This window comes from Mustela nivalis (assembly GCF_964662115.1).
Source record: "Mustela nivalis genome assembly, chromosome: 1".
Classification (NCBI taxonomy): Eukaryota; Metazoa; Chordata; class Mammalia; order Carnivora; family Mustelidae; genus Mustela; species Mustela nivalis.
Window position 1 is genome coordinate 110,372,464 of NC_139020.1, and position 144,179 is coordinate 110,516,642.

The 144,179-nt window shown below is 38.1% G+C and overlaps 1 protein-coding gene and 1 long non-coding RNA gene across 8 annotated transcripts; one reads left to right on the forward strand and one right to left on the reverse strand.

Annotated features, from left to right (window-relative positions):
* Positions 1 to 20,221: 20,221 nt before the first annotated feature.
* LOC309846177 lies at positions 20,222 to 21,657 on the reverse strand. The gene is made up of 2 exons (XR_014301763.1): positions 21,551 to 21,657; positions 20,222 to 20,592 (listed from the first exon to the last, which is right to left on the reverse strand). It is a non-coding gene; the product is annotated as an uncharacterized lncRNA (long non-coding RNA).
* A 350-nt stretch (positions 21,658 to 22,007) lies between these two features.
* On the forward strand, positions 22,008 to 91,988 carry CCDC50 (coiled-coil domain containing 50). 7 transcript variants are annotated; one of them, XM_082694694.1, is made up of 15 exons: positions 22,008 to 22,772; positions 48,995 to 49,057; positions 50,595 to 50,721; positions 55,529 to 55,619; positions 64,324 to 64,441; positions 68,726 to 69,253; positions 69,505 to 69,607; positions 70,199 to 70,332; positions 76,153 to 76,268; positions 76,694 to 76,738; positions 76,836 to 76,940; positions 78,722 to 78,801; positions 83,913 to 84,019; positions 85,549 to 86,738; positions 86,779 to 91,988. In XM_082694694.1, the coding sequence occupies exons 1-7, from the start codon at positions 22,112 to 22,114 to the stop codon at positions 69,585 to 69,587; spliced, it is 1,671 nt and encodes a 556-aa protein (XP_082550820.1). In that variant the 5' UTR covers positions 22,008 to 22,111; the 3' UTR covers positions 69,588 to 69,607; positions 70,199 to 70,332; positions 76,153 to 76,268; positions 76,694 to 76,738; positions 76,836 to 76,940; positions 78,722 to 78,801; positions 83,913 to 84,019; positions 85,549 to 86,738; positions 86,779 to 91,988. The 7 variants fall into 7 exon arrangements, with proteins under 7 accessions (XP_082550820.1, XP_082550821.1, XP_082550819.1 ...); XM_082694693.1 differs by lacking the exons at positions 69,505 to 69,607; positions 70,199 to 70,332 and having other exon boundaries at positions 22,142 to 22,772; XM_082694696.1 differs by lacking the exons at positions 22,008 to 22,772; positions 69,505 to 69,607; positions 70,199 to 70,332 and adding an exon at positions 22,854 to 23,084.
* Positions 91,989 to 144,179: the final 52,191 nt, after the last annotated feature.

The window sequence follows — 144,179 nt, forward strand, 5'->3', positions numbered from 1 at the left end:
CAGTGGAGACATGAAATTATTTTCAAGAGACCATTCTATTGTTCACATAGTTCCCCTGGCTTGAAAGATCCTTATCCTTCATTATTCTACCCAGGAAACTCATTAAAAAGGAAAAAGTCAGAGGTCCAAGATTATATTTTCTAATTAAGAATTTCTTGATCTTTTTTTGGGCAGAATTGATTGATTCTTCTTCCATATACTTAAAGACATAATATACTTGTGTTACTCTACTTGTTGCATTATGTTTATTACTAATTAGGTCTGTGTGTGGGTCTCTCTCTAAATCTGAATTGCTTAAGCATAAGGATAATAATTCCTTATTGTTCATCATAACATATATCTTCCATCCTGTGGTAGGAATTAAATGAAAAAATAGATGTAAAATATTTAGCATGGCTCCTGGGACATAGGTTGTGTGATCACAAATGCTAGTTAAAGTGAATAGTAATTGCACCATGGATTATTCTCATTTAAATAATCTCTATTTACTAAGAAAATTAATTTTAAGAAAACATTATTCATCATAATAATGCATTTAATATTTTCATTGTCATCTAGCCAAGCTAAATGTTCTTTGGTCACCTAGTTAAGAAAAAAAGTTAACACCTTCTGCCTCTGGCATGTAACATTGGTACTTCCAAGCTCTGGGCTTCAATCTCTCATGTAAAATGTTGAGGTTAATTATATTCAACATCTCTTCCCCTTGAACATTCCATGGCAATATTCTGCTGAATACTTTCTTAACCTATGCTTCTCTATTTGTAGTATGTATAATCACCTATATTTTAAAAAAAGAAAAATATAATTCAAGATTGTTTCTATACATTAGCACACCAACATAATATCTTGCCCAATAAGGGAACTCACAAAAAATTCATTGATGAATTATGAAAAAGTCACTGCTTTAACTCCGAATGAGTGCTCTTTTTGCGTAGTAAATCTATTTTTTGTATGTACTTGAGTTTATCACTTCCTTTCCTTTCATTTATAAGAGTGATTTCCTGGTTACCCATAATATGTCAGCTTCCTCTCCTTGACTGAGCCACCTCCTCTTTGTTAGGTGAATTCCATCAAGTCATTTTGAGTGACCAGACATATTTATGAATTTACATAAGTCTTAGTCAAACCAGCAGGAGAACTTGTCTCATTCTAGCTGATGGCCTAAAGATTTGAATGAAAATCCATAAATTCACATATCCTTGGCTTTGCATAATCCATTTTGCATGGTCCTATATGATTCACAATGCTACCTCGTCCTCCACAAATTTCCTTTCATTTCTCACCACAATATTTTTCAAGATTTCACTCCTAGAAACCTTTTATATTATCAATACATTAGATAATGAATAAAGATAGATATTCAACAATTCAGTTTTATTAACTAAATTCTTGTTGATATTGATACATTTATAGAACTTCAGTCCAAAGAGCAGTGCTTTAGGGAGAAGATGCCATTATCATAATGAGATTTCTTCCTCTGACACAAACCATTAGATGGAGTCAATATTGATGAAGCTTTTATCCTGACTTGGGTAATTTGTAACTCCTGCCTGGGTATGACTTTTCAGCTCAGTTGTTCTTAAGTCCATTAACTGCTATAACAGGATGAACTCAGATTTATTGTCCCTGGAGCTTTGCAAAGAGTTGTGAGTTAAGAGGAAGAAGAGTCCTTGAAAATTGGAGGACACAGAAAAAATCAGTTTTGTTGGCTGCTGAGATTCAGCCCCATAGATAGTTTTGGTACAAGATACCCCCATCAGGTACAAGTTACATCCCTTGAACAGATGCCCATTCCCTCTAAGTCGGAAGAATTTAAGACAAGATTTGGAAAGGAGTATCTAAGAATACATTCCCTTCCAAAATCCCTCACAGTTGATTCACAAGTGTCTATTGATCCCCAATATTATGACCATCAGTGAGGTAAGTGATATGAGGAACATAATCATTCAAGAAGCTGTGCTCCATAATAGAAAGGACCCATCAAGAAGATTCATAAGACCTAAAATTCAATCTCTGATACACTACCCATGAGTGTCATGACAACTGATGATTCCTGATTTCTTTTTCTTCAGCCGCATCCAGTGTTCTTTCTAATATTTCAAGCTGATGGTTCAGTGAGCAGTTGTCAATGGAGAACTTGTGTGCATGACCCTGACCCACATCCAAGCCATTTGTAGTTAAGTTTTCACTCTAGCAAGACATAAGACTAAGCTGAGCATACTTGTTTAGATGCAAGTTGGTACCAGATCCTTCACTGGAAAATTGCAAAAAAGAGAAATGGTTGATGGTTTTAAAAGGAAATCTAGTAGAGCTCCCTGAAACAGACTTCATCCAGTGAAAGACGGGGATGTAGAAAATAAATATGCTAGCTTCCTTGACCTTTCCTGGGACTGCTATGAAGTTGTGCTTCACTGCCACCCCAAGTTCCCCAGTGGATTACACTCTGGTTGCACATTGTGGTAGCTTACTTGATGACATACTGTTTGGGTTTTCTTTCTTTCCCAGTCTCACTTCTCCTCTCCCTATCAGATCTTTTCTGACATTTCCTCCCAAATACACTGCTTTCATTTGAATCCTTGTCTCAAGGTATACTTCTGCAGAAATCAAATCAAGAAATCACTAACACAATGTGAATATAATATTCATATTTCATTTTAACCTTGATAAGGAAAGTCACCAAACATAAAATATATTTATATCATTTATGTTTGCCCTCATTACCACATAAGATAGACTACATTGTGTAAAACATAAGGAGTGCAAGTTAACTTTAGAGATAAAGTCAACCTGTTCACTGATTTCATTGTCTGTAAACAGTCTGTTTGTCATGTATTTTGTTAGTTTATAACTGTTCTTGCTTTATCCCCAAAACACTTACATCAGAAACGTAAACAACAACAGGTTTCCACAATAGCTTCGGAAATTGCCCAAAGTCCCGTAGAGATACAGATAATGATATGGAAGACATGCTTGGGGGTCCTTAGGGTGTTTGAGCACTAAAACGTCTCTTCTGGTCAGGTAGAGACATTTTCATGCTTACGGTTGCTGCAGATTCCCTACTAATTCCCTGAAGAAGCTCCAGTTCACTTCTGGCAGGCCTTTACTCCTCAGCACATGAGAGATGGGCTGCTGACAGGAAGCAGAGTACACCCCACATAATTAAGCAAAAGAGAGATTCCTAGGAATTACGTGACAAGAAAGAATCAGCAATCTCTGCTGCCCAGTTTAATTAGCTAATGAATGCCTAGAGAGGCACTAAGTCACTTTATTGATGCAGAATTCTGTTCTGACCACTCTTTGTGAATACACAATCATAGATTCTTGAAACCTGAGCTTTTTTTGAATCCTTAGTTTGACTTTGAAGGTGCTCCATGCACTGGCCTCAACCTGCCTCTACAGTCTCCCTGCTGACCATGGCTCCATATGCCCTCCATACTTCTTTTTTTTTTTTTTAAGATTTTATTTATTTATTTGACAGATCACAGGTAGGCAGAGAGGCAGGCAGAGAGAGAGGAGGAAGCAGGCTCCCTGCTGAGTAGACAGCTCGATGCGGGGCTTGATCCCAAGACCCTGGGATCACAACTCGAGCCGAAGGCAGAGGCTTTAACCCACTGAGCCACCCAGGAGCCCCTGCCCTCATATTTCTAATACAGTGTGTTTTAGTGCAAGTTTTTCCAAAAAAGAAACCCTGAGACAAAATTATATCTGATGCTTTACTGGAGGGTACTAATGGATGGCAGAATACACCACCTCAAAATGTACCACTTTGACATAAGGATTATTTAGAGTTCAAGACCCTTGAAAATCAGCAGGCGCAAGACAGGTGCTGTGACTCTTCCTACTTGAAAGCAGATTAAACCCCAGATAGGAAGTATCCTTCCAGCATCAGGAGAAAACTGACATTCTTACCACTGAAATAAATCTATAAAAATAAATCTTGTTAAACTAAAACCTCTATCTCTAGTCACTTCTTTACCTAATTAACTATCCTAGCCCAAGCCCATATGCATTGCCACAGTTTCACAACTTATTACTCTGTTCAATTCAGTGTAGACACACATTCAAATCTAATTGCTTCTTGGGGTCTTCATTTACTTATGAGGGCTCTCTGTCATGCAAAACTTTAATTAAATACATCTTTATGCTTTTCCCTAGTTAATGTGAATATGTCAGTCCAATTCTGAGTCCCAGTCAAAAGCCCTAAAAGAGTTAGAGCTTCAATTTTGCCTCCTCTGCATACAAGGAAGCACAAGATGAAAAAGAAAAGTAAGGCATGAAAGAGGGAAACCAAATACAGAGTGATGTGTTTCTGTGCTGGCTATCATATCACCCCAAAATGTGTTTGACTGCTGAGTCCTGCAGGATAAATCTGGGTTGACATCAAGGAATCACAGTACCTTAAAACAGTCCACCATGAATCAGAAGGGCAAGGAGATTTTCTCCTGCCTCCATCTCATCTTGTATATCTTCATTCTTCCCCCTGGAGGGTCAACACCCCTGTACTTTCGGGCTCTATTTTTCCCCTCTTGGCTCTCAAGGCATCCAGTTGGGAAGATAGAACATTCTCAACTTCATTGCACCAATAGACTTATTGCCTATTAATAGGCTTATTGCAGTGGTCTCTCCTTGTCAGTCTATACCTTGCACAGGTCCTTTTTTGTTTGCATTGGTGGGACAAGCAGGAATAGTTGGGCCCTTATCACCTTGGTAATGGCAAGAGCTATTGCTAAAACATTTATGGCTCAGAAGGAAAGCAAGTGCTAGGGCCAGGGATAAAAGTAGAGTTGAGCCACATGAATATGTTGCACGTGGTAGGGAGCTGGCACTACAGTATAGGCCCAACTGTGGAACCCCCTCTTGTACAGGACTACACTAGAAATGCGCAGCCTCAAAGTCACTTCAGTGACCAGTGCCCTTAAATGTTAACTCTAAAATTCAGAGCTAAAATCCACATACACAATATCCTTCTTTCTTGCATAGAATTTGCAAAGGGCAACATCATAATTATTAATTTAAAACAGAGTTTCTCAATCTTGGTACCATTGAGATTTGGGGTTAGATCATTCTTTAGTGAGAGGGGTTTTCCTGCACATTGTAGGACATTTGGTAGCTTCTCTGCCCTCTACCCGTTTTTGTTGTTACCCTGACTTCAACCCCCAGTTTACTGTCCACTCGATGCTACACCCTCTCACTGATTTTGAACACCAAAATGTCTCCAGACATTGCCTAATGTCTTCTGAAGGGAAAATCATCCCCAGTTACTAACAATTGCTTTTAGGTATGACTAAGTTTGCCCCAGGGTCCTAGACCCTAAGAACATTACCCCTTAAATTTTAGTGGGTTTTATTTTCACTTTCTGACACACGTCTTACGAGAGTATTAAGGATATTTGTCACCTCTTGCTTATGAAACCAATCAGAATGATACCGTCTACAGAATTGACCAGCAGGATATCGTGCATATTGTGAGAATGATCATCATGGTCAGGATCCCTGAGGATTGAGGTACATCCTGGGGAGATATTGCAAAAATAGGACAGTGACATAGCCATGAAAAGGCAAGCTGTATTCGATCCTCCATGCTAAAGGGATCACTTATTTGATAATAGCATACCAAATGTCAGAGGTTGGTGAATGTGCTTCAATAAAGATAATGTATCTGCTATTGGGAGTCAATTCTCAGTGGGCACCCCACATTTTGCATATCCTATGAGTAGAGGTACTGACTTTCTTTGTTCTAGACTATTTTTTTAAAGAATGTTTTATAACAAACAGCTTTGAAGGATAGGAACACCATATCCCTTCAGAACAAATGGTAGGTTTATTTACATTCTAATATAAGAAAAATAATATCTCCCATCAAGGCAAAGGATAAGCAGGCTTACTTCCCATTACAAAAGATTCAGGATCCCAAAGATTGAGATTCCTCTCATAACGTGCCCCACTGAGTGTGAAGAAACACCTGGCCCTCTTTGCATCACCTTGTGTGGGTTGAGCCTGATGTTCTGCCTATTCCTATTTCTGTGAGTAATAAACTTCATTTGTCTCCAACTCAGGAATCTCAAGTTTTCTGCCAGCATCCATGAAGCTGTGGCAGGCTAACTTCTTAGCTTGCCAGTGGAGTCAAATCTCAGAGCTTTCCCAGTTCTTGACATCCAGCAAGACAGCAGTGATCAGAGTTATAATTTGGCTAAGGCTATAGCAGTCTCCATAATCCAGTATGATCCAAGTGGTTTTTCAGAGGCCAGAGATGAAATGATGAAGAACATGCTGGTATTTAACTTTGCTGGTTAAGTCTTTGATGGTGGCTAAAATCTCTTCGATTAATTTAGAATGTGCTATTGCTTCTTATTTTCTACCTTTGATGTAGGGAAGGGTAGTTGTGGAAACATCCAACTGGCACTTCTCGATGTGTCTTATTCCAAAGGTCAGAGAATGAATCTGAGTTCTGTCACCTGTTACATATATCCATCCTTTGTCTATCCTTGTTGACTTTGGAAATAACTATAAGCTTATTCTATAGATGCACTGGGCCCACTGAGAGACAGACTTGGATCAAAACTATACTTAACAACTGTCCTCTATAAGATCCTTCTTTTGGGACACCTGGGTGGCTCAGTTGGTTAAGTGTCTGCCTTTGGCTTTGGCCATGATCCTGGGGCCCTGGGATCAGGCTCACTGCTCAGAGGGGATTCTGATTCTCCCTCTCCCTCTTCCTCTCCCTCCCAATTTATGCTCGCTCTCTCTCTCTCTCTCTCTCCCTCTTGCTCTCGCTCACTAGCTCTGAAATAAATAAATAAAATCTTAAAAATAAAAATCCCTCTCCCATCATGGTCTAATATGGCATTTCAGGTTCCCTATGAGTTAGTTCAAATTGCATATAAGTCTTTAAAAAATCATGTAGGACAAGCTATCTTGTCCAATAGCTGCAAGTCCCTTAGGAAAAGGTCAGAGGACATTTACTATACAGGCCCTCAGGTCTCCAGCCTCTCTTTCAATCAGTTGGACCTAGCTCTGTGATGAGACTTAGATATAGAAAGTGAAAGAAAGACTGTGACTTTCCAATGTGGCATTAATGTCAGACATCCCCCACCTACCTTCCTTCCTTCTTTCCTTCCTTCTTCCTCCCTCCCTCCCTCTCTCTTTCTTTCTTTCTTCCTTCCTCTCTCTCTCTCTCTCTTTCTCCTATATGTATGTATGTATGTGTGTGTGTGTGTGTGTATGTGTGTAAATATATATATATATGTGTATATATATATATATATATAAAACAACTGCCATCTTTGTTACCCTTGAGGAAAACAATAATCTATTAGCCCTCAGCATAGTTCTCCCGCAGTTAAACTCCTCTCACCACCAATCCAGAATTTCTAAATATTAACTTTGTACTTGGCCATTCCAGAATCCCATTTTCTTCATGTGTATTTAATTAGCCCAGTTTCATAGCATCTTCTCCCACTGATGAAGGAAGTGACCCCTGAGCTTTTTAAAGATGTCAATGCCTTTCTCACCTGTGCATTCATTATTGCTTCGGTAAAGGTAGTATTCTTCCAGCTTTAGGTAGTAATTCTCAGGTGTTGTCTTCCCAACCTCTCTACTTCCCTGAGATTTCTGACAAATTCCTCAATAACAAAGCATGGACACTTGGGCATCTTGACTTCATTTACCAAAGGCTGTTAACATTGTCAGGTTTCAAGAAACGACACCCGCAAATTCCTAGGCTCATACTTCCCTACTCAGATTGTACTAAAATCTGATTCTCGGTATCAGCCCTGAAGACCATGAGGATGAATCCTGAGGATGCCAGTAGTAATATGGTAAGTCACTATTTTGAGTAGTTATTGCATGGTCTCTAGGTTATGTTCTTTTCCTCCGGCAAGCAGGAAGGGCTGATTCTGCTGCCCCTGAAAGATCAGAGAATTTAGGAGGCTCACATTCCCAAATATCCTCATTTCTGTCTTCAGAGACCCCAATTTCTTTCATTTGTCCTAAGAGACCCATCAAGTCTGCACTTCCTTCTTTTTTGCAGCTCTTGCAACTTTGTAATTACAAATGGCTCTATCCTAATCAAGCGTAATAGCCACTTGATCTCTCTCTCTCTCTTTTTTTTAAGATTTATTTATTTATTTGAGAGAGACAGAAAGCTCAAGTGGAGGAGTGGGGAAAATGGGCCAATGGAGAGGGAGAGAGAGAATCCCAAGCAGGCTCCATGCCCAGGAAGGAGCCTAATGTGGGGCTGGACCTTATGGCCCCAAGATCATGACCTGAACTGAAATCAAAAGGCAGCCACTCAACCACTCAACCAACTGAGCCTCCCAGGTGTCCCACCACTTGTCCTCATATGCCCTTCCTTATTTTTCACTTCATCCCACTTAACTAATGGTGAAAGCTTGGATAGTTGTAATTCTGTCTCAGGCCAGGAAGTTTTGCTGTTCCATTTAACAATAGCAATGGAGTGAGTTGCTTTGCTCCAGAACATGACCTCATCTTTAGGATGGGCTTTTGAGGGCCATTTTTTCTATCAGTTATGTTTGCCTCAAGCCATCAGAAAACAGAATGTTTGACAAAACTTATTATATGTTAACACATTTGATGAGGTAGGAGGACAGCAGGAGTATAGAGTAAAGGAAAATGAAGCAGAACTACAGTAAAACAAAGTGGTGTTTTCTTTGCAGGTCACATTTTAACGGAAAGTGAAGGGTCATAATTTACACATGTATTTAACTTTAAAAACTGTTAGTATTCTAAAAGTGTTGGAAGACTTCATACTCACAGTACTAATGTATGAGTTCCAGTTCTTCTAGCTTTTGAAAAGCTGGAACTATTTTGTCATTTTTATGAAAAAAAATCAATTAAATGCATATATTTGCTTCTTTCCGGATTATCTATTTCACTGAAGTATTTCCTTATGTCAATACTACATTGGCTTGATTATTGTAGTTTTATAGTTAGATTTTAAAACAGATAGGATAAGTTCACCAATGTTGATCAGCTTCAAAACTGTTAGACTATTCTAACCATTGCATTTCTATATTAGATTTAGAAACAGATTGTTAATTTTTACAAAAAAAAATCTGTTGGAATTTTAGACAGAATTGAATTATGTCAATACATTGATTTTGAGACAACTGTCCTCTTAAAATATTAATTCTTCCAACTCATGAACACAGGATGATTCTCTACTCTAGATCATCTTTAGTTTCTATGAGCCAATAGTTCATAGTATTCAGACTGGAAGTCTTGCATATATTTGTTAAACTTATTTCTAAGATTTTATGTGTCTTGATGCTATAGTAAATAGATTTTTTAAATATGTATTTCCTAACCATTATTAGTACATAGAAATACAATTGATTTTTATATATCGAATTTCTACTCTGTCCCTTTGCTAAACTTATTAGTTCAAGCAGTTCCTTTGCACATTTCTTAGAGTTTTCTATTTAAACAATCATATAATACACAAAATTACTTCTTTCCCAATATAAGTGTAGTTTACTTTCTTTCCTTCTTATTGTACTGTGGAATATTGCACAGTAAGATCTTGAATAAAAGTAAAGAGACCTCCTATCCTATTATTGTTCCCAATTGTGGAAGGAAACAGTGCTATAATTCACCAGCTTGTATGTTCTTCATAGACACATCTTGTGATATTGAGGAAGCTTCCTTCTATTTCTAGTCTTCTGAGAGTTTTTTAAAGATTTTTTTTTTTTTAATTTAACATAGAGAGAGAGAGAGAGCACAAGCGGGGTAACAGCAGGCAGAGCAGGTAGAGGGAGAAGCAGGCTTCCTGCCCAGTGAGGAGGCCGATGCAGGACTCAGTCGTAGGACCCCAGGATCGTGACGCAAGCTGAAGGCAGCCGCTCAACAGACTGAGTCACCCAAGCATCCCAAGAGGTTTTTTTTTTGTTTTTTGTTTTTGTTTTTAGTAAAATTTTTAATAAATTTTAAAAATTTTAATAAATTTTTGTTTTTTAATAAATTATTTTTTTAATAAATTTAATGCATTTTACCAAAATTGTTTTTAATAATATCTATTTAGATGATTAAGACATTGAATCCCATTGGCCGATTCTTTTTTTTTTTTTTTAAGATTTTATTTATTTATTTGACAGAGAGAAATCACAAGTAGACTGAGAGGCAGGCAGAGAGAGAGAGAGAGGGAAGCAGGCTCCCTGCTGAGCAGAGAGCCCGACGTGGGACTCGATTCCAGGACCCTGAGATCATGACCTGAGCCAAAGGCAGCGGCTTAACCCACTGAGCCACCCAGGCGCCCCCATTGGCAGATTCTTGAATCAATTTTGCATTCATATTCCTGGGAGTAACTTCAATTGGTGCTCATGTGTTATTCCTTTTGTATACTTCTATAATTGATTTATTAATATGTTGTGGAGGATTTTTGCATCTATCTTCATAAGGGATATTGGTCTATATTGTTCTTTTCATATCTCTGTTAGTTTTTGTATTGGGTGCTATGTTGGACACATAAATAAATTGGTTCATGTCTCTCTTAATTTATCTGAGTCTTTTATATCTCAATAGCACAGCAATTTAATTTCATTTATCCACCCATGACTTTGCATTTCTGTGGTCATGAATTTTACCTCTACATACTTTACAAACACTGATTTACAATTTTATTGATTCATCTTTCTGCTTTAAAAAATAAATGATCTTGGGCGCCTGGGTGGCTCAGTGGGTTAAGCCACTGCCTTCGGCTCAGGTCATGATCTCAGGGTCCTGGGATCGAGTCCCGCATCGGGTTCTCTGCTCAGCAGGGAGCCTGCTTCCTTCTCTCTCTCTGCCTGCCTCTCTGTCTACTTGTGATCTCTCTCTGTTAAATAAATTAATAAAATCTTTAAAAATAATAATAATAATAAAATAAGTGATCTTTTAGGAAAATAAAATGGAAAGATACAAGAAAACAGATTTTTGAAAACTTATCCTCATATTTAGACTTTTCTTTCTTTAGATCTGAAATTCTATTTGCTATCCTTTCTTTCAGCCTCTTGAACTTCTTTTTGTAATGCTTATAGTTTAGGTATGGTGGTTACCACTTTTCTGAGTTTTCATTTATTAGAAAATAACTTTTTTTTTTTGAAGGACTCTTTTGTTACATATTGAATACTGATTTGATAGGCATTTTTTTATTGTTGTCACTTTAAAGCTGTAATTTTATTACTTTCTGGCCTGTATTGTTTCTGATTAGGAGACAGTCATCATTTTTATGTGTTTTCTTATATATCCCATTTTTCTTGGATGCTTTGAAGATTATCTTTTCACCTGGGGTTATCAGCCCTTTGACTAGAATGGCCTAGTTGTTTTTCTTTGTATTTCTCCTTTTTCAGATTTTCTGAGTTACTTGGATTCATAGGTTGATGTTTTCAAATTAAATCTGGGAAACCATCAACTATTATTTGCATAAGTATTCCTCTCCTGGGTCTTTAAGTACATGTATTATAAACAGAATGATATTATATCAAAGGTATCTGAGGCTTCTCTTTAAAAAAAAATCAGTTTTTTGTTTTTTCAGGTTAAATAATTTTTATTGATCTGTTCAAGTTCACAGTCTTTATTATACCATCTCCATTCTATTATCAGGCCCATTCAGTGATTTTTTTTTTTCTTTTCTTCAGGTACTATATTTTTTTTGCTTTCAGAAATTCCATTTATTTTCAGATTTCATCAGAAAATTTTCTAGGTCTGTTCACTGATTTTTGTATAGTTTCTATTGTCCACTGAGATTCCCCAGCTATTCATTCCTTATGAACATATATTTTGCTTTAAATCTTTGAAAATACGTATAATAATTGATAACAAAAGCTTGTTTTGTGTCCTTGCCTTCTAATTCCAACATCTAGGTCATTTTGGCATCTGTGATCTCTGGTGCCTTTTTGTCTTAATTATTCACCACATCTCCTGAACTCCTTTGCAAGTCTAGTAATTTTTGGTAGATGATTTTTTTTTCGGAACATTTTCGAAATGCATTTTGAAGATGCATTTTTTAATCTAATTTGGATTAGATTAAGTTTTTGTTTTTGTTTTTGTTTAAAATAAATCTATTGTTGACTTTTGTCCTGGCAGATCATTATTTACTAGAAGCTCCCTTTCCTTCTGTGAAGGTTCGGTTATAGACTTTATTTGATTAGCTAAAGAGTAACCTTTGCAAGTAAGCTATCCATATAACTTATGATCTCTTTGGTAACTTCTCTGAATACTGGATGTATTAATGAATTCTCTCCATTCTGAGTGGGTCTTTAATCTGACATTTCTATCATCTAGTGACCTCTTGAATTACCATCCCATTCTCTATTACAGGGATACTGCTCTCTGTTAGGCCTCACAGAGTTTCATCTTGCATATATATAAGCTTTGTCAAGTACTTGAGGAATCCTATATGCAGCAAACTCTTCAGTACCCTACCTCATATGTTCCAATTGTGTCAGCAGCTCTGCACCCAATTCTGTGCCTCCCCAGAGAGGATCTGCTTGGATTATACCCCCCTTAATTAATTAATTAATTAATTAATTATCTTATTTATTTATTTTTATATAGAAAGAGTATGCACATGAATGGTGGCAGGGAGCCAGAGAGAGAGGGAGAGAGTATTTCAAGCAGGTTCCATGCCCAGCATGGAGCCGCATGTGTGGCTCTGTCCCACAACACTGAGATCATGGCCTGCGCAGAAATCAAGAGTTGGATACTTAACCAACTGAGCCACCCAGGAACCTACACCCTCTCTATAAAACATTAGAAAATTGTACCAAGCTATAGAACTGTCAAGAGACTGGGAGGCTCTTTCCATGTGTCTTTCTTTCCTCAGGAATCATACAACCTATTGCTCAGTTCTTGAAAACAGTTGCAATGTGTTTTCTCTAGCTGTATAGTTGCTCATGGAGGGAGGATGTGTTTAGAACTATTTATTCTATTTTAACCATAAATGCAAGCCTAAATCGGTTTTAAAATTTTGAGTTATGCAATACATATTTCCTATGTGAAGAAAAAAATGGAAAATAATATAGTCACCAATGTGCCACACCCAGATTCAAGGTCAACATTTTTCGAGATTTGTCTCAAATATGTGTCCCTTTCTCAAAGAATTGAATCTCCACAGATACATTTGACGTGTCCTCTTTTGGTTATCTGTGGATACATGATATACCACTCTATAGCTTATAGCTTTAAACAATAGCATTCATTTGTTTGTTTAACATTCTACAAACTGAGCAAGATCAGTGAGGACATGGTCCCACATGCTTCTACCTAGAAAGTCTCAACTGGGTTTTGAAGAGAATGCTTGGCAATCATCTTGGTGTTAGCTGACAATTGAGCGCTCCACTAGAGATGTTGGCTGGGCTGCTTTCATCCCTTTCACCTAGCCTCTCCATGTAACTCGTTGAGTTTCTCATAACATAGAGATATTAGGACAGTCAGATTTCTTACAAGTCCACTGACCTCTTTCAGAGCATGAAAGCAGAAGTTGCCTAGTCTTCTTAGTGCCAGGACTTCCAAGTCTCAAATGTCACTTCTGTTGCATGTCATTGATCAGTGTCATCACAGGTCCAGCCCAGATTCAATGGGAGGAGAATTCAACTCCACACTTTGATGGAGGCTACAAAGCTGTTTTGAAGGAGGACATATGTGATGGGAAATGATGCTGTGGTCACTCTTGCAGGTACAACTTTTGGCACATTTACCTCATATCTCCTACTTCTTTCCCTCAGACGTAGGCACTGTAACTGATATGTCTTCTTCTTATTTATATTTTTATACCATTAGTATAACTCTCTCTAACACTGAATCCCTTTTACACATCAAGCACTGTCCACACAGAGCCAAACCAAACACTGAGGAAATTTCACAAATGTGTGATAGAACAGGGATTTCCTTGATGTCTTTAGCCAAAAATCTGCTAAGGCCATCACATTGCTGATGACTTAAGCTTCACAGATTCATCCTTTTTCTTTCCTCTCAACTTGAACTTATAACCCTGCCCTTCTAGTTACAAATATGATGGGGAAAATCACATGTAGAAAAAGTTTCCTAAATTATGGGTCTCCTGCAGAAAAAGAGACAGTGTGGTTCATCCTTTCAAGGTAGATTCCAGTCTCTTCCAGTTTGAAGCTCTGCTCTTAATTAAGACCTTTCTCCATACATAATTTTCTTGTTGTTGTAACTCCAGCACACTAAGCCCTGAAGGTTAGGCACATTTTACCATACCTCATACCACTGAAATTTGCTTTCTCAGTTAGTTCATGTCTCTCCTTAAGTTATGCTCCTTGCACTAATCAGTACTTGTGCTGGTATGCTTAACATCCCTGTATGTGAAAGTGGTTGACATTCTACTCTAGGCCCTGCCAAGTCTTCTGGATGAGATTCTCCTTCCTCACTGTTTCTTGGCTGCACTCTTATGGCAGCCGTGGAAACACCGCCTAAATGACAATGGTGTCATAATTGTTTTCCACATTAGAAATGTATTTATCTGCAATAAATGAAAGGACTTTAAACAAAAAATAGGCTTCAGGATACAATGGTATATAAGCTAAAGATTTCTCTTGCAAAGTAAGATTTCTGTCTTTTAAACCCAGTTGTTTCTCTAAAAAATTTTAGTTACATCTACTGTCTATTAAGATCTTGTTCTTTTTCCTTAAAACTCATTTCCAAAAAACACATTTTTCTTTCTTTCTTTTTTTATATATATTTTTAAAAGATTTTTATTTATTTATTTGACAGACAGAGATAACAAGTAGGCAGAGAGGCAGGCAGAGAGAGAGGAGGAAGCAGGCTCCCTGCTGAGAAGAGAGCCCGATGCGGGATTCCATGGGGCCCCATCCCAGGACCCTGAGACCACGACCTGACCAAAAGGCAGAGGCTTTAACCCACTGAGCCACCCAGGCGTCCCCAAAAAACACATTTTTCTTAAAGAACTTACAACTTACTTTTTAGGGGCGTCTGGGTGGCTCAGTTGATTAAACATCTGCCTTCAGCTCCGGTCATGATCTCGGGGTCCTGGGATCGAGCCCCCGGTCGGGTTCCCTCCCACCCTCCTCTTGCATGTGTGTGCATGCTCTATGTCTCTCTCTCTCTCTCTCCCTCTCTCTTCAATAAACAAAATCTTTTTTTAAACTTACTTTTTAAAAGATATTGTTTGATTAGCATAGTCAGGATCTGCTTTAATAATCCTTTACTAAATGCTTTGTCTGTTTATTCAACACATATGTTACAAGCAGATACTTTGTGCCAACACTATTCTGAGGATATAGTAGTGATTCATATAGACAAAGTTCCACTTTGATAGATTGGATGGACACAACAGATATTTAAACATACAAGATCTGCAGAGATAACTGATTTGGAGAGAAAAGAGAGTGGGTAAGATATGGAATGACAGAGATTAAGTTATTATTTTAGATAAAGTCCGGGAGGTCTCTCTGAGAAAATGGCATTTGAGCAGCTACCTGAATAAAAATGGAGAAGCACATCCTATAGTTTTTTGGCAGGGGGTGGGGCAAGGGTAAGGAGCTTTCCAGGAAGAGGGGCTGGTTAACTGAAAAGGCCTTTGGGAGGAAATGAAATAAGAAAAATCCCAAAAATGAAACAACAAAAAAAAAACATTTCAAAAAGGAAAGTAGGATCATATCTATTAAATAGTAGCAATAGGTTAGTTAAAAAAGAACTGAAAACTGAGCTCAGGATCTGTCATCATTAAGGTCATTGTTTACATAATAAAAAAAATAATTTGGGGATCGTGGGCCTAAAAAACTGACTGGAATGGGTTTAAGGAAGGACGGGGAAGTAGCAAGAGGAGATCACTGAACAGTTGAATGTTTCAAAGAGGTTCTCTTAGTATGTAGTATGAAGGGGAATTTTAAGTCAAAGAAAGTTTTTGTTAAGGTGCAGTAATACACTTGAATGTTATAAAGTATTTACCAGAGAGGAAAAGTGATTACTATTTGAGAGTAATACATGTGAACGAGTGAGAGGATGGGATGTAATCAAGACTGATATTCAACAGATGTGAATAACTACAGACATAATGATTGCCAAAATAGTAAGTCTTTCCGGCTGGTTTATAATTTAATGCTGTCTTAAACCCCTTGACTATCCCCACCCCCACCTGGGCCACATGTTCTTTTCCTTGGGACTCCCTAGCTCTTCTCATTATCCAGAAACCAAAGGGTGACAGCTGGCACAGGGTAACTATCAACACCTGCTCTGTTGTCATGTTTGTACTTTTGTCATTCTGGTTATTAAATGTTTTGAATATGGGGTGCCTGGGTGGCTCAGTGGGTTAAAGCCTCTGCCTTCAGCTCGGGTCATGATCCCAGGGGCCAGGGATCGAGCCCCGCATCGCCTCTCAGCTCAGTGGGGAGCCTGCTTCACCCCCCCCCCCCCGCCGCTGCCTCTCTGCCTACTTACAATCTCTCTCTCTCTGTCAAATAAATAAACAAAATCTTTAAAAAAATAAAAATAAATAAATGTTTTGAATATCACCCAAGGATCCAGGGCACAATGGAGTTGTTAATCTTATACAGGAGAAATAGACTGATGGATTGATAGATTTGGAAAGGGTTAGGTTGAAAGTCCTCTTTTCAGTGCTTTTATTTTCTCAGTAGTCTAAGAAACTAAGAGTAAAGAGGGACAAGGGTCCATATAGGTAGGAGAAAAGAAGATGTACAATTAGTGTCTAACGGCATAAGAAATAAACTGGCCTGGGAAACACACAGAATTTATAGTCAATTAGCCATGGTTGGGTTATTGCCATGCAAATAAGAATGAGGAAGACAGAGGTAAGGGAAGTGAGAGTGTCTTGTAGGGAGTGATTACAAAAATAGGCCATAAACTAGTTAAAACGGAACTAGGAGTATAGGGGCAAGTGAGAATCAGTACCAAGCTGGTAGGGCAAAGAGATAATAAGTTCTGCTGCTGTTGAAGAATTGTAGGAGATGAGGTATTAGTAGGAGGGAATTGGGGAGGTAGAAATGGTAGGTGGAGAATGGCTGCTCAAGATTAATGAAGGAGAACAGTTTTTAGTAATGCCAAATTCTAATGAATGACCCTGGGAGTTTGGGGCTGAGATGGGGTGGAGTAAAAAATCGCTGGGCATAAGGAGGTTAAGAAAAGAGATCAGGTTGGGAGAAGGGCTATCTTTGTATACACTGAAATCACCAAGTTGCATGGTGATGGACACAATGAGAAAGAAGCTATCATCTTGAAGGATCAAGAAGTTACCAAGGGGATGTAAATAACTACCATGGGAGATGCAAGGGGTCTGAGGGTATGAGCTTCAAAGATGCTAGACATAGTTAAGAATAGGGAATAAATATGTTCCAGGAGAGGCAATAACATAAAAAGAATACAACCATAGCACCACCAGGCCCAGTGGGGGTATAGGGCATTCGAGAAGAGACCCATTAATTTTGAGGGCTGCTGGAAAAACAATGTTCTTAGGTGACAATTAGGTTTCAGTGAGAAGGTGGCCATGTGTGAGCCAAGGAGAGAGTCCTCAGAAGAAACCAAACCTGCCAACACCTTGTTCTTGGACTTCTAATCTCCAGAACCACGAGAAAATAAACTGTTGTTTCAAGCACTCGGGCTGTGGTATTTTGCTATGACAGTGCTAGCGCACTAACACTGTCTGCTTAGTGGAAGTCACATAATTAGTTCTAATTACAGCCTTTTTGGTGGGGAACTACTTTCTTAGGGAGTTTGTGGTGGTGAGGTAGAAGCACTGGATGCCAAGAAGAAGGGGTCTCTCTAGGAGCATGTGTAACATTGTGGGTCCCCTTTCTTGTTGTATCAAGGTCCAATGTGACTCATTTATTTGACCATATTGCTTTCCTTTAGTCTTCCTTTAATTTGGGATTCTTATTAATAATACAACTGGGTAGATATATTCATTATTTATTTAACAAATATTTATTGAGTGCCTCTTGTGTGCCAGGCACTGTTGTAGGTATTAGGGATAGTAGTGAATAAAACAGATAAAAAATCCCTGCTCTTATGGAGTTCACCATCTGGTACCACTTGGCTGTAATGTTCTAGTTTTCCAATTCGACTTCTTGTGGCTAAGCGCTCCCTATTCCAATCCACGTGTTCCTTATTCCCAAATTAACCCTCTTCATGTAGAAAATGTTTTATATGACTTTCCTTTAAAATAATCTACTCAATTACCTTATAAATAAGGTATTTTATTACCTTATTAATAAATCTTTATTTCTACCTGTGGCTTTTGAGTTGCAATTTAGCCCTGAATTGCATGTTTGAGATCTGCTTAAAATTAGGGATTTGTACCTCCTCTGGGAAGCCCATCTTTTGCTACTTTTTACTGTAAAACTGACATTTCAGGACATTAAAATACATAAACTCTTTATAGGAATTCAATATACATTCATTTCCTTTCATTTATTTTATCTCATTTTTTTAATTAACATGTATTATTAGTTTCAGGGGTACAGGTCTGTGATTCATCAGTCTTATACAATCCACAGCGCTCACCTAGCACATAGCCTCACCAGTGTCCATCACGCAGCTACCCCATCACTCCCATACACCTCCATTCCAAATTCCCTTAGTCTGTTTCCTGAGATTGAGTCTCTTATGGTTTGTCTCCCTCTCTGATTTTGTATAGTTTCTTTCCCCTCTTCCTCTATGATCCTCTGCCTTGCTTCTCAAATTCCATGTATCAGTGAGATCATATGATAATTGTCTTTTTCTCTGATTGGCTTATTTTGCTTAGCATAATACCCTCTAGTTCTATCCACATCATTGCAAATGGCAAGATTTCATTTTCTAATGGCTGCATAATATTCCATTGTATATATATACTACATCTTTTTAATCCATTCATCTGTTGATAGACATCTGGGCTCTTTCCATAGTTTGGTTATTGTGGACATTGCTTCTATAAACATTTGGGTGCATGTGCCCCTTCGAATTGCTTACATTTGCATCTTTGGGGTAAATATCCAGTATTGTGTTTGCTGGACTGTAGGGTAGCTCCATTTTCAACTTTTTGAGGAACCTCCATACTGTTTCCAGAGTGGCTGCACCAGCTTGCATTCCCACCAACAGTGTAGGAGGGTTCCCCTTTCTCTGTATTCTTGCTAACATCTGTCGTTTTCTGACTTGTTAAGTTTAGCCATTCTGACTGGTGTGAGGTGGTATCTCACTGTGGTTTTCATTTGTATTTCCCTGATGCCAAGTGTTGTTGAGCACTTTTTCATGTGTCTGTTGGCCATTTGGATGTCTTCTTCGCACAAATATCTGTTCATGGCTTCTGCCCATTTCCTATTTGTTCTTTGGGTGTTGAGTTTGATAAGTTCTTTATAGATTTTGGATACTAGCCCTTTATCTGATATGTCATTTGCAAATATCTTCTCCCATTCTGTCCATTGTCTTTTGGTTTCACTGTTTCTTTTGCTGTACAAAAGCTTTTATCTTGAAGAAGTCCCAATAGTTCATTTTTGCCCTTGTTTCCCTTGCCTTTGGCAACGTGTCTAGGAAGAATTTGCTGCAGCTGAAGTCTAAGAGGCGTTCTCCTCTAGGATTTTTGATGGATTCCTGCCTCACATTTAGGTCTTTCATCCATTTTGAGTCTATTTTTGTGTGTGGTGTAAAGAAATGGTCCAGTCTCATTCTTCTGTACGTGGTTGTCCAATTTTCCCAACACCATTAGTTGAAGCTATCACAAAGCTATAATCATCAAGACAGTATGGTACTGGCACAAAAACAGACACATAGATCAATGGAACAGAATAGAGAACCCAGAAATGGACCCTCTCTCAACTCTATGGTGAACTAATCTTCGACAAAGCAGGAAAGAACGTCTAATGGAAAAAAAAAAAAAGTCATTCATTTCCTTTTAAATCATCAGAAGATATTTAGTCATTTCACTCCTGTGCTAGAAGGTGCTGACCCCATAACGTGAGCTCTAATTGCTCAGGTTGAGGGTAGATACAGAGTAAGGGTGGAGGTGGGGAAGGATAGCCTGACTTTTGGGAGGATTTTAGGGTCATTTGGTCCAGCAACAGAAAGGGGCTTCTGGTCACTTTTCATTACTTTTCCTGCTGAAGGCAGCTGATTCCTGAAACATAAACATGACTTCGTATACGTTTGTTTTTCTCTAGGACAGATATGTGGATGTTTTTGAGGAAAACAAATCAGTGACCCTTGGCCATATCTTATTTATCCTATTAGTCAGAATCTAGGCAGAAAACCAGACACATTCTAAATGGTTTAATTGAAAAGAATATAATGAAGGACTATTACAGAGGTGTGGGTGTGGTTCAAGGAACTAATAATAGTAGTAAGCCTTTACAACCCTAGGCCTGAAGGGCACTGGAAGAGAATGGTATTATTAGAGACCCATGAGAGCTGTAGCCATGGAAAAGAGGCTTTGGTAGAGGCGGTATAATCTGAAGGCCAGGGTATGGCCCAAACTTTGGCCTAGTTCAAGCGGGAGAGGAGTGTAATTCATAGGCTGGTATTTCTTTCCTCCCTTCTTTTGATCTTATGACAGTGCTTCCCATTGGTCCAACTCAACAGGAAGCACAAGGCAAGGAGGTCCTGGTGATGTACTCATAAATGTCAGCTCCTAGGGCAGAGCATGGCAGAGAAGTGGAGAGAATGGATTTGTAGAGGGAAACCAAAAATATCTATTACAAACATTCTCTATGACCATAAATTTAGAAAAAGTCAGTAGAAGGCAAGGAACTTAAAAATCACCATAAAACTACCTTTCTAATATTATCACCTTCCTATTCCAACATTTAACTTACTGAGTGTTCTTTCTGCCTAGTACTACTGGTTAGCAAACTTTTTTGGAAAAGGGTCTAATAGTAAATATTTTAGATTTTGAAATATAAGAGGCAAAACTGAATGTGTTACATTATATTGACATAACCACTTAAAATATAATCATTTAAGCATATAAAATGCAGTCATTAAAATCCAGTGGGCTTGGGGCTCCTGGGTGGTTCAGTCAGTTGAGGGGCAGGATTCTTGATTCTGGCTCAAATCATGATATCAGGGTGGAGGGATCCAATCCCACTTCAGGATCCATGCTGGGAACCTGCTTGGGATTCCCTCTGCCTCTCCCCACTTCTCTCCTCTCCCTCTCTTAAAAAAGAAAAAAGAAAAAAAAAATCCTGTGGCCATAGTTGTTCACCCTTTGGCCTAGAAAGTCCTAGAAATCCTTCTCCTAAATTTTTGTTAGCCTACATTTTGTTACCCTATTTTTTTTTAATGTCCTGTCCATATAAAACCTCTTCCATGTGGCCTGTCAGACTGAGACTCTTTGAGTTATGAATGGAGGAAAATCCATTTTTACACGCTTGAGAGAGTAAAATTACCAGCTTAAATTTGAGAGGATGTTGGAGGTAGATCCCAGAATCCAGGAGAGGTAGGCATCGCAGCTATTCTGGGGACCTGGTTTGCTCTCATATCAGAACATGCCCTCTTTATCTCTTTTTCTCTTATCTTTGCTTAGTCTGCAGTTTGGTTTCATTGTTTACTAGTGAGCACAAAGCTTCCGCATAGAAAACATAAAGTACCTGTCCCTCTTTAGGCAAGAATCCCAGGGAAGTATACTGCTTGACCTGTATTGGTCACACACCCATCCTTAGAGAAACAGGTGTGGGTGGTGGTGGGCGTGGTGGCTATAGGGAGGTTCTCCGATTGCACACTCTTAAGAGAGGAGCCCACTGCTGAGGACGGAGTCCCGAAGAGAGGGAGAATTCTGTTGCCAGAAGATGCAGACAGGATGTCTATTTTTGGGAGAATAAAATGTCACAATTATAGTCCAATATGTGATAATGTCTGGAACGTCTGAAACACCCCCAGTACCTAACATCGCATTTGGTAGACAGTCATGCGTTTTTTGATGAATGAATGACTCAGTTCCTCCAGCTGGTTGTGAACGCTCTCTTCTCTAAACTGGCCCAGATATCAGCTGTTGTCTAGTTCTGTAGGTTGTATTAGAGGTTTTCCGAGTCCATATATAATCTTTCCACTAATCCCGGGAGGCAAGGAACGCCTGAGAGAGCCAGGCAGCAGGGAATCTCAGCCCGGAACCAGGGCACAGAATGCTGTAGACTCTGGTGACAATACCGGTCATGTTCTGGGTAACCCATGTGGCCCTTTTGTTGAGGCCTTCAGGACACAAAGGCCCCGCCGACAGACGCGACCCTCCGAGGATAAGGGAGGCAGGGCCCGGGGGCGGGGGCACAGGGGGGCCCCAGCCTCGGGGGCGTCGCGCGGCACAAAGGAGACAGCAGGGAGGCGGCCGCGGGCGCCGATCTTCGCTCGCCAGCCACTCGCAGTTGCGGTTACAGACCTGCAGCTCCCCTCCCCCTCCCCACCCAGGCCCGCCCGCCTGCCCGCCTGCCCGCCCGCCTTTCTGTCTCCTCTCTCCCTCCGTACTGGACGGCCCGGGTCCATTTCCGGGCTCCGGAGATTTGGTATCGGTCGGGGCCGGGGGCGCGGGAGCAGGTGGCTGCGGCGGGGTGGCTGGGCTGCCAGCCTGGGGCGCCGGGCCGGGTCTCCGGTCGCCTTTGTCGCCAGCCCTTCCGCGGAGGCCGCTCCTCCGCCCGGTCGGCGCGCTGCCGGCCGGACTTTGCGCCGCGTCGGGCGCTGCTGCTGCGCGCGGGGCCGCGCTTGTGGCCAGCGGCGGCAAGGTAGCGGGCGGGGAAGAGGGCGGCGCGGGCCGGCCGGGACCCCGGCCCAACATGGCTGAAGTCACCATCGACCAGTCCAAGCTGCCGGGAGTCAAGGAAGGTAGGGGCCGGGGCGCGAGGCGCGCGGGGCCCCTCCCCTCTCCCAGCCTGGCTCTCTCCGGGCGGGGAACGTCGTCCTTTTGGCCCCCGAGGCCCTCGCGCGGGCGCCTCCGGTGCCCTGGCCCTGGCGCCTTGGTCGGGGACAGAATTGACTTGAGGCTCTACTGTGGTACCTTGGGCGAGTCACTACTTAATGAGCCCGATTTCTTCCCCCGAGGAAGTGGGGGGGAGAGAGGACGGCACCACCCTCAGCAAGTGGTTGTGCAGAATGTTTTACCGCAGAGCAAAGCGTTGGTGAACGCTCGAGAGCTGGGTAAATCTGACTTATTTGTGTCCTTAAAAATCAAGGCCCAGCCTAGCTGGCTTGAAGGCTAGAAAGTGGGGAGGGGTTGACATTCAGTTCCTTGTGGAGCCTTTGTTTTGAAACTTGACTCTTTCCCTCCTTCTCTCCACTTTAACTAGCCCAGCGGCTGGCTGGCTGACTTTCCCACCTCCCTCAAGGTTTAAAAGTTTAGTCTTGGCACTGCCCAGTGCGGGTAGGCTGATGGGAAGTTGCTATAAGCATTTTTTCTTAGGAAAAGCAGGGGCAAGGGGGAACAGGGGACTGACTGGTGACCTTGATTTTTAAGGGCTCTTTATTCTGATGTCCTGGGAAATTATGGTTGATTACTACGGGTCTGATTTAGCCACTGGCAAGTAGCCTTTTGACTTCCCTCCTCTGCTCTTGATTGTCTGCTCCAGGATCTAGCATTTTTTGTTGAAATTGTAGGTGCTGGATCACCTTAACCTTTAGTTATCTTTGGCTCTTCTTTGGCCCCGGAAGTGTGGAAATCACAGAGTGCCATCCAGGCTTGCAAAGGTTGTCTTTGTTGTGAATGTCAATTGTTTCAGCTGAACAATGTGGCCTGGGGTGTCCTGGAAATGTGGAATTGAAAATAAGAATTTTTGCTTTCTTGGAACTGCATGTTTCAGTGACAGCTTGATTTGACTCTGATGGTCTTGTGGGTGTTCAGGCCCACCCCAAAATATCAAGTAGGCTTCACTGCTTTCTTTCCCAGAGTTCAGAACACTAGGAGATAGTCACTGGTTTTACGTAGAGTTTTTAATGGGGCCAGGCTTGCCCTATTGTTCCTGAAGGGTCTGAGAGTTTAGGCCTGAGATCTTTCAACCTTTCAATTTCCAGCTCGGCTTTGGTGACTATTCAGGTATTCTCATGTAAATGTAGTTTTCACAGCAGTGTCAAGTCTGTTGCTTGAGTGGGAGGAAAGGCAGATTAGACTTTGAAAGTACTAGTCTCTGAGATTGGTTGTATTTAGACTTTTGGGTTGGAGTTTTATGGACAGATATCAGTGTGTTGGATATCTCTAAAGAAAAAGTGACCCTATGTGATGTGTTGTGCTTTTTTGGGGGTGGACGATGGGTAGAGTGAACACTGGAATTCAAACACAACCTTAACAGGTTAAGTATTAATCATGTAGTGCTGTGATTTTACCCAGCCCCCTGTACCTGTTTGTGACCTGGAACAAACTTGAAACTCACTTTTTGAATATGCATTTGTATGACTCTTAAGTCTTCTGGTTTCTAACCAAAACATGAATGATGAATGATTTATTCTAGTACTTTCTTTCTCAAGGGATTCTAAAAAACACTTTCCATCTAAAAATGCAAGATGTTTCTATTCCTAAACTCTGGAATTTTAGCACATTCAAATTGGCTTTCACTTTGCATAATGTGGTGTTTGACGATCCAGTTTGCATGATAGGGTAAAGTGGGAAGGAAATTTGGTGTGGCTCTTTGATTAAGTTAGAATTAAATACTGATTGATTTCGAAGGTGGTCAGAAATTGTAGAGATCATTGTCTTTGTAAGCATCTGAATTTTCTGGTTCTAGGATCCTCAAAGGAAATGCTGTATTAGGCTAGGAACCTCCTAATGGGTGTAGTTTTTGACCTGGGATGCATTGAAGTCTAATAAAGGGTATTTTTTTGTAATATAACTCTTAATTATGGCCCAGTAATTCCCTAACAATGTCTTTGAACCCTAATTTAAAGAGAATAAAGCTGGTGCCCATGTTTCGGTAAAATACACACAGTTCTCAATACTGTTCTCAATACTGAAACTCCAACTCAGTTTGTAAAGGAAGTTTAGTGGTAAGTTGCTTAATATCCTGGCATAGATTTTTAAGCTATTTTTAAAATCCGTCTCCTCCACTTCTCCTTTCAATCTAAACTTTGGTAGATTCATATACAATTATGATTTGGGGTCATAGGGTGGATTCCAAAGGAGATTAAGAATAATGCAATGGATGTCTGTGGCTTCACACTGCCTTTTCTTTGGGAGGGGTTGGGGAGCCCTGTGACCTTTGTTGTGAACATCTCAACAGAGGTCATGGGTAACAGCTGACATCAGGGAATATTTTAAAATTTTCTGTTCTATGTTAAAATCCAGTGCTTGCTTACTTACTTTTAAGATGGTTGAAGATTTCATCATTTGGACAGACCTTTAAAAAAAAAGAAAATTACAGTAGTATTTTTACCTTAGGAAATCTCTTAAAGTAGGAGACAAAGGGACACATTTGAATTCATAAGTAGATGAAAGGAATTAAGTCTAGCTAAATGTCAACACACATCATTATTTCTGGTTTAAAAGCGAATTTGGAACACACATACTTTTTGTAATGCAATTACTGTTGCCAATGTTTAGGAATAGTCCTTTATTTCTCCTGAAACATTTGAGCTTCTACCCAACAAGATTTGAAATAATTCCAGCCATTGTTTTCTTAAATCAGTAGATGTATAATTCAAATGCATCATGCAATTTGCAAATGTTAGACAAAGGTATAGTCAGGTCAGGTTCCAACAGTATTCTTTAAGTTTCTTAGTTTAGATCGGAACTGGGAGTATATTTTTCTAAAAAATGAATGCTTGTCTTCAGTTGGCAGACTTAGGTTTTTGGTCAGTTTTGGCTTCTTTCCTGAATTTTCTTTCTGACACAATAGTCCAGACCCCTCACTTTCCTATTTGCCCCCTCCACTTAGATTCCCATATTGCTACTTAATTGGAGTGGCTCACTTATCATCATAATCTTGCTCCTTCTGTCTAACAGAGTTTTAACTCTTAAAATGTTGCTCTAAAAACTAATATTAGCCTGTCCATCAAAGCCATTTCTAGACTCTTAAACTTTTACCAACTCCTTTGTAATTATATAGGCATTTGAGTTTTTCCATTTATAGCCATTTAGCACAACACATCAGTTGCTACTGCCAGGCTTCTTATTTCTTCTCTTACAGTAGTAAGAAATGCATTATGTATTACGTGTTTGTACTACTCTTCAGATGGAAAGTTCCACCATCTCCAGAGTTCGTTAACTCTGTGTGTGTGCGTGTGTGTCTGAATCAATATACCTAGTGACTTATTTCTTGAAGTAAAAGCAGCTAGCTATTCTGAAAGAAAATCTTTTTCTTTTGTGAAAGATAAAGTTTAATAAATTTTCAGAAATATGTCTCGAAAGCACTGATTCATTTTAGGTTCAGAACACCCCAGTGGTATAATGAGGTAAATTAAATTAATGGCACACATCCAGAATTTTAAGGGGAAAGATACAAAATTAGGTCTGGTGCAGTAAATTAAGCAAGTTTTCCCAGAGATCTAAAGCGTACCATGCGCACGCTAGGCATGTAATGTGAAGGAAGTATCTGTCAGACATACAGCATCTGGCTCCAGGGCAAACTCATTTTCTCTCTTCTTCAGAATTATACAGCAGGTTTTTGTTGTTGTTGTTGTTGTTGCTGTTTTTTAAGGAGACAATGGCTGGATCTACCTGAGTTGGGAGATCTGCATCTTATTTATCTTTCTTTACCCTCATCTGGCTTCAGGTCTTTCACATAGCCAGAAAATATTTAGCAAATATTTGCATATGTGAATGAATGAATGAATGAATATATTATTAAATGCTCCCTGTTGGTTCAGGAATCATACCTCTGGTGTAGTATATTATTATTATATATTAAAAATAATATCTTATATTCCTTTTCAGAGTCTAGGCTCTTAAAGGGCAGGGATAATGCCTTTTATCCATAGGGATTACAGATCATAGTGCCAGAATTAAATTTATTAAAGAAATACTTTTTTTTTTTGTATAAAAACTTCTAATCTTTTTTCCCTAATGTTTATTTTCTCATAGGTGAATCTTAAAAATAGATTTTATTCTATGTAGATATGTATAACAAAAAGTGAAAAGAAAAAGAAAAAAGAATTCTATGCTTTTCTTCTGTCCTTAGAGGTAATCATTATTAAGAATAAAATTTTAGTGAAAACACCTAACAAATGCTCTTTTGTGGTTTTGATTTTTCTTTGAGTAATGGGTTTAAAGCACTTATCTCACAATTTGGAAGTTGGAAAGAATCTTAGATACATATTTTTTAAAAAGTGTTTATCTACTGGGGCGCCTGGGTGGCTCAGTGGGTTAAAGCCTCTGCCTTCCGCCCAGGTCCTGGGATCGAGCCCCACATCTGGCTCTCTGATCAGCGGGGAGTCTGCTTCCCTTCCTCTCTCTCTGCCTGCCTCTCTGCCTACTTGTGACCTCTGTCTGTCAAATAAATAAAGAAAATCTTAAAAAAAAAAAAAGTGTTTATCTACTGTGTGCCACCTGTTATGCAAGGGTAGTTTCACAATAAAGCATGCCCTGTGGCGCATGGACATGATCTTCATTCACTGTAGTGGAGAGGCAGTTGTGTAGAGTTCAAGGAGTTGCTGTAAAGAACCCTCTAAATTTATACTGCACCCCAAGTGCCTCTAACATAAAGGAAAAAGGAAAACTCTTCCAGTTTGTTGCTATGTGCAAAGATGCAATGCTTTCTTGTTTGAATTAATTTTTAAAAATGGATATAACTATCATTTGTAAATTATGATTTTTAATAAACTATTTTTAAGTCATTGAATTTTTTTTAACTAATAGATACCTAAAGAACAACTTCTTCCATGTGTCAACTGTAAAATTAATTGATATTTAATCAAAGGATCTCAGAGTAGAAAGCATTAAAAACCACTGATCCCAACCAACCTCCTTATTTTCCAGAGGAAAGTCTTAGGGATAGAACGGGGAAGTGAGTGTACTGAACTGCTGAGGTTAAGTAGCTAGGAATTAGCACATTGGGGCTAGAATTAGAAACATTTAAAGCTGCAAATATTCTCTCCTATCTTACCTTCTCCCTCCTCCCCCATTTTCTTTTTTTTTTTTCCTACCACCTTTTCCCTTTTTCTTTCTTTTCCTCCTTCCCCTTGTCATCTCTCTCTTTTAAATTACTCTATAGATACATCAGATTAATTTTTACTGTTTTTCATTAATACTATCTTATGTTTAGAACAGTTGAATGAAAATAATGAGAACAATTTCAGTGATGTTTTGGCATTACTTTAGGGATAATTTTTGATATGAATGAGATAATATAGGCTTTATTTTTTAATTAAACCTTTTTTTAGGTTTTATTTTTGATTCATCAAATGAATTATTGAGTGAAGTGTGGGAAGTCGCACTCTTGCCTCAATGCTGTATTTATTTATTTATTTTTTTATTTTTTTATTTTTTTAATTTGACAGAGAGAAATCACAAGTAGATGGAGAGGCAGGCAGAGAGAGAGAGAGGGAAGCAGGCTCCCTGCCGAGCAGAGAGCCCGATGCGGGACTCGATCCCAGGACCCTGAGATCATGACCTGAGCCGAAGGCAGTGGCTTAACCCACTGAGCCACCCAGGCGCCCCTCATGCTGTATTTAAAAAACAAACAAACAAACAAACTGCGAATGTTCTCTGCTGTATTCTACCTGATGGGGCTAAACTTTAAAGGCTTAGACACTTTGAACATATAGGGAAATAAACTCAAAGCTATAGGCCATGGTTTTTCCACAGTCCTTGCCAGGGGTATAGGAGTTTTTATTGCAATAAATGAATTTGCCTTAGTGATAAAAAGCTATGTGATATTCTGCTAATAAAGAAAGCATTTATAGATACCACAAAACTTTAGGGAACTCTGCTTGAAATCCTAGTTTTCTAAGTACAACGAGCATATTTTTAAAATGAATCACTCTGAGTCATGGGGGAAAAACAAACCTATCCTAGCTGTATTTGCAGTTTCAGAAGTAGCTATGGAAGGTCTGTTGAATTAATATTTTTAACTGATGACCCACTTAAAGGTGACCTGTGCTTCAAAAGGTAAAATTAGGATACCCTAGATCTTGAATAAGACCTACAAAGGATAATTGGCTTATATATGCAGAAGGATCTTAGGGATTATTTAGTCCATTTATCCCCAGATGTTTGAATTTAGAAACCAGTGCAAAAGAGTTCCCAGATATTACCATTAGAAGTCATGACAAATGTGCACAAACGTACACACACCCATTTATTTTTACATCATTTCATTTACAAAAAATCCTCCACATACATTAAAGTATGTATGTATGCATATGATAGTTGGTAACCATATACACTAACATTAAAACAGAGAAAAGTTTCTCATAAACCAGAACAAGGTGTAATCAGTTTTGTTTAAATATCAGTATTTTTTTTCCTTTTTAGTCAGATTTACTGAGGTATAATTTATTTGCAGTAAAAACTCATCCTTAATTTACAGTTCTGAATTTTAACAAATGCATAGTCTTGTAATTATTGCGACAGTCAAGATCAGTACAGTTACATAACCCCCAAACTTCTCTACCCTTTTTCCCTGTCTCCCATTAGCCATTGATTTGTTTTCTGCCACTATAATTTTTTCCTTTGCAAAAATGTCATATCATTTGGCTCATACAGTAAGTACTTTTTTGAGTTTAGCTTCTTTCAGTTAGCCTAATGTATCTGATAGTATGTTGTTTGTATTAGTAATTCTGGTTGTTCTCATTGTTGAGTTCCCGTGTTTGGCTGTACCACAGTTAGCTTATCCATTCACTTGTTGAAGAACATTTGGGTTGTTTTCACTTTTGGTGGTTATAAAGTCCCTGTAAACATTTGCATAGAGAGGTTTTTTTGGTGAAAGAAAATTTTCTTTTCTTTTGGGTAAGCACTTATGGTGGGATTGCTGGGTCATATGGTGAGTGTACAGGTTTATAAGAAACTGCCAGACTGTTTTTCGAAATGGCTGTACCATTTTGCATTCCCACCATCCCACCAGCTCTACTTGCTCTGCATCCTTGTCCACAGTTTGCATTTTGCATTGTCAAGGGTTTTTTGTTGTTGTTTTTGTTTTTTACTTTTAGCTATTTTAATAGGTGTATAATAATACATGTGGCTTTAGTTTGCATTTCTCTAATAACTAATGATATTAAGCCTCTTATCTTATGCTTATTTGCCAGTCTTACATATTTGTTGAAGTGTGTGTTCTAAGCTTTTGGCCCCTCTTAAAAAATTATGCTGTTTTCTTTTTATTGAGTTTTGAGGGTTCTTTATACATTATGGAGTCAGGTCTTATATCAGATATATATTTTGCAAATGTCAATGGTTTTTAAACTTTGGTGCAACATTAGACTGTTCATGATGGGAGCTTCACTATAAACACATTGCTGGCCCTACTAGATACCAGCTAAATCTCTTGGATGTGGTCCCAGGAGTCTGTAGTTTTTATACCCAGATTATACATTTGGATTTTCCCAATGCAGTATACTGACGAGAATACCGTGGTCACCCTAGTGCAGGAATCCTCTCTACTCTATAATTTCTCAAGTTTTTGTAGTGGCAACTCATTTCTCTGTCAGTGTTCAAGAATGTTGAGCAGGCTTTTTTTTTTAAATCCCCCTCTCTAGTAATTGGAATTTGTTCCTCTAGGGTAGGGGTATGTAAACTATGGACCATGGACAAATGCAGCCTACCTACTTCTTTGTTTTCACACAGCAGGTGAGCTGAGAATGGGTTTTATATTTTTTAATGGTTGAAAAAAAAGAGAAAGATTGATGACATATGAAAATGCTTTGAAATTCATATTTCAGTCTACGGCCATACCACCCTGAATGCGCCCGATCTCGTCTGAAATTCATATTTCAGTTTCTATAAGTAAAGTTTTATTGGAACAAAACCATGTTCATTGTTTACATATTGCCTGTGTCTGCTTTCACGCTACGAAGGCTGAGATGAGTAATTGCGGCAGGGACCATATGACCAGCAAAGCTTAAACTTTTTATTATCTGGTACTTTATAGGAACAAATAGTAGGTTTTGCGGGACCATTTTTGATGAAACTTTAAAAAACATCCTTATTTAACTTTTTTTTTTTTTGATATTCATTTGTCACCATGAGCATCCATTACAACTTTTCTTTAATATGTAGGTGTCGTTGACTATTGCTGTCTGTATTCCTATGATAGTGTGTTTTAGATTGATAGTGACTTTTAAAAATATAGACAAATCCTGATTTTTCTTTTTTTTTTGGAAGAATAAATTTACACTCTATATATTTCTAGGTACTTAAAAATTGATTCTCTAGATAGAAGCCATGTGTAAAGAGTATTTCGTATGTCAGCTCTGAGTAAGGGTCTGTGGGCTTTCATGAATGAATTGGATGAGTAAACAGATTCAGTTTTTTAAATAATTTGATTTTTAGCTTACTGTTTATCACTGGCTCTCTTCAAAATGTGTTACTGACTTTTGCATGGAGGAAGTGTTACTTAGTCTTCTTAGAAACTTCTATCGGAAGTACCTAGGTTGACCATTAGGCTTCGAAAGTTTAGTGTGTGAGGAGTGTTTCCAGTCTCAACACAGCTCCTCAGTGACCAAATATCAGGGGAGTCTCCACTGGACTTTTTTGGCTTTTATTTTTCTAATGAGTCATAAAAGCTGAGTCACTTAATCCATTAACTTTACTCCGGGATTTTTAACTGCAAATAGAAAAAGTGTGAGTGGCTTATAAGGGTATCTTTCCTTCTTCACTGCCCCTCAATCAACAACAACATTTTTTTCCTGTCTTTTAAGTTCGTAGTTTATTGCATTAATTACGTTAATGTTTTAGGAGCACTTTCCTATCAAATGCTTTAAAATATTGTTTTTTTTTTTCCTTTAATATTATGAGGGTCTGTAAAATACAGAATGTTAGGGTTTGACAAATACTTTCAAAAAGACTTTGTTGTCTAGATGGGAAACCTGAAGTAGAGAAAGAGAAAGACTTGATTAAGATTGTTATTGTCCCATCTGTACTACTTGAGCTTGCTCTAACATCTGGGCCAACAGCTATTTGGAAAGAACTGCCCATTCTTAATATCTGTATTTACAGATCACTTTCTGGCTTTGCCTACAAAAGGTCCCTTATCTTATCCCTGATGGCTGGATTTTAACTGGACTTGTCTGCTTCTCTTGTTTTCCTAGTTTTCCATGGTCAGACCTTATTTCAAATAGGGCTTTAGTGGACCCACAAAGCATTTCTTCGTATCTTTTTATAGTTATCTCATTAGAGCTTCACAGAGCCGATCTTCAAAAGGTCATCTTGGCTATGTGTGTATGTTGGAGAGGAGAGATTGGAGGTTTAGAAATGATTAGGGAGTTATGGGTAGACCCCAGTTTACTGTGCTTTTAACATCCCTGAAGTCCAGGAACTTCGTGTCAGTGACTCTCAAGCTTCCCATACTAGGAAAACTACTAGGCTTAAGACAGGGTTGCCACAGAATTTATAGGCCAAACCCAGACACTTTGTGAGTAAAAAGGAGGATTCTAATAAATTCATCAGAGTAAATGGATACTGGTGATCACGCAGCTAAAGAGACATTGCTGAAATACCATGGGCAGTTGGATGTGACTACTGAGTGAAGTCCTTACTACAAAGCCTCTTCTGGATATGTGAAGTTTTCATTGGCACTTAAAACCTGGAGGGTACCTGCCTACCACAGATTGTCTCCAGATTCTAAATTTGTTTTCTGTTTCATAATTGATTACTGTGTAAAACATGAAAACTTGCTCTCTAGATTGTAGAACAGAAATCACTAGGGTGTTGTTCAGCTATTCATATTTGGGTTAATCAACATTTTTTTTTTAAGTTTACTTTCTCTTCCCTATTTTTAAAAAATATTTTATTTATTTATGTGACAGAGATCACAAGTAGGCAGAGAGGCAGGCAGAGAGAGAGAGGAGGAAGCAGGCTCCCTGCTGAGTGGAGAGCCCAATGTGGGGCTTGATCCCAGGACCCTGGGACCATGACCTGAGCTGAAGGCAGAGGCTTTAACCCACTGAGCCACCCCAAATTTCTCTTCCCTATTTATGGGTTCTCTCCCTATGTTCCCCACAAAATGTGGGGAACAGATCTTGAAAAGATTTATGCCGATTGAAGGGAGGTAAGAAATGCAGATGTTTCTAATCCCTGTTTACTTGGCAATATGTGATATGTCTCTCATTTTCTTTTTCATTTTAAATATAGAAGGAGGCTACATTTTTACTCTATACACCTCTGCCAAGCATCTTTTTAGTAATTGAGCCCCTCCTATAATTATTTTGCAGTATTTGCTCTAGTTTACTGAAATATTAAATAATTCTTCCTCATTGAAATCAGACTTACAGTATAAAATTTAACTTCAGCAGACTGACTTCTTTCTAAAAGGAAATACCCTCAACCTAGACTTGTAAGACCTGGTTTCACATCTCCTATTTACCACCTATTAGGTTTAAGAACTCAGAGATAATACTCCGTATCTCTAAGCTTTGGTTTTATTATCAGGTAATTGGAGATAATGTATACTGTGCCTAATACATGGGCTTGTGATGACAGTTAACTGAAGAAATGGATATGAAAACTTTCTGTAAAATGTAGTGGTATGCAATCAAGCTTGACATTACTATTCAAGTCGCCTTGTAATACTTTGAGTTTTTCACTTCTTTCAGACTGTTGTTCCTGTGAGCCCTGTTGCCCTGCCTGGAGTTTCCTTCTACACTATCCAAATCTGCCTATTTCAACACCCCACCAGGCCTCTCTCAAGTGCTCATTTTCTGTTAAGTCTGTCCTGCTTCTTTTTGTAATTTCTTCAAGCCTCTTTGAACTACTTATTTCTTTCTGTAAGCAACGTGTATCATTCTCTGTATTAATTTACTCCCTTTCTCTTAACATGAGACTGGTTGCTGACGAATTTCAATTTCTTTTTTGGATCCTTACATATAAGAGATACTCCAGAAAACTTATCAGACTGTCTGACAGCTTGTGCTCAGTGGGCAGACTGACCTGAGCTAACTGAACTAATGACACTAGATTAAGACCTATTATTTGCATGAATTCACTGGGGTAGGAATAGAGGACAAGGAACAAGTCGCTTTTACTTTTTGTTGTCTTTTTTTCCATTTTTCAAATTTCCATAAGATGTTGATTGGTATCAAAGTTAAATCAAGGCCTAAACACACAGTAATTTCCTTTGCAGACAGTGAGCTTGCTTGTTTATGGATTGACTTTAGTTATGTAAGATAATGCTGATATTTGCATATATTCCAGGAATGTTATATAGTATCATTTTGTCACTGTTACTAGAGCGTCCAGTTAAGTTTAATAGATGATGTTAGGTTCCATTCAGAATTTTTGTTTGCTATTTTCTCTCAGATTTATTTTGACATAAAGGGAGCAAGGTTCTTATAAGTCTTTAACTAAACAGATAAGCATAATATGTATTCTTAAAGTTTTTGAATATAAGGGGAGCTAACTGAAAAATCTGAAAGTTTTGGGTTGGAGACTAAAGAGATGAATGTACAGATTGCAAACTCGGAGTGGTTTATGATCAAAAGAAGGTGGGAAAGCACGAGCAAGAAAGAGCTCAAAGAGTTTTTGCTTTGGGCATGGATATGTCCAATTGTGCTTAATTTGGAATGGTTGTCTAACTTAAGGTACACTGTTTAGCCTCTTTCAGCTTCATATGATATATTAGGAGGTAACACTGCTTTCAAAACAGGCAGTGCTGTAAAAAACACATTTATGCTTAGAGGCAGCTATTATTTCAATTAAAAAACAAACAAACAAAATAATTTTGACTCCTTAAAAAAACCATGAAGCAAGTAAATCCTGTAGAGCAGAAAGGATTTGGAGAAGCTGTCTTCCTGTTCATAAATGCAGGCAGCCCCTGGTTTTCTTTAACTTCCTCTACAGGGGAATGACATGATAACCAAGTACACTGTAGAATGTACTGAAGCCAGTTTCAGTAGCATTGCAGAGAGAAATCCAAGACATTTTAAGAACATATTCCATTTGAACTTGAAACATTTGGTGATCTTTCAGAAGCATGATGAATATGGAGAGTGCTCACTTTCCCTGGTTGTATGTGATCATCTGGCCCTGCATAAACCTTTTAGTTAATGGCACAGTTCACATTCATATTCATTGGACAATAAATGACTGATAACATGGTCTAATTTTACGCTGATACTGAACATTTTGTGAGAATGCTAGTTGAAATAAGAAAAGAGTACTTTTTTTTTTTTTTTTTAAATAAGGCACCAGATTAAATGAAAGGTTGTTTTAAGATTTATTGGTCATTGAAGCTTCTATATGGAGGGATAAAAGCAGATGTTTGCCATTTTGTATTGCAGAAATAGTTGAACCATCAGCAACAATGAAGAAAGCAGTATTTGGTGCAGGAGAAAGCACAACAGTTATTCTGTAGGGTAGTCTTTTTACAGGCTGTGATGATCACATTTTAGATGATATGCTTGTGTCCAAGAGACAAGTGTATATAACTTATTCTGAATCAAGTACATTTCATGCAAGCCTGTGTCTAAGTTGGATGAATCCTCTTTTTTAAAAGATATTTATGTGAGAGAGAGGGAGTGTGCGCCAGTGCGAGAGAGAGTTGGTGGAGGGAAGGGCAGACGGAGAAGCAGGTTCTCCCTGCTTCACTGAGCAGGGAGTCGGACATGGGGCTTGATTCCAGGACCCTAGGATCATGACCTGAGCTGAAGGCAGAGGCTTAACAGACTGAGCCACTAGGAGCTCCAAAGTTGGATAAATTCTTAATTTGGACTGTTTCCTTATAGCTAAGGACATTGAGGTTCTGATTTGGAAAGTGACTTGTCAGAGGTCACTTGGTGAGCTATTGACGGAAGCAGAACTAAAATTCTTTCAGGTGTCTAGGATTAAAAACTGGGCTCTTTGTACTTGTGTGTTTCTTATATGGTACAGTAAAGACCTACTTCTATACATTGGGCAAGAAATATCCATATTTCTTTTTTTTTTTCATATTTCTTCCAGTAAAGATGTCAAAATGGCAGAAAGTCTTTAGTAGAGCAACTTAAAGAATAGAAGTTAGGAAAATCCATCTAGTTTTAGGCATGCACTGTTTTAAATTTGCATGTTAGTGTGTTTATATTTTGACCAACTATACCTCTACTTAACAGTCTACCCTCCTATCATTCTTGATGTTGATTAAACTCTTAATTACATGACTTTCTTATATAATTCTACTTTGCTTTCTAACTCTGGACATTCAATTGAAAAAAAAAGTTTGAAGTGATGGAGATTTTTCAACAGTTTATACATACTGATTTTCCTTTGACTCAGGCCCACAATATGTGTAGGAAACATCCTCCTTCAGTTGGACATAGTTTAGAAAGAGCTATAGAAATGTAGTAAGCTGTTGATTACAGTTTAATTCTTTGCCAGGAAACATTTCTATACACCATAAGGTGAAGCAATGATTGCATATTCTATAATGGATTGTATGCTAGACAAGTGACTAGATCTGTGTTAATCAGTGACTTAGTTAAGGGACCTGTTTGGAAGAAAAATACTTAATGGAAAATAACTATGGGACATAAGAATTCCTTAATTCTGATGCTGCCAATAATAATAGGTTCCATGGGGCGCCTGGGTGGCTCAGTGGGTTAAGCCGCTGCCTTCGGCTCAGGTCATGATCTCAGGGTCCTGGGATCGAGTCCCGCATCGGGCTCTCTGCTCAGCGGGGAGCCTGCTTCCCTCTCTCTCTCTCTGCCTGCCTCTCCATCTACTTGTGATTTCTCTCTGTCAAATAAATAAATAAAAATCTTTAAAAAAAATAATAGGTTCCATGTATTGAGTTTCCTTTTATTGAGTGACACGTGTGGTGTATTCCTTGGCCCCTCATGTATCTAATTTAGTTCTCAAGACATTTATTCTCATTTTACAGAGAAGGAACCTTAGGCTCAAAGAGATTAAATAACTTGCCCAGAGTTTTATAGCCATTTAAGTAAGCCATATTTGAGATCTCTATAGCTCCAAAGTTGAGGTTTTTTTTTCCCCCTCTGAAATACTCTTCACACAGTAGGAAAAGTCCAAAATGGAATAATGTTGCCACTTTATATATTCTTTATTTTTGTGTTAAGGAAGAAATCTCAGCTTTCTGCTTATTGGAATTTACCTTTATGCTTCAGGTTTTGCTTTCTTCCCATAGTAGTGGCTGTGTTTCCAGCTTTTTTTAGTGAACTTTCAAGAGTTCACATCTAACTTTTAAATACCACTAAAGTGAATAAAGGTTTTTCTCAATATAATGATAATAATAATGATGATGATGATAATGGTGGGGGCTCCTAGGTGGTATAGTGTCCGACTCTTGGTTTTGGCTCAGGTTGCGATCTCAGGGTCTTGAGATCAAGCCCTACACCAGGCTCTGTGCTCGGGGAGTCTGCTTGAGATTCTCTCGCCTTCTCCCTCTGCCACTCCTTCTTGTGTGCACAGGCTCTCTCTAAAATAAATAAATAAATCTTTAAAAAATAAAGTAAAATATTCCCTCTGATGAACTACATAGAGAGCCAAAGTGGTTGACAGAATTACTTTTTAAACTCTTGGCACAACTCCCTGTTATCAGGATAGGGATTTTCTAGGAGTGCTTTGAAACAGGCTAACTTCTTTCAGTTTACTCTTGGGTTGCTTCCTTCTGTACAGACAGTATTCTGATTTAAATGTAAGCCTACTTGTATTATTATTAGGAAGATAAATCTCTTGATCTTCTGGGTAGGCATTCCGCTAAATTCTAAAAAGGTACCCATGATCTCAAGATAACTTGAAGAAAACACATGTCTGGTTAGTAAAGGCGACCAATTATTGAGCATATGGCAGCATATCTGAGTAAAATTCCAAAAATCTCAAGATTTACCTATTTGTTTTTTGTTCATACTTTTGGATTTATATGGTCTAAGATTACTGGAATCGTGTGTAGAGTTCTGACAAATGGTTACCAGAGTGGAACTGCAAGTAGTACAGTTTGCTTTAAGGGAACAAGATTTAGGAGAATCTTTTCACCATGCCTGCTTACCCCATGGCTGTTAATTGAAACAGAATTTTGTGTGGGGGGGGGATTTTGAGTATTACTCTTGATTTTGTTTTAAATTTTACTTTTTTAGCGAGATGGAGTGAGAAGGGTAGAGGGAGAAGGAGAGAATCTGAAGCAGACTCCATGCTGAGCAGAGCCCTCTCGGGGCTTGATCTCATGATCTGAAATCAGGAGTCAGAGGGTTAACCAACTGAGTCACCAAGGTGCCCCTTACTCTTGATTTTTTGAAATTGAAATGTGTTTGCTAATCCTAATAGGAAAGAAAGTGCCAGCTAAAGTATCTCCTTGCAGAAGAGAAGTTGAAAGTGGAAATATCTGACTCAGGGTAAATAGAATTTGCAGTAGCTAGTACTTAAGGAAACTCTCTTGTCATATGAAGCCAATAAACCAAAATGGTTTTCTTTCCTTGGTGTAAACTTGTACTTAAGTTGGGTTGGATATGATCTTTTGGGTTTTTAATGGGCATGACTGGGTTTATCCTACTAGGGTTTAAGGAGATGGGTGGCTTTTCTTTCTAGGCTAAGGCAAACAGAGAAACCAAAACCATTTGAGGGCTGCCAAACCATTTGAGGGCTTGTTTAAGTGCCAGGAAGAGTGCCATTCAAGTAGTGGAACAACAGAAGGTTGAAGTTTCTTTAGGGATACATGCAATCAAAATAAAAGCAATAAATTCTTACAATCTGGATATTCTTAGTGGAAAATTGCTTTGAAAAATTCTGTCTGCTGCTGGCTAATCTAAGGGTATTTAAGTATTTTGGGTATTGTGAGGTCTCCTTGTGGTTATCAAAGGTCTGTCGTTTTCTACATAGAGATTCTGACTATCTTCATCAGAATAACTTGTGAATACTTTTTTTTTTTAATGTATAAATTTCCTGTAGTACTGAAGTACTTATAGTGGTTGCTGTCACACCCATATTTCAGGTAGGCAAATGGAAGTTATATTAATTTGTTCAAGATTATTCATCTAGTGAGTGTTAGAGCCAAGACTGTAATCTGAGTGAGAGTACTTAGTTATACTGTACTGCATTTTTATGAAGTGAGTATTCACTGAATACAAGCGCTCTATGTAGTATATTGCAGAAAACACTTCATTTTCTAAATATAATTTTTTAAAAGATTTTATTTATTTGGGGGTTTGCTGGGGAGGAGCAGAGTGGGAGGGAGAGGGACAAGCTGACTCTGTGCTGAACAGAGAGCCTGATGCACTGCTGAATCCAGGACACTGAGATCATGACCTGAGCCAAAACCAAGACTCCAAAGCTTAGTGGACTGAGCCACCCAGGTACCCTTTTAAGTGTAATTTGGTAGTCATCTTTTTATGTTCAATTAGGAAACTTTAAATCCATTTAAAAAATAAACTGAATCATTTTAAAGCAGGAATGATTTCTTTTAAATATTTAGCTGCTGTGTAAATTCATGTATTTCTGAATTGTTCTGAAGTGGAATGTCCACTTAAAATGTAATTGTTCTTTAAGGAGTACACTAAAGACAGTAAACTTAGGAGAATCTTCACCACCTTTCAACAGTTTAATTTTACAAGTTCATTTGAGAGTCACAAATGTACATTTGCTTATCAGAATGTGAAGTTCTTCAGTGTTTGGTAAGTATATATTAGTGATCTGGTGGGTTTATTCAGTAGCAGGTTTATTTTCCAGAATTGAATTCCTTTAAATGTATTATCCTTTCTGAGTGGAGATTTGCTTACTTTGTTTCTGTGACATATTATCTGCAGAGTAGTTGTTTGATAAATGTAGAACAACTTTTGATTTTTTTTCACTCTGCTGAAGTTAGCAAAACCACTGTTACTTCATAGCTGAAGAAAAAGAGAAATACCGTACAAGGATTTTGAAGATAAATCAGTGGCTAACACAAAACCAATAATATATTCAAAATCTTTGGTTGCCCATACTGGTAAAGTAAGCTCCATCTGTTGTTTTAAATATAAGTGCCTGTGCACGTGTGTGTACATATACCATGAATGATTAAAATGGCCTTGAATGCTACTGAATGATCCGGTTGTCTAAGTTAGCAATAACTTATCTATCACACTGTGATTATTATTTAGTGCTGTCCAGTAGACTTTCTGTGATGGTGGAAGTGTTCTACATTCCACATTGTCCAAAATGGTAGGCATAAGCCCCATATAGTTATTTAGCACTGAAAATGCGGCTGGTAAGACGAACTAAATTTTTTAAATTTAATTTTAGTTAATTTGAAAAAATAGCTACATATGAGTAGTGTGTACCATATACAGTATAGGGAAAAGATTGTAACCCTAGTGGGTAGAATAATGATGGATCAGTAGAACATACAGATTTGGTCTAGTTTGAGGAAATACTTTCTAACATGGGTTCCAACATTGGATGATGTAGATGTATATCATATGGGGTTTTGAAGAGAACCTCACTTATGATCACTTGGTGAGAATGCAAAGACAGAACCCAAACACCAGTTTGTTGGGAAGGCAGACCAAGTGACCTCTGGGTTGAGCTCATTTTGAGATTATGGGATGCTTCTTAAGAAGAAAGGAAGCTCAGTTTCAGTGATTTGCATTAGTATTTAGATCTTCTTTTTCTGAAAATAGACAAGGTCTGAGTTGTAACTTTTCTTGAGTAGCTTTTTTTGTTACTTCCAACACAAAAGTTTGATTCAGAGTACCAATCCTTAAAGCTGATGCCTGCAAACATAGGAAACTTGTAAGGTTGCCTGTTTGTGGATATTTTTATCCTTTATGATAACTTGAGTCAGATATTTCCTTATGGGAAGTCTTACCCGACAGTTCTATAAGGATGGGTATCTCTGTTTCTACCCTGCTACCTTCCCTCCTCCCACTTTCTCACTATTCCTCTCATTCTCAGTCTTTTGCTCTGTCAGATGGAAATTTCTGACTCAGCCATTTTCACTTTTCCAATAAGTTACCCAGTTACTCTGTGGTCTCTGATAATGATGTAGATGGTTTGTGATATTAAAGTAGTACTTCTCGTTTGAGGACTTCTATTATCTCAGCATTTTCAAAACCCACTTGCCTGCAATCTAGTGTGTCTGTGGTTAACTATAATATAACTACTTGCCAAACAAGTGGTTTGGATTACTAGGGTTTTCATTTAACTTTGAATTTGGGGGATTAGGAAAAAGAAAAAAAAAAAGTCAGGAACCAATTTTAATAAGTTGCATCAGAGTGAAATGTTGGGATTAAATAAGTTGTTTTGCTTTTTAAAATGTCTCTTTACTATGCTCAGTCCTGTGCTTTTGTTGAAGATGGGTGTGTGTGTGTTTGTAGGCACATGTTTAAAAACTCATGCTTGAATTATTGATGATGTCCATTATATAATTTAGTGCTTCCTATTTAAGTTCTAGCATTACAATACTTTAGTTTCATGTTTGCTGTCAGGAAAACATTTCTATTTGGTGAAGAACTGGTGTTCTTTCTTTTTTAGACGATGAAAACTGAGCAACTTTCATAGTTCTCTGCTTGCTTTGGTTCTCAGGAAGAACAGATACAAATTGGGGGTCTATGTAGAGTTTATATTTGCTAACATACTTTTTTCCTTAATAGTAACAAAAAAAAATTTTTGATTCTGTAACTGTAAGGAAACAGTATAATTAAACTGAATCAAGAAAACATTGCTAGTGCAGCTCATTTTTTTCCTAGTAAATATTTGTTTCAATGTTTAGAGCTGAAAGCTAGATTAAAAACATATATTTTATTATAAAATACTTTTAAAAGGATTATAAATAATAAGACTTCCCTTCATGGTAGGTAAATTGGAGAATATAGAAATGCTTAAAAATGGGGCACCTGGGTGGCTCAGTGGGTTAAAGCCTCTGCCTTCGGCTCAGGTCATGATCTCAGGGTCCTGGGATCGAGTCCCGCATCAGGCTTTCTGCTCAGCAGGGAGCCTGCTTCCTCCTCTCTCTCTGCCTGCTTGTGATCTCTCTCTGTCAAATAAATAAAATCTTAAAAAAAAAATCTAGAAATGCTTAAAAAATAAAATGAATGATATTATAATTCTGTAGTACATAATCAGTACTGGGATTTTGATGTTTACCCTTCCTAATATTTTATGAAGTTGAAAAGACAGGTATGTCACCTATAGTCAGAAAGGCTCACAGGATTAGCCCATATAATGGAGAGTATCTTTACTTGTGCCTAGTTCCTATGATAAGCTGCATGAGTAGTCATCTATCTATAGGGTGTGTAAAACAACAATTTTCAAAGTGCCATTGTTTATACAAATCACACCCATCTACCCAAAGCTGGAAATAAGATCAGTGGATAAATTCTATAGATTGGCAGGCTTTATCCATCTGAAGACTATTTTACTTATAGTTATTTACAGGGGGACTGCATTGAAATGGAATGGGGGACTTTGTTGAATGGAAGTGGGCATCTTGGGGCTGAAATATTTAAGAGGATGGTTATTTGGGCAGGATAAGGCTGGACTCAACAACTGCTAAAGCCCTTTCTGATAATCAGTTTCTATAATTTTAAGAAAGTGATGAATCAGCACATTTTTTGAACGGTGTTTGAAGTTTAGAAATATTTGAAGAAGTTGGGGAACCTGGCCTGTCATCCATGGCCTTTATTATTTTTAGAGATATTTATATGAAATTAAGATTCTTGATACTGTAAGACAGTTTGGCTTTAGCAGACAAGGTATTTGGTAGAATTATTCAGAAGATCTTGAGTTACTCTATTCTGGTTCTTGTAGAGGTTTTTATTGGAAGGGTAGCTCTCTTTCTTTCAGTAATGTTTGTGGCAGGATAATTCACCTGGAAGACGTTTTCCTTTTACAAAGATCCCTCATGTTTCTTCTTCTTCTTCTTCTTCTTCTTCTTCTTCCTTCTTCCTTCTTCCTTCTTCCTTCTTGCTTCTTGCTTCTTGCTTCTTGCTTCTTCCGATGTTGACATGTTCTTCATTTACCTTGATTTACTAACATTTTCTAATTTTCAGGACTGTTTGGCAGTCTGCTACTATAGAGGATTTCTGAAGACATGAGGAAGTTTTTCTCAAATATTTGACTCAGGACACTAGCTCTAAGATCAGAATCAGCACCTTAGTACAGATTGCATTCTCTGCTTCAAAATGCCGTGTACATCCTATGCATTCTGTTGGGTTATTTAGCCTAACACATATCCTCCTGTATGGACACATTTTTCATAGTCTCGGGGTCTAGTCTTAGAAATAACACTTATTTGTGTGATCCTTGGCATTGTTTTTCCAGCTGCCATCATTTCTCCATTAATTGAATTATGTGTTTAATTGTGATCTAAAGGGACCAACAGTTGACCGTTTGTCTGAGTGTACTACCTACTTAGATAGTGTAGGATTTCTAGATATTCTAGGTTTCTACCAGCTTCTGTCCATTATAATGCATACAATGTATCTGAAATTTGGGTGATGGAAGCAGAAACCCTTTACTGTTATTTCACTTTATTTTTAAGATTTATTTATTTATTTTAGAGAGTGAGCAAGAGAAGGGCAGGGGGAGAGGAGCAGACTCCCCGCTGAGTGGGGAGACCAGCACAGGCCCGATCTCAGAATCTCTGAGATCATGACATGAGCCGAAATCAAGAGTCCGGCACTTTACTGACTGAACCATCATGCACCCCCCTCCACCTTTACGGTCATTTTAAGTAATGTGGGTAGCCATGCTCCTACTCAGCCTTTTTGCAGGTGAGCTGGAAGGTGAGGATGGCTAACACCTGCAAAAAATACAGTATTTTATTGTACATCATTATTTATATTATTCATCATTTTTCTTCGAGCCCTCATTTCCACAGGTATTTATTTGAAAATAATCATCTCAGGCATCGTGATAAATGTTGGAGAGAAAATGATCCATAATATTTTTCCTGCCTTGCAGGATCTTGAATGTATACTGGGGAAACAGATGGGTAAGATAATTATGATTAGTGCCATAGTACTGTATTTACTGTATACTGTGAAATCACTGCAGGGGAGAGGGGGAAGCCTAGGTGGATCTACTGGGTGTATGAGAGTCAGTTGTGATGGTTTTGGTTTTATTCTGTATGATTGGATAAATAGAGAAATGACTTTTGAATGAGGGTTTTGAAAGTTGATTATGAATTTTTTAGACAGTGGAGAGGTGCCTCAGGCAGACACACACACAATCTGTGTTATGACTAAGCTTGCCTTCAGACTTGCTAAACTTTCCCATTCTCGGTGTTCCATACCCACACCAACCAACTAAAACATAAACCCAAACTAATAATCATAAAAATCCCCAAACAGTTGAAAGGTTGGTTAATAGTACTTGATTCAATCATTTGTACAAAATGTGGATAAAAGTCTTTGTCTTTCATAAAGCAATTACAGAAATCTATGTGCACTCTGCAGGTTAGTAAGAGGGGCAGTTATACTAAGGATAAATATTACAGAAAAGTGTACCTGACTTAATTATATCATGGGTCTCTTCTCAGAAAGATCCTCTGTCTTCCAGACAGATGGAATTACCATAGTATATGGGATAGGACAGGAGATTTGGAGACTTGGTAGGAAAAGTAGTTCTGCCATAGGCTACTTTGACTAGGAACAAAGTAAATGAGGACAGAACACCAGTGTCATTTACCAGTTTTTCAGTAGTCAAAATTAGGTGCCACTTACCTCCTTCTGTCATATCGTACTTAGATTTTGTTAATTTCAATAGGTTGGACATCTAGGGACACTAAAAATCAGAAAGAACAAAGGTTTCAGTTACCCTCTATTCGCTAGTAAATTAATTGCTTAAACATCACCGAGATTTTATTCTCATTGTTTTAACCTTCTGCCTGAAATGGAAGTTTGAGTTGTCAGAGTGGTCAGTGACTCAAAGCTATGTTTGTTATTTTGGGACTCATTATTGGGGCAGATGGTTAAAAAAGTGTCCAGTCCACAGCTGGGCATCCCTAAGAAGCTTCCAGGCTGACGGTGGTGGTGCTGGGGGTAGGGGTTCATTTTGGTGTTGGTATTAGTGGTGGTGATATTGGTATACTCTTAGTTCCTATGTATGTAAATTTTGTTTGGGGTGAAAATGTTGAGGACTTGTCATTATGATGATAACTGTTCACAGTTTTTCCCGAATCCCATTTCTCTCTTGCTCAGGCAATTTTATTAGAACTTTAAATAAAAGAGACTCTTCTTTAATTCATTAGGAAGACTTTTTTTTTTTTTTTTTTTTAGGGCAACAAACAAAGGCATAAGGGTTTACATATGTTATTTCTTCATTCAAATTGCCTTCAGCATCTCATGGACACATTAGGCTGAAATTCATTAATACTGTCTTTGCAAAGGGAGGGAAACTCACTAATGTTGGATGGAAGCTGGAGGAGATGGGGGGAGGTGGTTAGATCCCAAAGGGAGATTTTCCTCAGAATTTCTCACCATACTCACAGCTGAGGGATTTTCTTGTAGATCACCCATGAAACACTGAATGAAAAGAACTTGTACTGCCCTTGTTTTTCAGAATTGAAAACAAACTGATTGCTAGAGACTTATTTTGAGGAGATAGTGAGACACAGTTAAGTGATGTCCCATTTTTATTGCTCTCTTTTGGGACTGGGAATCTACCTTCTGAGCCAGCCTGTACCAGCCTTACCTAAATTATTTTGTATCTGCAATTTCAGAGAACCAAATGCAGATTTGTCTTATTTACTATTTAATAATATCACTTTTTTTCTGACATAATGAAATATAGACTCATTATTTCTCCACAGGAGTTCTTTGAGCAGAAATATTTAGGGTCAGAGGAACTTGGTTTGGTTTCCAGTTCTTTTGTTTATTTGTTGGGCTATCTTAGTCAAGTTGCTTTATTTCTCTGAGCCTTAAGTTTCCCCATAAATGAAATGAGAACACTGATAAAGCCTTTACCTTCAAGTGGTTAGGAGAAATAAATGTGAAAGTACATTGTCATGAACAGAGTGCTCCATCAGCATCAACTGTGGCTGCTTGTTGTTATCAAACTTTTCAAGACAAAATGTGTGTCTGGGATATCGTCATTCATAGAAGCTGTTTTCATGTGTACAGAACAAAGGAAAGTAAGTATTATCCCTGCTCTCAGTGTAATGAGTATGTATTCCATCTGTTGCTAATAGCATTTACGCAAAAATAACTCACAAGCTGTACCAGAACATAAAAGGCAATCCAGACACAGTTGAAACAAGTAGTTTCTAGTGAATGTATTATTAACCCAGGCATTTCTGTGTGGGTGGGAGCTTGTAAAGATTGACTCACTGGAATTGTATTTTCAAAAAGTTTCGGGATTTGGGTAAAAGGACAGAAGGGAAATGACTTCTTCACTCTTTCTCTGGTTTGTAAGAGTTAATTGGCCTCTTCACTGAGAATGCCTACCCCTTTTGCCCTTAAGAATTTTAATCTTCCTTTGAAATTTGTTTTGTATTTTAGCTACTTTAAGGTTCCTTGATACTTCTGCCTGAGTCACTGTCATTCCTTATACTTACCTCCAATTCATAATAAGCATAACTCCTCCATATTTATGGCCTCAAAGAATATTCAATAGGTCTTTATAACATTTATTAAATTATATTATGTTTATGTACTTTTTGTCATCTCCACCTTCTTGATAGCTTGGAGATGATTTACTTATCCTAAAAGAGAACTCAGCAAATGTTTGTTGAATGAGTATGTTTACTAGATACATGCTATGTCATTTATTTATTTAGGGAGATTCATGAATGAATGAAAATCTCTTCAAGGAAAATGGATGAGGGGGAGTGTGTGTGTGTGTGTGTGTGTGAGTGTGAGTGTGTGTGTGTGTGTGTGTGTGTGTGTATTTATATATGTAAAAATCCCACATATTTCTGAGATTTGCTTGGCTTAATGTAAACTAATTCGTTGTATACTTACATGTATGTATCTGGATTAAAAGAATCACTAAGGCTATTTTTTTTTAATGGGAATGGGAAAGATTTCTAGTTTTTATTTGAAAATTTGGAATTTGTAAGTTTTACAAGTCTCTGTGATGCTCTCACAACAAGCTGTTGTGTTTTTTTACTTTGTTGACCAGTGTTTCTTCATTTTTTTTTCCTGTTAATATCTCTTGAAGTGTTACTGCATGCTACATCCAGTGCTAATTTTGTGGAAGGTGCAAAGATTAGTCCCACAAGGTCCCTCCCCTGAAGAGTTTGCAGCTGGTCAGGGAGGCAGCTGTGTATTTGAGTTGAGGGATAAATGTGTTTCTTTCTGTTGGTCCACTTCAGAAGCAAGGAGGCAGAGTTACATGGTTATTAGTTTTCAAACGAGACTTAGTTACCATGCCCAAATTGTGGGGAAAATGTTTCGGGTTAGAGGGAAGAGGCCGGAGGACCATTTAAGTATGAGTAGGAATGAAGGGGAGTGATGGTGTTGCTTTACTGGCAAGATCAGCATGAAATTTGGATGAGTGAAAGTGAACATAGGAGGGAGGAAGTTTGAGAAGTGGGAGGGTAAGAGTTCAAGGCCAAGTTGTACATCTTAAATATGCCTGCAGGGGGAAGGTAGTGTGGTGAATTTATGCTGTTTACCCTCAGTACATTTATACTATTTTCTTCAAAGTAGATTAAGGAAGGAGCAAAGATCTAGGCTCTGAACTTGTCCTGGCTGTGAAATTTTTCTGTAATTGCACATCTGATTACTGATTTACAAAGGTGGCTAGATGTGTGGTTGTTTTCCAGCTTGTAGTAGAATTATGGTGCAGAGAATACAGAGGCACATCTTGGAAGGAACCAGAGTGGATGCAGAAGAAACTGTACTGAACACACAAGTGGTTCTTAGATAGAAATGATTTATAAAACCATTTTGGAGTAACCTTAATGTCCAGGACCTACCTCCTTTTTTTATTGCATTATTTCTCAGGGACAGAGCTACGTGAATGTGTATGTCAGCATATGTGAGTGCTAAGAATGGCAAAGACGTATTACTTTATTTTTTGTCCTCATAGGCAAATCCAAAGCTGCAGAAAGAAATCTATAGCTTCTGGTATTCCTCTGGTAGTTTTCTGAGTCCTACATATTGTAGTAGTTTATGGCTGTGAGGAATTTTCCTTTTTCATCTGAGTTGTGTGTTTGGAATAGAGTAAGAAGGTATCACCTAAACTACTGCCCTTCAAATAGACAAATAAAAAGCACATTTCATGATAAGAGTCCTTCATAAGTATTGTTTTATGTATATGCTTATGTTAGGAAACAGGAGTTTGAATTGCAGTTTGGGGTAGAATGGACCTTGGAGACAAGACCATCTCTTCCTGTTTGCTTCTAAAAAGATAGGCCAGTGAATGCTCCCGCCTGGATCTCCAAATCAAGACAACATTAGGGGTAGATTTCTGTATCCCCTAAAGTTCCCATTTTCTTATGGTGTACAGATCCATTCTAGGAAGCTCTACATTTAGAGAGATCTAGGGAACCAGTTCTAACTCATGTCTGAGGGTATGGACCCTTTAAAGAATGTGATTATCCTTGACTTAGAGATCTGTTTCTACCCGATGGACTAATACAGGTATGTTTTTTCCTTTGGGAGCCAGGATGTCAGTCTCTGGGAGAGGATCCCCTCAACCCCAGATGACTGTTGCAAAGGCTAGATTGCTCTTAACTTCTCTGACCATGCGAGAACTCAGTTTTCTCTCAGCTGCAGTACTCAGAACGTTCTTGACTCTTGTATTGTGGTAACAGTTCTTGCCCTCTCTTAATAGATGTGGATTAGAATATCTGGACCTCTGGGTTCTGATTCTGTGGTTAGTATAGTTAGGCCAGGGACCAGAGCTAATCATTATTTTGTGACACCCTGTGCTTGGCACTGAGCAGGTACTATGTGGATTTTTGTGAATGAAGACTTGATACTAACTAGTCACTCTTTTGCATTGCATGATATAAACTTGGTCATCCTAAAATATTTGAATTAATTTTTGAAGTAAACACGGTTCTTTTTTTAAGATATATTAAAATATTACCAATGCGTCTTGTTTGCTTTTCTTCCTTCATCCTCTGCAGTGTGCCGAGACTTTGCTGTCTTAGAGGACCACACCCTGGCCCACAGCCTGCAGGAACAAGAAAGTGAGTAATGGCCTCATTCTGTTCTTCTGTCTGCTTTTTTAGTGGTAGCTTGAGGCAGGTTTCTTAGGGTGAGGCAGGAGAGAACAGAGTCACCAGGCTGCACTGCCTTTCCATCCTGAGGAATTTATCTAGGCAAATGTCACTGGTGGAGAGTGAAGTTCTGGGTATTTTGAAGCGTGACAGCTACCAGGGAGGAGAAGACTGTTGGTTATGTGGGAGTAGAGGGACGTGAACCTTTTCTTTTACCCTAATGTTATTGGAGAGAGACACTATCTGGCATCTGTTCCTTCCCCTAGAATAGGGGCCTAAACATCTTTCCAGGCACTGGCAATATCTAGATTGTGAATTTTTCTTAATATTCATGTAGCGGAGAGAGTCAATTATCCTATGGTTTCACTTACTTGTGGAACATAAGGTATTACACAGAGGAAATTAGGAGAAGGAGAGGAGAAGTGAGTTGGGGGAAATTGGAGGGGGAGACAAACCATGAGAGACTATGGACTATGAGAAACAGACTGAGGGTTTTGGAGGGGAGGGGAGTGGGGGGTTGGGTGAGCCTGGTGGTGGGTATTAAGGAGGGCATGTATTGGGGGGGGGCACCTGGGTGGCTCAGTGGGTTAAGCCTCTGCATTCGGCTCAGGTCATGATCCCAGGGTCCTGGGATCGAGCCTGGCATCGGGCTCTCTGCTGAGCACAGAGCCTGCTTCCCCCACTCTCTCTGCCTCCCTCTCTACCTACTTGTGATCTCTCTCTGTCAAATAAACAAATATAATCTCAAAAAAAAAAAAAAAAGGAGGGCATGTATTGCTTGGAGCATTGGGTGAGGTGCGTAAACAATGGATTTTGGAACACACACAAAAAATAAAATTAAATTAAAAAAATTATGTATCTATAGAAGCTAGATCTAAGTTATCTGTGTTATACAACAGTATGTAATTTGAGAATCATTTACATGTCAATATAAAAATTAAGTATTGAAAAATGTAGTTTATAAAGAGAGTATCAACTGGTGGAGCAGAAGGAGCCTTGGCCTTGGCCTTAGAGTATGTGTGGAAGTCCTGGTACTACGACTGTTTCACCATTTGACCAAAGGAAAATTACTTAACCTTTGTGGTCCTCACTTTACTTAATGGAGAGATGAGAAGAGGAATTCTTCTTTCCCTGTTATATAGCATTATTGAGAGCATACAGTGAAGTTGTGGATGTGAAGCTCTTTTTTTTTTTTTTTAAATGAAGTTTTTTTTTTTAGATTTTATTTATTTATTTGGCAGAAAGATAGAGAGCACAAATAGGCAGAGCAGCAAGCAGAAGGAGAAGCAGCCTCTCCCCTGAGCAGGGAGCCTGATTCAGGACTTGATCCCAGGACCCTGGGATCATGACCTGAGCTGAAGGCAGCCACTTAACTGTCTGAGACACCCAGGCGCCCTGTGAAGCTCTTTTTAATGCAAAAGCTCTTCTTAAATTATTCTGAGGCATAGTATTAATAAGCCAAAAAAAAAATGACATTGTCATTCCTCTCTTCAATCTTTCTGTCCAGTCGAGCATCATTTGGCATCGAACATTCAGCGGAACCGCTTGGTCCAACATGATCTCCAGGTGGCTAAGCAGCTTCAGGAGGAAGATCTGAAAGCTCAGGCTCAGCTCCAGAAGCGCTACAAAGACCTGTGAGGATTTGGGGGATGGGAGGGAGTCATGCTGGGAGTGGTTTTCTCTGTGGAGTTAGCAACCAGCACAGGGAAGAAGACTGGGTCTATCCCTCTTATGCCTTTCACTATTAGATTATAAATCCTGTAGTGGCTATCTCATAGTTTTCTTTGATTTGAAAATATTTGTTCATTGTTGGAACTCTTTCTTGGTTTTGGGACATGTGACTTCTGGTTTGAACTCTTAACACTTGTAACTGTATGACTTCGAGGCATTTGGCCCACCTCTCTGAGTGTATATCCCTTCCCTATAGCATATGGAACATAATCTCTGTCCCTAAACATAATCTGAACATAATCTCTGTCCCAGGTTGTTTGGGGGAGTCCAGTGAAATACTGGCTATCGAAGAACTTCAGGAATTATTTGGATTCCTTTACTCTTTTCTCGTGATGTTTGCTGCTCTTATTTTCCTTAAACCTCGTCCTTTTCAGAGAGAGGGAGAATCTTCTGGAAAGCTCTGAATTATACCCTTAGTTTTTATTATAACTTCTGCATCTAACAAAAGTTCTTTCTCAGTCTCCTCCTTTAAGAGTTAGATAAATGTAAAGATCACATCTAGAATCTCTTCCAGCATAAGCTCACAGAGTGCATTTCTTGTCAGTGGCCCCTAACCCTAAATTGCAAATGGTGGGTTTTACTGCATGGTTTTGTTTTAAGGAGGAAAGGTTAAGGAAGAAGTGAAGGGACCTTTAATTTACTGTAGTTCATGTCCAAAGAAACAGGAAAACCCATCATTTTTGCCATTTTGAGGAATGGTTTATCGTTTTGTTCTAATACTCGTAGAAAGAATTTTAGTCATCATTTTATTAGCTTACTTATTTTCGAAATAAACACTCTTATTGACTCTTGCTATACCTGTTACCATGAAAGGCACTGAAGACCACAGATAGGAATAAAATGTAGACACTGCCCTTAAGGGCCTCAGAATAAAACTCTGAGTATTATAAATCTACAGATAATCTGCACAAGCCCCAGGGAATTGGAGAATACATTTCATGCCTTTGAAGAGGGGAGAGACTGGGAAAACCATCCCAATTGCAGATGATACAATTAATCTGAACCTTGATGGTTAATTAGAAGTATGTAGTCATAGCTGGGGAAAATGATTCTAGCCAGAGGAAGTAAAAAGGAAGACAGGAGGTAAAAGAACTTGGAATCTCATGGTAGCTACACGATGTTCAGTCCTGCTGGACTGCAGAGTGTGAGTAAGAGCCTGGGTAGGGGATGAGGCCAGAAAAGTAGTCAAAAGTTGGACCAAAAGGTTACTTAAGTTATATTTTTAGGAATTTAGATTTTATATTATAAACAACAGAGAACCTGTTGGGGTTTTTATTTTGGGGCCTTCTCTGGGTGCTGCTAGGTTGGTGAAGAATTGTGGAGGCAACTGTTAAGCAGTGGTCAAATGAAGAGATGACAGGGCTTGATTTGAGGCAATGGAATTAGATTTGACAGGCGCTTGGGTGGCTCTGTCAGTTAAGCAACCAACTCTTGATTTCAGCTAAAGCCCTGATCCTAGGGGCAGGAGATTGAGCCCTGCATTGAGCTCTGTGCTTAGGGCAGAGTCTGGGACTATCTCTTCCTCTGCCCATCCCCCCTGCTCTCTCACTCACTCTCTAAAATAAATAATTCTTAAAAAAAAAAAAAAAGAGACTTGAGATGTGTGGAGGTTCAGGGTCACAACCAGAGGGAAGATCAGATCCAGAGCTAGAATAATATTCTAGAGTTCTCAGTTATTGCCCTTTACAGGATTCACAGTGCTTTACTCTGAAGGGCAGTTCTGAGGCTGATGCAGAGGTTTAAGATCCTAAGTTAGGGTAATGATAGTGAGTATAAAGAGATTATTCAGAGATTATCAAGATAAAACACTAAATATAAATGAGGATTCAGACAGTGATGGATTATAGGTCTTAAATTAGAGGAGAGCCAGGTGTTATATTTCTGCCTGGGACTTCGGGATTTTGGAGGTATTCCTAACTGAAATAAGTAAGTTAGAAAGGACGTTTTTCTGATTTTCACACCCTGGTAATTTTGACATTGCACATCAGTGGATGGATGAAATGCTGTAAATATTAATGAATTGGAACATCTCACTCCATCTGCATCCTGGGGTCCCTGTCCAATGTCAGGTTTGGCGGTTGTTGACTACTCCTTTCCCACTTGATTTTTCTTCTTGGGATTCTGTATAATTGGCTGGATCTGGTCCTTTATGGAAGTAGGATTTGAAGTTACTAGGTTCAGCTTAAGCCTCACTTCTTTATATATTTTTAAGTTATTTTTTAAAAATTATTTAAATTCACTTTAGTTAACATATAGTGTATTAGTTTCAGCGGCAGAATTTAGTGAATCATCAATTATATATAACACCCAGGTCTCATCACATCAGGTGCCTTCCTTAATGTCCATCACCTAGTTACCTCATTCCCCCCAACCAGCTCCCCTCTAGCAACCTTCAATTTGTTTCATATAGTTAAAAGTCCCTTATGGTTTGCCTTCCTTTTTGTTTTTGTCTTATTTTTTCTTCTCTTCCTCTATATTCATCTGTTTTGTTTCTTAAGTTCGACATATGAGTGATTTCCTGTGGTATTTGTCTTTCTCTGATTGACTTATTTAGCTTAGCATAATACCTTCTAGTTCCATCCAAGTCATTGCAAATGGCAAGATTTCATTCTTTTTAATTACTGAGTAGTCTTCCTGTGCCTTTGTGTGTGTGTGTGTGTGTGTGTGTGTGTGAGTGTGTGAGTGTGTTATGTGTACACCACATCTTCTTTATACATTCTTCTGACAGTGGACATCTGGGCTCTTTCCATATTTTGGCTGTTGTCCATATTAGGAGGTACATCTGTGTCACTTGGTACCTTTAACATTTGATTTGGCCTTGTCTTCTTTGCTGAGCTTCTGCTTTCTTCCCATCTGTTATCATCTGCATATAATTAATAGTTGCTAACTTCTGTACAGATTTTACATGAGTTTGGGAGATCCTAGTAGAGAAATCTTTGAAAACTAAGACCATGATTTTATATATGATCCTTAATTATTAGAAGTGAGTAAATGAAAAGACGATATATAAATAAAAATTGTTCTGAGTAGGTTTTTATTTCTTTTCAGTTCTTTGGTTTGAGTGGTTAAGAATCCTAAAATATTAGACCTATAAGATGAAGTCATTAAGTCCAAATACTTTTATAGCTGATAAATTGCCATGAGAAGATATGTTTCTCTTCCCTCTGTTTCTGACTTGTATGTGCACACCACATGTGTACAAACCTGCATCTGTGCACACATCTTCCTCCTACAGCTATTTCCAGGCAAGTTGAAAGTGACCCATTTCCATATAGAATAGTCAGAATAATTTTTATCCTCTCAGTTTCGTCAGAAGAGAGTATATGGATTTTAATTCCTCAATGGCAGCAGGATTATTGCCCTCTGTAACACTTTTGAATTAGAAAATGCTATTTGTTAAACACAGAGTATACCACCAAGGCTGAGACTCACTGAGTATGTTTTGTTTTTTTTTTAAAGTAGACTCCATACCCAGCATGGACTCCAATGCAGGGCTTGATCTCAGGACCCTGAGATCAAGACCTGAGTTGAGATCAGGAGTCAGACACTTAACCAACTAAGCCACCAAGGCTCCCCTACTGAATATTTTAAGTTTACTTGGCAGGGGACAATGAAAGGATATATTTGTTTAGGAAAAAAACTGTACCCATGAGTCACAAATGTAAGTTTATTCCAGCATCTTTTTAAATAGTAAACTCTATGCATGTTTCTGGTCTTTATTCCTCACAACACTTTTGTATAAAGGTTGGTGTCCAGAGCCATCACATTCAGGAGTTTTGAGCTGTCCATTTACTTTTCTTAAAACCTAAAGCCAGATGACATGTACATTTGTACCCACCTCTGAGAGATTAAAGCCTTATTTTGTGTTTGAACTGCTAGTTTATAGGTGCTGTTTTAAAGGATCTGTTTCTCCCACCAAAGTCATTCTCTTGTTTCTTTCACCAAAAAGTATTGTGACTCTCTGAGTGCAGAGTAAAGATTTCCTCATGTTTGTATTCGCAGTGTTGAGCATAGGGCCTGGACCATAGAAGGTGTTATTTAAATCTTTGTTGAATGCATGAATACCCAAACAAAATCCGTGCTGGCCATGGTATTACATTTTATTTTCTTAGGAGCCTGAGTATTAAGGAAACTGGCATCAGCCAAAGAGGTGTCTATTGGGAACTGAAGCAGGGGAGGAATTTTAAGTATTAGTGAAACTGAAAAATACATCTAATTTAAAAATTTATAGAAATAATTTCAAAGTCATACCAGCACCCCAGGTGATTACAGTGACATTTAGTGAGCTATCTCCCAAGTTTTTTCTATGTGTTCCATATCTGTATTTGGATATTTGTGGACATTAATCTCAGTCTTTGTCTCCTTTACACTTCTTGAGAAAACCTGCTTCTCTGTTGGGTGGCCCCAGTATGGTGAGGTGATTTAGGAATGTAGAAAAAGCATGGGACTTTCCACTGTAGTGTCTGAGCACTGGATTCTTGTTCTGCCACTTATTTTCTCTGATCTTAGAGAAATGGTTTCACTATTCTAGGCCCCGCCTTTTTTGTCCGTAAAATGTGGTGATATCAATCTCTTTCATCACTCTCGTGAGGTTTAAGTAAAATAAAAAGTGTGCATGGGCTCAAAGTGAGTATTAATAAATTATGTTATTTTTAGGAAAAATCATGCCTTAGTTTCTTTATTCATACTGTTTTCACCTTTGTTTTTTAGTGAACAACAAGACTGTGAAATTGCTCAGGAAATCCAGGAGAAGCTGGCTATCGAGGCAGAGAGACGACGCATTCAGGAGAAGAAGGATGAGGTACAACTTAGATAACGCCCCTCCACTCCAGTGCAGAGGAAGGGCTGCTTTCAGTATTCACAGGCCCAGGGTAGGGTTGCTGGATGGGCAGCAGAGCTCTCGTCTTTGGGGTGCATAGTCCACGTATTCCCTTCCATAGACCACTGTTTATTACCCCTTGATAACCCAGTGAAATTTTAAAAAATGATGATAATTCAACCTAAGGTATGGATTAGTTTCCTAGGACTGCTTTAACAAATTACCAAAAACTTGATGGCTTGAGGCAGCAGGAATATTTTCTCTCACAGTTCTAGAGGCCAGAAATCTGAAATCAGGGTTTTGGTGGGGCCCTGCTACCTTCTGGGAAAGATGCGTCTTTGCCTCTTCCTAGCTTCTGGTGGCTCCTGACCATCACTGGCATTCCTTGACATGTTGCTGCATCCCTTTAGTCTCTGCCTCTATTGTCACATAGCCTTCCTTGTATCTTTGTGTCCTCTTGTTTTCTTATAAGGGGACCAGTCATTGGATTGAGGACCTGCCCTCGTCTAGTATGATCTTCTCTTAACTAATTACATCTGTGAAGACCATTTTCCCGAATAAGGTCCTATTCTGAGGTTCTTGGTAAGAATGAATTTGTGGGGACATTATTCGACCCAGTACAGGCTCTATATCTATGGGCTATTCTTATAGTCTTGAGAGAGAGAGAGAGAGAGAGAAAGAGAAAGAGAGAAAGCAGATCCGAGTGCAGGCTGAACATGAGTCAGGGGTGTCATTGTGAGAATCTGGGAGCCACTGTTACTGTCACTCTACGTCATTCGTGGCTTCACCCTCCTATGAGTGCTGCCTCAAACAACCAACCCATCCTTTTGAGTCTGTAGGTATTTTTAAATTGTATTGTTTTCCAGCTGAAAAATGACTAAAAGTAGCAATAGCATTTTGTTGGTAAGAAGTCTTAAATTTGCAGTTAATGGTTACTTGACTTTGTGTTGGACTTTTAGCATTTCTTACAGACAATTCCTTTTCAGTGTGTATTGATTCTGTGTCTTCCTTGTGCTGTTTTTGGCCACAGATTAAGATTATGTTAAGGAAGAAAATGATTTATAATTTTAAGAGTAGAATGGCCATATGATTTATTATATGTATACTCAACTACTTCTCTGGGCTGAAAGGGGGCACTATTAATAATTACATAAACGGGGCCTGTCCTGGGTACCAGCACATGTGATCACCCTGTTAAATAGGTGGGATGAGGGCCACCAGTAAACCAGCCTGCATATACTGCTGCTCCCACAGAGCCATCTTTGTTCCTGTAAGACCCCTTGTTCTGTGCCAGGTGAGCATGAGACACCTGGTATGTGTGTATTTAGCTGTTTCTTTAAGAAGCAAACCATGATTTTACGATAATCAGAACTGCAAGTAAGATTTAAGGATTGCTTTTTATCCTTCCTGTTATCAACACAGGAACTCTTTCTTATTACAGGATGTGTTACTTCTCTATAGTCAAGACTTTGCTTTGGGGATGAAACTGGGAACTGAAAGAAGTGATTATATTTTCTAAACAGGAAAACTTCTATTTGAAAAATAAGAGTAATGGAGTTGGCTTCTTATAAATGCTACTGGTGTCCTATGGTCCACCCCCCCACGCCCCCCACCCATTCAGGAAAAATAGGAAAGAAAGAGAAACCAAAACATTTTATTTAGGCATGTAGAATCTAAACAGCAATCACAATAAATAGTCCTGTGGTAATACTAGATAAAGTAAGCAGTTTAGTAATTAACTCTTTTTCAGATGAAGAAACAGACTTGAAGAAATCAATGAGTTGTCCCCAGCTGTAATAAGATGCCAGAGAAAGGTCTGTATAGTTCAGGTTCCCTGACTGACCACTTCTGACACAGATATCCTGTGACACAACAGAAAACAAGTAAACTTTGGAGTTAGAGTGCTTTGGGTCTGAATCTTAGCTCTTTAACTTTTAGCCGTGACTTTCAGAATCTCACTTCACGATGTGGAACCTCAGGTTTCAAATTGGAAAAGCCGTGATAATGGTACATACTCTGGAGGGCTGTTGTGAGGTTTAAGTGAGATCGTGTATGTAAGGCCTCTGGGACATAGTAAGTTAATAATTTCTCTTTCTTTTTTACTTTCTTACCAGTCGTTTCCACACCACTTGGCCCTTTATAACAAAAATTTCTCTTATAAAAAGAGATGTGTGTTAAATTAGAAAGGGGGAGAGTAAACAGGCTTAAGTGTATTCCAGTCTGGTGTGATCTGAACAATCTTCAAGCATCTCTTTGCCTTAATAGGTCTCCCAGCTAGGTTGCCTTCCAGTGCCGTTTTACTTGCTCTGATGCCCCCATTCCCCAGTGCAGTGGAGAGATTAAAGGAGAAATCCAGTTGGGAGATTTCTTAAGACTAGCCTTAAATACTCCATTCAGCTTCTTTGATTTTCCAGCTGATGCCGTAGATTAGAAGATGCCTACCATGCCGAGATTTTCTCTTATCAAAAAATAGGACTGTCAGCTGACTGGCATGTTATTAATATTAAATGAATAAAATGTGCAGTAGTAAAGCTTGTCATTGAAGGATGTATGATAGTGCATATTTGTTTATTTTCGTCCCTGTGCCTCGCAGAGGAGACTGAGACTGAGATGAGATAATAGTGGAAGGTTTCTGCCCAACTCTTAAAAAAACATTGCCTGTTACTCATGAACTGTCCTAATTCTTTTTGAATTTTTTCTCTGTCTGTGCTCTTCTATTTCCTTGTGGAGTCTGCTTAGCTAGTAAGCTCTTACTAAATGTAAGCAGGGCTGTGGAAAATTCCTCTCTGATTTTCATCCAGATCTCATTTTCAGATTTTTGGGTTCAACTCTCTTCCGTAGTTTATAACCCCCCAAACAACCAGATGTAGAATCCAAGGCCTCTTTCCTCTTGGGGCAGAGGATTTTTCTTGAACAGCATTATACATGAGAAGTTACACAACTCCATGTGGGTGAATTACCATATCTGGCTTTGTTTTGGTATAATTTTATTGTGCTTTTTAACAGAGCACAGATGTAAGGAAAATAGCATTTCCATGCAGGAAGACAGATGTACAAAATTTAAAAAAAAAAAAAAAAAAAGAAGGAATGAAAGAAAGGAAAAAAAAAAGATCTTTAGTATTCTTACCAGTATTGTAGCCTCCCCTCTTCTGCTTCTCCCCTACTTTCCCCCTTCTCTTTCTTTTTTGCTCTTGTCCTTCCTCCCTCCCTTCTTTCCTTTGCCCCTTTCTTCTTTTTTCTTTTTTAAACTTTTTTACATAGTGTCACTATAGTAGTTGCATTTCTCCTTAGGCCCCTGTTGAAGCAGGGTTGTAGCCTTTGGGAATACTGGACCGCATGAGTTTGTAACTAAGAAAAAGTGAGCTAATTCCATTGGGATCATTCTCTTTGGTTACAACATAAGCATTTGTCATTTCATAAAGCTAAAGAATGTGTGTTTGGTTGATTGAAGTTATTTTTAAATAAAACTCTTAAGCATATGTGTGTGTTTGTGTGTGTGTATCTATAGATATACATATGTGTCTTTTGAACTTAGGTCCAAATATATGTTAATGTGCAATATTTTAGGGCAAAACTTTTTTTTGTTTGTTTGCTTAAGTAAACATTAGCATGACCATGTTATGAAAAGTCTGTGGCACTAGTCCAACAGTTTGAAACCATTTATAATATGAACTGTTCAGAGACAGACTAAGTAACCAATGTACATTAAAAATTAATCTAGTGTGAACCATAGTACTTTTTCGTAAGATTATTAAAATGATTAGAATTTCATGTTCTAAAAGAGTATTTATGTAAGCTGCTAATATTTAGAGCATAGCTCAAATAGCAGTACATTTTAGCTACTTAAAAAAAAAAGCCCTATGTTTTGGTACTTTAAAAATAAGATTATACAGGGTGCCTGTGTGGCTCAGTGGGTTAAGCCGCTGCCTTTGGCTCAGGTCATGATCTCAGGGTTCTGGGATCGAGTCCTACATCGGGCTCTCTGCTTAGTAGGGAGCCTGCTTCCCTCTCTCTCTCTCTCTGCCTGCCTCTCTGTCTACTTGTGATCTCTCTCTGTGAAATAAATAAATAAAATCTTTAAAAAAAATAAAAATAAGATTATACATATATGCCCAGAAAGGGGGGAGTGAGTGGAAGGTTTTTAGTTGAGAAAATTCTCTCTTATCTTGGTCATACGGATAATTTTACTTCATAGAATTGGTATGTTGTTTTCCAGTCTTACATCTTCTAAAGATTATATGTATGATGAGTTCCCTACTGTATTAGATGATAATTGCTAGTTGATAAAGAAGTATAGCAATATAATAGAATGGTTTTCTTTCTTCTTTTTTTTCTTTCCACTGATCATTTGACAATCACATTTTTAGATTTCTTCAGTTGATTTTATGCCAAAGATTTCCTCAGTTTGAAACCTACTACCATTGAGGAATGGAAGTGGAAGCTTTCAGGGAGAAGTGATGCCAATATAAAGTCATATAAACCAAAAAAATAGCCTAAGGAATCCAACATAATAGTTTAGTAATTTAAGAAAATATATATATTTATTTGAGAGAGAGAGACAGAATATAAACAGAGGGGAGGAGCAGAAGGAAGGGAGAGGGAGAACCCCAAGCAGACTCCCCACTGAGTGTGGAACCTGCAGGGCTCAATCTCAGGACCTGGAGATCATTACATGAGCCAAAATCAAGAGTTGAACACTCAACTCACTGAGCCACCCAAGTGCCCCAGTAATTTAGTAATTTGTCATCTACTTGGGAAAGATGTGTTAGGCTCCTCTGGGCTCCACTACACCTTGTTTGTGATAATGCTTCTCTTAGGGCACTTACCTTTGCATGTTTTAAATTATGCTAATAATTTTGCTTCTAAAACTTAATAGGTAAGAACTTTGAGAATATTGGCCATATATGCTGTTTATCTACAGGTCTGTAGGAGAATATTTAGCCCATCGAAGGCAGTCAGTAAAACTGTGTTTTTAGTCTTCATAAGCTTTTTAGCAGGTATATGTTGAACACCTTTGTTCATGGTTAAGGCAGAATCAGAGGCCATGCATACTGACAACTGATTTGTCTGTTTTCGTCTTTTTCCATGACTATATCCACTACCTTGTCTTGATTTATAAACAAAATTTGGAAAGCCTACAAAAATAAGTGTTTTGTGCTTTATCTAGGAATAATACAAAAAATATTGCTGTTATTTTTGGTGAGGAAAATCTATTTTGTATAGTTTATTTCAACTTAAATAAAATGTGAATTTTGTTATTAAAAAAAAACTATGCTTTTATTAAAATGACTTTTTTCCTAGCATCTAGAGATCCTTAATTGTGTTTTGTCTTGTACTCACAGTTTCACATTTTCAAGATTTGGATACAGTGGAGAATTTTTATTCCAATAAATGTATTTACCAGGAAATCTAATTATGGAGTGGTTTTTTTTTGATACATTAGTGCAAATTAAGCCTACCTGATTTAATATGATAATTAAAAAATAATTGAAGCTGACTTCAGAAGGGCTTATAAGTTCTTTTAGGTTTGTTTTATCAAGTTATATTTTGTGAAACAATAAATCCATAAAGTTTATGCTTTTTATGTTAAAGTCGTCTTTCTCAAAATAAGTTTGAGTATATTTGGTTATATTTGAGTATATTTGAGTATATTTGGGTTGTTATAGGAAGATAACAGGCTTCTTTTACCAAAGTTTTAAAGTAGGTGAAGGTGCATTTTAAAGAGTTAGATGTAATGTATGCTTTCTATTCAGTGCCTTGTGTTTTCTGGAGAACCTTCAGAGACTGGTGTTCTCTGAAACAGAACTTTGGAAATGCTCTTCCAGACCAGCCTTTAACAGGAAGGAAGCTGAGGAGGACCAAGGAGGTTGTTTATGTCATGGGTGACTAAGCTGCACACAGCATTGTGACTAATTGTCATCTTCAGTTTGTTTCAGGGGAAGTTCTTTCTCCTGAAATCACCTTCCTGAAGGCAGGGCACAGAAATGCTAGAACGTGGGGAGGGACACGCACTTGGTGAAGCTGTAGCTCTTCACACAGCAGTCACTTGTCAGTGGGGCCCTGATCCTTTCCCTCATCAAGTATGGGCAGCCTTTCCTCTCACCCAGTCGAAGCTTACTCAAAAAAGAGCTGAGAGCTTAGAACAACAGGTTTGGGTGCTAAGGCCCATAAGTTATTTTCCTTGATGAAGAGCACTTTCTTTGACTAGATAATGCAAGGCAAGAAGTGGCATCATCCTTATTTCTTTCCTGGTTCTTTACACTGAGAACATGGCTTATTACTGTGTATCCATTAGGACAAAATTCAGTAGCGGGAGGGCAACTATAAGGTCTCTAAAGCATAGTTTAACTTAATCATTTCTGCTGGACCTGGTAATTTTCCCTTATATTTTTACTCCGTTACAGCAAGGGAAATTTCTGTAAAGCAAACCATTTATAGTGTTAGGTGCTTAGTAAACATGATAACTCAGGAAAATTTTGCATTTTCTTCCTATTTTGCAATAAGCATAGAGATTTGGGAAACTCTACTATAATAATACTAGCTTTGGGAGAGCAAGATATCTGTCCTACTTCTCTCTCTCTCGAACTGATTGATATATTACTTTATAAGACACCTAATACAATGAACCTGGCACAGGGGTTATATCTGGTAACAGATTTACTAAAATGATGCATTAGGGAATCAAGCAAGACATTTGACTTTAAGACTGACTGGTAATGTGTGTAATATGTATATAAATTGACATCTATATGTATATATAGACTATGTAGATATAAATATGTATGTATATCTATAGATGAGTACATATGTGTTTGTGGATACATGACCATATATATAGAGAGAGACAATCAAGTAGTTGATTGGTAGAAAGGTATGTATATCTTGCACAAAATTTATGAGACACTTCCAGCATAGAAATCCATTAAAGACAGTATGTTAATTAGTATATTCATGAGTTTGAATTTAGGTATTCATTTAACATACGGTCAGATTTGTAAGGCCATTTTGATAAACATTAAAAGCTGAGTATGCGGATAATCACTGCTGATTTACCTAGCTGCCACATCCATAATGTTCTACACTGACCTGAAAGTAATTCATTTATTCAGATGAATTTTTTTGAAGTTTGCCTTCCAGTCTAGTATATTCTTCATTTTGACTTATTTAAAAAATTGCAAAAGGCAGAGTAATAATGAATTCTTGGTTCAAAATTTATATCAACATCTGAGCACTTCTTATATTCCCTATTATAAATATAAAGTAGGCACCTCAAACTTCTTGGGATTGTTATTTTTCACAAGTGAATGCTGTTGCATATTTGGTCTGTAAGAATCTGGCAACCCTGGGGCGCCTGGGTGGCTCAGTGGGTTAGGCCGCTGCCTTCGGCCCAGGTCATGATCCCAGAGTCCTGGGATCGAGCCCCGCATTAGGCTCTCTGCTCCATGGGGAGCCTGCTTCCTCCTCTCTCTCTGTCTGCCTCTCTGCCTACTACTTGTGATCTGTCAAATAAATAAATAAAATCTTAAAAAAAAAAAAAGAATCTGGCAACCCCTAGGGACCTTCTGTCCAAAAAAGTGTACATGGAACAAAGTTTATGTGCTATTTTGTGGGTCTTTCATAGAAGTAAGCTTCAGATTCAGAACACTGTAACTTTCTAGCTCAAACGTTGAGTAAGCCTTCATCCCATGCAGTGTGGACTCGAGAGTCCACACACACTGAGATTGTGTGTAAGAAGACCTGTGATCCAGTCTCAGACTGTTTATCTAACCTTACCTTTCTCTTTAACACCCCACTTCCTGTGTTCTAAATGGACTGTTGGTTGTTCCCAATACAACATTCATATTTTTTCTGAGGTGGTTCTCCCTCCTTACTTTGCCTATTGGAATCCAGTTCTTTATTCAAAACCTAACGCAAATACAAAGACTTGCAGTAATTAACTTAAGCAGAAATAAGACTTGCCTCTTACATACTCACATTGGTATTTTTACCCTCTTATTGAGGCATTTATGATTTAATTGTATTATAATTATTTACACATACCTTTGTTTTCAGATGATGATGGTAGTCTTTTAGGGGCAGGGTCAGAATGTTATTTATCACTCAGTAACCGCTAAAAACTTGCCTGGAGATGAAGCAAGGGGGAGACAGAAAGAATACCATTTTCTCTTCTTCAGTTATGACAGTAGTACTCTTAATGCAAAGCTAAATCAGAATCAACAGAAAAATTCTTTTATAAAATTTTAAAATTAAATTATACATGCAGTTTATAAAGTTTCATAGATTACCACACTCTTCTCCATCCAGACTTACTGAATCATCAGCTTGGAAAAAGGGCCCGCAAATAAGTATTTTAAAAATTATATTGTATAGCCAGCTTTAGGAAAGCTAGGTTTGTATGTCTTCAGATTGCATTAGATTTAAATTTAGTTGAAAACAAACAAAAAAAAGAAAAGTCTTTCTTGTTCATCTGGATCATGCACCACTCCTGTTGGGCTATTATGGATGGCATTTGAATAGCATGAGCTTAATACCTGAAAGTCTGGAAAGCTATGGACAGAGCCCACAAAAGCTTGGCAATGGAATATCAAACTACTGACTTGTAGGGCCACTGGGTGGAACCTGTTCCACTGTAAAAGGTTTGTTCATTCTCTCGTCATACTGATTAGCATTCTCTCTGTACTTGTAGGACATAGCTCGCCTTTTGCAAGAAAAGGAGTTACAGGAAGAGAAAAAGCGGAAGAAACACTTTCCAGAATCCTCTGGATCCAGTGTTTATGGAGATAGTTACTATTACGAAAATGGAGGTAACAATATGATTTACTCTGTCCTTAGACTCAATCATAAGACACCCCTTTAAATTTGCAAAGTGACCTCAGGGGCTGTGTGGATTTGTGGCCAGATCCTCTCTGAATCTAATGAATTCAACTGTTCTTAGTTGAATGATCAGAGCTATTTTTATGGCTGTTAAAACAACTGTGGTTTTGTAAGATTTGACATGCATTCTGTTGTGCTGTAGCCATTTGGAATGCTGTACTACATTCTAAGCACATAAACTGGGGTGTAGAAAATGGGGTGAGTCTCTGGGCTTGGCCTTTCTCAAGGAGTGTGGGCAGAATGTCCGAAGTAGCAGAGAGCCACGGATAATGAAGATGGTACGTCCTACATCAGTTGGTAACAAAGCTTCTTTCTCTGCCTCTTGCCTATTCAAACGTTTACCAATGAGTATGTGTGCTGATGACAAAATTAAATTCTAAGACACTCTGTTCATTATTTGTCCTTGATGCTTTCTTGCTGTTTGACTGCTGTATAGAAAAATTCCTGAGGATGAGAAGTCCCTTCTCAATTTCTCTTCTCTAGTGCCTGCTTTTGCACTGTAGTGGTGGCAATGGCATTGTGGTGGCAATTGTGGTTCCGGTGATTCTTTACCTTAGAAGTGTGTTGGGAAAGGAGTATTTGCAATTATTGTTCCATCTTCTTTAAAGATCTGTTAAAGGGAAGACATTTCTTATAATTCTAGTATCAGTATTTTTTGTAGTTCAACTTGGAGACCAGACTTAGGTTAACAAGTAAGTAAAACCTAAAGCATCTCCTAAAGAGTAAAGATATTAAAGTCAATGATCCCCAATGCCCTTGTGAGATAATTATCAGTACTTATCTATAATTTCATTGGAAAGGAGAAGCAGGTATTTATTTGTCTTTGATGGGTAGAATGAAAGGAATGCATATGTAGATGCTAGGATTATTATAGTTGAGTACAATCTTACCCAGTCATGCTCTAAATTTATTGTTATCAGTAGAGCTTAGCTCTACTGCAGTTAATAAGCAGGTTGATTATTTATTGTTTGTGCTCTTCTTCCATATGCAAAATGCTCAGCTCTTTTTTTATAGTCATTTTCCCTATGCTGGTTTTTTTAATGAAATCATGTAGTACATCATTTAAGAAGAAAAAAAAAAATATTGCCATATATTTCTGTAGCTAGAGACCAGAAGGCAAAGAGTTTATTCTTCAGCTTTAATTAAAAGCTTAGAAATGTGCTGTGGCGTTTTTCATTTGTTTTTTATTTCTGCTCTGCAGTCATGTTCACTGCAAATAAAAACAACCATTTGAAACTATGAAGTCTATAAAAACATTAGGATGGCAAGTAACTAAGTATACTAAAGTATTAATTTTGGCCTTCCTCTGTTAAAACCTTTGGCTAATTTCAGTCGGGACTCAAATCTGGTTGATTTAACCAGAGTGCTGTCATCCTCTAGGGCAGGAGACTATGTTAAGAATTCAGTGGTTTTTCTTAAAGTTAAAAAAAAAAAAAATCATGATGTTGTGACCTCCTGAGCATATGCATATAAATATTAGAGTTCCTCTTCAATTGTGTTGTTTCTGCGAGTTTATAGTTTGCGGAACATGTGTGATCCTCATTCATTTGCCTTTGAGTTGGACCAAGATGAGTTCCACAGAAACCACATTATAATTCAGCTCACATGCACAAAGTGTAAAGTGTAATCCTTATTTCTTTGCAGTGGTCTTTTCCCAACACATAGGGATATTATTTAATCGTACTTCTCTATCTTTATGTATACTATGATTTTTGCCTTAATTATATAATAATTAAAGTAGACATTATAGAAGTGGTTTTCTTTTTAGCTTTTATTTTCTTAAGCTTAAATCTTAAAAATGATCATTTGTAGATTTTCTGCAAATTTGAAATTATCTAAAATGTATGTCAGATTGATATCAGCTGAAATGCTGTCTTGTTCTTTTGTGAATCCATGTTTTTCTTTCAAAGCCATACCAGTATCATAGGCATATGGATCATTTTTTTTTTAAATCAGGCTTTTGAAGTCACAAGACCTTAGTTCAAGTTTCATCCCTTCTATAGAACAATTGTAGTGTTGGGAAGTCATCTACTGTAATCACAGTAAGCCTTTTTCTTATTGATAAAATGGAGATTTTAAAAATAAATCCTTCACATGGATTTTGAGAAGATCAAATAATGTAATTTTGGTGAGGACTTAAACTCTTAAGTACTATTGTTTATGCATATATCAGTATTATGTGTATACAACAATATCTTGCGTATCTATACAAAAATCATCTTATTTTGAAAGACAAACATGGAAGCACACAAATGTTTATATATATATATATGTATGTATGCATATAAATATATATGCATTGGCTATAAGTAAGTTAATTATATTTGCCAAATAACCTAGTCTCAAGAAATATACAAGTCTCAGTCCTTAAACTGGATAGGGTTTCAAAAGATTCAAGCAGATTCCCCCACCTCAGTCTTCTTTCTTTCTGAGGTTTAAAGTTATCACAAGTGAACTAGACAACATGTATTTTTCCTGTCAACTCTGTGAAAATATAGTGACAGCTCTGTTCTAATTCTTGGAGCACACTTACCTAAAGTAGAAGTACTAATATTAGTTAACTTTTAGAAGGAGTTAAAAACAACAACAAAACAATCATAGTCTCACATATCCATGTCAGAAACAAAGCCCTTCTTGTTTTGGTGGGCTGGAAGGCAGACTTCATTCATGCAGCTCTCTGTGGGAACACTGGTATTAACACTAAACCATTGTTCCCTGGATGTGGTCATCATTTAAGTAGCAAGTCAATATTATATTAATAATTCACAGCAGTAGTCAATTGATTCTTTCTCAATTGTCAAGATATACTTAAAATAATAGTTTGGTAAAAGAATAGATACCTCTATCATAGAGAATAATTGTTCTCTTTCGCTTTTATGTAAAAAATAAATTTAATCAAAAGTTCTGTAGATAATTTTGTAAACTTTTTGGAAGACAGCTTTAATTTAGATATCTATGAAGCAGATTTTCTTTTCTTCTGGAAAACTCAAGAGGAAATGATTAAGGTTTTGAGAACCCTGATGACATCAATGATACATTTAGTGTGTATCTCCCCTTCCTTTCTGTTCCTTTATTTGATTAGCAATAACAAACTTAAAAAAATAAAAAAGAAACAAAACCTTCCAAAATTAAGAAAATATATAGTTCATTATTTCCTCTATGTCCCATCAAATTGGGGTAGCTGTTTCAAATGCAATTCAGCAAGTGGGTAATTTCAATAGGAAAGGTATTTTAGCTAATCTAGCAGTTTTCTGTGGAATTAGGATGTCTTTTTATTCTAGATTGTATTGAGTCTTAGAAAACGTTAAATATGCCTTGCAAAGTGCACAGTAATATCTTTCCTTCATTTTCATAGTATCTTCCTGCCTCAGTGAGATCTAACAAAAGCACCCCTCTATGTGCTATTTTGTGTCACATTTAGGGACTTGTATAGTTAGCACACACTGTATTTTTATACAAAGAATACAGTATCGACTCATTTTTTGAAATGAATACAGGGGTGGAAGTGACTCCTTTTCCTGTATTCTGTTATGGCATCCCTTTTTAATTTTTTCCTCTGGCAAAGTTAAGGAAGTTTGGGAGCAGAGTTGTCTAAAGATAACAGGGTCGTTTACTCACTTAAAATTGTCTATTCCATCCTCTTCCACATTGAACTGCGTGGCTGGGAGAGAGTAGGGAAATACTAAAATCTGGGTCATGTCTCCAAATGAAATGGAAACTAGCAGCATTCTGATAGAGATTTGTTGTCATTTCCAATAAGAATATTTGAAAGTCTCTTCTTGGAATGCTTAGTTATCACCAGGCTTAGTTGTTTTCTGTTTTAGAAGACTCTCTCAATCCCTATTTTCTCCCCACAGTAGTTCCAAATTGATTTTATAAGTAGACTTTAACATTTAATGACTGTGGTTTTTGTTATTGGCAAATATCAAAGTACTATACTAACTCCCTATTCATAATCAAGCTCTTCTTTCAGATTTATTTAACATAATTTTATTTTAGTCTTTTACGTTTTTGACTGAATACCCAGAATCCTTCATGTATACATGGACCATTCCAATAAATGCCTGTCCCCTATTTTCAGTTAAGTTGAAAAAGTAGTCTTCTCCATTTTAAAATACATTAAACCTGGGCCCTGTCTTTCCTGCATAGTGAGTTCATACTCTCATTAAGTTAACCTGCATTTCTATTTTTCACATCCCTCCACTTCCACTCAGACCAGCCACAGTCCAGGAGGGCAAGGGAATTGGGTTCTGGAGTCTCAAGGTCATGTAGACTCCAAAGTGATGGAAACACTGTGAAGCAAAGGAACAAGAAACCCAAACATCCAGTGGAGAAGTTGGAAGAACTAGAAGATCATTGTTCATCAGGGAAATGTCTGTCATCCTATAACTTGGGCAAAGTGAGGGCCAGTTCCCAAATTGACACAGAGCAGCGTGAAAGGAAACGGTCTGATCATGAGAGACTTCGGAGACCTCCACTTCCCAAGATCAGTGGTGAGGTGTTTCTGAGTACTGGATTTGATGATGGGGAGGCTAACAGTATCCATCGAACTTGGAATTGGGAAAAGCAGTCCAGACACCAAGACCAGCTTTCACCCAAGTCTTCACAGAAAGCAGGGCTTCATTACAAGGAAGCTGTTTATGGGAGGGACCATGGGAAAGGTGAGCACAGACAAAGGAAACACAGGCCCAGGACTCCTCCCTTCTCAGAGAGTGAGGAACAGCTCCAGCTCCATGACACAGGTAATAAAGGACAGTCACTTTGAAAGTCCTGGTATCCTGTATATGTATACAAGCGAATGTATTTAATAAGCATCTTAAGCAACCTATTCTTTATCTTTAGTTTATACTCATGGCTTTAAAATAAATGCTGGAGCCAAATATTATAAAAGGTATCTACTTAAAATCAAGTTTATAGTAAGAGGAAAAATATTTGTACCTTTCTCCTACTGCTTTCTAAGAAAATACACCAGTTCCTTACAAAGGTCTTTTAGCCCCAGATTGCAGTGGAGGTGCCCGTCCTGGATACAGTTCTTCATTTGCCAAGACCATATACCAGAGATCAGAGACCAAATGAAAGCTCCTGAATTTCTGGTTGTAAGTAAGAGGTATTGACACTGTCTTCATAGTATTTGCCAAACTAGATAACCAATGAGTCTGGAAGTACCAGCTTCTCTTGGTCTCATCTTTCCCATTTGTAAAGTGAGAGATTGAATAGGCAGTCTGTTATAACAGCATATTTCTAATTGTGGGCCTTGGGCTATTTTTGTCAGAATCAGCTGGGCTGTTTCCTAAAGAGGCAGCTTTCTGGATCTCATATGATCATTTCTGTACTTTCTTCTGGTGGGGTGGATTTGTTTTTGACCTGTACTTAAAGTTGGAAGGCCATTGCCTTAAGTTTCTTTCTAAGCTGTAACCATCTAGACTCTAAGACTGCAGTTGGTGTTCTGAAATGTCAGTATTGGGTATGTTCTGTTCTTGGGGTTTGTTTGGAATGAGGTGAATGTTAGACTTGAGCCTCAAATTTTCTGACATCTTTGAGGCTCTGACATCCTTCATTGACACAGTAATGGTTTTCTCTGTTCTTATCTGGAAACTGCTGTGGTGATGTTTTCCTTGTGGCTGTACCACTATCAGTCATAATCAGGCCATACTCCTCTTCCTCATTCTATTTTACTCTTCCTGAAGTTTTACAGAGACACGAGGGTTACTGGGGAGTTCCATGGAGGCATCTGTTCTTATTTTCTTCCTTCTCACTGCCCAGCCAACCAGTTTTTCTGGGTCTGGAACTGGTTTCTACGTTGCAGATTCAGGTGGATTTGGTAGGTTTCTTCTACATGTTATCTCTTCCTATGATGTTAGTCATTTAAGCTATTAAAAGACGAGGTTGTAAAGAAAATGAAACTTCAGTTCAGCAACTACATTGAGTATCTGCTGAAAATATTCTGCCTCGGGCTTTATGTTCTGGGATATATGCTTGGATCTGAGCCCCAGAGGTATAAGTCAAGCTAGAAAGTAGAATAAATGTAAACAATTACAAATTAGATGTACTTTGAACAAAGAGCTATGTGGGAATAGAGGAGGCAGTGATATGATCTCTCTATAACAAGTTATACTATCTATATCCAAATGTAGAAAGGTATGTTGGAGTCATAACATGGTGAAGGATTGCTCCTATCTCTACATTTCTGATTCTGTGATTCTGCTTTTTAAGTATGCTTTGAGAGCCGGTTATGGCTTTTCATTATACTTGAGGCTTTCTTAAACAGGCTTGAGAAAGGTAAAACTAATATGAAATAAAACACTGATTCACAACCCTCCTACTGGAATTGTGGGTAAACTCCCTCTTCCCTGCTACCCCTCCACCCCCCAGTAGTTTAAAAATACAATGTGGCTAGGTAGCTACTAAAATGGCTACAGTGTAGCTGCTGATCTGTCATTCTGTATTCATCTTTACAAATTTTACCTTCCTAGAGATTTGAGGTATTTGATTTTGTGACCCTCTAGAATAGAAGATTACTTAAAATGCAATTATTAAATACTGGTGTCTATTCTTGTTTTTATAAAAGCACAGTTCTTAAAGTTGTTAGCATAAGCCAAAGTTTTGTTTAAGTTAGTAATGAAGAAACTACCAGGATGACAAAGAGCTAGGTCTAACAGAATTTGCATAGTCAGTTGAAAAAGGAATGCAAAATACAATTGCTAAATTAAATATAAGATCAGTTAACTTTCTAAAGGACTTTAAAACCCTATCTCCTATGAGGGTAAGTTCTCTAATGAACTTTTAAGTTATAACAGCTTATTACTTCCTGCTGGTTAACTTCCAGCCTCTTAGGACCATAAGACATTTATATCTTTCTGCTGTGACATTCCCTAAGCTTCAGACTGGCTTATTAAAAAATATTCTTGCATGATATTCAAGAATCTGTCAGTCCTCATCTTACTTTATCCCAAATTTGGGATAAATGTGTCTTCAGTATTAATACTTCTAATAATTTTAGCCTATTGTGCGAGAATTTAAAGGTAAGCTTGATTTGTGTTTGTTCAGGAAGGTTCTTGTGTCCTAAACTGGAGAATGATGAACAAAAGACAAGCAAGAATTAAATTAAGAATTGAATGTGCAGGGGTATTTGGGTGGCTCAGTCAGTTAAGTGTCCAACTCTTGATTTTGACTGCAGTCATGATCTTTGGATCATGAGACTGAGTCTCCTTTCAGGCTCTGCACTGAGTATGGGGCCTGCTCGGAATTCTCTCTCCTCTCCTCCCTCTCTCAATCTCTCTCTGTCAATAAATAAACAAACAAACAAACAAACAAATAAATAAAAGAATGTGCAGCCATTAAGTATGGCTCACCTGATCTTTTTTTTTTTTTTTTAAAGAGTTTATTTATTTATTTGAGAGTTAAGAGAGAGTAGGGTAGGGGGACAGAGGGAGAAGCCAACTCCCCACTGAGCAAGGAGCTTAGTGGGGAGTTGATCCCAGGACCCTGGGATCATGACCTGAACCTGAAGGCAGATGCTTAACTGACTGAGTCACCTAGGCAGCCCTCACCTGATCTTTTGGAAACTAGTTTTTGGATTGTTAAGTCTACTGTGATAAGAGCAGCCATTCTGTTAATTTCCTTCAATTAACTTCGCTTTTAACATTTTTAAAGCATCTCCGTTTTCTATAATGAAATGTGTAGACTTCCAATGTAGTGTCTGAAGTTTGTCTTATATACTTAAAAAAGCTCTTTTTACTTCTGGTACTGAGCATACTGCATGCAGTCACCAGTCCTGCCAGAAATCTAATAATTGAGTTTTTTTTTTTGCTTGTGAGACATGTACATTTCAATGATATATCAATAGTTCAAATAAACTGTTTCTCCACTAGATATTTGAGACTTAGAGAGATATTACCTCAAATACTTACTCATTAACTATTCTGTTCATTCATTCATGCATTCATTTATATTGAGGTATAATTAACATACTATTTTAGTTTCAGGTATACAGTGAAATGATTCAATATTTGTGTATATTGTAAAATGTTCATAAATGTGGTTAATATTCATCACCATATACAAGCACAAATGTTTTTCGTGTGATGAGAACTTTTAAGATGTACTCTCTTAACAAAAAAAATATGTATTCTCTAACACCTTTCAAATATGCAGTACAGTATTATTACCAATAGCTAAACCATATTTACTTATTTTATAACTGGAAGTTTGTACCTTTTGACCCCCTTCAACCATTTTGCCCACTCCTTACCCTCTGCCTCTGGCAACTCCCAGTCTGTTCTATGTATCTATGAGTGCTTTTTTTTTTTTTTTTTTTATGATTCTCTATAAAGTGAGGTCATAAAGTATTTGTTTCTTTATGGCTGACTTAGTTGACTTGGCATAATGCTGTCAGAGTCCTTCCATGTTGTTGCAAATGGCTAAATGTTCTTTCTCATAACTGAATAATATTCCATTGTATATATACCGTATTTTTTTTATCTGTTCATATGTTGATGGACCCTTAGGTTGTTCCCATTCTTAGCTTTTGTAAATAATGCTACAGTGAACATGGGGGTACATATATCTTTTTGAGTTCGTGTTTTGGTTTCTTTCAGAAAAATATCCAAAAATGGAATTTACTGGATCCCACGGTAGTCCTATTTTTAATTTTTTGAGGAACCTCCATACTGTTTTCCATAGTGGTTGTTCCAGTTTACATTCTCACCAACAGTGCACAAAGTGTTCCCTTTTCTCCACATCCTCACCAACACTCATTATTTCTTGTCTTTTTGATAATAGCCATTCTAACAGGTGCAAAGTGAAATTTCATTGTGGTTTTGATTTGTATTTCCCTGATGATTAATTATGTGGAGCACCTTTTCATGTACCCATTGGCCATCCTTATGTCTTTGGAAAAATATTTATTCAGAACATCTGCCCATTTTTAAGGCAGATTGTTTTTTGCTATTGAGTTGGATGAGTTCCTCATAGATTTTGGATAGTACTTTCTTACTAAATTTGTAACTATTTACTCCCATTCCATAGGTTGTCTTTTCATTTTGCTAATGGTTTCCTTTGCTGTGTAGAAGCATTTCAGTTTGACATAGTACCAGTTGTTTAGTTTTGGTCTTGTTGCTTTTATTTTTGGTGTCAAATTAAAAAAAAATCATTTCTAAGAGCTTATGCTTCCTTCTTAGAGTTTTATGGTTTCAGGTCTTATGTTCAGGTCTGTAATCCACTTGAGTTATTTTTTTTTTTTTAAGATTTTATTTACTTATTTGACAAAGAGAGATCACAAGTAGGCAGAGAGGCAGGCAGAGAAAAAGAGAGGAAGCAGGTTCCCGGCTGAGCAGAGAGCCCGATGCAGAGCTTGATGAGGGGCTTGATCCCATGACCCTGGGATCATGACCCAAGCCAAGGGCAGAGGTTTTAACCCATTGAGCCACCCAGTCACCCCCATTTGAGTTATTTTTTTATAGTATAAGTCCAGTTTTATTCTTTTGCATGGAGCTGTCCAGTTCTACCCATACCACTTATTGAAGAGACTGTATTTTCCCCATTGTATATTCTTGGCTTCCTTGTCATAGATCAATCGAACATATATGCATGGATTTATTTCTGGGCTCTCTATTCTGTTCCATTGACCTGTGTATAATTTTCTTTTAAACTGCCTGGAAGTGACAGTCTTACCTGTCAAACCAATTAAGTTTGTTCATTTGACTATTTCACTTGAATGTCTTCTAAGTGTCTTTGAAAGATACTAAGACAAAATGTTTTCTTAGTGAATTCTGTGGTGTAGAGTAAGAGTGGAGAGGGTTTAGTGTGTTAAAATCTGAACACATCCCACTCTGTTGTTTTTTTCACTGGTGGCAAAATGGAAGGAAAAAGGCCTAACTGTAATCTTTGCTGTGAGACTCAGCTGCTTAGAGAAGTATCAGTTTCCTATAGATAGGAGAATAATATCACAGCCTCTTTTCCACTAACTTTGTTCAATTCCAGCTCCCTATATAATTTCATTTATTTTCCCTGAAATACTGTTTTCCAGTTATGACCAAACTAATGATAACTCAGGGAGGTTTACTATTTCATTTAAATATGATTCACTCTTGAGAATATCTCTGTTTCCTGACTGTCCCAAACCACTCAGAAATCTGTTTTAAAGCCAGCCCAGCCCAGCCTAGCCCAGAATATAAGATTCAGTAGCTCTAGAGATGATGAGAAACTGAAGTGAATTCTGTATTCTGAATAAACAGGTGCTAATAGGCCTGAAGTTAAGAAATCCAGGTTTAATAGTCTGTATTTGTGGGGGAAGACATATGAATACATGGCTTGTGGATTTACCACAAAACTAGGTGTAAAGCTCTACAAAGAGAGACTTCTCCAAATAATTTAAATTTCTTCATGTGCCCAGAATTTAGTTGTATTTTTTCCTTTACTTTTTGTCAAGTGCAGTGAGGCATTTTGATAAACATTATTTTAATGTATGGTTATTTTGATGGATATAATATAGTAAACTAATAGTTTCAATGCCATTTTCAAGCAAGCATCAACTATTAGGATTAAAACAACCAGATCTCATCCAGGCTACCTAAGTTAGAATCCTTGAGGTTTGAGTTGAAGATTTTTATGTTTATTTAAAGCATCCCAAGTGAGTTTAATATATAGCTAGAGTTGACAACCACTGATACAACGAAGTAGGCAGTTAGTAGTAAATTTTCTTTCTCCCTTCAGTAGTCCCTTTATTGGAAGTTACTATTTCAGATGGTTAATCATGTTCATGGCACTGAAAATTGTTATTACTTCTGTATCCAATACATTTACAATGTTGAATAATTGTAATTAATACAAGATACAAAGAGGGAAATATCTGCAATTTTGAAATAAACATTAGCAGCTACCACTTGATTAAAAGTTATAAAAGGACTACATGTTGTTTATAACATTTCAAAGTAAAATGCCACAATTCCCCATCAGTCCCCCATGTTCCTTTTCCCTCAGAGGAGTAGAAATCAAAGTCATTCATTTTGTTCTCTGGTATTTCCCTTATGTTATATCTTCCCTAAAATTTAGCAACAACACTGAACTAATCAAAGCTACAGGAAGGATCTAAAGCAAGTGGGTTTGTTGACCATCAGAGCGGAAACTATGGTAGGGCCTCTTGTGGGCTCACAGGTACTGTCACATAGCTCCCCGGTGATACTGTTTCTGTTCCCCCTGAAGTAAAGTATGCAAGGCTGAGTTAAATAGAAGGAAGAGCCTCATTTCCTCCAGTCTTGACTCCTCAGCCTCTTTAAAACTCCCGACTCTTCTAACTCTCCTTACTCTATTTTTTTTTAATTTCAGTGACTTCACCTTTTTTTCACTAGCTATTTTTGCAAAAGCCTCACTTACAGTTCATTGTGTGATTTTCTGCTGTTGAAGAAACTATATGAAAGGGGAGTTTTGCCTGGTGATTTTGTGTGGGTAACTTTGTTTCAATGTGTGGATAATCTGCATTGCCACTTCTGTGCCTAAGGGAAAAACTTATTTCACGTGCACCCTACACGGAATTCTATAGTGGTGGCAGTGTTGTCAGTGTTAGATACTAAAGAAGAACTTTAACTTTTGCACCTTTTCAGAAAACAAATGCAGTTGCCTTATTACATTGAGTTTTTTCTAGGAATGAAGCCAAGAGGGATGAAAGAAGCTCTCTCTACTCCCTCACGAGTGGCGCACAGAGATCAGGAATGGTATGATGCTGAAATTGCCAGAAAACTGCAAGAAGAAGAAATTTTGGTGAGTAAATTTTCACGTAGAACTTTAGGTGATAATCACTAGGTTTTCTTGAATTGAATCATTCTTGAGATTATGTAATAGGCTTAATGAACCTCTGTGAGTTGAGAAGCTGGTACCTTTTTATCGGTGGGAAAATCAAGACAATGGGAATAGATTGTTCAGTTCTACTTACTGAGTAAACATTAGCAACAAAATTCCATATCCCTTTCTCTCTTTCATTGAGTCCTGATAATCCTTTAGTAATCTGGTGTGGAATTTGATAAAAATAGCCCCTGCTCTGGCTGGTGAAATTATACTAATTAAACTTAAGGGATGTTGATTACAGCTGGTTTGAAATACCAGCTTACTTTTATGGAAGATTTTTTTAAAATGGACAACACAGATTCTAGTTAAATGACTCAATTTTGTGTATTTCTATACTGTAGGCTACCCAGGTGGACATGAGAGCAGCTCAAGTAGCCCAGGATGAGGTGAGTTCATAATTCGTTTGGCCAGTACTCTTTAGAAATATCCAGTAGTTTTTGCCCACAACTCTGCAATCAATGGTATTGACTGGATTTTGTTTAGGAAATCGCTAGACTTCTCATGGCTGAAGAAAAGAAAGCTTATAAGAAGGCCAAGGAGCGGGAGAAATCATCTTTGGACAAAAGGAAGCATGACCCTGATTGGAAGGTAAGTTCTGTTTATTGTTTCTCTGATTTTTGTAATGGGGACTCTAATTTTAGGGTAAATTCTGCAACTGTATTTAGTGTTTACAAATTATCTGTATTGCATATATGGATCTAATTTGTAAAAGTGACTTCATTACAAAGAAACTTAATTCTTCAAAGTAACTGTGAAAAGATTACTGCTAAGATTGAAAACTCATTCCATTGATTTTAAGATCAGTTGAGGTGCAGGTGCCTCTGGTCATAAGCAACCTTAGTTTTACTAATATTTACCTTACAGGAGAATGTAGTATTTTCTCATGCTTTCCTATTTCACCAGTGACCTTTTCTTTTTCTCTCTCTGCTTTTTCTGTGTGCTTATATTGTCCATCCATGATCATGTGCCCATAATTTTTCTTTCCTCTGACATAACTTGATCTGTGGCAAACCGACAGATACCACTAGCAACCAAGGCTTAGGTCAGAGTGTAGGAACCGTCTAGCATGAGCTTGATCTATCATCTTCCCCTCATCAGTCAGAAACACTAGACAGAGTAGTGGCTGCCATCTCTTCTGCTGTAAAGTAAGGTCCAGGTTCACAAACATTACTCAGTAGTTACTGTGTGCAGTGCACTGCTCTGCACTTAACAGGGAAGGGCAAACATACAGTTTCCTCATAATACTGTAAAATGTAGGAGGGTAAAGAGGACAATGTAGACTGCGAACAGATACAAGGTCAAGCTGGCTGAAGAAAGCAGAGTAGAAGAACAGCAGAGTTGCAGGGAGGAAGAATTCCCAAGGTAAAGATTTTTCAGAGAGGGAGTTTGTACTAGGCCTGAGAAGATTCAGCTCAGATGTGTATCCAAGCCATAGTGATGTTTAGCACTGTCCTTTCTCTCTCGAACAAATTCCTCCCTTGGGTCTCTGGTTTCAGCACCGATTAGGAGGAAAAAGAAGACAGAAACCGTCATAACAGCATTGCTCTACTGTTTCCTCTTGCTCAGTTATTCAGTTTTCAGTTTGAAATCAAATGAAAGCATTATTAATTATGTATAGGTCTTTCTTTCTTTTACCCGTTTAGTAATTCAGGATTTTCCTAACAAATGTATTTCATTTTAGTAGAAGGGCTCCCAAATGCTTCTGCTCTATAAGTTAAGCTACAAATAATTGCCCAGGAGTTACTTGGATTCTTTGTTAGCTCAACTGTGAAGAAGTGAGTATTTTTAAAAATCACAAATCAAGCAATAAAAGGGGAAGGTCACACTTCTAGCAAGTATCAAGACTTCTTTAGTTCCTAGATTCTGTAATTGGTACTGGCATCATTCTTCTGATAGAAAGGTTGAATTGAATGTTCCTTAGTTTCCTGGCTTGAAAATCACCACCCCCAAGTCACATGTTCAGAAATAAGTTTAAGAGCACAGACCTACATTCCACAGACTCGGGAAGTTCTTGTCAGCTGTTATGCAGCTTTATGTTAATAATGGGTGACCAGGCACACTGCTGTCAGGGAGCGTGTTGATGTGTAGTTAGCCCACTCATCTCTCATCTACTGACCACTTCCAGCATAGGTTTGTGACTATAATTTTTTTTTTATCTGAGTGACGGTATGTAAAAATATCTTACTGTTGTTCATGTGAACGTAAGTTGAAATTGCTATAGTTTGATATGATTTAGTTATTTTCTAAACCTAACAATCTTACCATTTGCTGTTTTCTATATGTATGTTTTTTCTTTTGCTTTTCTTTTCCTTTCTTTTCTTTTCTCTTTTTTTCTTCCTTTTTTATTTTTTCTTTTTTCCTATCCTTAGCCAAAAACAACTAAATCAGCACACTCAAAGTCGAAAGAGAGTGATGACCCTCACCGTTCTAAGAATGACAGGCCAGCACGGTAAGATGCCACCTGGAAAGGGGAGTGAGGAACTTGACCTTGGGGTGAGTAAGGAGATGTGGATAGTCTGAGAAGAGTGTTCTTTGGAGAGGAGATCCAGAAATTGGCAGTTGTGAGGTGGTATCAAGTCTTGCGGGATTATTCTCAAACTTTGTTTCTTAAACTGGGTCGATCAAGTCAAATCAGGAAGATCATAATTTTACAGAAACTAGGGCATATAAAGAATGATGTGTTTTTTGTTAGGACAAGTTCTTGTCTTTGGATTCATAGCCCTCAGCTAAGAAGGGATGAACTTAAACAATTTCCCAGTAAAATCTCAGCTTTTGAAGTTTTACTGAGTTTCATGGTCATACTGGTGTGTGCTTGATCTTTACACATACTTAAGTTCATTTCTGCGTGAATCTCAAAGTCTTGGCACCTACTTGAGACATGGCAGACTATTCTAAATCCAACTATATCAAATAGCTGTGGCTATAGTAGATGTACTTTTGGACTTCTCTCAAACAGCCTTGGGTCATAGTTCAAGGAGTATATGCAATCTTTCTACCTCCTACCTCAAGTTAGCAATAGTTAAGTCTCTGAGGAAGCAACCTTTTTTTGTTCTCTTTGTCCTTTATTGCTTCCTGTGGCTTAAAAAAAAAAAAAACCTATTTGGAATAGAAAGAATATTATATACAGAAAGACAGAATTAACACTAAATTTCACATTTTGAAAATTCTTTTAAAACTTTGAATATTGATCCTAATTATTAATATATGTATTAGCTTTATCACATTGAAAAATATACACTGCTGTTGCCACACTTAAGCTGCTAGACTTTTTGGCTTAAAGAGAATATGTTTTTAGTGTCCTTAGAAGGCCAAATTGTTTTGGGATATCTGAGTCTCTCAGTCAGTTAAACATCTGACTGTTGATCTCAGCTCAGGTCTTCATCTCAGGGTCATGAGTTCAAGCCCCATGTTGGCTCAACACCTACCTACTTTAAAAAAAAAAAAAAAAAGGCTGTATTCTATTTTTAAAAACCCATGGGCTCTTAGAAGATAATATCCTTCAGAAAACTACCTCAGGTTTGTAAGGCTCTTGGGGCAACAGTAGTATATTCTATCAATTGTTTAAAGTTAATTCTTCTTATATATTTTAAGTAAGCACATGCCAAAGGTTTTTGTTTTTGTTTTAATTTTTTTTTATTAACATATAATGTATTATTTGCCCCAAGGGTACAGGTCTGTTAATCGTCAGGCTTACACACTTTACAGCACTCACCATAGCACATACCCTCTGCAATGCCCGTTACCCAACCATCTTCTCCATACTCCTCTCTCCCCAGCAGCCAAAGGTTTTTTTAAGGCAGACTTTATTTTCATCCTTGCAATATCCAAGTAAAATAAGAAGTAATTAATGTCTTCTCAGTAGGTAAATAAGTGGTTTATTACATTTTCTTTACTCAACTGAATTAAAACATCTTTTGGGTTTTTCTGTAGTCTCCTAAATTTTGGGGCACTTTAAACACTAATAATTTTGACATCAGATATGATAGAGTAGTCTGGAATGTCTATTTAAAAAGATGTATTGAAGTTGAAAACAAGTTTCTGAAATGTAAGTTACTTTAAAAATATTTGGTATATTGAAGATGAATAAACAAATGATCCAGTATTAAAATAGCTATTTTAAATGAGTAAAAGTGACCTGTGACTTATAGAACTGAAGTCTTTTATTGACTTGAAGGGAACATTTGTCTTTAAGTGTCAGTTATAGAAAGATCATATGTATAGATATAGATCTAGATATAGGTGACAAAATAAAAATGAGAATTTTATGAAATTTGTATTTCATAGTTAAAAAGTAAGCATACTACCACAGATCTTGTACAACTAATATTAGAATATATGCTTTCTGGTTAGTCTGTGGTTTCCTCTTTCACATTTTCTATTTCCTCCTTCATGTTTAAGTATGGTGGATTTACTTACCTGTTTGTACAGAAAGAGATGGATTTAAGGATCACGGAACATCCTAGGTCTAGAAGTTTACTTCAGTATAGTGATAATAGTAGTAGAGGGAAAACAAATTATCATGAGAGCTTGTAACACTCATGGTCCAAAATCAGTTTCTTTGTCCATTACAAGATTTTCTACCCTCTCTAAGGAAATGCAAAGTCAGTTGGTGATCTGACTTAATTTAGACACTTTATAACTGAGAAAAGTTTCAACCAAGTTCCAAAATCTTTTAAAGTGTAGGATTTTATACTCATCATACTCCTGGTATTTTATTTGCATTCTTCCCTTAGAAAAACACAAGCATTTAAAAAATCTCATTTAGTTCCTACAGCATTCTTATGAGTATGAAATATATATATCTCTACTTAGTCATTCATTAGATATTTGTTGACTGTCCTAATAATTGCCCATAGTTAGAGTAAGCAGCAGTTAACAAGAAAGAACTGTTTTTTGTTCTGATGAAATGTATCATCTGAACAATAGTATAAATAACTATTACCATGTTAAATGCTTTGGATGAAAAGTGCATGGTATTATAAGAGAATAAGGAGATTGCCTGGTCCAGGTATCTTGGAGGGCCTCTTAAAGAAATGACTTATTTAATTTAATTTTATTTATTTGAAAGAGAGAGCATGAGAGAGAGAGAGAGGGAGAAGCAGACTCCACTGAGCAGGGAGCCTTGCTTGGGACTTGATCCCAGGACTCTGTCATCATAACCTGAGCCAAAACCAAGAGTTGGATGCTTACCAGGCTGAGCCACCCAGGCACCTGAAGAAATGATTTTTGAGTGAATTCTGAAAGGTATTTGGCTGTGTTGCTGACTTAAACATTTAAATTATTTTGTGAGAACAATAGGAAACAGGTATTCCTAATACTTCTAAAATTATGAAACAGACTATTGGTTAGCAAGCTTTTCCTGATTTTGAATATGAATATCCTTAGCTTTACAACAATGTCTCCAGTGCGGCAGATAGCTTGATAGGACTACTGGAAGCCATAAGCCAAGATTTGTTTGGTGTGTAATAAAAAACTGGGCAGACGTAGGGTGGCTGGGCCGCTCAGTTAGTTAAGCCGTGGACTCTTGGTTCTGCATTGAGTGGAGAGTCTGTTTGAGACTCTGTCTCTCCCTCTCCTTCTGCCCTTCCCCTGCTTGTGTGCATGTGTTCTGTTCCTCTCTAAAATCTTAAACAACAACAACAACAAAAACCAGAAAACAAACTAAGCAGACAGGATACAAAGAAAACTGAGAAGAATTGATTTGTTTAGCCCGTGGAGACCCTAGCCCATGGAAGTTCCTTGTGTTGTTTCACACGTTAGCATCCTTTTCCTTGATAGGTTGATGGTAAGGCAGTAATCATGGGTTTTTGTTTGTTGTGTTTTTGTTTGGTTTGTTTTTGAGAGTTACACTTGGCTTTTGTTTTTCTGGCTTTTGATCACCTAATATGAGAGTTTAATGGAGGAGTGGAGATGAGACTCTGCCGTCCTGATGACCAGTACTGTTTTCTTGGGCCTAAGCTACTTCTTGAACCACCTTCTTTTTGAAGTTGAGTTTCCTAATTCTAGAGTCTGATTGTTTGTCTCAACTCTTCCTGCTAACTCCTAACACTGCTTTTTAAGGCACTTGTTATAAACTGTTAGTCAATAATGAAAGAAAAACACTATGTTTCATTTCTAGCATTTGAAAACAAGTAGTTAAAGTGAAAAATAAGAAAAATTAAAAATACTGTATCATTTTATGCTCAATTATATTATATATTAGTTATATATGCAGAACAAAAGCATGAAAATATAAAAATATAAGCCAAATACCATCTGAAAGTGTAAGATACATACGTGTGTGTATAGTCTTGAATGCAGATACTGCTGCTGATAAAAATACACATGTGTGTAGCACAGCGGAGTGTAGTGAAGAGCACACTGGTTTTGAAGAGGAGTCAAGTTTGAGCCCCACCCCTGCCATTTAACAACTGTGTGAGTTTGGACAGATCACTTGCCTCATCTAATCCAGTGTAACTCTGAAGTATGTATGTGATAGCTGCCCTGCAGACTGGTCCTGAAAATTCATTGAGATCATCTGAGGAGAGCCCATAGCACAGTCCTCAAGCTTACATCCTGTGCTGACCTGTGGCAGACTCCAAATACTCAGAGACCTGCTGCTTAGAGACCGATGGAGAAATTTAAAATCACTTGTCTTTATTCTTGCATGACAGAGCCGTTTGTATCAAATTCATCATACCTTTCTGAACTGCAGTATACTGGTGCTTCCAGATTGCATATATGGTTACAAACAACGTCCTTCAGCGTGCTCATTTATTTGACATACTCTGTTACCTCTTCTGGTTCCATGCTCTAGTGCAGCATTTAATATACCTCTGATGAGAGATTTTGTTCCTTATCTTCATCAATGCCAAGAGTTTGCAAAAAACAAAACAAAACAAAAAAAACAAACAACAACAACAACAACAAAAAAACACTATGTCACGTGATTTTAAAATAATTACAGTTTTGGAGTAATAAAAATTCCCCAGTGTTTTTACATTTTGTCTCCTTTTGACATGAAAAGTTGCCAGTGTGTGACTGTGCTTTCCTTCTCTAAGCTCTGCTTTGCCACCTAGTGGACTGAGGAACTTTGCTCTAGATTTTACAAGCTGAGCCATATCCTCGCCCTCCCCTTTCCTTTTTTCCTGTCCTCCCTCCTGACCCGCCACCCTCACCCTCTCTTTTTCCTTCTTCCTTGTTTAACTTTATTACTTCTTTTCTATCCTTTACTTTTTTTTCTTCTTTTTCTTCTTAAAATCTACCAAAAGAAAGTCCATTTCTCAATGGCAGTAGTCATACATGTAATTGTTTTTTCTCTCGTCCTTAGCACAATGCTTCCTACATACTAGGTGCTCAGAAAATATTTGTTTTTGTTGAATTATGTATATGAAAGCAAAGGAACAGTAAGATAAAATAATTTATTCAAGGTTATGCAACAGGCAAGGAACTAAGACAAGAATTCTACTACAATGTGGCTTTGCATTTCTACTAAAATGTTTTTACCATGTATTCCAATAAGAGGTGGAGTTGGAGTCACCACTAATTAGAGTATCTCTTTAAATTTGGACTTCCCTTCAGGCCACCACCACCTATCATGACGGATGCTGAAGATTTGGATTACACTCATTTTACAAACCAGAATAATTCCACGCGTCATTTCTCAAAATCAGAATCCACTCATAAAGGTAAGAAAAATATATATGTGTTCAAGCTTAGGATTTTTTTTTTTTTTTTTAACAATCCTCATGGTATGGTGGAAAAATCAAAGGATGTCTTATAGATCGCTAGAGTGGCAGAATAAGTTATCGTTTCTTTTGGAACATCATTATAGTATTCTTCATTTGTTAAAAAATATAAAAGATAAAACAGAAAACAGAACACCCTAATTTGAATGCCAGATGGTCTATGTATGTGCATTTTCCCGTAGGGAGAATTTGTAGCTTTTATCAGATTGTTAAAGGGTGACTGTAAACAAAACAAAGAGCAAAGGGAAAAGAAAAAAAAAGAGAGAGAGAGAAACCAAGAAAACAGACTCTTAACTGCAGAGGACAAAGTGATGGTTATCAGAAAGGAGGGCAAAGGGAGGGTGGGTGAATAGGGGATTGGGGTGAAGGAGGCACTTGTGAGGAGCACCAGGGGCTGTGTGGGAAGTGTTGAGTCACTATATTGTGCACCTGAAACTAATATTACAATGTATGTCAACTAACTAGGATTTAATAAAAAGTTAAAAAAAGGAAAGAAATTAAAATTAATAAAGTATACACATATATATACAATTCACACAAAACTTCTGTCACACAAAAGAAAATCTGGGCAAAGGAAATGAAAGAATATGAAGTCTAAGTTGGACCAGATCTTTATTTTATTTATTTATGTATTTTTGTGCCAAATCTTTAAAAAGAAAAGAATGGTTGCATGTAGCTGTTCTACCAAGCATACACATTCACTCATAAAATGAAATAATGAAAAGGTGGTAATTCTTATATTAATTTTCTCATCTAAAAATGGAAGTGATTTTAATAGTGTCAGTGTTGTCAGGATCATATAAATAAAATACATGAAAGCACATTGCAATAGTCTTTATAAATATTAAGTCCTGTAAATTGATACCTGTTATTTGGTACAGCTTTTGAAGATTTCTTAGGTCATGCTTTTATTATCCTTTAACAAATCTAATGGTCATGCCTTCCCAAACTTCTTTAATTTTTTTTTCCCCCTGTGATCATCACAAAATACCAGTATACAGGTGCTGCTCCAGACAAATTAAATGAGAATTTCAGGGAGCAGGAGGTTGCCAAGCACTTATATCTTTTTAGAAAGGTCTCCTAACCCCAACCCTCTCCATTTGGACATTCATACAGGGTTGATCAGACAAAGGACATTATGTAAAAGGCAGAATTAGTTGGACATTACCAAAACAACCCTTACACTTTAATTTCCATCCTTTGGCAGACTTTCCAATGTGGCTGGCTTAACTGGAAGTAGCTCATGATTTTTTTTTTCCCCTCCCCTTACGGGAGGTCTATCTTTGACATACATTTGATATACAATACTAAGATAGCACATTAACTCTGTATGTAAATATTTTACAATCAAGAACAAAGAAGACATGCATAGAAATGAAGATAAGTGATTTTGTCCGAGCAGGGAGAAAGCAGAGCATTTCCAAGGTTTTGTCCTTAATGGTGTTTCTTCTTTTTTCCTCCTTTCCAAGGTTTCCATCATAAGCAGTAAAACCCTAGGAATCTGCCTTGAGAACGGACTCACTGTAGCAAACATTACTGGATGATACAGAATGCATTCCACACTCATTTTTTTCCTCCTGGGTTTGTATTCCTGGGATTTATCTTCAAGTGTTCTGACCATAAATAATTTTAATTCGTTTAAAATGTTTGTTTATTCCTGATCACTTGGGCAGTACAGGAAAATCTAGCTTCTGAATATTGGCCACCTCTCTGCTACATATGCTTCCTGGGATATAATGTCTAAAAGCTCTGTGAAATATCATTTTTGTTAGGAATGGAGTACTGGTATCTAGAGACTAGGCTTTATTTAGCAGTTAGAATTTTGTGGAGATTATGATCAGAATAAAACATAATGTCTGGAAGCAATACAGAATAAAAGAATATAAGAAATAGCTTTTTTCGTGCATTAGTGTATGGTATATTAAAGAACCTTTTGCTTTTTGTATTCTTCAGGAAAATTAAAAAAAAAAATCGCAACCATAAAGTATTAAAAAAAAAAAAGTAGAAAACCTGGAACAGTTGGAACATGTTATGCTGACCACCAGGACTGTAGCAGTTTTATCCTTATAAGCTGTCCTGGGAGAATTGGCCCAGATGTCATTCTCTGACACTTTCCCTCTTCTTCAGCTTAATACCAAGTCTTTATGAGGCCTCTGGGCATTGGGCTATTTATTAGTATTTATTGGCAAAAGTTTAATTCTATGAAATATTAACTCAGGTCTGTGCAAATTCAGCTGAAAGTGAAAAAGTAAAAAAGGGTTGTATCTCTTCTCTTCTTTTACATTTACAGATAGAGCCAAGGGAAGTAGAATTGGAAAAATGTTTATGTAGTGGTGATGCCGTCATTCTCTGTGGACATAGATTGATAAGTTTTCCACTTGCTTAAAAAATGATGGTATTTGTTGGCAACCGCTCAAAGAGTATTTTATCTATCAGTCAGTAGTCAGATGAACTCAACATGAAGTTGAAGTGGATACAGTGATTCTTTATCCAGGTATTTAGCTCCACATATTTGGTAGTGATTCATGGCATTGGATTCCTTTGTACAGGACCTTTAAAGCCTTCTTTGAGAAACCTAGTTTTTGTCCAGTTTCTAACCTTGTGGAAATGCTTATTTTCCCATACTAGTTAGTTAATATAAATGGCAATCATGGTGTGTGTGTGTATATATATATATAGATATAGATATAGATATATAGGTATATCTATATATCTATATCTATATCTATATATATATATATATAAAATTTCCCTTCAGCTTAACTTTCCATTATTTTTCATTATATGAATCTGACATTTTTGACATTCCAGTATAGTGTTTGTTCAGGAAAGAAATATGGAGGTGAGTAGAGGAAAAAGTGGTTAGTCCATTCTTTTCCCACTGGAAACTGCCTATTTTTTGCCTTATCTTTCCGGATAGTCTTTGAAGTCAGGCAATATTCAGGAAGCTATTTAGAATTCTGAGTGGATTTAGGTCCTTTCATTTTGAAAAAGATCTTTAGTTCAAAAAGTTTTTGGATTGCGGAAGTGTGGGTGAAAGGTAGCTAAGAGTCAAGTTTAGGGAAATGATAATCTAGAAAGAAAGAAACACTAAAATATGAGTCAAGAAATGGGGAAAGAGAAAAACAAATAGGACTTTGAATGACCCTGATGAAATGAATGAAGCAGTTTTCAATTCAGTAGGCAAGGGCAGATGAAATGGGGGTCCTAGCCTTAGTCAAATTCTAGAGGGTGCTTTCAGTATCTAAAACTTAGGTCTTGTTGACTTCTATTAATGCTGTATTTTTCTTTGTCTGCCCTGTGATTTTGTTTCATGTTTTAAATTTTTTTGTGTGTGGTAACTTTTAAAAAAAGAAAACAATGTATTTTTATTTTGATAGGCAAATGGGCAACATCATTTGCCATATTTTTATTTCATAAATGTTTATTTTTCTATCTCATACAATGATCAGATTTACTTTAGGAATTCTGCATTTGTCTTGCTTCTTATGTACTCTAGCCAATCATATTTATTACTGTAAAATGCTGTCTGGAGATCTTTTCATTCAAAAAAATGTTAGTCCACTTAACACTTAACCCTTGGATATTAGTGTTTCAGCTGTCTTAGTGCCCAGAGGTGATAATTCCCTGTGACACGTAACTCAACATCTGTATTGAAAATTAGTTAACTTTTTTTTTTAGGTTTTTAAAAAATTAGAATTTTAAAATATTTTTATTTTTTGTAAAGCAGACACTTTCAAAGAATATCAGAGTGATTCTTTTCTTCATATTAGTTAAATCCTCTTATTCTCATTCAAATATTATTATCTTTAAGATTATATTATCTTTAAGATTAATTATTACCTTTGACTATAGAAGTAACAACTATATTAAAAGGAACTAACAAACATTCTTCACTGTGTTCTCTGCTTTTCACTTTGTTATATTTATATAAATATGGAAACATTTTGTTCCTCTTTCTACCACTGGACCACAGGCAATTTAATTTTTAGGCCCACAGTGTATTATGCTCTAATGTGGTGATGTAAACTAATATGCTGGCCTTGGAAATCTGTTTCTGTACTTCTTTTCCCTGGAGGCCCCATTAACACTGGTATTGCTGAATGAGCACAGTATGTTATAGAGCCTTATCATAAGGCTACTGGATGTGTATACCCTCTTCCCTCAACCTAACTTTTTGTAATTCATTGCCTGGAAGCAAAGTCAGACAAGGGTCAGATTAAATGTTCTGAGTTGAAGAAATCTGTAGTGTGAAACTGTTGTTAGACATAATTATTTTACAGGAGACTGGACAGTTGCTACATATGCTTCAAAAGAACATTGCGATTTTTAGAAAGTGACTTTGCATACCTTTGAGTTACTTTTTCTCAAGTGACTTTATAGCAACCAGCAACAGACTAATGAACTGCAAAAAAAGACTTCACAGTTTTTGATCATAGAGAAACATCTAAATTAGAAAAGAAAGATATGGATAGATATTTCCCAGGAGGAAAACCTTTTCAAATTTTCAGTGGCCACTTGGATCTCAATCAACATAGTCCAAGGTGTGTGACCTTGGGCCTTGTGTTCCCCTGAACTCTAGAACATTGTGAACTGGACTCATTTTCCCCTTTTCTTCTCTACTGTGGTCTGCAGCTGAACTGGATGGTGACTAAATTCATTGCTGACTCTGTCCACACCTTTCCATCGATGTCAGGACTTTTCAGTATAAATATAGTTAACTTTTAATGGATAGTTATTTTTCCTCAATACTGTCAAATACTCTCTAATTTTTTTGTTGTGCCAAATTGTTCTTTGGAAACACCTGCTATATAATATGGTGCATTCAGTTTACCACATCTGTGGTTAACATTTTAGGGCCTTGATTTTTAAGGGGTGTTGCCTTTGTATAAAAATCGCTTCGGGGAAAATCAGGATTATTCATTGATTCAGTGATGGTTATCTTGAAAGGTAACTGGTGACTGGATATAAGATCTTCCCTCTAAATAAAGGGAGTGAGACCCCAGTGTAATCAGCTTTCCAAGGGACTGAGAACAGAATAGAATTGGCACTGAATGGCTTTTTTCCCTTTTGAGAAAACAGTACTACTGTGAAAGAGAACAACATTCAGGTTGATTTCACCAGATGTAGTGTGCCATATTCTCATAATGTTGGCTTTTTAGAAACAATCTTAAAATTACCAAAACCTGTTCTCTCGGCCAAAAGGAAAAAAAAAAAAAACAAAACAAAACAGATTTTTAAAGTACTTTGTCCCTTACCTACTGCTCATAGCTAGAGAAGTGACTAGATAAAGTGGTGCCATTTTCTTCTCACATCTGGTGGTGCCTGTGAGTCTTAAAGCTGAAACTGCTTATCTTCCTGTTGATAAAATCCTGTTTTTCTCCTTTAGCTTGTAACAGGGACTGTGGTCAGGGGGAGCAAACTGGAGACTGTTCTGATAATGCTGCATGGGCACAGTGTCATCCAGATTCCTGGTCAAAGAGTCTCCTTTACCCCTGAAGATACTAAGGCTTATTAAAGGGAAAGTCAAGGCTGTTGTTGCTCCTGCCATTTAATTGTTGGAAATGCTGAAATTTACTTCCAGAGAAGTAAAAAAAGAAGGGGTAAACTGGGAAATTTTTACTTCTTACAGAGTCACTTTCTGATGAGGCTTGCCCTTTTTGCCAGCAATGTCTCAAGGAGCAGTATTGCCTTAAATTAGTTTGATTCTGACGAAGGTCAGAGTACTGTACTTCCGATATGTGAATGACCGTCAACTCGCCTTTGAGATCTGAAATTCACAGGTGATCCGCAAACATCCTTGCCATCAGAAACTCTGGATTTCCCCCCGCTGAGCTATGCATGACCTGTGTACTGATGGATACATCATTTCATTGAGTTGCCTCTCAGTTTGTGAACGAGCAGCGGCATGACCAAAACAGGCTGGTGGTAGGAAAGTGAGAGTTTTCCTCATCAGATTCTTTAAGTTATTCTATGTAATTGAGAGTTGACTGTCTTTCTGTTATATGGTATGTGGAAGATACTTCCAAAGGTTGTATTTTGTAGCAAAGTCAATTATTACTGTTTTGTGAGGATTTCACCAACACTCTTGTGTTTTTAAATGCGTACCATTGACCAAAAAAAAAAAAAAAGAGAAAACCAAACAAAACAGAGACATTTACTTGAAATGGGAGCTCCTTTGACATGAAGAGTATTTCTATTTTATTACTTTTAGGAGAAAATTAACCAGGAAAACTTTTGCTGGTAAGGAAGACATCAGAGTGTTTTTATAAGGTTGTGTTTGATGCCGTAAATTGACAGAATCATTTAAGTAATTGTGTTGATTTGTTGGAAATATCTAGTGCTGGAAACCATCTTCTTCCCTTCTATATTTGTGAATACTGCCTAGAAACATGTTCCTAATGCATTTCATATGCTGTTGTTTATTCTCAGCAAACTAGAGGATGGTTTTCTCCTTTTGAATAACTCTTGATAGCATAGCAAGCCAGTATTGTGCTGGTTTCAGCATTTCAGATGAGGACAGAATTAATTGTGCATCTTAGTTAGTGCCCTATTATTCATTGCTGAGGTTCATATATAAAGAACAGGAGACTTGAAAGACAGGGTTTTTGAGGGACATGTCCTTCACAAAAGAGCAAGGACTAAGAGCAGCTATATACAGCTAAGAGAATATACCATTACACATTGCATACTTAGGCTGTATTTTTGTTGCACTGAATTTCAGACCATAATTCCTGAAATAGTTTCTAGCTATTAAATTTAGTAAGAGGGTTTTTGATGTCAGAATTTTTTTTTTAAATTTCTGATTGAATTAGCCCCTGAAATCATGGTAGGCTATAACTTAAGCTCTTGCTATAAGCAGAAAGCCAAATGCCCTTTCTCAGAAGTAGCTATATTTTTCACCTGCCTCTTAAAAGCAGTCCAATATTTGTTTCATGAAGTATTATAAATAATGAGGAGATACAGGGGGAAGATAGCATATGAAAATGGTGTTCCACAATGAGAATTCTCTATAAGGGGGTTTCCTTAAAAAGAATCCATCCCAGAACAGCATTATATTTTAAAAAGGTGCTGGATTATAGAGTTTCATGAGTACATATAAATCAGTTGCTCAGGAAATGAGAGGTGGTGCTGTCATTTGTCTTATAATTCAGAAAAGTGCTTTCCTGAGAGAGAAACTGCATAGTGCCCAGGCAGTTTTGGATTCTTTGGTAAGGAGTCCTTTGACACCTGGAATGTGGGTATGTTTAGAAAATGAGTGAGCTGTTAACCCAGGTGCCTATCAACTTGTCGCCAAGCCCCAGAAGGAAAGGCAGCTTTGAAATAGCTACTTCATGGAACTGAACAGAACCTTAATGGAATCCAGTTGTCTGTCTGAGGACAGAAAACAAAAGAGGCCACCTCAAACCACATGCCATTTTAGAGATTAAATGAAACTGTGAGGGACACTCTGTGGATGCCTTAAAGGTGACTGGTGTTGAGTACTGGTGGGTATGTGTGCACCCATCTGGGCTAGGCTGACGGAATCATCTATTTCCATTCACCTTCACACAGCGCAAGTTGTTCCTGTTCATGACCTCATTGAGGAACACGAGAAACATGGTGCTGGTGACTTCTGTGTCTTGGGAGGTTGAGGTGGTCTAGTCAGTCAGCACTCTCCAGTGCTCATGCCTCCCTTAAATGCCAGTTCTACATCTACATTAATTCATCTATGCAAACTTAAATTTTTATGGTTTGTTTTCTACACTTATGTCCCATTTGATTCTTTAAATATCAGGTTTAACATTAATATTATGAATAATTTTTAAACCAAAGTATGTATATGTCTGTGTGCTTGTTTTCCTGGATGGTTTGAGGCAAACACCAGTCTTGTCCTTCTCTCTTAATAAAGTCATCCATTTGTTAAGTCCATGGTCTCATGTTTTCTTTTTTGCAATCAAGGACTTGGGAAGTTCTGGGAGGAAGAGTATTTTTTTTTTTTTTTAATGACATAACCCTAATTTGTATTCATTTAAAAGCATTAGAATTTTCTCTCATTCCAGTTCCATCCATGTTCTATAACCGTGTATAGCCCTCATGATAATATCTAGTACATTGAAATTGTCAACAAATACTCCCAAATCTGATGTTGATACCTAGTACATTGAAGTCCGCAATAAACACTCCTAAATCTAAAGTTGCCTAAAGACATGTGTGTGGTGGTTGGTGACTTAGTTTGATGTATGTGGGAGAAAAACAGTTAAGTGGATATTCACAGAATAATCTGAATGAAGACTCCATGAGTGCAACAATTCAAGTCTATCGTTGGTACTCTGTGGATTTTGAGAAAATAGATAGAAACAAGGAACTACCACTTAACGTTTTATCTTTTTTTTTTTTTTTTAAGATTTTATTTGTCAGAGAGTGAGCACAAGCTGAGGGAGCAGTAGGCAGAGGGAGAAGCAGGCTCCCTGCTGAGCTGGGTGGGTGGGTGGGGGCTTCATCCCAGGACCCTGGGATCATGATCTGAGCTGAAGTTGGTAGTTTAACCAAACTAAGCCACCCTGGTGTCCCTGACTTTTTATCTTAAAAGCTTGTTTCTTTTTCTTTTTTTTTTTTTGGTAGACAAGCCATAGTAATGGAAACTGATGGCTGCAGAAATTAGGAGGTATCTTGAAAATAAGATCCTATTTTTCATAACTACTAAACAATTTTTAAAGTGATAATTAGCACATTCTCTAGGCCTTAGTTTCTTCTCTAGCAAATGTAACACGAAATCTAAATGATCTCTGTTGGGCGCCTGGGTGGCTCAGTGGGTTAAGCCGCTGCCTTCGGCTCAGGTCATGATCTCAGGGTCCTGGGATCGAGTCCCATATCGGGCTCTCTGCTCAGCGGGGAGCCTGCTTCCTCCTCTCTCTCTCTCTCTGTCTGCCTCTCTGCCTACTTGTGATGTCTCTCTGTCAAATAAATAAAATTAAAAAAAAAATTAAAAAAAAAATAAATGATCTCTGTTAATATATCTATACTGATACCCTACCGATGTATAGGCACACTGGTGATGCGCAATGTTGAAGAAAGTCGGTATGTCGATTTCAACCTTCCTTTTCTAAAGAGTTATGGATGAAAGCTGACAGTGAAAGAAGTAGACATATCCATAGGCCAATTTTAAAAAATTGAATATGCAATTAAGGTAGCTCCTTTACTCTGTGGGAGGACATACCTGGTATGATTGGTTGGATTTTGTGTAATATGGCTGAGTTGGACGTTAAACTGTGGCCTTGTGCAGAGAGCTGTGGCACGCTAGAAAGCCCCTTCCTAAAAGGCAGCCAGGAGAACATTCACCTCCTACACCTTGGAAATCAGGTGACGTCTTTAAGAATTTTGGGATTACTACAAGTCATGGGGTAAGGGTAGGGATTTGAAGATTGTTTTTTGGCTCCCCATTATATATGGGTTACATGCTTAAGGACATGAAGGCTGTGTGACATAGTGTACTAAATGCATTAACAGGAATAAGGAGACCTGGGTGCTAGTCCTGGCTTTGAACTTGCTTCAGGACCTTTGGGACACCACTTAACCATTGCTAACTCAGTTCTTTTACATAGAGTAATAAGCACATTGCAGCAGAGTTGGTGATCTCTAAGTACTCTGTAAGTCCAACATTCTGGAATTCCTGCTGTCAACGGCTGCTGGGTTCCTTCAAGGTGCCTCAGAAAGAGAGTACCCTCATACAGTACTGAGGGCCTGGAAAGTCACAAAGACTTCCTAAACACTTGGCTGAAAGGCCCCATTCCTGATCATTTTTTTTTAATTTCTTTTTTATTTTTGACAAAACTTTATTGTGTACAGTGTGATGTTCTGATGTATGTATACATTGTGAAATGATGACCACTATGAAACTAACACAGCCATCACCTCTCTCATCAGCTTCCATAGGTGTGTGCGTGTGTGTGTGTGTGTGTGTGTGTGTGTGTATGTGGTGAGAGTTCTTGAGATCTACTCTTAGCAGATTTCAAGTATACAGTACCTGATGACTAACCATAATCTCCAGGTTGTATATTCGATCCCCCAAACTTAAACTGAATGTCTATACCCTTTGCTGACCATGTGTTCTGGATTGCACTATCCTGTGGCTCCTAGTTCCACACTCAGAAGACTACCAAGAACCAATTTTGGTTTTGCTGATTCTATTGTCCTCCTGTTCTCTATTTCATTCATCTCCATTTGAATCTTTATGATTGTCTTCTTTCTAATAATCTTCAATATAGTGTTTTTTCTTTTTTTTTCCTAACTCCACAAGATATAAAGTTAGGTTATTGATTTGAGATATTTGTTTTTAATACATGCATTTAATACATGTTTAATACATTTTAATACATGTTTTTAATACATGTATTTGTTTTTAATACATACATTTACATTGAGTATTGCCTTTGTAGCATCCATAAGTTTTGATGTGTTGTGTGTTTTTTTTTTCTTTTCTCTCTAAGTATACTCTAATTTCCCTTTTGATCTTTGTTTTGACCAATTGGTTGTCTAAAGATGCTTGGCTTAATTTCCACATACTTGTAAATATTCTTTCTTCTCTTGATTTTCAGCTTTATTACTTTGTAGTCAGAGAAAATACTTTGTATGATTTCAATCTTTTAAAATTTCTGTAGACTTTCATGGTCTAACAGTTTCTCCTGGACAGCATTCCATGTGCACTTGAGAAGAATAGTAAATGTGGTTGTTGCATTGGGTGTTCTATATATTAGGTCTACAAAGATTTACAGTGTTGTACAAGTGCACTCTTTCCTTCTTGATCTTCTGTCTAGCTGTTGTATTCAGAGTGGTGTATTGAAGTCTCCAACTATATATTTCCCCTTCAATTCCGTTAATGTTTGCTGTGTTTATTTTGAGACTCCGTTTGTTGCACATGTGTTTGTTATGTTTTCTAGATGAAATTAACCCTCCTATGTAATGTCCTTTGCCTTTTGTAGCAATTTTTGACTTGAAGACTATTTTTTCTGGTATTAGTATAGCCACTCAGTTCATTTTCCCCATCTTTTCACTTTCAGCCTATTCATGCCATTATATTTACAGTGAGTCTCTTGTAGATAGCATATAATTTCTTGTGAGTTTGTATGTCCTGTGAAAACTGGACAGTTGAATACTGTAATATGGTAACGCTGGAGGCCAGGTTCTTCCTTTTACCTGGAATTTTTGTTTTTATTTTACATTTTGATTGCTGAAGGTTGTAGCAGTTAATTTATCTAGTGACTTTTCCAAGTTGTTTTTTGGGTTGATGTTGACGTTTTGTTTTTTTGTTTTGTTTTGTTTGTGTGTGTGTGTGTTTACAGAGATTGTATTCCTTTTATTTGTGGTCTCTGTAGTCTCTGTTTCTTAGCTTTTGTTCATCTTGTGTTTGATGGACATTTTCTTGAACACTAGAGGTAAGAAAAGGAATCTCTTTTAGTCTTTGCAGATTGGCTTTGTTCTGAAGGCTTCCTTTAACACTTAACTGGATTTTCACTGAGGTCAAAGCTAAAGGTCTTCTGAAATCTTTTCTGAGTATTCATTTTGCCTTGAACTTGTGCATGGCTTTCTAAATTCCCGCACAAATATGGTGTTTTTTTTTTTTTTTATTGTTCCTGTTTCACAAATTTTCTCCAAGTTTCCCTCCTAAGACTTAAGCTGTCTATGTCTCAACTGTAATGTCTTGTCTCAGGTGTCTGCAAATTGTCCATCCACTTTTGCAATGTTTTCAAATAATACCCACTGCTTTTCTGTCCTCAGTGAGTTCCAAGTTAGAGAAAACAGAATGAGAACCTTGCACCTCACCTTCAACTAGTCCCCCAGTCAGGTTAGAATAGACGTATACAATAATTTGCAAATAAATTCTGCTCTGCTTCCTCTGGCACCAAAAATAAGGTCCCCTGCTGGAAAGACAGGCTGCTGTCTTCAAGACTGCTGCCCAGCAAGAAAAACACTGAATGCTTTTCTATTTCCAAGTTAAATTTTCATGAATCCATGTTTACTTGGTTACTATAAGCCCTTGATTAATTTCCAGAGTTCTGACAATGTTGGTTCTGACAATTTCTGCTTGTGTTTTTGATATTTCTCTGGGGGAATGGGAGCTTGAGGCTATGTACTTGGTCACTTTGCTTACATCACTCTTGGCAATTTCTTAAAAAGCAAATTGTCATTTTATAGATCAATGTTGGAAAATTTATTTTATTTGTTTTCATAAATAGCTAGGGACTAATGAATCGTGGAGTACTAGTTAGACAGCAAAAGAAGTGAGGGAAATCTCAGCCATAGGCTGGTCTCCAGAATATATTTTTAAATGAGAAAAGCAAGGTAGAGAAAGCATTAAAGTTTTCTACCATGTAGCTGGAAAAGGAGAGGAGGGGAAATGATGCTAATGTGTATGCATTTTTTATAACAAGTAAAATGGAATGTCAACGTTTTTGAAGTTAGCTCTAAGGAGGGCAGAGAAATACATGTGTAGGGGAGATGTGGAACCCAGGCATAGAGGCATATACCTGATTTTGTAGATCTGAGGTTAGAACCAGATACTTTAAATAATTTCAAAACAAAATTGTATACATCAAAAGGAAACTATAAAAGTCAAAGTAAAATGAAACAATGGACTTAACTATACCCAAGTGGTACATAATCATACAGAGGGAACTATTTCAAATGGTTTTATCTATATATGAAATTATATCTTCTCTCTCTCTTTCTATACACACACATATACATATTATATATATATATTATATATATTTTATTATATATATTATATATTTTATATATATATATATTTTTTTTTTGGAGAGGGAGGGGTTGAGGGTTAGAGGGAGAGGGAGAAAGAGAATCTTAAGCAGGCTTCATGTTTAGTACAGAGCCTTACATGGTGCTTAATCTCACAACCCTGAGATAATGACCTAGGCCAAAATCAAGAGTCAGATACCTAACCAACCAAGCCACTCAGACGTCCCTACATATACATATTTTAAACAATATTTTCCACCATTTTTGTTCACTGGAAAGGCCAAGAAACCTAGAAGAATGGACACCCTAGTAGAAATGAACATTTTTTTCATACTCAAATTGTATGAAATATAATTTGAAATATTATTATTTCACAATATGTTTAATATTAATGAAATACATTTCATAAGATTAATTGATACTAATATTAATATTTTGTAATGTTAACATTAATATTTCATAATAGTAATAACATTAATATTTCATAACATTAAAAATATTATGAAATAATATTTCAAATACTTGAAATATTTTCTACCAAAAGAGAACAGACTTAATAGAGATGCCACTCTCTCATGCAGATTAGAACTTGCATTTTAGTTTAAGTATGAGCTTACATTTACAAGATAAAACTGGAATATCTTTATTACCAAAAAGCAAAGAAGTTATCAAAGACTACTGGGTCATATCAAAAGGTCCAACTAGCCAGACATAGGAGGTTGTGCATCAATAAAGATAATAACTGAAATTAATAGAAGCATATCAAATATGTTTATATCCATGTCTTTATAAGCATCTTTATCCTCTTAAAATAACCCTTACTGCTTACCCATGACAGATGTTATGGGCCAACTCATTATTTTTGAAAACTAGTGAATAAGGGTAATAACTGGGGATTTATCCTGCCTGGTATTTTTTATATATAAGATGGGTACCTTATTGATGAATAAATGAATAGTTGATGATACTACATTATCCTGCCTGGTATTTTTTTATATATAAGATGGGTACCTTATTGATGAATAAATGAATAGTTGATGATACTACGTTTCCCTTTATAGAACATTTTAACTGGTAGTCAAATTTAAAAAATGATAGAATGAGATTATGATCATTTTGCAACCCTCAATTAATAGCTCTAGGTAATGATCACCAACATTTGGTATCATAAAAGGAGAGAGAATTGGATATTATATACCTCTAAATAGAATTAATACTAACAACAAAATTGCCAAGTTTCTAGATTTATCTACCAAACTGTAGGAAGTAGAGGGCATTAAAGAACACTTTAAGTAGGAAATAAGGTTGCAATCTACAAAATCGGACTGTGAGAAACTTTATTAAACAAATAGCAAAAATTCTCCAAAATGAAATATACTTATGAGGAAACTGGAGAGAAGGAGGAGTATAAGATGCAAGGAATATTTTAACTAACTGCAAATGAACTGAAAACAGAATTCATAAGGTGATGGGGGAGATGTGCACACTGGCTGGATATTTGATGATATTGAAGATTTAGTGTTGAGTTTTTAGGTGTGATGATTTTGGGGTCAAACTGTAAACAAAAAAAAGCCCCTATGTTTCAGGGATACACACTGACAAAATGATATGATGTCAGGGGGTATGAAGCGAATGAGATATAGGTAAGAAAAGATCAGCCATATATCAATCATTAGGAATGGGACAATCAGGTATATTATAATGTTCTCTCTACTCATATATGTTCAAATTGCCCATTAGTAAAGTTTTTTAAATGGCTGAGAAATAAAATTTTCAAACTAAAACTATGGAAAGTCATACTCTATGTATGTGTTCTCGAGGCAAAAGGAAAATGATCATGGATGAAAAGTCAGAAATATAAAAAAGAATGACTATTAAGTAGGAAATCTATATATTTGTAGTGACAAGGAACAAGGCAATGAGTATAGAGTGCATAGCTGGCTTGGCATTTGGGGATTGGCTGAGTGGATATACTGCATTTCGGACCAAGTGGAGCACCTAGAGGGCTGTGAAAGTTACCTACATTTTGGTTTGCTGACATGGCACCCAGGGCACGTGCAGCACTATTTGGGGCCCAGAAAGTTATTTCAACAAGAGTCTTATTCAAAATCTAATGAATAAATTAATGAATGTTAGGAAGACTCTAGCATAAGGATTAAAGAGACCACTTGGTGAGTGTGCTTTTTGGTTGTTTATTAGTGTATTCAATTAGCCAACAATATAGTACATCATTAGTTTCTGATGTAGTATTCAACGATTCGTTAGTTGCTTTCAGCATAATACCCTGCAGTTCATCCATATCCAAGCAAATCATAGGTATTCATCCTTTCTGATGGCTGAGTAATATTCCATTGTATACATGAACTACATCTTCTTTATCCATTCATCTGTTGAAGGACATCTCGGCTCCTTCCAACAGTTTGGCGATTGTGGACATTGCTGCTATGAACACTGGGGTGCATGTGTTCCTTATTTTCACTACGTCTGTATCTTTGGGGTAAATACCCAGTAGTGCAATTGCTGAGTCATAGGGTAGCTCTATTTCTAACATCTTGAGGAACCTCAATACTATTTTCAAGAGTGGCTGCACCAGCTTGCATTCCCCACAATAGTGTAAAAGAGTCCCCTTTCGGGGCACCTGGGTGGATCAGTGGGTTAAGCCTCTGCCTTCAGGTCGGGTCATGATCTGAGGGTGCTGAGATTGAGCCCCGCATCGGGCTCTCTGCTCAGCAGGGAGCCTGCTTCCCCCTCTCTCTCTGCCTGCTGCTCTGCCTACTTGTGATCTCTCTCTCTGTCAAATAAATAAATAAAATCTTTTTTAAAGGGGGGTTCCCCTTTCTCCACATCCTTGCCAACATTTGTTGTTCCCTGTCTTGTTAATTTTTGCCATTCTAACTGGTTTAAGGTGATATCTCATTGTGGTTTTGATTTGTATTTCCCTGATGGTCATTGTGTTTTTGACTTATCAGTTGCTTATGACTGATGTTTGCAAAAATGAATATTTCAAATGAATGCCACACATCTCATGTTCAGAGATTTGTCAAAGAGATTTTTTTTTTTTTTTGCAGTTTTGTTAAGCTAGGAAGTGGGGGAGAGCAGACCCACTCAAAAGGGCAGAGGGTGTCACATGGCATATGTGCTCCCCTCTCCTTTCACCCCTTCACTGCCCTTTACTCATAGGGAATTCCCAGCAGTCACAAGCCCAACTCCAACTCCAACTCCCACTTACTGAGTGAAATCAGTCAAGCAGAGAGAGTCAATTATCATATGGTTTCACTTATTTGTGGAGCATAACAAATATCATGGAGGACAAGGGGAGTTAGAGAGGAGAAGGGAGTTGGGGTAAATTGGAAGGGGAGGTGAACCATGAGAGACTATGGACTCTGAAAAACAATCTGAGGGGTTTGAAGTGGTGAAGGGGTGGTGGGAGGTCGGGGGAACCAGGTCGTGGGTATTATAGAGGGCACGGATTGCATGGAGCACTGGGTGTGGTGAAAAAATAATGAATACTGTTTTTCTGAAAATAAATAAATTACTAATATTTAAAAAAGTGAAAAATGAAGAGATGAAATTAATTTTTAAAAGATATTTGATTTAACCCAATACAGCCCAAATATTATCGTTTTAACAAGTAATCACTATAATTATTAATTGGATGCCTTAAATTCTTTTTTCCTATTTTAACGCTTGAACTGTGGTGTGTATTTTACACTTACAAGATAGTCAATTCAAACGAGATATGTTTAAAGCACTCACAATTCACCTGTGGCTAAAGTCTACTGTTTTAGACAGCACAGAATTATTATATACAGATCACATGGAGACAGGGAGAGCCCTATTTGTAACATATTAATTAGCCATTATACAATAATGGAAGTGAAACCATAACCTGCAAAGTGATTGATAAATGCGAAGTGGTGGTTTTCTTTTAACTCACTTTAACTGTCTTTCTGTTATATGCACTTTGGCCAGAAGAGGGCGCTCAGAGCTGGCAAGACAGCCTAAACTTTGCAGTACTCAGACTGGGCACTCTTCCAACTGGATTGGCTGTATATAAAAACCGATGCACTGGTTTAGTTAGGGGGAAAAAAAAATCATACTTTTACAGAAACAACACTTTATCTGTAAAAGTATTATATGATAATTAAAGGAATTTTTAGAATATCAATAAGTAAAATCTAAACCAATTAATACATCATCCATGGACCCAACAGAAACACAATTACAAACCCTTTTCACCACATTCTGTTCCAAGCCCTTTTCTGTACAGAGGATTTAATTCCATGTAATTGTAGTCATATTAAAGAAAATGTGGAGTTCATGGATCTTTGCGCACGTTTAAATGCTGATGGGAATGATGAACTAGAGAGAAGAGCTTAACCATGGAGAGAAATTGACCAATGATAGAATAAAGTTCCTGTTAAAGAGAGGTCATACCCACGCTGAATGTGCAGCAGACCTACACAGAGGAGGGGCTGGCCAGGTAGATCACATTGGAGAATGACCTCTTCTACATGACCTATTCATGCATGACCACGTGTGATATGATGGCAGGAGGAAAGCTTGGGAGATGTCCTGGACCTGGGGATGGGAAGTGAATGAAGTTTTCATAATTTCTTTGTTTGGGGTCCTAGAAGGGGATTGATTCTCAGTGCTGAGAATGAGGGGGCAAGGTTGGGAGCTCAAGGCATGCGAAATGAAATAAAATGCAAGTTCTAATCTGCATGAGAGAGTGGCATTTAGATGCTTATGGAAAAGGTGATGGTCTGGAAGAATCCCGAGGGCCAGGGTGGAGGGCCTGGCCAGGAAGCACTGAGTACCATAGACTGAGTGGGCAGCTGTACCGGGTTCTACGCATTTTTGGCAGCATCAGTCTTCATGGCTACTTGGCTTGTGGTAGCTGCATGAGCAGCTTATGTGTGGAAGCAGAAGACAGGGCTGGTTGGAAGGGATCCATTGTTGATGTGTGGGTGTGCTTGTGAAGCAACATCGAAGGGCCAGAAGGAAAGAAAGAGGTTGAGGAGAGGCAGCATGAGCTCTTGAAATGAGGCCCCGGGGCAGGGTGACAGCTGAGAGAAGAGGAAAGAGTTCTCTGAGAGATCACTGGGATCAGAGTGCTGGGGTCAGGAAACAAGGGCATGTGAAAGATGAACTGTTTGGGTCAGAAGAAGGGTATCTTAGATACAGAAAAGGGAGTTAAGCCCAAGGACCAAATGATTGCGGTGGAGTGCAAAGAAAGATGACTGTAGTTTGAGGTCAAGCACATGGGATTCTAGGTTGCCTAAAGGGTGATTTACATGGGTACCGAGTCTCAGAACCTGAAAGAAGGAGCTGTCGCGGAGGCTTGCTTCAAAAGCAAAGAAAACAGATCCGGGAAGGACAATTTCGTGATGCTGATCTCCAAGGTAACCCTGGGGTCACCAGGAATTTGTGTCGATTTCTAGGCATAGAACTTGGCAGTGAAACCAAGGCTGCTAGAATAAAATAAGAATACTTTCGAGATAGTAAATTTGGACTGTTTTCAGGCCTGGGATTCAAAAGCATGGGACAGATTTGGATTTGAAATCGGTTTTTGACACTCTTGCTAGCTGTGGCCCTTGGCCAAAATACATATCAGCTCTGAAGCTGAATTTCCTTATCTATAAAACAGGGGATGACAATATAATCTACTTCAAAATTTTATAGTGCCTTTTTCATAGAAAATATTCAATAAGTAAGTTATCATAAGCAAAATTAAGAAAAACTAGGTCTGTTTACTGATAGAATCCAGAACATAATCAAATAAAATGGGTCCTCTGAGTTTATCATATATCAAGCTTCAATTGGGGGCCCAAGGAAATAGAGAAAGCAACCAGGAGCTGTTCAAGATCCTTTGGTAGGGTTATCAGGATCTCTAGCTCCTCGCTTGAATGAACCCAGGGCATTCTCTTTCCTTTTGTTAGCTATCTGGCCTAAGCCCTTTCTGGTGTGGGTGTTGCTTCCCGAAGAACATTTACCTGGCTTCTCTTTAAATATTTCTCAGTGCAGGGAAATCATCACGGCTTACCAAAAAACTGCTCTTTTTCTTTCCTCTTCTCTCTCTTTCTCTCTCTTTATTTTAATTTTCTCTTGACTGCTTTAAAGAGTTAAGAGCTTTTCTTCTTTGTAGCATCAATCTGTTTTTCTTTATTTCCAATCATTTGACTCTCTTATGCCCTCTGGCTATTCTATTTTCTCTTCCATGTGACAGCTCCTCAGACCTCTGAAGCCAGTGACTGTGTCCCCCCTGACTTTCCACTCCACTAAACCGAGACACCCCTAGGTCTTCAGTGTCCTCTCACAGCACAGCCAGGCCTTTGCACTTCTCAGTGCCTCTCTGCCTGTTTCCCTCCGTCTCTGCCGCTCCTCGCACCTCACCTCCAGGCAGGGTCTGAATTCCACAGAACTGAGCAGGGCCCTCACCATCCTAAGTTTGGACACAGTTCATGCAATTAGAGCCCACATAGATCTTCTGTTAAGTTTTCCATCTGTTTCCTAGTGCACCACTCTTACAGACTTCCCCAGAAATGCAGATGAATTTTGCAACAGAGGGCAAGGCTGGCTCTTTTTCCAGGTTTCATTTCATTTTGCAGATTTGCCTACTGTCTACCTTTGATGATATTGGGTGGTGGTGGGGGCGCTGATTCTGGAAAATTGGATGTACGTGTAGATTTGAAGAATACTGGCCAAGACTTGGGAGATTGGCAGCTGCTTCACTGAGAGACTTGGAAATTATCCTCACAGTTAAGGCCCCTGAGCCTTGCCTCTCCGGACTCACATGGGAAGGCAGGAGGGAAGGGACCCCACACAGCCTCTGGCAGTGTGTGTCTTCCTTGGAGAAGTCGAGCTGGAGACCAAGCTTGCAAAGTGCGGTGTTTGTACGGACTCTGGCCCATGACAGCGTTTTTCTCATCGGAAGCAAGCAGTATTGCTCCTTTTTGAGAAGGATTACTTTTTACTTTTCCAATTATCCCCTTTCCAAAATTTTAGTGTTCTTTAGTTTACAAGATAGATGTGCTAGTAAGTAGATTTTTTTTTTTTTTAATTTGCTTACTCGGAAAACAAATTTTGGCAATCTGCTGATCTACCAAATTAAGAACCATTGTTTTCTAACTTATTCAGATACATGAAATAAATTGAATGAATAACAAATGTTTCACTCTATAAGGAAGGAAAACGTTATCCTTTACCTTCTTCGGGTCCTTCACTGGTTCCAAAAAGATAGATTTAGCAGAGAAAAGCATACATTTTTACTGAATCTTTACATGGACTTGGAAGCCTTCACAGGAGTATAAAGACCTGAAGAAAGGATCAGAGCAGGAACCCTTTATGCCTTTTAGACAAATTATAAATCTGTGAAGAACCGACCAGAGGAGTTAAGCTATTAAGGCATAGTGGATGGTGAAGGGGCAGCTAGAGAGATCAGGGTTAATTCAACAAGGCTAGTTTGTACGGATCTCTCAACCCCCAAACCCCATCGTGAGTGAGGAGAGCATCCCCTCCTTGCTTCCGGTCAGGGAGAGTGCCTTTCTCATGGTAGCCTCCTGACCCTTTGCGGGGAGGAAAGGCAAGAGAGGATGTCAGAGTGAATGTCCTAATTCTGCCATTTTCTCAGACCCCTGCAGCTAAAGATACTCAGTATGCCAAGATGGTTTATTTTGGGGGGCAGTGCTTCCTGAACCCCGCAGCTCCCTTTGAACACGAATTTCTACTTAAGAAATAGTCCAGGGCACCTGAGTGTCTCAGTTGTTAAGCGTCTGCCTTCGGATCAGGTCATGGTCCCAGGGTCCTTGGATCGAGCCCCCGGTGGCGTCTCATTGGGCTCCCTGCTCAGCAGGAAGCCTGCTTCTCCCTCTCTCACTCCCCCTGCTTGTGTTCCCTCTCTCCATCAAATAAATAAATAAAATCTTTTTTAAAAAGTCCATAAATTGGAACTTACTGTTGTTAGGAAAAAAGAGCTTTGCCAACCCTAACAATTTTACTGCTGACACGAAATCCATGAAGGAGTTTTCATGCTTCAGGGGAGGGGCCCGTAAGTAGCAGGACCAAGGAGGCATGGTAAGGGTTAGCTTCTAACCCCCACGTTGCCTGATGATTGCCTCTCCAGGTCTTAGACTGGGTTCTTGAAATATGGCTGGTTGGCCACATGGCTCTGCAATGGAAGCAGGCGTCTGCTAGAAAGTAAATTAGCAAGTAGAGCTTCTGTGCAACCTCGGGCAAGCCCCTTCACCTTTCTGGACCTTACTTTGCTCATCTGTGAGACTAGGTAGTGAAGTCCTGTTCCAGCTCTAAAAAACTATGTTTTTAGCCATGTTGATGGAATATAATAGGAAAATATAAAGGACTGATAATAGGTGAATGAGAAGAAATGAGGCCACTTCCTTCACATCCGGGTGTGAGGCTTGAGGCTTCTCTTCTGATGGAAATATGCAGTAGCTCTAAAAACAAACCGTTTTTCTACAGAGGGGAATGGATAGAAATGGATGGAATAAGAATGGATAGAAATGGATAGGAAAGAAAAAGTCATCAAGGAAGGTAAATAAGACAGACCCTGAAATCCCTTGCTGTGTTCCTGGTGTTGGTGGAGAAGTGACTGGCCTGTCAACCAAGTAGGACTGAGGCATAAAGGAAGCCACCCACCCAGCAGGAAATGGGTTATCTCCATAAACGCCAAGATCGCTCTGTCTTCCTCTGCTCTCTTCGACTCTTTTAATTGACATGTTCGGAGCTTTTGATCTACAGCCATTAGAGGCAGTTTGTGCTGATGGAAGCCAGTCAGGACTTTGAATCTGACACCAGGAGCAGAGGGACAGCTGCAGCTGCGCTGGGGATCTGGAGGGGCTCTGTCACGAGGGCCTGCTCTTCCGGGGCGAGTGGGCCTCTGGCAAGACTAAGTGCTCTCACCCAGAGGCGGTCGTGCCAGTGAGATGAGAGCAGGGTTGCCCTGAGTGAGCATACTCAGAGGAACGAGCTGGCAGAATGAATCACATCACATCTGCCTACAAGAGGGATCCGAAGCAACAGGACTCAGGCAGCTGGCAAAAGGTGACCCCAGATAACGCAGCTTCTCCAAAGGCACAGCTGATCCCGAAGACTGTGGAAGAGAATGGGTGAGGCTCTGGCAAATTAAATGACCTCTCTGTCATTTCTCTCTCTCTCTCTCTCTTCAAGAATCCATTTTTTCCAGTTTACCACCTGCAGATTATTAAGAAATAATGTTCTGGACACTGTCTATACATTTTGGAATTTGGGCCATTCCAATTGCTTCCCACTTATTTCTTGGGGAGCAGCGCCACGGCTCATCTGAAAGCTTCTTCAAGCAAGGGATGTTTCTTTTGCCTTCCCTCATTTTCAGAGCCAGATGTTGAAATGAAATGAAAAACCGCTTCATTCCAAATTCAAAGAGTCTATTTTGCTAAAAGCCATGCCTGAGGCAGAAAAGCAGTGTATCTGTTTCTATATGGGAAGGGATATTTTAATCTCCTGAATCATGACTCTTTGGCCAGATTCTCTGTTTACTGTCTCATTTGGCCTGTGACTTCATAAAGAGAAAGGGTCACTTTCTCAGTAAGGTAATTTTGCTTTCCATTTTCTTTCTAATCACATGGTAGCTATTTGGGATTGTGCTCTCAGCAGGAAAACATTTAACATTTTTAAGTAAATATGTTTGCTGCAATTAAACCAACTCAGGCTTGTTCATTCTGAAGTTTTGAATTTTGCTAAATTTTTAAAAAAGATTTTATTTATTTGTTTTTGAGAGAGAGAGCATGTGCCAGTGAGCACGAGTTGGGGCAGGAGCAGAGGGAAAAGGAGAAGAGATTTTCCACAGAGCAGGGACCCCGACAACATGGGGCTCGATCCCAGGACCCTGGGATCATGACCTGAGCCAAAGGCAGATGCTTAACCAGCTGAGCCACCCAGGTGTCCCCCACCTTTTTTTTTTTTTTTTCCAAAGATTTTATTTATTTATTTGACAGACAGAGATCACAAGTAGGCAGAGAGGCAGGCAGAGAGAGATAGAGAGGGGGAAGCAGGCTCCCTGCTGAGCAGAGAGACCGATGTGGGACTCAATCCCAGGACCCCGATATCATGACCTGAGCCGAAGGCAGCGACTTAACCCACTGAGCCACTCAGGCACCCCTGCCCCCCACCTTTTTAAAAGATTTTATGTATTTATTTTTGAGAGAGAGAGAGAGAGAGAGAGAGAAAGCGAGCATGAGTAGGGGGAAGGGGATTTTGCTAAATTTGTTCTAAAAAACATACCTTATGTCCTAAAAACTCAGTCTTCTGTTGCAGATGTCAACATTGTGGAAACTGAGGCCTGAAATGATCACAGGAACTGCCTGGAGTCACCTGGTTTGTTGGTGGCAAACAAGTCACAGCTTCCTGATCTTGACTCCACCCCGGCATTCTTCCTAACTGGCAGTACCACCTCTATTTCCAAGTAAAAACCCAGTATCCAGTGATAGATGATTTCTACATACAGCTTATTCAGAATGTGGTCTGAGGATAGTGGGATGAGTCCCTCCCCCCACCAGGGGTAGGGGAGGCAGAATTTTAAAATGCAGAATCTTAGACCCCCATCCCAAACCCAGGGAAACAGAATCTGCATTTCAAATCGGTTCCCAGAAGATAGAGGTGCAAACTGAAATGTGTAGCACAGGAAGTTTTCAGGCAAGACTTTAAAATTTAATTGATGGATATATTTTGTTAAGGTAGGCTCTTTTGGTTCTATGGAATTGTAACATCACATCTTGTGCATATGTTTTCACTTCCACTCAATAGACTGTTGATTATTCTTTAATTTATCTTTAATTTGACAAAAGTTTAGCATTGGAGATGACTAAAGAGATGGTTACTTGAAATCAAGTACAAATTGGGGAATGTTCTCTAACATTACACTTAGTTAAAGTGAAGACTTTTCAAGGCCTGTCTTAGTTTGCTGTAGAGCAATAGGGGACTGTGGCAGTAGAAAAAGACTCAGAAATGAAATGGGAAGACGTGAGACGGGGCTCTCAACTTCTGAGAAATAAGATTCAGTTAAAACATACTTAGCAAACATCGGTTGAAAGCAGGGAACATTTCATGTTCTTTTTTTTTTTTTCTTTTAAGATTCTATTAATTTATTTGAAGGAGAAAGCACAGGAGCAGGGGGTTGGGGGAGATGTAGAGGGAGAAACCGGCTGTATGCTGAGCAGGGAGCTCAACATGGGGCTCCATCTGTGGACCCCAGAATCATGACCTGAGCTGAAGGCGGATGCTTAATCAGCTGAGTTACCCAGGTGCCCCTCGTGTCCTCTTTCTTTCATGAGTTTTCATGTAAGTGGTAAGAGGTCTGACATCACAAACCTAAACCTTTTTAGTCCTTCTGTGGAGCTTGGAGCAGGGGCCACTTTCATGCTGGACTTGGATCTCTGTTATTTCCTCTCCTCCCCAACCCCAGTCTTCGCCTTATCCTCTCCCCTCTCACCATTCCAGGAATTTACTAAAGCACCTTCTTCAAAACCATTTTCTGTAATGCCAAGGAAATGATTTTTTTTTAAGATTTTATTTATTTGACAGAGAGAGATCACAAGTAGGCAGAGAGGCAAGCAGAGAGAGAGAGAGAGAGAGAGAGAGGAGGAAGCAGGCTCCCTGCCGAGCAGAGAGCCCTATGTGGGACTTGATCCTAGAACCCTGAGATCATGACCTGAGCTGAAGGCAGAGGCTTAACCCACTGAGCCACCCAGGCGCCCAAGGAAATGATTTTTAAAACAAAACAAAATAAAATAAAATCTGAGAATTTTATGCCCTGCTTAAAACCCACAATGTCTTCTATTTTTTTAGGGTTAGGTAAGAACTTTTTAATTGACCTACATCTTTCTTTTTTTTTTTTTTTCCCCAAGAGAAACACTGACTTTAATTCAACAGAAGGGAAACTCTAGGCAACTGTCTTCTTTCCACCTAAAAATGAGCACAACTGTTGAAACGAGGCAGATGTTTCCCCTATCCATGTTACATGGCTCAGGTTACCCGCCCCCCCAAAAAAACCCACAAAATTATGAAAATGCTAAAACATAAAAATGGAAGTTTTATTTTTAAGTGTATTAAAAAACTCCCACAGAACCTATCAATGTTGTTCCTTGTTCTACAAAATAGCACCAGTAAGAAGAGCAAAAGGAATTGAAAACCATTATGATAGCATTTCTGATTCAGCTTTCAGACCTCCCCATTCACCCTGAAAACGAACAGAAAAGGACTTTAAAATTTCCAGAGAGAGAATCTGAACGTTCCCTGTGTTTTGACTCTTAAACACAATTCACCGGTGTAATGTGTGATCCTTGATTGGGTCCTGGAAAGAAAAGAAAATTCCTATAAAGGACATTAATGGAACAATTAGAAAAATATGAGTGAAATGTGTAATCGATATCAGGAGCAGCAGCCTATCAATGTTAATTTCTTGATTTTAATAATTGTAAGATATCATAAGATAATGACCTTCATTTTAGAAAGTTGCAGTCAACTTAGAAGGAAAGGGAGCATTTTCCTATCTGCAGCTTACTTTTAAATATATTATACTTTTTTTTTCAAAAAAGTATAATACACGCACCCATAAACAGAGACAGGGTGAAAGACAAACTCAAACAGATAAACAGGTACAGTAAAATGTTAACATTTAGGGAATTTAGGTGAAAGGACTTTAGGATCTCTTTGTATTAGTACTGCAATCATTCTGTGAATCTAAATTTTCAAAAGAAATATAAAATTTTGTCAGCTTGTCAGGTAGATCATCCTGCTGCCTTTAAATTTACGCTATAAGAAAGTAATCCATGAAATATATGCATGACTCATTTTTTACTAAGATGAAGGCTCATCAAATAATAGGCACACTGTGATTCAAGTTATATAAGCCATGTGTACATGCATATTTTAGAATAAAAAATAGAATGGAACAATAACCTTATAAATGTTAAAGACAGTCATTCCTTAGCAGCAGGATTATGGGTGATTTTAATATATTTTCCTTTTGCTTGTATTTTTTCTTAATTTATTCAAATGGCTATTATTTATTAACATGAGAAAACAAAAATTATTATACTTGTACATTTAAGTGGTTTTCCTTGTATTTGGTTTCTCTTGGTTGTTAACATGGGAAAAAAATGGAAAAAAAACCCTCTTCTTTCTCAAACTTTAACCAATAGTTGTCACCTTCTTTAACACTGGAATCTAAACTGTAGTTACTAAAAATGGATAAACCAAGTGGTTTGAATAAAGTGTACGTACATTTGCCTGAAACCCAGGATTCTAGAAAGTTCCAGAAAGTGCACAAGTCAGGCACAGGGAAACTCTAAGGAAACAAATGTTCTATATTCTGTCTCCATTTAAAGGACACGAGTAGTTACATATTTATTTAATGAAAATTAATCTCCAAATAAATTGACCTTGCCCATAATAGGATAATCATAGTGCATGAAAAAGTATTTGCTAACTTGGAGTTTTCATCTAAAAACAAGAATTGTAGAATTGTAAAAGGCAAGATGACTTTTTCCTTAGACTTCACCTGTATCTCTTCTATCATCAACCTTGAGAGAAAGACCCTGTATTTTTGAAGATTTTTGAAAGATTTATTTAAAAATTTTTTGATTTATTTTTTAAAGATTTATTTTTTAAAATACTTTTAAAATACTTTTTTCAAAAGATTTATGTATTTGAGGGAGAGAGCACAAGCAGGAGGGGCAAGAAGGAGACAGAGAATCTCAAGCAGACTCCACACTCAGCATGGAACCCAACATGCTGTTTGATCTCAGGACTCTTGAGATCAGGACCTGAGCCAAAACCAAGGGTTGGACGCTTAACTGACTGTGCCACACAGGCATCCGAACAATACTTTTTTTTTTTCTTCCCTTAATCTTTTCTAGTTAAAAGGCACAAAAATGTAAATAAGTTAGAAAATACAGAAAAGAAAACAGAAGGGGAAATGTAATTCCAGAGCAAAAAATAACAACTCATCTACATTCTTCTCAAGCCAAACACACACCTAAATGCACATATTTATTTTACTAAAATGTGATATTATTTTGTAACACATTCTTTACAATTAATTTGTGTGAATATCTTTCTATGTAAATGTTCTACTATATGGTTTTGCCATAAGCAATTTAAACTAGTTCATATTTATTTGATATTTATGTCATTTCGATTTTTTTTCTTTCCTAATTAGAGACAACAACTTGGTGACTATCCCTGTAGCTATGTATCTGTATACATTATTAAATATTTTCTTAGGACAAATTTCTGAAAATATAATTACTGTGCATTTTAAAAGAATTTTGATAACTGTTTCTTCCTTCAGAATGGGGACAATGCTGTATACTCCCACTTTGAGAGATAACTTTATCCTGAGTACCCCAGACATGATTTTTTTTTAAAGATTTTATTTATTTATTTATTTGACAGAGACATCGCCAGTAGGCAAAGAGGTAGGCAGAGAGAGAGAGAGAGAGGGGGGTAGCAGGCTCCTGGCTGAGCAGAGAGCCTGATGCGGGGCTCGATCCTAGGACCCTGAGATCATGACCTGAGCTGAAGGCAGAGACTTAACCCACTGAGCCACCCAGGTGCCCCTGGACATGATATTTAATCTTGTCAACTTGATTGCAGAAAAATACTATCTGTTCTTTTTTTTTTTCCTCCTTTTTAAAAATTTAAATTCAATTTAGTTAACATAAACTGTGTTATTAGTTTAAGGGATAGAATTTAGTGATTCATCAGTTGCTCATTGTATCACTAGTGTTCATTACAACACGTGCCCTCCTTAATGTCCATCACCCAGTTATCCATACCTTCTCCACTCACCTCCCCTCCAGCAACCCTCCATTTATTCCCTATTATTTAGAGTTTATTATGGTTTGCCTTGCTCTCTGTTCTCATCAGACTTTATTTTTAATTCCCTTTCCCTATGTTTCTGTTTTGTTTCTTAAATTCCACATATGAGTGAAATCCTATGTTATTTGTCTTTCTTTGATTGATTTATTTGTCTTAGCCTAATACCCTGTTGTTCCATCCACCTTGTTGCAAAGGGCAAGATTTCATTCCCTTTAATGGCTTAGTAATAGTCCATTGTAAATATATATACATACCACATCTTCTTTTTCCAATCATCTGTTGATGGACATTTGAGCTCTTTCCATAGTGTGGCCTCTGTGAACATTGCTGCCATAATTATTGGGGTGCATGTGCCCCTTCAAGTCACTATGTTTGTATCCTTTGGAAAAATACCTAGTAGTGCAATTGCTGAGTCATAGAGTAGTTCTATTTTTAACTTTTCTTTTTAAGATTTTATGTATTTATTTGTGTATGTAGGAGAGAGAGAGAGAGAGAGCACAAGAAGGGGAGGATCAGAGGGAGAAGCAGATTCCCCGCTGAGCACAGAGCCCAGTGCAGGACTCAATCCCAGGACTCCAGGATCATGACTGAGCCGAAGGCAGTCGCTTAACCAACTGAGCCACCCAGGCGCCCCTATTTTTAACTTTTTGAGGAACATCCATATTATTCTCCAGAGTGGTTGCACCAGCTTGCATTCCCACCAACACAGTATGAGAGGATTCCCCTTTCTCTACACCCTCGCCAATTTAGGTCATTTCCCAGTTTGTTAATTTTAGCCATTCTGACTGGTGTGAGGTTGTAGCTCGTTGTGGTTTTGATTTGTGTTCCCCTGATGCCCAGCAATGTGGAACATTTTTTCATGTGTCTGTTGGCCATTTGGATGTCTTCTTTGGAGAATGTCTGTTCATGTCTTCTGACCATTGCTTAACTGAATTTTTAATTTTGGGAGGTATTTAGTTTGATAATGTTCTTTATAGATTTTGGATTCTAGCCTTTTATCTGATATGTCATTTGCAAGTATCTTCTCCCATTCCACAGGCTGGCCTTTTAGTTTTGTTGATTATTTCCTTTGCTGTGCAAAAGCTTTTTATCTTGATGAAGTTCTAGTAGTTCAGTTTTGCTTTGGTTTCCCTTGCCTTTGATGTGTCTACTAAGAAGTTGCTAAGGCTGAGGTTAAGGAGGTTGCTGCCTGTGTCTTCCAGGATTTTGTTGGATGCTTGTCTCACATTTAGATCTTTCATCCATTTTGAGTTTATTTTTGTGTATGGTATAAGGAAGTGGTCTAGTTTCATTCTCTGCATGTAGCTGTCCAATTAAATACAATCTGTTCTAAGTCACAATTCATAATTACTAGAGAGACTAACCTTTTTTCCTATGCTTATCGGCTATTTATAGTTCTGTGAATCATCTTTCATTTTCTAACTAATATTAAAATATGAGAATGCCACAAATCAATGAGATTTTCTTTCTTTCTTTCTTTCTTTCTTTCTTTCTTTCTTTCTTTCTTTCTTTCTTGTTATTTCTTTCTTTCTCCTTTCTTTCTTTTTCTTTTTTAAACAGGGAACCTATTTTCAAATGCAGTTTTGGAAGCAAACTTATGTAAAATAGATAAGGTGTAACTGTATAGGTTGGAGCAGGGTTGTAGGAGCTGGAGGACTAAAGTTAACTAAAGATTTTTGATCAATAGAGTAGAAATTTGCAGAAAGAGTGGAAGGGAGAAAAAACTGGAAACAGAAGACCAGGTAGAAGACATACAATCATGCAAATGAGAGAGATAAGCCATATATATTTATCATGGACTAGGAAAATTATGAGACAACCTGATCATTGCTTTTTCTCTTTCCTTCTTATTAACTCTATAAAAGGTCTTAAACTGGGGCACCTGGGTGGCTCAGTGTGTTAAAGTCTCTGCCTTTGGCTCAGGTCATGATCCCAGAGTCCTGGGATCAAGCCCCACAAGAGGCTCTCTGCTTAGCGGGGGGTTTGCTTCCCCCACTCTCTCTCTGCCTGCCTCTCTGCCTACTTGTGATCTCTATCAAATAAATAAATAAAATCTTAAAAAAAACAAAACAAAACAAAACAAAAAAGGTCTTAAACCTTGGAGAGTGTTCCCAGATTCAATTCAGTTGGACATACAGAAAAACCAGGAAAACCAGTGTATAACTTAATTATTGACTTCTAGAATCTTTGATTTTTAAGGATACAACAGAACACTTAGTTCTGTGCTTTTCCAGCTGGTATATGCAAATGAAACACCTAAGGGTCTGATTAAAAATGCGTGTCTGGAGTGAAGACCTAGGTTCTGCCTAGGTTCTAGGCCTAGGTTCTTTTCATCTCCCAAGGGATCACCACGCCACTGCTTTAGGGAGCGCCCTAAGAAGCAAAATCTCGCTCAACTCCTGTATTTACTAGGGACTAAGAGATATGGGGACCTCCATCCTATTTACCTGTATGGCCAAATAAATGGCTAGAACTCTCTCCGCACAACATGCACGTGTGCACACTCACGCACGTGCACATGCACGCACACGTAGGCGCACAGCTACTCGGGATACTGGATGAAAGATAATTGATATTCTACTCAAAGCACAACTGAGGTTTTAATAGGACATCACTTACAAGGTCGGAAATCTCCAGGAACACTAAGTAGAGAACTGAAAAGGAGGGTGTAAGTACGTGAACTGCCGTGGAACACACTGAGAACTACTCATCTTATTTTCTAAGTGAGTTCCAGAGAGGGTAAATAAGTGACTTGTTCAAAATTATATTCTTGTAAACCCGGCGTAAGCTCTTGCATGATTACCCAACAGAAACTAAAGACGATATTGATGAATAAAAATGGAGGAAGACCTGAATACCAAGACTATAATGTTATTATTATTTTAAAAAGAAACAACAGGAATAGACAAATATATCAGAGATCAGGGTAGAGAGTAGTAGGAAACAGAATTGAATGTAAATGTAAATGTGTATTTTCTTAGTATCTGAGTAGGTTGTATTTTAGTTCAAGGGAAAAGGAAAAGGATGGATTATTTAATAAATGGTAATGGGATAACTGACTTTCTTTTGAAAGAAATCAAGTTAGGTGTACAAGATATAATGGCACATTGCAATCTAAGTGAAAAAAATAAATTATGTGATAAATGTAAAATTTGACTGTGAAGGGAAGAGACAAGATGGCGGAGAAGTAGGAGGAGGTGCCTTTTCAACCTATACCCTAAAGTGAGCTGATTACCTACCAAAGAACTCTGATCACCCATGAAATCAGCCTGAGATCAGAATTATACATGTCTGGATCTCTACAGGGGCAGAAGACACCAGTGGGCAGGTTAAGTAGAATGGGAACATTGGAATGATATCAGAAGATAAACAAAAGGGGGAGGGAGCCACCAGAGACGACCAATTGGAAAGTAATACCCCTAATACGAGAGTGCCCTGCATCTGGGGACCAGTATTAACTTGGAGACTGGTTGAAATCACTCAAAAAGAGCAAAGGATTGTGTGTGTGTGGGGGGGGAATTGTGGGAATCAGGGCAACTAGGGACAGGGGCTTAAGTCCCCGGACCCAGGACAGCCTCCCCTGGCTCTGAGCCAGAGAGAGTGAGGCAGAGAAACCAGGTCTTGGTCTCTGCCGCCAGCGAACCCGAGATTGTGTGGGATCTGGCTCCTGTGAGGGTCTGGGAGCCATGCCAGATGGCAGAAGGCCGAGCCCTGCTACAGAGCCTGAGACATGCGCGCCCCTCACCCTCCCTGAGAGAGGTGCACAAAGGCCCACCCGGCGCTCTTAGACCCGTGCCATTGTTTCAGACCCCGAGATATGCACCCCAAACTCTCCCCTGAGACAGGTACGCAAGGGCCCAGCCTGGTGCTTTCGGACCTGCGCCCTGCTCTCAGAGCCTGAGATGCGCACACGACCCATAGCCTCCCCTGAGAGAGGTGTGCACAAGTTGGGCACTCTGAGACCCAGAAAGACCAGGCACTTTCAGCCTGGGCCAGCGGGAAAATCTCAGTGTGCGATCACTGCTTGGAACCTCTCTGGTGGTCTGGAGCTGCCCAGACAGCTGCCGCTGCTGTGATTTTGAGTACAAGCAGAAGATCCTGCCTCCCCAGAGACCGCGACTCAGAACCTGCTCTGCCAGTGGCCAAGGGGGAATTTATATGGGCTCTGCAACACCCACAGAAGAGCAGACTGAGGTTTCTGTCTGAGAGGGAGGTCAGGGTGCAGTTTGCTTTCCTCTAAACCTACAAAAACCATCAAAAGCACTCAAGGCAAGAGGAAAAAAAAAAGTAAACAAACATAAAAACCTCCAGAGAATAAAAAACAGTTTCCTCAGAGCCCACCCCCTTGAGGGGTGCAGGAGGACTTAACTCAGGGAACATCATTGCTGGAAAACTCACGTGGCAGGCCCCTCCCCCAGAAAACCAAGCAGGAAAGAAAAAAAAAAAAAAGACTACAAGTGAACAACCACCACTACTTCATAGGACAACTATTATTTTTAATTTGTTCCCACTATTCTGGCTCATTTTTTTTTTATATAGCTAATTTTTTAACCTATTTACCATCACAGTGAGCTGTCCAGTACATCAAATTCCATAATAACCTTCTAACCTGAACTTTTTGATACATACACCTGTGTCTTTATTTTGCATTGGTATTTTTTAATTTTTTAAAAAAAATTTTAGTTTAGTTTAGTCTAGTTTATTCCTTTTTTATTTTTATTGTCTAATATTCATATAGAGTTAAACTTCAAAGTAATCCCCTTTGCCCAATCAATACTACCCCTATAGGTAAACCAATTTTTAATCCCCCTTTATCGTAGGAAAGTTAAGTCCTTTAACAAAGATATCAAGATACATCCAAGAAGAATCAAAACAACCTTCCTCGCCCACACTGAGAATTTATAACCACTCTCCCATCTTTTTCTTCCACCAGTGTTTCTGTGTTTTTGTGTTTGTCCTGATAGTATATAAATCTTACGCTTAGGGTTCTTTTTGATGAGGTTCTTCCTTTATTTGCATATATATATATATATATATATATATATATATATATATATATATATTTCTCTTGTCATGTACTTTTATTAGTCTTTTTGTTTGTCTGTTTTTGTTTGTATACTTCATAAATCTTACCTCGGGGACCATTTGGGCTGAACCTTCTCTTTTATCTTCCCTTTCTTTCCTCTCTCTCTCTCTCTCTCTTTTTCTTTTCTTTTTTCTCTCATTTGAGTGGGTAATCCTGATTTCTCAGAAGTGTTCCAGGGTGCACCTTGACTGCACCACGCTTGATACATCTAGCTACATCTGTTCAGTCATCTCTCACCAAAATGACTAGGAGGAGGAATGCCCAACAAAAGAAAAATACAGAGGATGGACCTTCTGCAACAGAGCTAATGGCTATCAACATAGACAATATGTTGGAAAGAGAATTCAGGCTAACAATTATCCAGACAATAGTTAGGTTGGAGAAGGCCATGGGTGACCAAACAGAATTGATTAGGGCCGAACTGAAAGCGACCAGAGATGATGTTTACAGTGTTAGGGCAGAGCTAAAAGCTACCAGGAATGAAGTTCACAATGCTCTCAATGAGTTCCAAACTAATCTAAATTTTCTCAAAGCTACGGTAACTGAGACAGAAGATAGAATTAGTGATCTGGAGGACAAACAGATAGAGAGAGAGGATCAGGAGGAAGCCTGGAAAAAACAGCTTAGAAGCCATGAAAACAGAATCAGGGAAATAAATGATGCCATGAAACGTTCCAACGTCAGAATTATTGGAATCCCTGAAGGGGAGGAGAAAGAAAGAAGTCTAGAAGATAAAGTGGAACAAGTTCTTCATGAAAATTTTCCCAGTCTCACGAATGGAACCAGCGTTCATGTACTAGAGGCCGAACGGTCTCCACCCAAGATTATAGATTCCAAAAAAAAAATCATGGCACCTGATAGTCAAATTGAGGGGTATAATTGTAGATATAATCTCTTGAAAGCCGCTAGGACAAAGAGGCCCCTTACTTATAGAGGAAAGCCCATCAGAATAACATCAGACCTGTCCACAAAGACATGGCAAGCCAGAAAGGGCTAGCAAGATATATTCAGGGCACTAAATGAGAAGAACATGCAGCCAAGAATACTTTATCCAGCAAGACTGACATTCAAAATGGATGGAGAGATAAAGAGTTTCCAAGACCGGCAAGGCTTAAAAGACTATGCAACCACCAAGCCGACACTGCAGGAAATATTAAGGGGGGTTCTATAAACGAGGAAAAATCCTAAGAATAGCATTGAACAGAAATATAGAGACAATCTACAGAAAGAAAGACTTCAAAGGTAAAATGATGTCAATAAAAATGTATCTATCAATAATTACTCTCAATGTGAATGGCCTAAATGTGCCTATAAAATGGCACAGGGTTGCAGATTGGATAAAATGAAAGGACCCATCCATATGTTGTCTACAAGAGACCCATTTTGAACCTAAAGATAAACCCAGACTGAAAGTGAAGGGATGGAGAAGCATCTTTCATGCCAATGGACCTCAAAAGAAGGCCGGGGTAGCGATTCTCATATCAGACAAATTAGATTTTAAACTAAAGACTGTAGTCAGAGATACAGAAGGACACTACATAATTCTTAAAGGGACTATCCACCAAGATTATCTAACAATTGTAAATATCTATGCCCCCAATATGGGAGCAGCCAATTACATAAGAAAACTGTTAATCAAGATAGTCATATTGATATGAATACATTAATAGTAGGAGATCTTAACACACCTCTCTCAGAAATAGATTATCAAAGCAGAAAATCAATAAAGAAACAAGAGCATTGAATGACACATTGGACCAGATGGACCTCATAGATATATACAGAACATTCCACCCTAAAACAACAGAATACTCATTCTTCTCAAGTGCACATGGAACCTTCTCAAGAATAGACTACATACTGGGTCACAAATCAGGACTCAACCGATACCAAAAGACTGAGATTATTCCCTGCATATTCTCAGATCACAATGCTTTGAAACAAGCTCAATCATAAGGAAAAGTTCAGAAGGAACTCAAACACGTGGAAGCTAATCTTGCTTAAGAATGCTAGGATCAACCAGAAGATCAAAGAAGAACTGAAACAATTCATGGAAACCAGTGAGAATGAAGACACTTTGGTCCAAAACCTATGGGATACAGCAAAGGTGGTCCTAAGGGAGAAATACATAGCCATCCAAGCCTCCCTCAAAAAAATTGAAAAATCCAGTACACAGCAGCTGTCTCTATACCTTAAAGAACTGGAGAATCAACAGCAAATCAAACCAACTCCATACATAAGAAGGGAAATAATCAAGATTAGAGCTGAGATCAATAAGGTAGAAACCAGAGATACAGTAGAACGTATCAATGAAACTAGAAGCTGGGTTTTTGAAAGAATCAATAATATTGATAAACCATTGGCCACACTAATCCAAAAGAAAAGAGAGAAAGCCCAAATTCATAAAATTATGAATGAAAAGTGAGAGATCACAACTAACACCAAGGAAGTAGAAACAATCATCAGAAATTTTTATCAACAGTTATATGCCAATAAGGTAAGCAACCTAGATGAAATGGATGCATTCCTGGAAAACTATAAACTCCCAAAATTGAACCAGGAAGAAATTGACAACCTGAATAGACCAATATCTAGTAACGAGATTGAAGCAGTGATCAAAGGGGACCTCCCAAAAAACAAGAGCCCAGGACCTGACGGAGTCCCTGGGGAATTCTACCAAACTTTCAAAGAAGAAATAACACCTATTCTCCTGAAGCTGTTTCAAAAAATTGAAGCAGAAGGAAAACTTCCAGACTCTTTCTATGAAACCAGCATTACCCTAATCCCCAAACCAGGCAAAGACCCTATCAAAAGGAGAATTTCAGACTAATATCACTGATGAATATGGATACTAAGATTCTCAACAAGATCCTAGCAAATAGGATCCAACAGCACCTTAAAAAGATTATCCACCATGACCAGGTGGGATTCATTCCCGGGCTACAAGGATGGTTCAACATTTGCAAATCAATCAATGTGCTAGAACAAATTAATATGAGAAGAGAGAAGAACTACATGGTCCTCTCAATTGATGCAGAAAAAACATTTGACAAAATCCAGCATCCGTTCCTGATTAAAACACTTCAAAGTATAGGGATAGAGGGAATATTCCTGAACTTCATAAAATCTATCTACAAAAGACCCACAGCAAATATCATCCTCAATGGGAAAAAGCTTGTAGCCTTTCGGTTGAGATCAGGAACATGACAAGGATACCCACTCTCACCACTTCTGTTCAATATAGTATTAGAAGTCCTAGCAACAGCAATCAGACAACAAAGAGAAATAAAAGGTATCTAAATTGGCAATGAAGAAGTCAAACTCTTTCTCTTCACAGATGACATGATACTTTATATGGAAAACCCAAAAGACTCCATCCCCAAACTACTAGAACTCATACAGCAATTCAGTAACATGTCAGGATACAAAGTCAATGTACAGAAATCAGTGGCTTTCTTATACACTAACAATGAAAATACAGAAAGGGAAATTAGAGAATCGATTCCATTTACTATAACACCAAGAACCATAAGATACCTGGGAATAAACCTAACCAAAGAGGTAAAGGATTTGTATTCGAGGAACTACAGAACACTCATGAAAGAAATTGAAGAAGAGGGGCGCCTGGGTGGCTCAGTGGTTAAGCCGCTGCCTTCGGCTCAGGTCATGATCTCAGGGTCCTGGGATCGCGTCTCTGCTCAGCAGGGAGCCTGCTTCCTCCTCTCTCTCTCTCTCTCTGCCTGCCTCTCTGCCTACTTGTGATTTCTCTCTGTCAAATAAATAAATAAAATCTTTAAAAAAAAAAAAAGAAATTGAAGAAGATACAAAAAGATGGAAGATCATTCCATGCTCTTGAATTGGAAGAATAAACATTGTTAAAGTGTCTATACTGCCCGAGCAATCTATACTTTTAATGCCATTCCGATCAAAATTCCACCAGTATTTTTCAAAGAGCTGGAGCAAATAATCCTAAAATTTGTATGGAATCAGAAGAGACCCCAAATCGCTAAGGAAATGTTGAAAAACAAAAATAAAGCTGGGGGCATCACGTTATCTGATTTCAAGCTTTATTTCAAAGCTGTGATCACCAAGACAGCATGGTAATGGCATAAAAACAGACACATGGACCAGTGGAACAGAGTAGAGAGCCCAGATATGGACCCTCAACTCTATGGTCAATTAATCTGCGACACAACAGGAAAAAATACACGGTGGAAAAAAGACAGCCTCTTCAATAAATGGTGCTGGGAAAACTGGACAGCTATATGTAGAAGAATGAAACTTGACCATTCTCTTACACCGTACACAAAGATAAACTCAAAATGGATAAAAGACCTCAACGTGAGACAGGAATCCATCAGAATCCTAGAGGAGAACATAGGCAATAATCTCTTCGATATCAGCCAAAGCAACTTCTTTCAAGATATGTCTCCAAAGGCAAAGGAAACAAAAGCGAAAATAAACTTTTGGGACTTCGTCAAAATCAAAAGCTTCTGCACAGCAAAGGAAATAGTCAAGAAAACAAAGAGGCAACCCGTGGAATGGGAGAAGATATTTGCAAATGATGTTACAGACAAAAGGTTGATATCCAGGATCTATAAAGAACTCCTGAAACTCAACACACACAAAACAGACAATCATATCAAAAAATGGGCAGAAGATATGAACAGACACTTCTCCAATGAAGACATACAAATGGCTATCAGACACATGATAAAATGTTCATCATCATTAGCCATCAGGGAGATTCAAATTAAAACCACATTGAGATATCACCTTACACCAGTTAGAATGGCCAAAATTAGCAAGACAGGAAACAACATGTGTTGGAGGGGATGTGGAGAAAGGGGAACCCTCTTACACTGTTGGTGGGAATGCAAGTTGGTGCAGCCTCTTTGGAGAACAGTGTGGAGATTCCTCAAGAAATTAAAAATAGAGCTTCCCTATGACCCTGCAATTGCACTCCTAGGTATTTACCCCAAAGATGCAGATGTAGTGAAAAGAAGGGCTGTCTGTACCCCAATGTTTATAGCAGCAAAGGCCACGGTCGCCAAACTGTGGAAAGAACCAAGATGCCCTTCAACGGATGAATGGATAAGAAGCTGTGGTCCATATACACTATGGAGTATTATGCCTCCATCAGAAACGATGAATACCCAACTTCTGTAGCAACATGGGGGGGAGTGGAAGAGATTATGCTGAGTGAAATAAGTCAAGCAGAGAGAGTCAATTATCATATGGTTTCACTTATTTGTGGAGCATAACAAATAGCATGGAGGACAAGGGGAGTTAGAGAGGAGAAGGGAGTTGGGGGAAATTGGAAGGGAAGGTGAACCATGAGAGACTATGGACTCTGAAAAACAATCTGAGGCATTTGAAGCGGCAGGGGTGGGAGGTTGGTGAAACAAGGTTGTGGGTATTAGAGAGGGGACGGATTGCATGGAGCACTGGGTGTGGTACAAAAACAATGAATACTGTTATGCTGAAAAAAAAAATTTTTGACCGTGAGAAGAAAATAAAGGATTTTTTTTTATATATAAATTAGGTACTATACCGGGCGCCTGGGTGGCTTAGTGGGTTAAGCCGCTGCCTTCGGCTCAGGTCATGATCTCAGAGTCCTGGGATCGAGTCCCGCATCGGGCTCTCTGCTCAGCGGAGAGCCTGCTTCCTTCTCTCTCTCTGCCTGCCTCTCCATCTACTTGTGATTTCTCTCTGTCAAATAAATAAAAAAATAAAATCTTAAAAAAAAAATTAGGTACTATACCTAGTGTGTAAAGTCTTCCAACAAAGTAATAAGAAAAACACAAACAACCCATAGAAAAAAGTGTAAAACTTATAAGCAGACTGTTCAGAGAAGATGTGGAGATGGGAAACCTAATCGTAGTCAGGAAAATTCAAATTAATGCTGCAGTGCTCACTCTGCTTGACCAGTGACAATTGATCTTCGGTTTGATTGATAAACTCATGAGGGAAAGAATGGACTTTACTCAGCACCATTTCATTTCATTTAATGATGGGATAAATTAAAGGCAGCCACAAATCATGCATGACACCAATACAGTGGAGTCTTTTGACTATTAAGCACACCTTGTGAAGTCTCCAAGTCATTACACAGTCAGAACATGTGTGGTAACAATGAACAAAGCTGAGTTCTAGCCATGTGTGGTAACAATGAACAAAGCTGAGTTCTATCCATCAGCCCTGGATTCTCCACAGTTCCACATACCTTGCTAGTTGTAGCTCTGGTATAGCAGCTTCTCATCAATATCATTTACTTAATACTTGGAAAATCACTTTGATGATAATGTGCAGGTGCTTGGCCTAGCATATTATTTATTTATTAATAATGTTATTATTTATCTTGGATCTGCTATAGCTATAATTCCAGTTGTTAGTTTCACAAGGAAGATTTAACCAGCAATTAAATATATATATATATATATATTTAATTCATACTCTTTATACATACATACATTTAATTCATACTCTTTCCTATGATAAATATATATCTATCATAGGAAAGAGTATGAATGCATGTATACCAGATTGTTTCAGAAAAACTGGAAGAAGGAAGAAACAATTTTATTTTATAAGCTCTTACAATTTCCTTTAAATTGTTAAAGCAAACATGTATCACTTTGGGGTTTTATTTTAAAAAGTGGTTGGTTTCAGGAACTTTGTTAAAAAAATACAGTGTCAGTTAATGCTAAGTCTGACCCAAAGGTTAATGATCTGTGAAAGTGACCACAGGATGGCCCAGCAGAGTCCCAGGTTTTCAGAGGATATTTGGGTCTTACTAAATGAAAGTCATTGGTACAATTATAGGGCTTCTCTGCCTTGCAAAATTATTTCTTCTATGGGTGTCCCACTTCAAACTGAATGAGATTTTGCAGTAACTGTCAGACTTCCCCTAGCCTCTAAACATTTGGATTAGACTGAAGTTTTTTTGGTAGTAAAAATCTCTAACTTCAGGCTCCTGAGACTGAGAGAGATAATCAGTTATATAATGTCTCTTCACATGAAGTCAAAATTCCCCCAAGAATATGGTCAAGTTCACCTCGAAGGCTTCTCTGGTACAGCAATATTAACTGTCCAAATGTAGAATAAGTTTCCAGGGGTCTCAGAATTGAGGTCCTCTGGCTGTGACCAGAATGTGATCTCTAACAGCAGATTTTAGCCCAGTTCTTGATGGCATCAACCTCACCAAAGTTGACTGGTCATTTTGCTCACTTTGAGACCTTCACAGTCAGCTCTGAAAAGCTTTCAACAGACTGCATCTAGAATACTCACTAATGACTGCTGGCTTTTGCTGAGGACAAATGACATCCCCAGCATGTTCCAGAAGATCTAAGAGAGTCTTTATGCTCTTTATCTTGGATTCCAATGTTCTCAGTGGCCTTTAGGGCCTTGTTCTTCCTGGGGGTCTGCTTCATGAGAAAGTGAGGAAAAAGATTTCTGGGTGTTATCAGGGCATGGTGAGCTCAAGGAGCAACCTGGGCATCTTCGCTGGACCTGAAAATACTTTATGTGCCAGGATCTGGTTCCAGAGGACCATATACAACTGTGGGTTCAGGCAAGGACTTTAGACAGTTCTTGGCTAACCTGGCTTCCACAGAGGGATCTAGGATAATGATTGGGTGTTCTCATACCTACTGTGAGCTACAGAAACAGTCCTAGGCTCCCTCAGGATTTACATGTTATCTAGAATTCCATAATCTTGGAGCTTTTCAGAGATGGTCTGACGAAGTTCCAAGTGGATACCCAGATTCTGGGACCTTTGGGGATACTACAGCCAAATTCTGAAGCCCTAGTTCTTTTAGGGCCAGAGAGGTCGGTCTTAGGTTTAGAGCGCTATAAATGAAAGCAGAGTGTTTTTAAGAACTCACTGGAATCTTCTTAAAAGAGAAGGAGGCTACTTATCTCAGCCATTTGATCTCTTGGGAGCCATTAAGCAGGAGATTCCTGGTCTAGAAAAAGTATCTGTGTTCCCCACCCCCACTGTGGTAAGAAAAAAATCACTTAAACTCAACCATATGGAATTAGGGTGACTAGGTGAAATTGTGTTCATGAGGTTCTGAAAAGCTAGCTTTGTAAAGCTAGACACCTCCTAGATTAGATCTGTTCTGGAAGCATTTAGGGGAAGACCCATGGGGAGGTTTGGAGGCCCTCCAGACGCAGTGGGAAGAAAATAAGAAAATCCCCCATTTCCAGGGATGAGATTAGTCCTGGAATGCCTGCCATTCCATTACTGGCTCTCAGTAGAGAACAGCTTTTGCTGCTGGGCATTGCTGTCTTTCTTTGGCAAATTTTCACAGTGTTTGGCCTATTTAAAAGGACAATCCTAATACTTAGAAGATCCATGGGTATTTAGGTAAATTATTTATGGCCTGAAATCTTGTACATTCACCCTTCAAAGGAGCAATGCAAAATGGATGAGGACTGAGTTCTGCCTCAATGCATAAACCATGCTCAGCATTCTTACAGAATGGTCTTCTCCATGTGGAGTCTTTGGCAACCTCTGTGGTTTTTAAACTTTTATGACCCAAGCATTCTCAAGGTGAAGCAGGTGTCCATGGAATTTTATTTTGGTTGTAACTTCTTTGTGGAGTGGTTGTTTGGTTCTCTTATTAGCATATATCTGGGCTCATTTTTCACCATAACACTGGCTATTATGATTATTTTAAATTCTAAAATAATACAACAAAGAGGTGTTATTTTCATTTTGGTGGAAAATACATTTAGGCTATGAAAAACCGAATCATTCAGCCTAGATGACATGGTAGACAGCCAAATCTGTTTACAAGTTCAAATGTGACCTTAAATTGAATTCTTCAATTAGCTCTGATGTTCTGGAACATTAGCATGTATCAGAATTACCTGGAGGATTTGTAAAAGGTAGATTTCTGGATGCCACCCCAAAAGTTTATGATTCAGTAAGGACCCCAAATTTGCTTTTCTAACAAGTTCTCAGATGATATTGATGTTCTTGGTCCAGGGATCATATTGTGAAAACTACTGCTTTAGACTATGCCAAGGTTTTGACAACTTTTGGAAGCTCATCTACTATAGTTATATGTTAGAAGTTTATATTGCTTTTTAGCTTGTAGAGTGTCATCAACATTTTTTGTATTGTTATATACATGTGAGTAATCTAAGGATGGTATTAGGTCGTGTTAGACATTTTCATTTTTTAGATTCTTTCCAAACAGAGACTTTAGCTCCAAAGGAATGCAGGTAACTCAATAATTTGGTTTTGTTTTCCTGTGGATACAGGACATCATCTTGCTTGGGTATGGCCGAAATAATTTATCCTCTGAAATCTCTGAACGGATCTGAAATAAAACAACATTTTCTTCTTTGAAAAGAATGAAGTATGACCTCTGTGTTTGAGAATAGTGAGGACCATATTTCCCAGGTTTCTGATATTTCTGACTGCTTATTCTGGACTCCTAGCTCAGTATCTGTGTGAGCAGGTCTAAGACCCCACCTCTGGAACATTCTTGTTTTTCATCTCTCAAGTTGGAGGGATGTTTCTGTGTGGATCAGATTAGATAAGATATGTGGCAAGGATCCATACATTTTTCTGTAACTGTGAAATGGCATTATTGTATTTTTAGAAGACTGAAATGAGCAGGAATAAAACTACTTTACTAGGATAAATAATCTTCCTCTGGAAACATTGATACAATGAACTACTTGTTCTATTGGAATACTCACAGATGAGTGGGAAAGCTCTGCTAACATTCTTAACCCCTGTGGGCTACATGTGTTCCCCCATTTCCAAGGTATTGATGATACTTGATTGCTCTTAAGGGGTTATATGTTACTTCTGCTGGCAGCACTCAGTGGGATTTCAAAATGACCGTTCTTGTTAGACTCCTTAGAACAATTCTGTTAGGATTCACATATCAAAGGCTTCATTTGAGTGTGGCCATAAAATTACGTCTCAGGTATACCTTACTGGGTGGCCTATTAGTATTCTTTCTTTCTATGAGACACTTAAGCACCATGCTGTTTTCTGAAACTAAAATATTTAACATTTAAAATAACATTACCTTTACCCTTAAGGTAACATTAAAATGGTGCTCAGTTTTCATTTAATTATTCACTAAATGAGAGTGTGAGTAGCTGAGAGAGATCAACATTTCTGGGGGGCCTTTTGAGAAGCATCAGAAATTGGCTGCTAATGGAGGAAATCCCTGAACTTAGAAACTCATTGTATATTCTGTATCTTTTTGCAGAAAATACTTAAATTACTCATAAAACTTTAATGAAGAAGGCAATTTTTGAAGCTGAAAAGCATAAAATAATGTTGAAGCTCTCCAAGCGAAGATAAAATTATTCCTCAATGCCCCCTTTCCTTTTTTTTTTTTTTTTTTTTTTTTTGGCCCAGTTTCTAGTGGAAAGCTCTTCTAAAATTGCAGCCCTTTCACTTCCTCTTTTCTGAGTGACTGATGTGTAGAGAGTTTTGTTTTTCCCTGATCGCTCCTGAGAATATAGCTTTTGCTCACTGGATTGGGCACATGTTTGTGTCTGTACTATTTTCTTTCTCCAAAGGGCAGGACACTGTCATTGGATTTTTTTCACTTTCTCATCATACACATTCTGTGGTCATGTGGCAAAGTGTATACAGACTGACATTCAATTGGATATACTTTATAGCCTTAGTCAGAATCCTGATGGGACATGGAAGCCATATTAGTCATTTAAAATAGAGTTGACTTGATTCGGGCTATCATTACATAGTCACTGAAGAGCTGAGAGAGCGTAAAGGGAGTACCGGTGACCTAGAATAGGAGTTACAGCAGGAGCCTGGGATGAAGAGGAAGCATAGAAGAAAAGGGACACAGTGTGTGTGTGGCTGGCTTGGGGAATGCAGTAGGAAGCTACCAGCTTGACCGGGTGTCATCACTGCTACAGCAGCTACTGAGGCTGGCTTTGAGGTGAGGCAGGCAGTTCACTCTCCACCTGCCACACTTCCAGTATCAATGAGGGCAGCCTATTGACCAAATTTCTCAGTCAGCCAGCTGGCATGGGAGTCTGGGAAAGATAGCTTGCGTATTTTGAATCCCAGTGTTTCAGAACAGAGTATAGAATCGATTTGGAGGTAGAAGCAAATGGATAACTAATCAGTATAATCACAATAAATTTTAATACAAAGAAAGTAATTTCTCAGTGTTACTTACTCTTTACAGATGTACTACCATCACTGCAGGGGTCTGTAATTAAATATATAATAGAGTTTTATCAAAACATTTGAAATGACTAATTTTAAACTCTGTATGTTTTTCATTGTATAATTCAAGAGTCTGTCTGTCTCTCTGTGTCTTGGGTAAGCACTATTTTAAATTACCATAGTATGACAAATACTTACACATATATATATAGGCACATATAGGGTAATTTGGAAGGTGGGATTTTCACCTTCTGTCCTGCTTTTAGAATTTAGTTAATCTCTGCATAAGGGAGAACTGCACAGTCTCTAATAATCTAGGATACAAATAAAAATACAGTTAGGCAATTTAAGTAGAACCAAATATATAAGAATTATTTTTCTCTAAAGAAAAATTTGAGAACATAAAATAGAAATTTTAGAGAAGGACTTCAGTGCTCATCTAACCAGTGAAAATTACATTTCTTAAGTTTTTTCTACAGAATAATCAATTTTTCTCTCAAAGATTTTTGTGCTGGACTCAGCCATTAATGAAAAGGATCAAATAAACTTACTCTTGACACACGTGACTTAATTTACTCAGTTTTCTTGAACTGCATGCATTGGAATGGATGCATAAACGGTACTCAGAGAAGTGGGAATGGATGAAATCCACACATTAACTCAGCCTATTGAAAGATATAATTATATCTCTCCCAAGCTAAACAAAAACCAAATATACTTTGAGGTATACTCTACCTATATACTTAGGAGAAAGTACTGAGTTTCTTCAATGGAAGAAATGACCAAATTATTTATGACAGTGAGGCAGAAAGCATACCTAGTAGCACAAGTATTTATTTTTTAATAAATATACCAAAGCACGTACCTTCCCCAATGTCCATAATCCCACCCCCTTCTCCCAAACCCCCTCCCCCCAGCAACCCTCAGTTTGTGTTGTGAGATTAAGAGTCACTTATGGTTTGTCTCCCTCCCAATCCCATCTTGTTTCATTGATTCTTCTCCTACCCACTTAAGCCCCCATGTTGCATCACCACTTCCTCATATCAGGCAGATCATATGATAGTTGTCTTTCTCCGCTTAACTTATTTCGCTAAGCATGATACGCTCTAGTTCCATCCATGTTGTCGCAAATGGCAAGATTTCATTTCTTTTGATGGCTGCATAGTATTCCATTGTGTATATATACCACTTCTTCTTGATCCATTCATCTGTTGATGGACATCTAGGTTCTTTCCATAGTTTGGCGATTGTGGACATTGCTGCTATAAACATTCGGGTGCACGTGCCCCTTTGGATCACTACGTTTGTATCTTTAGGGTAAATACCCAGTAGTGCTATTGCTGGGTCATAGGGCAGTTCTATTTTCAACATTTTGAGGAACCTCCATGTTGTTTTCCAGAGTGGCTGCACCAGCTTGCATTCCCACCAACAGTGTAGGAGGGTTCCCCTTTCTCCACATCCTCGCCAGCATCTGTCATTTCCTGACTTGTTGATTTTAGCCATTCTGACTGGTGTGAGGTGAGATCTCATTGTGGTTTTGATTTGTATTTCCCTGATGCCGAGTGATATGGAGCACTTTTTCATGTGTCTGTTGGCCATCTGGATGTCTTCTTTGCAGAAATGTCTGTTCATGTCCTCTGCCCATTTCTTGATTGGATTATTTGTTCTTTGGGTGTTGAGTTTGCTAAGTTCTTTATAGATTCTGGACACTAGTCCTTTGTCTGATATGTCATTTGCAAATTTCTTCTCCCATTCTGTCAGTTGTCTTTTGATTTTGTTAACTGTTTCCTTTGCTGTGCAAAAGCTTTTGATCTTGATGAAATCCCAATAGTTCATTTTTGCCCTTGCTTCCCTTGCCTTTGGCATTGTTCCTAGGAAGATGTTGCTGCGGCTGAGGTCGAAGAGGTTGCTGCCTGTGTTCTCCTCAAGGATTTTGATGAATTCCTTTCGCACATTGAGGTCCTTCATCCATTTTGAGTCTATTTTTGTGTATGGTGTAAGGAAATGGTCCAATTTCATTTTTCTGCATGTGGCTGTCCAATTTTCCCAGCACTATTTATTGAAGAGGCTGTCTTTTTTCCATTGGACATTCTTTCCTGCTTTGTCGAAGATGAGTTGACCGTAGAGTTGAGGGTCTATTTCTGGGCTTTCTATTCTATTCAATGTTCCATTGATCTATGTGTCTGTTTTTGTGACAGTACCATGCTGTCTTGATGATGACAGCTTTGTAATAGAGCTTGAAGTCCGGAATTGTGATGCCACCTACTTTGGCTTTCTTTTTCAATATTCCTTTGGCTATTCGAGGTCTTTTCTGGTTCCATATAAATTTTAGCATTATTTGTTCCATTTCTTTGAAAAAGATGGATGGTACTTTGATAGGAATGGCATTAAATGTGTAGATTGCTTTAGGTAGCATAGACATTTTCACAATATATATTCTTCTAATCCAGGAGCATGGAATATTTTTCCATTTCTTTGTGCCTTCCTCAATTTCTTTCATGAGTACTTTATAGTTTTCTGAGTATAGATTCTGTGCCTCTTTGGTTAGGTTTATTCCTAGGTATCTTATGGTTTGGGGTGCAATTGTAAATGGGATTGACTCCTTAATTTCTCTTTCTTCTGTCTTGCTGTTGGTGTAGAGAAATGCAACTGATTTCTGTGCATTGATTTTATATCCTGACACTTTACTGAATTCCTGTATAAGTTCTAGCAGTTTTGGAGTGGAGTCTTTTTGGTTTTCCACATATAGTATCATATCATCTGCAAAGAGTGATAATTTGACTTCTTCTTTGCTGATTTGGATGCCTTTAATTTCCTTTTGTTGTCTGATTGCTGAGGCTAGGACCTCTAGTACTATGTTGAATAGCAGTGGTGATAATGGACATCCCTGCCGGGTTCCTGACCTTAGCGGAAAAGCTTTCAGTTTTTCTCCATTGAGAATGATATTTGTGGTGGGTTTTTCATAGATGGCTTTGATGATATTGAGGTATGTGCCCTTTATCCCTACACTTTGAAGAGGTTTGATCAGGAAGGGATGCTGTACTTTTTCAAATGCTTTTTCAGCATCTATTGAGAGTATCATATGGTTCTTGTTCTTTCTTTTATTGATGTGTTCTATCACATTGACTGATTTGCAGATGTTGAACCAACCTTGCAGCCCTGGAATAAATCCCACTTGGTCGTGGTGACTAATCCTTTTAATGTACTGTTGAATCCTATTGGCTAGTATTTTGTTAAGTATTTTCGCATCTGTGTTCATCAAGGATATTGGTCTATAGCTCTCTTTTTTGATGGGATCCTTGTCTGGTTTTGGGATCCAGGTGATGCTGGCCTCATAAAATGAGTTTGGAAGTTTTCCTTCCATTTCTATTTTTTGGAACAGTTTCAGGAGAATAGGAATTAGTTCTTCTTTAAATGTTTGGTAGAATTCCCCTGGGAAGCCGTCTGGCCCTGGGCTTTTGTTTGTTTGGAGATTTTTAAGGACTGTTTCAATCTCCGTACTGGTTATGGGTCTGTTCAGGCTTTCTATTTCTTCCCGGTTCAGTTGTGGTAGTTTATATGTTTCTAGGAATGCATCCATTTCTTCCAGATTGTCAAATTTATTGGCGTAGAGTTGCTCATAGTATGTTCTCATAATAGTTTGTATTTCTTTGGTGTTAGTTGTGATCTCTCCTCTTTCATTCATGATTTTATTTATTTGGGTCCTTTCTCTTTTCTTTTTGATAAGTCGGGCCAGGGGTTTATCAATTTTATTAATTCTTTCAAAGAACCAGCTCCTAGTTTCGTTGATTTGTTCTATTGTTTTTTTGGTTTCTATTTCATTGATTTCTGCTCTGATCTTGATGATTTCTCTTCTCCTGCTGGGCTTAGGGTTTCTTTCTTGTTCTTTCTCCAGCTCCTTTAGGTGTAGGGTTAGGTTGTGTACCTGAGACCTTTCTTGTTTCTTGAGAAAGGCTTGTACTGCTATATATTTTCCTCTCAGGACTGCCTTTGTTGTGTCCCACAGATTTTGAATGGTTGTATTTTCATTATCATTTTTTTCCATGATTTTTTTCAATTCTTCTTTAATTTCCCGGTTGACCCATTCATTCTTTAGAAGGATGCTGTACAGTCTCCATGTATTTGGGTTCTTTTCAAACTTCCTTTTGTGGTTGAGTTCTAGCTTTAGAGCATTGTGGTCTGAAAATATGCAGGGAATGATGCCAATCTTTGATACCGGTTGAGTCCTGATTTAGGACCGAGGATGTGATCTATTCTGGAGAATGTTCCATGTGCACTAGAGAAGAATGTGTATTCTCTTGCTTTGGGATGAAATGTTCTGAATATATCTGTGATGTCCATCTGGTCCAGTGTGTCGTTTAAGGCCTTTATTTCCTTGCTGTTCTTTTGCTTGGATGATCTGTCCATTTCAGTGAGGGGAGTGTTAAAGTCCCCTACTATTATTGTATTATTGTTTATGTGTTTCTTTGATTTTGTTATTCATTGGTTTATATAGTTGGCTGCTCCCACGTTGGGGGCATAGATATTTAAAATTGTTAAATCTTCTTGTTGGACAGACCCTTTGAGTATGATATAGTGTCCTTCCTCATCTCTTATTATAGTCTTTGGCTTAAAATCTAATTGATCTGATATAAGGATTGCCACTCCTGCTTTCTTCTGATGTCCACTAGCATGGTAAATTCTTTTCCACCCCCTCACTTTAAATGTGGAGGTGTCTTTGGGCTTAAAATGTGTTTCTTGGAGGCAACATATAGATGGGTTTTGTTTTTTTATCCATTCTGATACCCTGTGTCTTTTGACAGGGGCATTTAGCCCATTAACATTCAGGGTAACTATTGAGAGATATGAATTTAGTGCCATTGTATTGCCTGTAAGGTGACTGTAACTGTATATGGTCTCTGTTCCTTTCTGATCTACCACTTGTAGGCTCTCTCTTTGCTTAGAGGACCCCTTTCAATATTTCCTGTAGAGCTGGTTTGGTGTTTGCAAATTCTTTCAGTTTTTGTTTGTTCTGGAAGCTTTTAATCTCTCCTTCTATTTTCAATGATAGCCTAGCTGGATATAGTATTCTTGGCTGCATTTTTTTTTTCATTTAGTGCTCTGAAAATATCATGCGAGCTCTTTCTGGCCTGCCTGGTCTCTGTGGATAAGTCAGCTGCCAATCTAATATGTTTACCATTGTATGTTACAGACTTCTTTTCCCGGGCTGCTTTCAGGATTTTCTCTTTGTCACTGAGACTTGTAAATTTTACTATTAGGTGACGGGGTGTGGGCCTATTCTTCTTGATTTTGAGGGGGGTTCTCTGAACCTCCTGAATTTTGATGCTCGTTCCCTTTGCCATATTGGGGAAATTCTCCCCAATAATTCTCTCCAGTATATCTTCTGCTCCCCTCTCTCTTTCTTCTTTTTCTGGAATCCCAATTATTCTAATGTTGTTTCGTCTTATGGTGTCACTTATCTCTCGAATTCTCCTCTCGTGGTCCAGTAGCTGTTTGTCCCTCTTTTGCTCAGCTTCTTTATTCTCTGTCATTTGGTCTTCTATATCACTAATTCTTTCTTCTGCCTCATTTATCCTAGCAGTGAGAGCCTGCATTTTTGATTGCACCTCATTAATAGCTTTTTTGATTTCAACTTGGTTAGATTTTAGTTCTTTTATTTCTCCAGAAAGGGCTTTTATATCTCTCGAGAGGGTTTCTCTAATATCTTCCATGCCTTTTTCGAGCCCGTCTAGAACCTTGAGAATTGTCATTCTGAACTCTAGATCTGACATATTACCCTAGCCTTCGGTACTGCCTCTTTTTCTTTTTTTTTGTGTTGAATTTTTCCATCTTGTCATTTTGTCCAGATAAGAGTATATGAAGGAGCAAGGAAAATACTAAAAGGGTGGCAACAACCCCAGGAAAATATGCTTAACCAAATTAGAAGAGATTCAAAATCGTGAGGGGGAAGAAAGTGGATAAAAAGAGGTTCAAAAAGGAAGAAAGAAAAAAAAAAAAAAGAAAAAAGAAAAAAAAAGAAAAGAAAAGAATTAAAAAAAAGAAAGCTCATAAGAAAAATATAAAAATGAAAAAATATATATATTAGATAAACTAGTTAAAAAACGTTAAAAAAGAAAAAGGTAAAAGTTAAAAAAAAATTTTACCAGAAGGCGAGAAAAAAAAACAAAAAATGAAAAAGAAAAAAATTAAATTAACTGCAAGACTAAAAAAAATCACAGGGAAAAAGCCATGAGTTCTGTGCTTGGCTTTCTCCTCCTCTGGAATTCTGCTGCTCTCCTTGGTATTGAAACCGCACTCCTTGGTAGGTGAACTTGGTTTCGGCTGGTTTTCTTGTTGATCTTCTGGGGGAGGGGCCTGTTGTAGTGATTCTCAAGTGTCTGCCCCAGGCGGAATTACACCGCCCTTACCAGGGCCCGTAGTGAGTAATCCGCTCGCTCGAGTTTGCTTTCAGGAGCTTTTGTTCCCTGAGCGCTTTCCATAGAGTTCCGGAGGACGGGAATACAAATGGCGGCCACCCGGTCTCCGGCCCGAAGGAGCCGAGAGCCCGGGGCCCCACTCCTCAGTGCGCCCTCAGAGAACAGCGCCCAGTTACTCCCGTCTGCCTGACCTCCGGCCGCGCTCCGAGCTCACCGAGCCTGCGACCGGTTCAAGGTAACACCGAGCTGTGAGCTTACTTCGGCTCTGTCTCTGTAGCCGGCTTTCCTGTTCCATTACCCGCAAGCTCTGCGACACTCAGACACCCCCGATCCTTCTGTGACCCTGTGGGACCTGAGGCCACGCTGACCCCGCGTAGGCTTCGCCCCAGGTAGCCTCTGGAGCGATGTCCCTCAACGGAACAGACTTTTAAAAGTCCTGATTTTGTGCGCGGTTGCTCCGCTGCTTGCCGGGAGCCGGCCCCTTCCCCCGGGGTCTATCTTCCCGTCGCTTTGGATTCACTTCTCTGCCGGTCCTACCTTTCACAAAGTGGTTGTTTTTCTGTTTCCAGAATTGCTGTTCTTCTTCTCTTCGATCCGCCGATGGATTTTCAGGTGTTTGCAGTCTTTAGATAAGCTATCTAGCTGATCTCCAGCTAGCTGAAGTAGTCTCAGCCTACTACTTCTCCGCCGTCTTGACTCCTCCTCTTATTGAGGATTTCTAAAATGGAATATAACTACAGCCTAGCCTTCATGTAAAAGAGCTGAAAGAAAGCCCAGAGCTGGAAAGCAGGTTTAAGACTTAAGTTTCTCCTTTGTAAAATAAACACAGGAAAACAAATGGTGTTTTCTAGCTCACATGTTCTGGTGTTGCTTTTCTTACTGAAAATAACAGACACTGCTTTCAAAAGGAGAAAATGTATTTGTTTTCAGCTCAGTGCCCCTTCATTTAGCACTCAGATCCCCGATGAACACTTAAGCACAATCTAAGATCTAGTTAGGTGGCAGCATCTGTACCTCCCAAACGAGTATGTGTGTGTGTGTGTTTGCTCCTACATTTTTCTCTCTCTTTTTTAATTTTTAATTTTTTATTAACATAGTATATTATTTGCCCCAGGGGTACAGGTTTGTGAATCACCAGGTTTACACACTTCCCAGCACTTACTATAACACAAACCCTTTGCAATGTCCATAACCCAACCACCCTCTTCATACCTCCCCCTCTCTGGCAACCCTCTGTTTTGTGAGATCGAGAATCTATTATGGTTTGTCTCTTTCCTGATCCCATCTTGTTTCATTTTTTCCTTCCCTACCCCTGAAATCCCCCATGTTGCCTCTCAAATTCCTCATATCAGGGAGATAATATGATAATTGTTTTTCTCAGATTGACTTATTTCACTCAGCAATATACCCTCTGATTCCAACCATATTGTTGCAAATGGCAAGATTTTATTTCTTTTGATGGCTGCATAGTATTTATATATATATATATATATATATATATACACACAACATCTTTATCCATTTATCTGTTAATGGACATCTAGGGTCTTTCCATAGTTTGGCTATTGTGGACATTGCTGATATAAGCATTTGGGTGCACATGCCCCTTCAGATCACACATTTGTATCTTTAGGGTAAATACCCAGTAGTGAAATTGCTGGGTCATAGGGCAGTTCTATTTTCATTTTGAGGAACCTCAATGCTGTTTTCCAGCGTGGCTGCACCAGCTTGCATTCCCACCAACAGTAAGAGGGTTCCCCTTTCTCCACATCCTAGACAGCATCTGTCATTTCCTGAATTGTTAATTTTTAGCCATTCTGACTGGTGTGAGGTGGTATCTTATTGTGGTTTCGATTTGTATTTCCCTGATGCCGAATGATGTGGAGCAATTTTTCATGTGTCTGTTGGCCATTTGGATGTCTTTTTTGCAGAAATGTCTGTTCATGTTCTCTGCCCATTTCTTGATTGGATTCTTTGTTCTTTGGGGGTTGAGTTTGATAAGTTCTTTATACATTTTTGATACTAGCCCTTTATCTGATATGTCGTTTGCAAATATCTTCTCCCATTCCGTCAGTTGTCTTTTGGTTTTGTTGACCATTTCCTTTGCTGTTCAAAAGATTTGATCTTGATAAAGTCCTAATAGTTCATTTTTGCCCTTGCTTCCCTTCCCTTTGGTGATGTTTCTAGGAGGAAGTTGCTGCAGCTGAGGTCGAAGAGGTTGCTGCCTGTGTTCTCCTCAAGGATTTTGATGGATTCCTGTCTCACTTTGAGGTCTTTCATCCATTTTGAATCTATTTTTCTGTGTGGTGTAAGGAAATGGTCCAGTTCTATTCTCTGCATGTGGCTGTCTAATTTTCCTAATACAATTTGTTGAAAAGACTGTCTTTTTTCCATTGGACATTATTTCCTGCTTTGTCAAAAATTAGTTGACCATAGAGCTAAAGGTCTATTTCTGGGCTCTCTATTCTATTCCATCAATCCATGTGTCTGTTTTTCTGCCAATACCATCTTGTCTTGATGATAACAGCTTTGTAATAGAGCTTGAAGTCTGGAATTGTGATGCCATGAACTTTGGCTTTCTTTTTCCATGTTCCTCTGGCTTTTGGGGGTCTTTTCTGGTTCCGTATAAATTTTAGGATTATTTGTTCCATTTCTTTGAAAAAAATTGATGGTATTTTGATAGGGATTGCATTAAATGTGTAGATTGCCTTACGTAGCATAGACATTTGCACAATATTTGTTCTTCCAATCCATGAGCATGGAACTGTTTTCCATTTCTTTGTGTCGTCTTCAATTTCTTTCATGAGTACTTTATAGTTCTATTAGTACAGATTCTCTGCCTCTTTGGTTAGGTTTATTCCTAGATATCTTATGGTTTTGGGTGCAATTGTAAATGGGATTGACTCCTTTATTTCCCTTCCTTCTGTCTTGTTGTTGGTGTAGAGAAATGCAACTGATTTCTGTGCATTGATTTTATATCCTGACACTTTACTGAATTCCTGTACAAGTTCCAGCAGATTTGAAGTGGAATCTTTTGGGTTTCCCACATATAGTATCAGATCATCTGCTAAGAGTGATATGATAGTTTGACTTCTTCTTTGCCAATTTAGATGACTTTAATTTCCTTTTGTTGTCTGATTGCTGAGGCTAGGACTTCTAGTACTATGTTGAATAGCACTGGTGATAGTGGATGTCCCTGCTGTGTTCCTGATCTTAGCGGAAAAGCTCTCAGTTTTTCTCCATTGATAATGATATTCACTGTGGGGTTTTCATAGATGGTTTTGAGGATATTGAGGTGTGTATCTTCTATCCCTACACTTTAAAGAGTTTTGATCAAGAAAGGATGCTGTACTTTGTCAAATGCTTTTTCAGCAACTATTGAGAGTATCATGATTCTTATTCTTTCTTTTATTAATGTATTGTATCACATTGTTTTGTGGATGTTGAAGCAGACTTGCAGCCCTGAAATAAATCCCACGTGGTCGTGGTGAATAATCCTTTTAATGTACTGTTGGATCCTACTGGCTAGCATTTTGGTGAGAATTTTTGCATCTGTGTTCATGAAGGATATTGATCAGTAATTCTTTTTTGGTATGATCTTTGTCTTGTTTTAAGATCAAGGTAATGTTGGCCTCATAAAATGAGTTTGGAAATTTTCCTTCCATTTCTATTTTTTGGAACAGTTTCAGGAGAGTAGGAATTAATTCTTCTTTAAATCTTTGGTAGAATTCCTCTGGGAAGCTGTCTGGCCCTGGGCTCTTGTTTGTTGTGAGATTTTTGATGATTGCTTCAATCTCCTTACTGGCTATGTGTCTGTTCAGGTTTTCTATTTCTTTCTGGTTCAGTTCGGGTAGTTTTTATGTCTCTAGAAATGCATCCAGTTCCTCCAGATTGTCAAATTTGTTGGCGTGTAGTTGCTCATAATTTGTTTTTATAATTGTATTTCTTTGGTGTTGGTTGTGATCTTTCCTCTTTCATTAATGATTTTATTTATTTGGGTACTCTCTCTTTTCTTTTTGATAAGTCTGGCCAGGGGTTTATCAATCTTATTAATTCTTTCAAAGAACCAGCTCCTGGTTTCATTGATTTGTTCTGTTGTGGTTTTTTTTGGTTTCTATTTCATTGATTTCTTCTCTGATCTTTATTATTTCTCTTCTCCTGCTGGGTTTAGGTTTTCTTTGCTGTTTTTTCTCCAGTTCCTTCAGGTGTAGGGTTAGGTTGTGTATTTGAGACCTTTCTTGTTTCTTGAGAAAGGTTTGTATTGCTATATACTTTCCTCTCAGGACTGCCTTTGCTATGTCCCACAGATTTTGAACCATTGTGTTTTCATTATCATTTATTTCCATGATTTTTTTCAATTCTTTAATTTCCTGGTTGACCCATTCATTTTTTTAGTAGGATGCTCTTTAGCCTCCATGTATTTGGGTTCTTTCCAAATTTCCTCTTGTGATTGAGTTTTAGCTTCAGAGCATTATGGTCTGAAAATATTAAGGGAATGATCCCAATCTTTTGGTACCTGTTAAGACCTGATTTGTGACCCAGGTTGTAGTCTGTTCTGGAGAATGTTCCATGTGCATTGGAGAAGGATGTGTATTCTGTTGCTCTGGGGTGGGAAGTTCTGAATATATCTGTGATGTCCATCTGGTCTAGTGTGTCATTTAAGGCCCTTATTTCCTTGTTATCTTTTGCTTGGATGATCTGTCCATTTCAGTGATGAGGGTGTTAAAGTCCTCTACTATTATTGTAGTATTATTGATGTGTTTCTTTGATTTTGTTATTAATAGGTTTATATAGTTGGCTGCTCCCATGTTAGGGACATAGATATTTAAGATTTTTAGATCTTCTTGTTGGATAGATGCTTTGAGTGTGATATAGTGTCCTTTCTCATTTCTTATTACAGTCTTTGGCTTAAAATCTAATGTATCTCGTGTAACATTTGCCACCCCAGCTTTCTTTTGATGTCCATTAGCATGGTAAATTGTTTTCCACCCTCTCACTTTAAATCTGGAAGTGTCTTTAGGTCTAAAATGAGTTCTTTATAGACAGCATATTGATTTTTTTAAAATTCATTCTGATACTGTGTGTCTTTTGATTGGGGCATTTAGCCTATTTACATTCAGGGTAATTATTGAGAGATATGAATTTAGTGCCATTGTATTGCCTGGAGGGTGACTGTTGCTGTATATTGTCTCTGTTCCTTTCTGGTCTACTACTTTTAGGCTCTCTCTTTGCTTATAGGACCCCTTTCAATATTTCCTGTAAGGCTGGTTTGGTGTTTACAAATTCTTTTAGTTTTTGTTTGTCCTGGAAGCTTTTTAATCTCTCCTTCTGTTTTCAGTGATAACCTACCTGGATATAGTATTCTTGGCTGCATGTTTTTCTCATTTAGTGCTCTAAATATATCATGCCAGTTCTTTCTGGCCTTCCAGGTCTCTGTGGGTAAGTCTGCTGCCAGTCTAAGAGTTTTACAATTGTATGTTACAGACTTCTTGTCTCGGGCTGCTTTAAGAATTTTCTCTTTGTCACTAAGACTTCTAAGTTTTACTATTAGATCATGGGCTGTGGACCTATTCTCACTGATTTTGAGGGGGATTCTCTGCACCTCCTGGATTTTGATGCTTGTTCCCTTTGCCATAATAGGGAGATTCTCTACTATAATTTTCTCCAATATACACTCTACCCCCCTCTCTCTTTCTTTTTCTGAATCCCAATTATTCTAATATTGTTTTGTTTTATGGTATCACTTAGCTCTTGAATTCTCCCTTCGTGGTCAGGTAGTTGTTTATCTCTCTTTTGTTCAGTTTCTTTATTCTCTGTCATTTGGTCTTCTATATCACTAATTCTCTCTTCTGCTTCATTTATCCTAGCAGTAAGAGCCTCTATTTTTTTTATTGCACCTCATTAATAGCTTTTTTAATTTCAATTTGGTTAGATTTTAGTTCTTTTATTTCTCCAGAAAGGGCTTTTATTTCTCCAGACAGGGTTTCTCTAATATCTTCCATGCTAGTGCAGCTAGCACCTTGAGAATCATCATTATGAACTCTAGATCTGACATATTACCAATGTCTGTTTTGATTAGGTACCTGCCCTTTGGTATGGCCTCTTGTTCTTTCTTTGTGGTCTGTTTATCTGCCTTGTCATTTTATCCAGATAAGAATATATGAATGAGAGAATAAAATACTAAAAAGGTGGCAAAGACCCCAGAGAAATGTGTGCTAAACAAATCAGAAGAGACCCCAAATCATGGGGAAAAGAAAGGGGGTAAAAATTTCAAGTAAAAAATTAAAATAAAAAAAAATATATATATATATATATATATATATATGTGTGTGTGTGTATGTGTGTATATATATATATATATGTATTAGAATGGTGAATAGAACAGAGCCACCCACTTGATTTTGGTTATATTTCTGTCTCTGAGATAAAACTACCTCCCACAATTTTGAAAACTTATGCATATATACAGAAATAAGAGTAAGCATGATGAAGGAATGGGATATGACTATAAAGATGAAAATTTTTAAGAAATCTAAAAAAGGAGTTGATAAGATAAGTTGGTTGGGTAAGAAAGAAAAAGAAAGTGGAGAGAATTTCTCACCTGGCAACTAGAACAAAGCCCTGTGCTAGATTTGGTGTATATTTTGATCTATTAGAATAAGTTGTATCCCAAACTTTTTTAGAAGAAAAAACCCTGTGTGTATGCAAAATATAAAGTTAGATACAATGAAAGATAAAATATGACTATAATAATGAAGGTTCAAAAAGATTTTTTAAAGAAATGTATTATTAAGATAAACTATTTGTAAAACTTTAACAGAGTAAAGTGTAAAAGTTAAAAAAAAATTTATTAACTTTGCAAGTCTAAAGAATCATGGGTAGAAAGCCTTGAATTCCGTGTTTTGCTTTTCCCTCCTCTGGAATTCTGCTGTTCTCCTTGATCAGTAAGCTTGGTCTTAGCTGAATGTTCTTGCTTTTCTTCTGGGGGAGAGGCCTGTTGTAATTATTATCAACTGTCTTTGCCCCAGGCAGAATTGCACCGCCCTTGCCAGAGGCCAGGCTAATAATCTGTTCAGGTTCACTCCCCAGAGCTCTGTTCCCTGAATGCTTTCTGTAGAGCTCTGGAGGACAGGAATGAAAATAGCAGCCTCCCATCTTCAGCTGAGAGGAGCCAAGAGCTCGGGGCCCCACTCCTCAGTGTACCCTCAGAGAAAAGCTCTTAATCACTCCTGTCCCCCTGGCCTCTGGCTGCTCCAAGCTCACCCGGTCTATGACTGAGTGTTTATGTCTCTGGTACACAGTCCCATCTGGAGTCTCCAAATCCAGCAGATTCCTGCCTCCAGAGAAGGAAGGTGAGTCTTCCCAGATCTGCCACTTGTGGGGTTCCTGCTCAGAGAGCAGTGGTCCAACTGTGCCATGGATCACAGTTTAAGGTAACCCTGAGCTGAGAGCTCACTCCTTGGCTCTGTCTCTATAGCCATCTTCCCCCATCTAATGAGTGAGCTCTGTTACACTCAGACACCCCTGATCCTTCTGTGACCCCACGGGATCTGAGACCACTCTGTCCCCGTGAGGGCTCCACCCCTGCTTAGCCTTTGGAGCAATGTCCCTCAATAGAGCAGACTTTTAAAAGTTCTGATTTTGTGTTCCATTGCTCTGCCGCTTGCTGGGAGCTGGCCCCTCCCCCTGTGGTCTATCTTCCCATTGCTTCAGATTCACTTCTCCGCAGGTACTACCTTTCAGAAAGTGATTGATTTTCTGTTTCAAGAATTGCTGCTCTTCTTCTCTTTGATCTCCTGTTGGACTTGTAGGTGTTTGGAATGATTTGATAACTATCTAAATGAATTCCTGTGACCTGATGTCATCTTAACCTGCTACTCCTCTACCATCTTGATTCCTCTCCTCCTACCTTTCTCTTAACAGGAAATGCCCTCTCCTCTTTTCCCTTCCTATCAAACAAAATTAAACCTATCTTTCAAGACCCAGTATAGATTTTGTGAGTTCCATAAACCCCTCCAAGATTTTTTAAAATGTATTCAGTTTTTTAAAATTTATTCAGTTGCTTTTTCTTATCCCTGAACATTTTGCCCTTCTATTTTTTGTCTCCTACACAAATAGTTTCTTTTTCATTTGATGATTCTATAGTGGACTGCAGTAGATGAAAACGTTACATTCTTTTCCCCAGAAAATCATGCATATTTGCATACAAGGAATTTTACCTAGAATTTGCTAAGAGCTAAAGGTTATTAAAAGTAGATTGTTTTAGATATCTAGCACACCATTTCTTTTCTTGAAAATGACATGCCTGATCTCCCCTCCCTCACTTTCCTTCTTTTCTTCTTTCTACCCTCCCTTTCTTCATCTCTTCAACTTATTTATCCTTTAATAATAGTTTCTATTTTTTATTTAGGGAATTAAAAGTTTGGGTACTCTTCTTGGGATGGAAGCATATCTTTACAAGGCAGATAAAATTGAAACCCTAAACTGGAGGACCCTGGATGATGCAGTCATTTGAGCATCAAACTCTTGGTTTCAGCTCAGGTCTTGATCTCAGGGTCTTGAGATGGAGCCCTGCATCCCTCCATCCAAACAGCTAAGACCTCAGTCAAGAGTCTTATAAAGTTTCTGTTTCCCTCTCCCTCTGCCTCTCTACATGTGCTCTCTTTCTCACACACACATAAATAACCTTCCAAAGCCTAAACTGATAGAGTTACTCTGAATAATTTTGTTGAAGAAAAAAAAATACATTACTGTCTTTTTAATATTGTGTGTTTAACAACATTGCAGAATTAAGTAGTGGAAAGAACACTGGACTTGGTGCCCAAACTCACGGGATCAGTTTTAGGACCTCCCATTTAGTTTGTATGTGAATTTTCTAATTAATGTAATATTGCTTACTCTAATTCAACTCTAAAATTAAAAAAAAAATCTTAAAAAGGCCTATATGGAGGTCAATGAAACATATATGGGAGCATTTTATGAACCATACATAGAATTAGTTAAACTATAGAAGTTGTTTTTATTATCATGAATAAATAAGAATTCTTAGAACCCAAAATCATATTTAAACATGAATATCAGATTTCTCCTGGAGTATGAAACATTTCTGATAATTAAAGAAGAACAGTTAGTGACCTAAGTCAGGGAACTTAATCTAATATATTTCACATATTGTGCATTGTATATTGTCTCATTTTTTATAAAGAGTGAGCTTCACAGGCATTGAATTGATAGTTATGAAAAGAAACTACAATGCAGTAAAGTGTAGTAGGGGTCAGTAGTCTTACTGTAGATACATTCGTGTCATCTTCTTCCTGTCTCTTGGTCTAGCTTTTGTGTGTCAGATGGGTGGTGTCACCAGGTTGTTGGGAGTGAGCCCTCATAATGGCAGGTTAGACATGGAAGGGGAGCCTTTGCTTTTCTGGGTACTTTTTCTTGTGACCTGGTGGTTTAGTTCTCCTCAGAATGGTTAAGCCATTGCCGACATTACCTAACTGTAGATTTCTATTTTATTAAGGGCCCCTGATGGTTTAATGGCACATAAGTTGTATTCCCTGGGATTCTACTTGACAGAAGTTTAAGGCTGGAAGCAGATGAAGTGTAAACTGCCCCTATGGTACCCATTAAACTAACATAAAAAAGTCTTATCATGAATGGGTACCACATAGAATCCCTATTTTTATTTTGTCTTATAAGTCTAAGTGAGGCTTTAAAATTACAGAAAAAATCCTAGAGGCTACAATATATTAAGTTAAACTTATTTCCAATAAAGTAGCGAGATGTATTTAATTCTTAAAATTTTAG

What these genes read in the sequence shown, in the direction of transcription:
- CCDC50 (XM_082694694.1), top strand. Translation starts at nt 22,112, where the DNA reads ATGTTCTGGGTAACCCATGTGGCCCTTTTGTTGAGGCCTTCAGGACAC. An exon ending in GCTGCCGGGAGTCAAGGAAG is followed by an intron (nt 22,773 to 48,994) that starts GTAGGGGCCGGG and finishes CATCCTCTGCAG; the next exon opens with TGTGCCGAGACTTTGCTGTC. An exon ending in CAGAAGCGCTACAAAGACCT is followed by an intron (nt 50,722 to 55,528) that starts GTGAGGATTTGG and finishes TTTGTTTTTTAG; the next exon opens with TGAACAACAAGACTGTGAAA.